This window comes from Phoenix dactylifera, chromosome 5, assembly GCF_009389715.1.
Source record: "Phoenix dactylifera cultivar Barhee BC4 chromosome 5, palm_55x_up_171113_PBpolish2nd_filt_p, whole genome shotgun sequence".
Lineage (NCBI taxonomy): Eukaryota > Viridiplantae > Streptophyta > Magnoliopsida > Arecales > Arecaceae > Phoenix > Phoenix dactylifera.
This window is the reverse complement of record NC_052396.1, coordinates 3,928,920-4,067,729: the sequence shown is the minus strand read 5'-3', so window position 1 is coordinate 4,067,729 and position 138,810 is coordinate 3,928,920. Positions and strand designations below refer to the sequence as shown.

The 138,810-nt window shown below is 39.0% G+C and overlaps 11 protein-coding genes, 1 long non-coding RNA gene and 1 pseudogene across 22 annotated transcripts; 6 read left to right on the top strand and 7 right to left on the bottom strand.

Moving 5' to 3' along the window:
- Positions 1 to 2,235: 2,235 nt before the first annotated feature.
- Positions 2,236 to 15,349, bottom strand: LOC103711652. Of its 2 annotated transcripts, XM_026806431.2 has the most exons (12): positions 15,025 to 15,348; positions 14,804 to 14,951; positions 10,611 to 10,686; positions 10,349 to 10,453; positions 8,613 to 8,729; positions 4,982 to 5,341; positions 4,254 to 4,564; positions 4,054 to 4,153; positions 3,910 to 3,969; positions 3,280 to 3,366; positions 2,839 to 2,979; positions 2,236 to 2,762 (listed from the first exon to the last, which is right to left on the bottom strand). In XM_026806431.2, exons 2-12 carry the CDS (start codon positions 14,905 to 14,907, stop codon positions 2,433 to 2,435), a joined length of 1,791 nt encoding a protein of 596 aa, XP_026662232.2. In that variant the 5' UTR covers positions 14,908 to 14,951; positions 15,025 to 15,348; the 3' UTR covers positions 2,236 to 2,432. The 2 variants fall into 2 exon arrangements, with proteins under 2 accessions (XP_026662232.2, XP_038982485.1); XM_039126557.1 differs by having other exon boundaries at positions 4,084 to 4,153; positions 14,804 to 15,349.
- A 7,300-nt stretch (positions 15,350 to 22,649) lies between these two features.
- Positions 22,650 to 24,075, top strand: LOC103711653 (aquaporin TIP2-3). Its single transcript, XM_008797894.3, has 3 exons — positions 22,650 to 22,822; positions 23,160 to 23,410; positions 23,503 to 24,075. The coding sequence occupies exons 1-3, from the start codon at positions 22,696 to 22,698 to the stop codon at positions 23,872 to 23,874; spliced, it is 750 nt and encodes a 249-aa protein (XP_008796116.1). The 5' UTR covers positions 22,650 to 22,695; the 3' UTR covers positions 23,875 to 24,075.
- Positions 24,076 to 25,785: 1,710 nt separating this feature from the next.
- On the bottom strand, positions 25,786 to 26,822 carry LOC103711683 (probable aquaporin TIP5-1). Its single transcript, XM_008797928.3, has 3 exons — positions 26,702 to 26,822; positions 26,378 to 26,628; positions 25,786 to 26,297 (listed from the first exon to the last, which is right to left on the bottom strand). The coding sequence occupies exons 1-3, from the start codon at positions 26,820 to 26,822 to the stop codon at positions 25,905 to 25,907; spliced, it is 765 nt and encodes a 254-aa protein (XP_008796150.2). The 3' UTR covers positions 25,786 to 25,904.
- Positions 26,823 to 33,258: 6,436 nt separating this feature from the next.
- Positions 33,259 to 36,102, top strand: LOC103711656 (VAN3-binding protein-like). The gene is made up of 6 exons (XM_008797895.3): positions 33,259 to 33,750; positions 34,749 to 35,124; positions 35,217 to 35,360; positions 35,479 to 35,528; positions 35,606 to 35,663; positions 35,768 to 36,102. Exons 1-6 carry the CDS (start codon positions 33,448 to 33,450, stop codon positions 35,998 to 36,000), a joined length of 1,164 nt encoding a protein of 387 aa, XP_008796117.2. The 5' UTR covers positions 33,259 to 33,447; the 3' UTR covers positions 36,001 to 36,102.
- Positions 35,093 to 41,482, bottom strand: LOC103711655. Of its 4 annotated transcripts, XR_005511933.1 has the most exons (6): positions 41,347 to 41,434; positions 39,547 to 39,717; positions 39,313 to 39,386; positions 39,153 to 39,226; positions 36,303 to 36,453; positions 35,220 to 35,338 (listed from the first exon to the last, which is right to left on the bottom strand). It is a non-coding gene; the product is annotated as an uncharacterized LOC103711655 (long non-coding RNA). The 4 variants fall into 4 exon arrangements; XR_604799.4 differs by lacking the exons at positions 39,313 to 39,386; positions 39,547 to 39,717 and having other exon boundaries at positions 35,093 to 35,338; positions 41,347 to 41,482; XR_005511932.1 differs by having other exon boundaries at positions 39,153 to 39,620; positions 41,347 to 41,465.
- LOC103711657 lies at positions 41,351 to 45,275 on the top strand. 2 transcript variants are annotated; one of them, XM_008797897.4, is made up of 3 exons: positions 41,351 to 41,755; positions 41,845 to 41,993; positions 42,155 to 45,275. In XM_008797897.4, exons 1-3 carry the CDS (start codon positions 41,411 to 41,413, stop codon positions 42,171 to 42,173), a joined length of 513 nt encoding a protein of 170 aa, XP_008796119.2. In that variant the 5' UTR covers positions 41,351 to 41,410; the 3' UTR covers positions 42,174 to 45,275. The 2 variants fall into 2 exon arrangements, with proteins under 2 accessions (XP_008796119.2, XP_008796121.2); XM_008797899.4 differs by having other exon boundaries at positions 41,845 to 41,997; positions 42,155 to 45,172.
- Positions 45,276 to 46,847: 1,572 nt separating this feature from the next.
- LOC103711684 (coatomer subunit alpha-1-like) lies at positions 46,848 to 52,045 on the bottom strand. 2 transcript variants are annotated; one of them, XM_039126556.1, is made up of 4 exons: positions 51,781 to 52,045; positions 51,391 to 51,677; positions 50,425 to 50,919; positions 46,848 to 50,139 (listed from the first exon to the last, which is right to left on the bottom strand). In XM_039126556.1, exons 2-4 carry the CDS (start codon positions 51,596 to 51,598, stop codon positions 47,189 to 47,191), a joined length of 3,654 nt encoding a protein of 1,217 aa, XP_038982484.1. In that variant the 5' UTR covers positions 51,599 to 51,677; positions 51,781 to 52,045; the 3' UTR covers positions 46,848 to 47,188. The 2 variants fall into 2 exon arrangements, with proteins under 2 accessions (XP_038982484.1, XP_038982483.1); XM_039126555.1 differs by having other exon boundaries at positions 51,810 to 52,045.
- A 2,749-nt stretch (positions 52,046 to 54,794) lies between these two features.
- LOC103711686 lies at positions 54,795 to 63,473 on the bottom strand (annotated as a pseudogene).
- A 960-nt stretch (positions 63,474 to 64,433) lies between these two features.
- Positions 64,434 to 70,592, bottom strand: LOC103711687 (coatomer subunit alpha-1-like). Of its 2 annotated transcripts, XM_039126554.1 has the most exons (5): positions 70,394 to 70,592; positions 69,975 to 70,261; positions 68,983 to 69,477; positions 65,744 to 68,698; positions 64,434 to 64,973 (listed from the first exon to the last, which is right to left on the bottom strand). In XM_039126554.1, exons 2-4 carry the CDS (start codon positions 70,180 to 70,182, stop codon positions 65,748 to 65,750), a joined length of 3,654 nt encoding a protein of 1,217 aa, XP_038982482.1. In that variant the 5' UTR covers positions 70,183 to 70,261; positions 70,394 to 70,592; the 3' UTR covers positions 64,434 to 64,973; positions 65,744 to 65,747. The 2 variants fall into 2 exon arrangements, with proteins under 2 accessions (XP_038982482.1, XP_038982481.1); XM_039126553.1 differs by lacking the exon at positions 64,434 to 64,973 and having other exon boundaries at positions 65,408 to 68,698.
- Positions 70,593 to 74,279: 3,687 nt separating this feature from the next.
- Positions 74,280 to 81,173, top strand: LOC103711688 (cell number regulator 6). Its single transcript, XM_039126552.1, has 4 exons — positions 74,280 to 74,669; positions 74,882 to 74,996; positions 78,916 to 79,181; positions 80,685 to 81,173. Exons 1-4 carry the CDS (start codon positions 74,565 to 74,567, stop codon positions 80,913 to 80,915), a joined length of 717 nt encoding a protein of 238 aa, XP_038982480.1. The 5' UTR covers positions 74,280 to 74,564; the 3' UTR covers positions 80,916 to 81,173.
- A 2,249-nt stretch (positions 81,174 to 83,422) lies between these two features.
- LOC103711660 (DNA mismatch repair protein MSH4) lies at positions 83,423 to 116,016 on the top strand. Of its 4 annotated transcripts, none has more exons than XM_039126551.1 (24): positions 83,425 to 83,577; positions 85,319 to 85,522; positions 85,590 to 85,625; positions 85,718 to 85,830; positions 92,460 to 92,505; positions 94,150 to 94,196; positions 94,369 to 94,476; positions 97,736 to 97,811; positions 99,160 to 99,232; positions 99,309 to 99,454; positions 99,761 to 99,846; positions 102,133 to 102,272; positions 102,338 to 102,477; positions 102,553 to 102,603; positions 103,367 to 103,430; positions 107,911 to 108,066; positions 108,145 to 108,212; positions 108,316 to 108,374; positions 108,542 to 108,698; positions 114,287 to 114,339; positions 114,429 to 114,527; positions 114,967 to 115,081; positions 115,169 to 115,278; positions 115,662 to 116,016. In XM_039126551.1, exons 1-23 carry the CDS (start codon positions 83,506 to 83,508, stop codon positions 115,235 to 115,237), a joined length of 2,178 nt encoding a protein of 725 aa, XP_038982479.1. In that variant the 5' UTR covers positions 83,425 to 83,505; the 3' UTR covers positions 115,238 to 115,278; positions 115,662 to 116,016. The 4 variants fall into 4 exon arrangements, 3 of the variants coding, with proteins under 3 accessions (XP_038982479.1, XP_038982478.1, XP_008796122.2); XM_039126550.1 differs by having other exon boundaries at positions 83,431 to 83,577; positions 115,156 to 115,278; XM_008797900.4 differs by having other exon boundaries at positions 83,432 to 83,577; positions 107,923 to 108,066; positions 115,156 to 115,278.
- A 7,183-nt stretch (positions 116,017 to 123,199) lies between these two features.
- On the top strand, positions 123,200 to 125,585 carry LOC103711661 (transcription factor GHD7-like). The gene is made up of 2 exons (XM_008797901.4): positions 123,200 to 123,663; positions 125,172 to 125,585. Exons 1-2 carry the CDS (start codon positions 123,271 to 123,273, stop codon positions 125,478 to 125,480), a joined length of 702 nt encoding a protein of 233 aa, XP_008796123.1. The 5' UTR covers positions 123,200 to 123,270; the 3' UTR covers positions 125,481 to 125,585.
- A 5,003-nt stretch (positions 125,586 to 130,588) lies between these two features.
- LOC103711662 (60S ribosomal protein L15-2) lies at positions 130,589 to 136,636 on the bottom strand. Its single transcript, XM_008797902.3, has 4 exons — positions 136,529 to 136,636; positions 136,162 to 136,328; positions 131,183 to 131,380; positions 130,589 to 131,054 (listed from the first exon to the last, which is right to left on the bottom strand). The coding sequence occupies exons 1-4, from the start codon at positions 136,530 to 136,532 to the stop codon at positions 130,809 to 130,811; spliced, it is 615 nt and encodes a 204-aa protein (XP_008796124.1). The 5' UTR covers positions 136,533 to 136,636; the 3' UTR covers positions 130,589 to 130,808.
- Positions 136,637 to 138,810: the final 2,174 nt, after the last annotated feature.

The window sequence follows — 138,810 nt, the reverse complement described above, 5'->3', positions numbered from 1 at the left end:
TAGAATTTACAACATTCAATTTCGTAATCTCTGGCAATCGGATGGAAGCATCTACCTATTAAAAAACATCGAAATAAAAATACTGGCAACTGAGGAATATGCTTAAGAAGAGTTATATACGGATTTTTTTTCTTAAAAAATAAGAGCCAATGCTTATCATTATAGAAATATTGAATTAAAATTCAAAGTCCAAACAAGTGGAATAGAGGAAACTCTAGGGTTGTGTGCCCACTTCGCTAAGTTTTGTATAAAACTATAAGTAAGAGAATAAAAAACAAAGTATAGATGGGCATCACTACATTACACGAAGTAAAAAACAATGAAAAATTGTTGGAGACGTATTGTTAGACTATAATAAGATCAATGATCAAAAAGTGATTTTTCTGGCAGTACAATTCCAATAATGTATCCAAAAATAATTACTATAGATTTGGTGGACACTTTTCCTTGGTGCAAGGATGTAGGCAAAAGTAGCACATAGAGAGGCATAATTGGATGGTTAGTTGGTGTGCAATAGGTGTAGCTTGAATACTGATCATGCATTTTTAACGACATAGCTTGAATACTGATCATGCATTCTTAGCTAGCAGCAAGAAAAGCTACAAGTTGTTTTAAGGATTGGCAACACTCTTTCATTTGGCTTGACAGGCGTCCTATCCTCCTACCACTCTAGCGAAGAAAAACACTTGATGCACCCAGTCTAAAAAACATCCGAACAAATACCTTCCAATTTTTACAGGCGTACCTTACGTGCAAAATAAGCATTCACCCTTATTCATGCGAATCCAGCATTGAATCGCACAATCATCGCTTTGAAAGGGATGAATAAAAAAGTTCAAGTACTTTGAGATATGCAAAAGATGTGATCCAACGGTTGGCGTCGTAAAAAATGTTCAATCATTATTTGGTGCTTGCGAAAGATACAACTCTTATCCTCGTTGGTAAATGGTCCCCATCTTGGATAGCCTTCAACCAAGAGGCGTGTGGCTGCCCGTTTTGCTCGTATGGTTGGTCGCACACCCTGGGATCCTGTGGATTTTTATTGCCCAGGGCCTAATATGTCCTAAAAGTTTTTCGGGGTCGCACTTGCTGAATCCTTCACGAGTGTGGACCCTCCGCAGCGTTGAATCAACATGGGTCCCGGTGACCCTTGAGTCCACTTACTAGTGTAGTACCTACGACGAGAAGTTCTAGGACTTCCCGTTTGATAGGAAGACTGCACAAGCTTAGGCGATGCTTGTCAAAAAAAAAAGAAGAAGAAGGTACACAGATGCTGTCCTTCTCGCTGCTTCAACACTGGCTTTTTCTTATACAAATGAAGCGGAAGGCCCAATGGCGATGCTGAGAGAAACTTGGGATGATACCCAGTTGAGTGAACTCAAATTGCAGCTCATTTTAATTTTTCCAAATCCGCTGTATTGATTGTTGCAAGGAAGCCGTATGAGTCCAACGCAAGCCTGGATCTAATAGTGGGATAAGAGCGGCCATTATGGACTTGGCCCCCCGTGTACTGCGCTAGCTCGAAAGTGGTAAAAAGATGTGATATACGAAGCAGGCTGGGAGAGAAGCGATGCCTTTGAACTTTATCGGATCATTATGCTCTTATCATTAAATTAATGCACACATTTAGCTTATAAATGCATATGTATTTGTAATACATGTAGATGTAATACAAGACGATACACATGTAAATGTGTCACTTTACTGGTCAAGGGAGAAGGGTTGTAATGGTCCAGAAAAAAGGAAAAGCCAAAACGGAAAAATTGATCCCATGCAAGACATGTCGGAGACTGACGGAATTATTCTGAAGGGAGATTTTGCTGTATTGATTGATCGCCTTCAGGCAGAAAGACAGAAGGAGGTGGAGCACCCGCTTCTGTGCGACATATGACGAATGCTATAGGAATGTCGAACTATCCAGATCAGGCATATCCTTCGAGAGCAGCTTGGTTCGCCTTTTTCGTTATTCAGCATTCCGAGAAGTTTCTATGGGTCTAGCAATTCTTAGTTCCTTTTGCTTTATAGTGATATGGCTAGCCGTGCTCATATAAGAGCAGATTGAGCAGCCGACCCACACACACACAAAAAAAAAAAAAATCAATTTTCAAATATAAAAATAAACCTTTTTTTTGTGGCAAACCTGCATAAAAATAATGCATGTTTCTTACCTTTCTTTTGCCCTAAAGTACATAGTCTAAAATCTAGAATATGGATTGACACGGGTATAGATGGAACTTTTAAGGGAATGGACAAAAATCCATTAGAAGATTGAGTTGTAGCTGAGATGAAAAGTCTCCTAGACTGCACTCGATGAGACAGTAAGGAATATGTACACAGATCAATGTTTGATATCTATCCTTTCGATATCAGCAGAAGTTGGGCCCGTGAAATTGTTACACAATTTACTAACTTCTGAATCATTGACAAGAAATTTACACCCACCAAGGTTTTTCTGTCAAGTCTTTCCCAAAGACATAATGGAATCTTGTGCTGTATGGTAACCATTCAATAACCTGGGAGGCTTTTCTCTTGTTCTTTGAATCCATGCATTTCTGGATTGACTCCTGCAACTTCTTATCTATGTTCTGCGACACCCAGACGAGAAGATCATCAGAGCTTTTGCAGGTTTCTTTGGCATATCTGTCGAGAATCTTTGGTAGAAAAATCTTCCTGGATTTCCTGACCACCACGTTGGCTTGAAGGAACTCCTTCTTGGCCTTCTCTAACTCATCCGTTACATTTTTTGCAGTGTAGACTCTCAGCTGCAAATGATAAGAGCTGCTTAAGAGATTTGTGAATTTGAAGTCGGTGAATGTTTTTGAAAGAGCTGAAGATTACCATAGGATCAGAAGAAGCTCCGGTACATAGGGCGAAGAGAACAAGTGGATGGGAATCAGTGATACCAAATTTTGACCCAAGGATCTGCTTTTCTTCTCCAGATTTCTTCCGCATTGCAGTTGAGAGTATAGTTTCAAACCACTAAAAAAATGTTGGAAATATTAGAGATGTGGACACAGGTCTCTCTCTCTTTATCTAATGATATGAACAATAGCATAAAAATACTTTGTCAGATAAGGTCTGAGATTATTTTTTTGAGGTCATGATAAAGACTGCCATTAAACATTGCTTGATGCAACGCAAAAGACGCAAGCCAGCACAAGATAGAAAAATGGGCATAAATGTTGCTGGATACAATCCCTATGGAAGAACAATTACATTTTCAGATAGTTTTGGTGAAATCAATTCACTGAATAACTAAATGAAACAAGTTGAGCTTACACGACCAATTCGAGGTGTGCGACAGCTCAAAATGAAGTGCTCTACGGTGTTGGCAGTGATGATGTGTCCTCCTATATTATAAGCAGCCTGCAAGAACCAACTGAATAGTTAAAACCCTCCCAAAGAAAAAAGGAAAAGAAAAAGAAAATTGACATCAAAAAATATTTTTCTAGTATGACTTCAGTCTTTAGAAGCGCATGCAAATAAGTAGGAAAAACAGCTTTAATATCATTTTAATAACTTACATGTAGAAATAATTTATAATTTGGGTCCAATTAAATTGCAAACAGGATGGTGCTTATTCAAGGGTTGAAAAAGTATGTTTAAGAGTTTACACAGATCATTTTTCTCTGTTACATAAGAATCATTCAGGATAGCTCTGGAATGACTTTGGAAATGTGGCTTTTCAATGAAAAGTAAATAAACAATTTCAGGAAATTATAGCAATTGCAAACTTTAACTCTTAAATGGAAGAAAAGGGAAAACAAGATCACATTCTGCTTGGTTAATAAAGAAATATATATCATGAAAAGATGTCAGCTAGCAGCCTAGCACAGTATCACATCTAATTGATCCTGGGAAGATGTCAGCTAGAGCTCTGAATTGTGGCATGAAAATAGCCTTTCATACCTTATGGAACAAAGCAATCCGTCTCAGAGAACTATGGGGGATTCCATAAGCCAAGTATGCCTGAAAATAAGTAATTGATTAAATACAACTTACATCCAAGACATGTATGCTGAGATTTATCAATTTGTAAAATATGAGATTTACATGCATAATGAGAGAATTGTAGATATTGACCCAAAATGCCAACTTGGCACTGCTTTCCAACACACTCAGATCTACTCTCTCCAGTTGTTCCACCAGTAACCTGCAATAACAACAGGAAAGATTAAACAATTTAGGCAGTTCTGAATGATTTGAATCAAAGAATAACACAGGAAAATATTTTCTCTCTTTTCTGTTCTAACCTATAGTTATTTATTGCATATGATGCACTTGAAAATTGGCTCTTGTCTAGAGATATTGAAGATATTTCCACTGTAGATTTGCTAGACCATTGCTGCTCATCTGCAGTGCCTCTTCGAGGAAGGATAACACTGGTAGATGATCTTGACAGGAAGGGCGAGCGGCCTTTTTCAGGCTTTTCAGATGAGTCACTACGTACCCAACAATATATAGCAGCCATGCATCTAACCAATTCCTCAGATATTTTACTTGGACACTCGTAGAGATGGTCTTTCAAAGTACGAGCCAAATAATTCCTCCTGGCAGTTGGAAACTAGTCGAGAGCAAAAATATCAAATATTAGAGCCGTAGAATGTTTAGATGCAGTAGTTCATAACTGAAATTTTAGAACCCTGAAAATACAAGTAGAAAGTATGACTAGCTATGAGACCTCTAGAAAATTTACGCTTCCCTTTGCTGGGAGATTTTAAACTAGTATTCTACAATGAGGACTTCAGAGAAGGACAAATCTTGCTTCTGATATGGAGTGTTTATACGACTTCTAGAAGGCTTTTGCACTAATAGTCAACTATCATATTCTTACAATGATGATACACTAAATCTTGCTAAAGATGATATATGCACTGAAATATTATAACTAAATAGTGACTGCTTTTTAAATATCCCTAGGTACAAGCAGCAGTGGAACATAATATAGTAAGAAACATAGACATGTCATATATACTCATACCTTCTTAGGATCTGAGGAGTTGCTATCAACACCAGTATTCAAGTTTTCACTTGACAGTGATTCATGTCTGCCCTTGGGCTTGAGCAATGGATTACTTCTCCCATACTCTTTTATGGAAGCCAAAAGCTGGAAAGCTTGCAAGGGGAACTTTTTTGAGGAGCAAAATGCACTTGATATTATGCTTGGGTGCTTCCTTGCTCCACTTTTTGTGTGAGCAGGAGAAGCCATGCCTGAACTTTGTGCTGATGATGGCCCACTAATGCATTGGTCAAAGATACTTCTGTAGAGAGAAAGAACATGTTGCTCACGATTTGCTATTTCTTCTTCAAGTAACTCGATCTCTGCAATAAGCTCCCTTGTCTAGAATGAAAAAAAAAATCTTGAGTTATTTCTATCCAAAATCCACTTAAAGACCAGCAAAGAAAATTAGGGCAACTACTGATTATGGCAGTTATCATATTGCAACAACCTACAAACGAGTCCAACGAAAATTGAATAACTTAATTGCAAATATGCAGGGAAGCAATGCAAAATTAACAGATCAAAAAAAATCTTTCCTACACAGAAGATCAAACTAGTTATCACTCTAATTACGGGAAGCCCAAAAGTGATAAGCAAAATATTGAATGAAAAAATGCACCTTCTATAAGTATTGTTCTCTATCATGAGCTCTTTACATTGTAGATTCACGTCCAGTTGGACCTTTATTAATTTCCACTTAGTTGATAGCTCCTAACTAAACAACAGAAACATCTCATTTCTCTCTCTCTCTCTCTCTCTCTCTCTCTCTCTCTCTCTCACACACACACACACACGCACGCACGCACGCACGCACGCACGCACGCACGCACACACACACACACAAACAAAAGTAAGCATAAAGAGGAAAGGAGTTGTCAAATAAATATTGTTTAAGAATAAATATAACCATAAAAGTATGACATCCAGCTTGTCTAAAGCAACCATTCTATTTAGAATAGACAAAATGTCCTGATGACTTCTTGGACGCTATAAGTAAGCTGGACAGCTTGATCCTGGAATCAGTCTACACTCAAATCTTATATCTCTTGATTTGTATCTTGGCATTCATGAGTTATATCTTCTGTTGGTCCCATGACCATCTTCATTTTTCATCTCCCACCCACTCCACATGCTACGTATGAATGCACATACAGAGCACATCAGACAGAATTTGAACATCATTCTTAGTTGATCTCTTCAGCAAATTCTCAAAAAGATTTTATATCCCAAAAATTGAAGGAACATACCTTTTGAGAGATACTAGTTTTTTCAGAATTCTGAAGATTACTTAGCATTTTATTAGAAATTTAAAAACTCAGACGACAATTAATTTAATAGTGATAGTCAATAGCATGAGCACTTGACAATTTCCATTATGGATGAACTTCAATGTTTATGAGAACTTAAGCAAACAATAGACCTTGGAAGTTGGAAAACAACTTAGAGTAATAAAGGTTTTGCTGATTAATATCAACACTGCATCCAGACCATCAGAGTGAAATCTTCCACATAAAATAGAAAGTTGTGATCAAAATTGAGGTCATTTGATATTCTACTATGGAACTTAAATTAGATGTGCCTTTTACACCAATTAAGAACGTTTCATACACCATTTTTTTCATCATTGTCATCTAATATTACTGCCTTACTCCAACCACCATCCTTTCTTATGCTGGAGTATAGCTATTTATTCGAATACCCTTTCATGTCAGATAACATCCATTCACCAAACTGCTCTCCTTACTCCCCATGCAACCTGCTTGCTCTAATGTAGATAAGGAGTATAGATATATTTTACTTTCAGAAGATTTAGATCATAACAGTGGAGGAACTTTCTTTTAGATGGTCAGACAAAAGTTAGGGCACTCAGCCTCTACTGCATTTGACAGAGAGCTGCCTAAAGAAGAATCAGATACTAATGTGATGTGATATAGAAAACATCATGCAGATGCAGGAATGGTGGTAGGAGTTCAGAACTCCTTGGGACAACAGTCAAAAACCATAAACTGGTTTGAAGCGGTAAAAGATTTCATAAAGAACCAAGGGACCTAAATCTTGAAGACAAAAATCACGAGTTTATTGTGATCTCATATTAGAGATCTAAGTTTTATGTGCATTTTAATATCATTCTGAATCTTTACCATAAACTGGTAGCATATACTGGCCTCCTGAACTAGCAAGAATCAACATTGCTATTTGGATTATAAGCATAAAAATGAGAAAAGAATACACATGAAACAAATGCCACAAAATGGGGAATACAGATAAGGAAAGAAATATAAAATGGTAAATGCACACACACATGTCCATATTTATACCCTGAGTAAGCATACACCATGTCCACTTGTATCTTATACTGCAGAGTTATAGCCATTTTCCCTTTTTTTTTCTTTTTTTTGTGAGAAATATAGGGAATGCCACTGCCAGGGTTCGAACACTGGACCTCTCCCATGTAAAGAGGGATGCGAACCAGCTGAGCTAAATCTGGTTGGCTGGTTATAGCCAATTTTGAGTGCGCCAAATTGGCTATTGCCTCCCATTGTGGATTGCCGCATTCCAACATTTGGAACTCAGGTAACATGATAGCAGAGCTATCTTTTTCTAGGTCCTCGTTGCCAAGTACAGTGCATATATGGAGCATTTCACCTTTCATAGTTGTTCGCCATCATTGTTATACAAAACTGGTTAGGGTGCATAGCTCAGGTCCATTCATCGAGCTATTTTCGCATCTGAACCTGGATTTTGTGGAACCAAGTGCTTCAAATACTCTCGACAAAGAATGAAAACCCTACTTTTTCAATTGCTCGAATGGTGAAAAGAATGCAAGGTAGAGTCCATATTAGGTCCAGCCTAAATTTATACTGAGCAAAAGCCGAGCCAACGCAACGCCTAGTTCAGACCAAAGTTTGAGCCACAGGCCTACTTCAAGTCACACCTAAACTGCAGGTTAGTCATGCCTCATAATAAAGTAGCTGCGAAGTTTAACTGTGCCTCAGAAGGGCTCATCAAATGCTTTCTCCATGGAGTCAAAGGGCATAAAGGATCAATTTAGTGCTGATTTTTGCATTTTTCAAGCAATAAACAATCTATTGAAGAATTATATCAATAAACCATTGCTGCAATTCTAATGATCACAGGCATCAATAAATTCAACCTGGACTTTTATTATGAGAGTTTAAAGGAGAATTCAACCCTCAAAATTTACTAAAGAACTTCATAAGTTAAAAATATGAAGTTTCCAAGCTTATCTGATTTAGTAGTGAGCATACAAAAGTTAAAATCATTGTCTTTCATATTTTACATGCACCAACAACTGAAGTACCTCTATAAGGTAGATATAACTGTAAACCTGACCAGTAAATCATAACTTATTATTTGTAGGTCAGCAAAAAAATCCAGGAGCTTTTTGTTTTCCATGACCTATTGAATAGAAACAGGCTAAAACAACATTAAAAAAATATTTCTTGTCATAAATCTAATCAATCCAACATTTGGTGAATCAGTTTGAATTCTATGATTCTAGACTACTATTACACCTGCTTAGTACCAGTCAAGATATCCATTTAACGATGTTCCAGCTAAAAAAATTACAATGGGGCATCCATCATACCTGAGCAGGGAAATGTCTGTGTCCAGGAGATAAAGTACTAGAAGCTCGACCAATCGCCTTCTCGAGCATAAATCTGATAGTCTTTTCTTGATATAAATGCATCTGTAGTTGTTTGATCTGTAGAAAATTACATTCTTAGCCTAATATCCACAATGACTAATATTTTTAAGCCACACATCTCTATGCCTCCATTTCTTTTTTTTAAAGACTTTATGGTATGGTTTAGCACATGAAGCAATCCAACACTCAACAAGACATTATCTCCCCTCATCATGTGAAACTATACATTTTACTACTTTTGTCTCAGGGTCTCTTTATATATTCAACTTTTATATAAAGGATCCTATTGGTATGAATTTTATTTACATTATAGAGTGCCCTGCATGCATAAGTATTATGTGATTCATTTCAAATTGAAGATCTGTAGTATATGATCTTGATTCTCATATTTATTGTGTTATTACAGAGTGTGTTAATGTTGTTAGGCCACTACATATGATGGACCCATAACTGGTAATGTAACACACGCAACGAAGCCCATAATTCTGATACAATCATTTACCCATAAGTCATGGCACCCAAATTCTAAGAATAAAAGGACAGAGGGGTTCTGTCAGAGTAACAAGGCCAAACAGCCCCTTTCTCCTCTTATTCCTTCTCATTCTTCATTTACTCTCTTCTAACCATCTTTTCGATTATCCTTGCCTTTATTCACCACGTTTGTTTATCTTTTCTAATCTCTCCAAGGATAAATCTATATCTAATTTCTGCATGTCTGCAGTTACTTTTGCATCATTTGTCAGCCTTTAAAGCTTCTTAAGGTTAATTCTTGAGCTACTGTGTTGACATATAGTCTCTACATAACTAACCTAAGGGGCAAGTTTCAGAGTGAATCAGCAGTCCTGTTAAAGCGGACAATTAAATATAGTACAATGCGAATGCAAGATGAGGATGTTGCTGCACAAGAATAAATGTATTTATTGAATTTATGTATATAGAATAAACACAAATTCATTTTAAGAATGCAATAAGAGGTTAATTGACAACAGCAAGAGCATATGTACAGACACATTTCACTACACCATGCTTCTACTTCTGACCCACTATACACACCACATGAATGACCTGTATATGTAAATGTTTGTTTACTAATGTGAATGTGGGCAAGCAAACATATATATATGCTTTATGGCAGTTTCTTTGTCAATCCAAGGACTTTAGATGTTGTAAAGACTAAAGAGGCACTTCACAGTTCTGCCACTAATTCCAATTCCATTCACGATTCCCCCTTGGTAAAACATATAGATAGATTTGTAGGTAGCTACGTATGTACACACACACACACATAGTAGCACATATAGGATAGAGATATAATGCTATTTCTCCCACTAGACCAACTTTCTGAGTTGATCTAGGGCAAAGAACAAGCTTACCTCCCATGTATTACACTTATAGTTTAACAAGCATAAGGGTCGTTCTATCATCTCTCATGACATCAATGCACCTTTTCGTGCAATAATTGCTTCAGTTTTTAGCATATTAATGGCATGAGCCAAATGACAAAAATACCCCCGTACATTTAAAATAAATCGATTAAGGGCATTGATCATTTGCAAGTAGTGTTTGGAAGCCAAGTGTGTTTTTGTGTGTGTGTGTGTATGTGCGCATCTACCACAAAACAGAAAGTAAAGAAAAGCCTAGAACACCAAAGAATGTTTACAAGGATTTTTTCTTACATCATTTTCCAAGGAAGCTCGGTGGTTTGATGAAGTCTTACTGACATTGTCGCTTGAATCTTGATTCAGAGAACCGTAGGTTGACTTCATTATGTTACGCAAAGTCTAGGCATGCAGAAAAATGATGAAATAAGTAAGTAGCAATTCTCGGTTTCACAAATTCATCAAACTATGGTTTAAGGGATATGATATCCAAACAAGATAATAACATGGAGCATAATTCTCTGAATTAATCAGATAAAATACACTTTCGGAGTCTCACCTTAGAGTCATTGAAATCCTTTCCCATGCAATACAAAGTCCCGTGTTTCACAGTATCTAGGTTCCTATCAGATGCACTGAACAGGAAAACAATTGTTCTATGATAATTAGCAGCAAAAGAGTATGAAGAAAGACATTCAGCCTTAAGAAGGAAAATAATTTTTAAGTTCTGGAGTAATTTAACTAAGGTGATTGATTCTTTCACTATAAATTTACATATGCTATGATATACAAAAGTACATTCAGAATATGCTAGCATTGTCAACACATTGAAAAGTTTTAGAATTCAATAAACAAGGCTAACCTCAATGCTGGTGGTATGTTTTAACATGACATGCAGAAAAATAAGAGGTGGACATTAAATAGATGAGACTTTAATACGTCTTTGCCATTTCATAGATTGTGCTATTAATGCAGATATGGATGGAACCACTGCAATGATGACAAGGCCTGATATGGTAAGTAGAAGAGAAAGTGAAGGAGAAGAAAGAAGGAAGAAACGGGGAAGACAAGGCCGGCGCAGTACACTGGAGGGAAGATCAGGTATATAAAGAAATTCACCTCAAAAAGAAAAATGTTTAACAATTAATTAGAATATGTAGTATCCTTTTTGTAAAGCCTACATCATACTCGGCTAAACTTTAATCCCTTGTTTAATCTGAACGTAATCACGTAGACTTTACTGACTCAGAGGAATCTTAAATATAAACAATAAATCCTTTAGATATGGAATAAAGTATATCAAACTATCATAAAGCCTGAATTCTAGATAAGCATGGATTCCAGAGCCTGAATCTTCACCCAAGCTAATGGAGAAAAGTAATGCAATACTTCTATATTTCGAAACATGTCAAGTATAATTCTTAGAAACATTTCATCTTGTGTCTGTTGATGAGTAATGGATAGTATTTAATGACTAAATACTTTCTGGTCCAGTGATGTCATATCCACATCAGCGTCATCGCTTGCAGGTTGTCTTTTATCTGGTCCATTGTTCTTTTTTACCAACTTGGAACCTTAGTAGTAACACCTAAATATTTAATTCTTCTATAGCCAAAAAAACATTTTGTATTACAGTCGAATATGCTCAAAATTATAAAAGCATGATCCTCTTTGCATCTATACAAGTGTGCTGACAGTATAAATGGGATCATATTCATACTGTCTTTAGCATGCACATTTTGACAATGTAAATTTCAACCTGCAGAGATCTAAGTTTCATCTTTACCAGATCTTGCATAGATGCTTTTACAGCTTGTCATAGGGATCCTCTTTTACAAGCTTGTTGCACCAATATACAGCTTGAACTTATCTTAAATAAACATAGAAAGGATTCATAGTCTGAAACTTTTCCATCATAACTGAACCAAATATCATTTGAATTTGTGCTTGCACTAGCAGTGATTTGCCCTGACATAGATTACTTCTTCAATGTTCGCTATGATACACCTGCATGTATTTGTGCAAGAGTCTTTTCTTTGTCAACTAATGCTGAACATTATTTGACGACTCAGGAAAATCCAGATCAAACAAAGCTAAGTCAAAGGACCCTAGCTAGAAAGATCACAATGATATGTCCTCCGTTGCTTCCAGAAACCTTAATTTTCAACTGGTTACTATAACAACCAATTCTGACAAGTAGTTAAAAAGCTAAGGATCACCCCTAAAATGCATTGATGGCTTAGGTTGTTCCATGAAACAACTGACAAAGCTGTCGAAACCAGTCTGAAATTCAGAGTTACCATTTATATCAGGTTTGAGATTTAAAGTTGCCTTTAGGCATTAGAATCAATAGTTTTCCAAGCCCAGTCAACAAGACTGAGTTAGTCTCAAAGTTGTTTGCTAGTTGTTTTTTTTTTTTTCAAATAACACCATCCATTATCCTTTACTCGCAACAAGACTGCCCTTTTTCATGTTTTCAGTTTAACACTTATATTTTGCTTCGATAATCCTCTAAGTTAAGGTTTAATCAGCAAATAAGACTTGATTAAGTTACCCTTCATTCATCGGCATCTTTACTCAGCGTCCATCATCATGTAGAGAACAGAGAGGCGGATGGTCGAGTCTGCAAAGTGGAAAAGGGGGGAATTTGGACGATTGGATTAGAAACATAACTGAAGGTAAGTCTGTACTTTTATATGGCTAGTTAAGTCAATTAATACCAGCACTTGAATCCTTATGTATTTATGATGGAGGTCAATGGCAGGGGGTTGTTGGGAAAAATTGGCATAATGCATATAATAAGTTGTAAATTTGAAAAATGAAGGTTACAAAATATAAATGATAAAGAAGAGGATGATTTGCAAAAGCACATTAAAAATCTAGTATCTCATGTAAATTAGGGCTTATGATGCAAATCGGCTTTGCCCTTGCATGTGGCCAGTAATTTCGTCCAGGCTCCCTAGTGCATCAAGTGCATTCATGTGATTAATAAATTAAGTGCTCAAATCTTTTACTGGACGGTTCGTTGTTTCCATTGATGACATATTATACCCATGTTAAAAGCATATTTTTGTCATTTAAAGGAGATGATTATTATACTTAAAACTGAAATATGTACATAACTTGAGTTATTCAGTAAATGGCAAAGGGTAAATACATTAATTTTGATGAAGAGAACGTGGAGAAGGTGGCGGCCATTAGGAAATGGCCTGCATTGAAAATGATAGTGAAGCACAAATTTTTCACTGATTGACTTATGTCTGTAGGTTACTGAAGAAATCAAGCAACACAGTCCTTTATTTTACCAAAAAGGAATGAATGAATGAAAGAAAGAAAGAAAGAAAGACAACAGACGCAAAAATAAATAGTGGTCAAAAAGCAAGAAAAGTGCCGCATCAATGATAGTAATGTTATCTTCTTATCCTATTCTAGACGGCCAAAATTTGGAAAGTTTATTGGGTTGCCATTAAGGCCTCGTTTGTTGTTACTGACACTATGTTGTCAAAAGGAAAACTAGTATGCTTATACCATATAGGTCATAAAGATGCCTATAAAAAGTGACAAATGTATGACATCAAGTTTTCTGTCATGATTCAAGCCAGGAACCATTAGAGAAACTAATTCCTGTATGAGTCTCAATAAGCAGGTCTTCTAACATGTCGATTGTTAAGCCAACATTAGATGATTGTGGAAAGGTAGTCGCCTTTCCCTTGCAGTATACTTATGTCTTGAAACATAGCCCAAGCTCTTGTTGCTAAGAACAAGTAACTTAGGGAGCAGTACATATAGTATATGTATGTAGAAGGTAAGTACTTAAGGATGAATAACGTCAAGTGCTAGATGGGATAGAAAAGTAAATTTTCATGCCTGATAAGATTTTCTATTGAGGAAAATATCTTGGCCATCCTGGATGTTACCTAGGAAAAAGGGTAAACCAAATAGGTTTTTCCTAGAAAATCATGTGGTCTGTAAAAAGAGATACCACTGGAGGTAGCTGAACAGAAAAGAGTTATATACAAAAGGTCAGAAATGTATCCCCAAGTTAATTGGTAGTAGAAAAATTTCAAAGCAGCATAACTCGACCAATCACACACATTTTCGAAATAACCAGCCTATGGTAAACAAAAGCTTATAGGACAAAGCTGAAGTGCCCAAAACATCTTACACACAAAATTCCTCCTAGAAATCAACGATTATGCATCTGAGCATCGCGATCATCCTCATTGAAAGATCGACCAATCAATTCAATCAGAAAATCATAAATCATGGAATTCCTCGAGTACGATACCTGGCGTACAAGCAATAGCAAGACCCCAGGAGTACTGTTAACAACACAAATCCTGAATTCAAATGAAATACTCGTTCATAGCCCTTTTTGCAGTTCAGATTATCTTAGATGAAAATTTCAGCTTCTGAACTGGGATGCAAGCAAGAAAATAATCATGTTTGTCTAATCAAAACAACAATGCTAAAAATACAACAGAGGAAAATTACTGGTGCACCACGAAAATTGGACAAAAATAAGCAATTATGAAGCCTGTCCCTTGGGATAAATCCAAGAACTAACTATATAAGAGTAATGCACGGCAGCAAAAACGACACAACCGCCCACTATCTCTAACCTTCCCAAAAGCAGTCTGTTTCGGGATAATTGGAACCTTAAAAACATAAAAGAACCCGCACATAACACCCAATTCATCATCCCGGCCAAGAAAAACATCGGAAACAGAAGAACTTCGATAAAAATCACACCTTTTAGAGCGCTTGTGACGCAGAGAACAACTAGAGGAAATCTTAGAAACAGAAGCCACGCATTCGTCATTCTTTGCATCCGCGGCAACTTCCGCTCTCTCCATTCCTCCCCCCTCTTCCCCTTCTTCTATCCCCGGACCTCCACCACCTGCATCCGAACAAGTTAAGCTAAAACAGCACTATAGTGTGTGTGTGTATATATATATATATATCTCATTCACATGGTCATAAAACCCGGAAAACAAGCAAACGGAGGTTCTTCAGCAACAAATAAGTTTGGGGTTTCGCTCATTAATGGCGTCTCCTGAAATCTCGGGACCGACGTCGGATTAGTTGGGTAAAACAGAGAGTGCAAACAGGAGGCGGCAGAGGCCTCGGCCTAGCTGGGGTTGCCGCGGCCGACGAAGAGCCCAGCTGAATTACCGCGACTATTGAATGCCGTGGGGGCCCAAGGTTGTTGGGGATTTCAATGCCCAGAGTTAATGCAACCGAGCCATCGATCGCCAGAGAGAGGGGGAGAGAGAAAGGGAAGGGGGGAAGAGGGGAACGGTAACAGGGTCGAGGAGGGGACCTTTGGGTGGCGTGTGCAAGGGATCAGTGGAAGCTGAAGCTGTTCCCCCTACATGACCCGTCGGGTGGAGTGAGAAATGACAGTCGTACGGATGAGAATTTCTTGGGGTGGAGAGTCGATGCTGTGCCGCGGGTGAGTATAACGGTACCTCTTGGTTTCACCAAAATGGAGGCGGTACTCTCCTCTTCCCTGATCCGTATAGTTTTGATGATGGCTGGTTTTGCCACCTGTCGCGGTTCAATTTTGTTACGGCGAGCGGAGTGGGATGCCAAGTGTAAGAGCGTATTTGAGTTTATCATTCATGTGGGGATTTGGTAACAGCGTGGATCGGAGGGTGCGGGTGCGAGGGAAGCGTCGGCTTTTGGGGGATATCATGAATGTGCATGGACCGAGTTGGTGATACAGTGAGAGGGTATCGGTATAAATTGGTGCCATTGGAGAGACGCAACAAGTTATTGCCATCAATTGGTTTGGTCACAAACTTTATAGCTCAAACGTACAAATTCTATGCATAGAATTTGAAAATCAGCAAGTTATTCCTCCTTTATCTTGTGCATTTGATCCATCTGCAATGCGGGCCTATTGATGTTACAGCATAGAATTATGCATGCTGTTCAACTTGTTGACATTTTTGACAGCATCATGCTGCACCTCATCTACTTGACTGTAGAGAAGTGATGAGTGCTAGAAAGATAGGCATGAATCCTAAAAGAATTGGATATAAAAAATGAACTTGACTGCTTGTTGGTTGTTCGTAAACACCACATCAATCCTAAAAGACTTACATATCAAAGCCTAGAATTAAACAAAGATTGGTGATTGACTACTAAAACAAACATGAGAATGGAACCCTAAAACTACAACATAGACGTTGAACATCGTTACTTGTGCATTAATTGAGAAAAAAAGGTAAGATTCAAAGAAAAATAATTCAACTAAGCAAGAACAAGATTGCACAATATAAGACTCATCTTCCAATGATCACATAAATTAGAAGTCCTATTTACAAGATTTCTTCCAAGGATAAAGATGTGGCTTGCTTTACCCCCAATGGTTCAATTCTCGAGGGCAAAAATGTGAGCAATCAAGATAGGATCTACATCTTTTCGCTCTTGTTGTTGCTGGTCCTAACCGAAAAAATCAGCAGATGCTAGAATTCAAAACTCTCAAACTTAGAGCACCAGAATAAATCCCTTAAAACTCTGATAAAATTTTTTAATATTTTTTCAAATTTTAAATTTCAAAATAGGCCGTATTTCATAAAACCATACTTTATTCAAACCGCAGCACATTTTTCACTCTCCAGATAGGATAAAGTAGAGTGATGTAGCTAGATGCATTTTGGTCCCAGAAATATTAAACAGCCTTTCTCGCAAATACTAGCCATAGCAGTTATTCTTGCAAAAGAAAAAAGAAAAAGAAAAAGCTATTATACACACATACATATAACGGTGATGTTAGCATCATTTTTTCATGATGGGGGGAGAGAGATAAGAGATTAGACTAGCGTACGTAACTCTATTTTGTAATAATGAGGGAGGGGGTGAGTTAGATCAGCGTGCCAACTCTATTAACTCTGCCCCAGAACACATGGCATGTACTGGGGTCATCTATAATTATCCGTTGACGGATTTAAACGAAGTCAGCCCAAATGGCCGGACATGCTTTGTCGTGTCCTTCGACCGAGGAAAAATTGGCATCGATGTTTCTTTCGTGCAGGTTGACGACGGACCGGTTTGGACGTGCGAATGGGCGCTCCCCAGCTGGCCGGTTTTAGAGGTACGATTCCGCTGTTGACCGCGCGGATGAGTCATACTTCGCACGGTGGGACAGCATCCGGTGATTCGCCCACTGAGATTTGCAGAATCCTGCGCGGCAAAACCTCGCCTGCGATGCACGCCGTTCAAAGAGGAATCTATTTGTATCTTTGGTATTAAAAGCGGGTCTGTACGATGGCCAGGCGTTACTGTGCCCGCAGGAGAAGAAGAAGGGAATCCGAAGTGCGGCATCCGAGGCGATCAACTCCTTAAATTTGGCCTCGCGCTAGCCATGAACCGCACAAAGCAGGACGGGAGCACGGTGGGAACGGACAGAGATGCATGTCTAATTAAATCGGCTTGCGGGAAGTTTGAAATTTTGTATTACTAGCTCTGTGCAAGTGAGGGAAAAACATAAATTGATATGATTATATAGAAAATGTAGAGAAAAATATTGAACATCCGATTAGATCGGTTTCCTTGATATCGGTATTACTTGGGATTAACAACTTTGGTGGAAACTAAAAAGCCATTTCGCTCTGTGCTAATAAAAATCCATAGTCATGGCAACATTGTATTCAATGCATGACCAACATAAGCGGTTTTCATACTGTAAATAAGGCTGCAAATGGGTTGGATCGACCCGTGACCCGACTCGACCTGACCTGCGTAGATTCGATCCGATCCGAATTTTTGGACCCGTGGATCCGGGTCGAATTTGGGTTTACCGAACGGATCCGATCCGATCTGAATGGACCTAAAGAGAGAGAAAAAGAAAGAAAAAAGAAGGAAAAAAGTTTTAAGAGGAGCAGGAAGGATAGCAGCAGACATAGGTTCACAGAGTCCAATGGAACCTTGGACCCTCACGATTCTCTCTCGATCTATTACACTGTTGATACTTCTGGTCTGGTGTCTCGATAGCTGGTTTTTTTTTTTCTTCTGATTTTTGGTTTTTGTTTCTTTTGACTTTTGAAGGGAGAAAGTGAGGGAACACTGAACTGATAGGTCATGTGCCAGTTTTCTGCAATGGAATCGGATTTTGGAAGAAGGTCAGGAATTTTTTTTGCCCTTGTGAGAGGGGAGCTGGGAGACACCAAGTTCCGTCCAATCAGTCACATAGATAAAAAATAGTGTGATATGAAATTTGGCTTGTAGACCGACTTAGTTAGTACGTCACGGGCTGTTTTGACTGGAGGTCAACCGCAAGCCTTTCAAGTCATGGGTCACCCAGCACCTCATAATTATGATATGACCAAACCAGATTTGCCCAAATTCTTTCCCAAAAGCAAAAAAAATAAAAAAAAAAAAAGAAGACCGGATCCAAACCCGATCCGACTCGGACCCGATCCAACCCAATCTTCAACCTGGTTGGACCTGAGTCCAAAATTTAGATCCAAACAAAAAACCGGATTGGATCGGGATCACTCAGGACCTGATCCGATCTGACCCATTTGCACCCCTAGTTGTAAATATACAGCTAAATTTTATTTTACAAGTAAATTACATCATGCTAAATCGAATTGGTATACCATCTTATATAAAGAGGTGGCCTAGAGGTCCTCAACTAAGCTCATTTGTAAACTCCATTCTACAGAATTTCTTCTTTTCACGCTGTTGCTCTATTATTTTAACTTGGGCATTGGAGAATCTCCTGTCGGAAATTTTTCGGCAAATAGATTTTTTGTAAGTCATCTTTGAAGGCGACTGGTTCTTCCTCACGTCGATCACTTCATTCAATTCGGCTCTCACTGACTTTAGAGTAAATCGGACAGCACAACGACTTCGGTTCGGAATTTAGCAGCACTAGAATGAAATATAAATTTATACAATTCTTAATTTGATGGACTATTTCTAGGAGGAAAGGCTCGAGGAATTTTTATTGTAATAATATGGAAAGGTTTTGGTACATAAACTCGTATCAACTTAAGGCTTTGGTCCAGCATGATAGAAATTATGACATAACTTTTAGAGTATCGCTACAGGTCACCATCCATTCGCCATTCCGAAGTTGAGGATTGTGTCGATCATAACACTAGGTACTGTTCAACCGACATCCACGCGAGGATACCTTTGTTTCGTAAAAAAAAAAATTATCACCAAAATAAATTTTTCTAAAAAATTAATTTTAAAAATTATAATATCTAAAAAAATTAATATTAGCATGTTTGGTTGGCTATGGAAAAAATAATACATTCTAAAATAGCCTATGTTTGGTTGAGCATCTATTTTTTAAAAAAAATATATAAAATTTTTGTTATATTAATAAAAAAATTTATTTATAAATTTTGATGGCTTGAATATAGTTTTTAAAATAAAAAAATTAATTTCCAATTGATAGAAAAATAGTTTTTTTATATTTTTCATCATTTTTTTATAAAATATAGAAATTTTATCCTAATATGAATGTTACTATTCCATCTTCCTCTTCGATTTTTTTTTTTGTTGGTACAACAGCTCTTCACACTGTTCTCGTATGAGTGCAGCCAGCTCCCTCTTCAATTTCTAGCAGATGAGGTTAGGCTGCTATACTAGGGGTGGCAATCAAGTCGGGTCGGGTCATAAACTGTTGGGTCATATGCAGGTCGGGTCAGAAAATCATAAATCTGAACTTGACCTATTTATTAAATAGGTCAGAAATTACAATCTGAACCTGACCTGTTTATTAAACAGGTAACCCGACCCGACCTGTTTAACCTGTTTAATAAACAGGTAACCTGTTTACCCAACCCGACCCGACCTGTTTAACCTGTTTGCCCAATCTAACCCGTTTAACCTGTTTAGATCTGTTTAACCTGCCTAACCTAACCTGTTTAACCTGCCCAACCCGACCTGTTTAGACCCGTTTAACTTGTTTAACCCGTTTAACCTATTTAACCCGTTTAATCTGTTTAGACCTGTTTAACCTGCCCAACAGTTAAACAAGTTAAACGGTTTAAACAGGTCAGACATCTAAAACCCATATCCGACCCAATTAATAAACAGGTTAAATGAATCGACTTGTTTACGACCTGAACCTGTTTAGGCCAAACCCAAACCTATTTATGGTGGGTCGAATATGAATTGGATTGGCAGATCGGATTATATTTTGCCACCCTTATGCTGCACCCAACTATTAAAATCTGAACAATTTTCAAGCGAGGCCTACGCTTAACAAGCCACTAGTTAAATCATCATGAAGTTACGTAGGCTCGTTTGGTTCGCAGGGGAAAAACCAAGTCATGGGCTGGCCCGTCGTGTTTAGCTAGGCTACGCGTGTCAAACCACGATGTTAACCCAATGCAATCCAAAATCCGTACGACGTTGCACATCGCAGTGGTCAGGTATGCATAAAACAAGGAATTAATGCACCAACCTCGATCTCATGCCACCAAAAGCCACACACGTTCACTGACATGGGTGTGTCAACTGTTTCTCATGACAGGAACCTCTTATAGCATAAGTACTTACAAAAAAAATAAAACTAAACCGCTGAAAACTAGATAAATAAAAAGAATTGAACCCCATTCATCTCAACTTCAAATATATATGATTCTAACATGGCGAGGGGCAAGCTGTAGCATGAAGCAATCAAGAAGGTACAGGGCCAAGGTGTTGCATGAAGAAATGCAAGAAAAATATATATATAATGCATCACTATATATTCTAACAAAGACTTTGAAGGATCAATGTTTTGGGTGTTAGGCTTGAAGGAAAAAAAAGTAAAAGAGCAACTCTTGGATGAGGATGGGACCATTTAATTTATTAGATACTACAAAGCAGACACCATCATAGTTTTATGGCAAATAAAAAATAATAATAATTTAAGAAAAATAAAGGATGAATGCTCTACCTAACCTCTGCCATAATCAGCAAGAGAAAGCAAGCTAACTACTACCAATAATTCTCTACTTAAGAATTTTTCCAAGTGTCAGCAATGCAAGTTTTAAATTGCAAACGTTGTCCGGTGCCCACTTTGCAATGCCCGTCTCGTAACACCTCCCTATTTTCCTCTTTTTCGTTTATCTCTTATCAAGAGAAAGTTTTATGTCCTAGCCGTTGTATCATCATCGTTCAGGTGAAAAATCTTCCATATATTCTCTCGTAGACGTATCCGATTCTGGATGAACCACGTAAATCTCTGCATGTTTTTTTTTTTTGCTGTTGCCTTTATTTTTCCCCTTTTTTATCGAGCATATTTGCTATTTTTTATTTTGGACTTCCTGGGCTTGTTGTGCCGCATGCAAATGCCTCAATTCTGCAGCATATATATATTACAAAGCTGGCGGACGTAGAACGTGACAAGCAACGATATTAGTGCAGACACTTATATATATATATATATATATATATATATATATATATATATATATATATATATATATATATATATATATATATAGATATATATATATATATATATATAATCTACTATTTGCTACTTTTCTTTCACAAATAATCATCTACCGGATACTTTTATTTTATTTAATCTAAAGCTTACGTGTTTCTTTATGCCAGAAAAAAAAGAAACGGTAAGACTCCACCACTATTTTTACTTTTTTTTTTGTAATCTCATATATGGCCAAATTTTTTTTTGTACTCTCGCATTAGACATCAATCTTTACATATGAGTTGTTGCCTGTTTTTATCATAAAATAAACTTTTTTAGCCTGAAAGACTCTTCTCTATCTATGCACCCACGGCTCTAGAAGTGAACAAAATTTTGTTTTCCATAAAGAGAAAAGATATTGCAAGAACCTTGTCTAATCCACGCGAGATGAACTCAATTCTGGCAATTGAGTAGCGTCTACGCTGGAGGTGATTCTGTTAGCGTGTATTATCAGGAAATACAAAGAGATCCGTTTGGAGAACCGCAATAATAACGTAATTATACAATAAAATCAATATGGAGTGAACTATCCGATGGCATTAAACTACTACTACGAACTACTAGTTAAATCCCAAATAATGTCGACCACATCAGCACCTCAACAAGTGATAGGACAAATTATTAAAACAGCTCTCTCGGAACGACCACAAACACAATTAAAAAATATTGGGGCTAGCCCCTTTCTTACACCCAATCAAGAAAATGACATATCGTAGGACTGTGGTTGATAATGGCACAATAAGCAAATACATGTCCTAAACGTGTCCCTGAGGCACAGTTCTCATCACCAAACATGCTCTCATCCTCTCTGAAGCACTCTTTTTTTTTTTGTTGTTGCTTAAGCTCTGAAGCACTCTTTGCCGAACTCCTCTGTCTTGTGGCATCTCCACATTGGACGCCAGTGTATTAAAAATGGAGTGAAGCAGCTGTCTTCACTCCCATTACTCCCATTAAATCTAAACAGGGCCGGTTGGTCGGCCATCAATGATCAAATAACTAATAATCCTCGTGATTAGCTCTCACCGCCCACAATATTCTAAACCCCTAACGGCCACACTTTTTCGTCATTGGGCCGTAAAAATGGGCCCACGGGCGGTGCCTGATAGGCCCAATTGTCCTATAAATAGTGCCCATAGGTCTCATGGCTCCGACGTGCAAAGCAAAGAGGGTAACAGAAGAAGAGGAGCAGTAATCAAAGATGGTGAAGCTCGCCTTCGGCAGCATAGGTGACTCACTTAGTGTGGGGTCACTGAAGGCCTACTTGGCTGAGTTCATCGCCACCCTCCTCTTCGTGTTCGCGGGCGTTGGCTCTGCAATCGCTTATGGTGAGGAATGCTACATACATAGCAACATACGTATTGCAACTATAAAAATGAACAAGGATAAACGTATATCTCATGTTTTTCTTTCTCTTATAACTAGAAAAATCTAAAATAATATATTTTAGAATTTCATCTAGTAATACTTATAATTTTGAGAAAAGTATAAGAAGAGAAGAAAAAGCATCCAATACTTAATTTGACAAAATTAGCGATGTTTATGATTAAAAAAAAGGGAAAGAAAAGGAGGAATTAAGTGAATATCCAATCAAGTATTGCAGGTGTGTTTCCAATGCTAGAATCGTTTGCCTAACGTGTTTCCCCACCTGTGGTGGGGCTACAGGGAAGCTGACGGCGGATGCGGCGCTGGACCCGGCAGGCCTGGTGGCGATCGCCGTAGCCCACGCCTTCGGTCTCTTTGTGGGCGTCTCGATGGCAGCCAACATCTCCGGCGGCCACCTTAACCCTGCTGTCACCTTCGGCCTTGCGGTCGGCGGCCACATCACCATCCTCACCGGCATCTTCTACTGGGTCGCCCAGCTCCTCGGCTCCACCGTCGCCTGCCTCCTCCTCAAGTTCGTCACCGGCGGCGAGGTGAAACAGAACAAGAACAACTCCCACTGCCCGCCATCATCCATCAAATAATTCAATATCTCTGAACCGTCTGATTCGTTTTTTCATTTCAGGCGATTCCGACGCACGGGGTGGCGGCGGGGATGAACGAGGTGGAGGGGGCGGTGATGGAGGTGGTGATCACCTTCGGGCTGGTTTACACCGTCTACGCGACGGCGGCGGACCCCAAGAAGGGCTCGCTCGGGACGGTGGCCCCCATCGCCATCGGCTTTATCGTCGGGGCCAACATACTCGCGGCCGGCCCATTCAGTGGTGGCTCCATGAACCCGGCCCGCTCGTTCGGACCGGCGGTAGCTGCCGGGAATTTCGCCGGCAACTGGGTCTACTGGGTGGGCCCGCTCATCGGGGGTGGATTGGCTGGGCTCATCTATGGCGACATCTTTATTGCGTCCTATGAGCCGGTTCCGGCCCAGGAATACCCGTAGAGACGTTGAGGCGAACTGTTGGAATTAAAATATTCTCTCCCTCTCCCTCTCCCTCCCCATCCCCTCTCGTGTTTTGTGTTTTCTCTCATGGCATCATAATAAATGTACATGTTAGAGTACATAACGTGGGCCCTGTAGAATGTATGTATGTCAAAAGTGTGATCGAATTAATCATCACGTCTCTTTGTTTTGAGCTGTCTAGGCTAGCCTTCCCTCTCCCTCCCCCTCTCTTTACCTATTTATTTAATGCGAGGAAGAGAATATCACTTATGTCCTAGTATAGAGAAGTCTATAGCTCATGTTATTTTATACTACAAGATGACAACCCACGCATGGTGACAAGCCTGTATTTCTGCTTCAGTGGATGTTTCAAATCGGACTATTGATATATTTCTCCAATGCATTAAAGAATGTTCGCTTAGAGGTAATAGGAGTGGAGAGATAATTATGATGGTTTATATAGCTTATAATATTTGGTTGACTATAAATGGTCACATCTTCTAAAGTAATATTTGGAATTCCAAATTGATCCTAATGAATGCAAATAGCCATGCTCACGAGTATATCAATGCAATTGCCTCGGAGATATTCTTTAACAATTAGAAAAATTGTGACTCTCCTTTTGTAAATTCTACAATCTCATAAATAATTTATTTTTTTTAGAAGCTAATATGATATCCTAAAGGTTAACTTTGATTATAGTGTTTTAAATAATGGTGAGTTGGATGGGGCAAGTTTTGTCATTAAGTGCAGGTAATACGGTAGTGGCGGCAGGCGTTAAATTGTGTGATTCTATAATTTTTATGGCTGAATTACTTGCTGCATGGGAAGGCATGATATATGTAATTGAAGTCTTGAGAGCATGCTCATATCATATATATTAGAGAAGAATTTTTGACTGTTATTAGATGGCTTGCTAATTCAAGAACTTGAGATAGAATTGCTGAAGAATGAGATCATCCTTTTCAGTCTTTTATAGAGAAGCTAATACGATGATGGATTAGATGGCAGCATATATTGCTGGTTATACAGGACATACTCCATGAACAACTATGAAGAATATTCCTTTTGAATTATTAGATATTTTATTTTTGGATGCTTATAGATGTATTTATTTCAGATTGATTTAATGATTCTAATTTATCAAAAAAAAACGAGAAACATAACGGCCAGAGGGAGTGATGCATAGGGCATAAGTATGAGTCACATGGTGCCGACCATTCCTAGATCGCCACATGCTTGATGAGCGAGTGGCAATCCAAAGCATCTACCAGACAAGATGCTATCTAAACTATTTCTTGGAAGCACAGATGTGATAGAATAGCCGGAGGGATTCTTCTATGACCGAAGTCGCAGGTTCTACATTGGACCATTGGCTAGGCGGCTAGATATGATCCTAAATAATATTTTAAAACAGTATAAGATTGAACTGATGGTTCTCATACCAATACCAACCCCCTAATCAAGCCAACATCATCATCTACCATGTGATCGGTGATTTATTTATCATAATCATTTTACGATTAGCGATTGCTAAGGTGTACTGTAAAAGGAAAGCAGACTACTTGTCCTTTCAGTGTCCTTAGACTGCAATTTCTGTAAGACCCAGGATCGTAATTCGTACGTGCACACCTTGGCTTGATCCATTCAAAATGCATTTAAATAAACTGCTGAAAACCTCACTTTATTGCTGTCACATCTCAAGTCATTTTATTTGAATATTGTAGAGAATTCACCAAATGGGGAGGACAACTACAGAATTTTCTAATAATTTTGGTGGCCTTGCTGCTGTGATTTAAGGAACTCGGGATCCCTTTTGCACCATCTTCTAGTTATAATCCATGCAGCCCCCCAAATCCGTTGTACAATGTAAACTGCCTCAGTTACTTGATACTGACAGTATCCAAAACTCTAAGCAATATTAATTTGAATTAAGCCAAGGAAAAAATACCTGGTGGGAAATTACAATTACATGTATATCAAACTGAGTACAAAAAAATTAAAAAAATAGTTGCAGGAAAAACGCCCTCTCAAACCACTACGGCTTCTTCGTGCCCGGAATCAGAAGCAGAAGAGAGAGACGGGTACACGAGATTCTGGTGGACCAGCGCGGCCAGGGCCGCACCGATCAGAGGGCCCACCCAGTAGACCCCGTGGTTCTTGAAGTCCCCACTGATGACGGCCGGTCCGAAGGACCGGGCCGGATTCATGGAGCCGCCCGTGAGCGAGCCGGTCGCCAGGACGCACGCGCCCGCCACCATTCCAACCGCCAGGGGCCCCACTGCCGAACCGGCGGACGTCCTGTTCCCCCTCTGGTCGGAGGCCACGTACACGGTGTACACCAGGGCGAACGTCGTCACGCTTTCCAAAATTGCCCCTCCTAATCCTGTCATCTCCGTGGCTATCCCCGTCGTCGGAATCGCCTGCTTTAAGGGCATGTTAGTCAATTTACTTCCAAAATTCATTAAAAAAATATTGACCTTTTTTTTTTTGGTTTACTGACCTGGCCTGCGGAGGCGACACGGAGGACGAGGCAGGCGAGGGTGGAGCCCACCAACTGAGAGATCCAGTAGAAGATGGCGGTCGGGACGCTGACGTGGCCGGCGACGGCGAAGCCGAAGGTGACGGCGGGGTTTACGTGGCCGCCGGAGGGGTGGGCGGCGATATACACCGTTGCGAAGAGCGCGAAGCCTTGCGCCACTGCCGTCGCAACCAGGGACGACGCCTCCGATGTCACGTTCGGAGATAGCATTCCTACAAACAGAGAAAATGGAGCTTAGAAATAAAACAATTGAAAGAGAGATAGACCCGGGGGGGGGGAACTGACGGGCAGAGATGGTGGAGCCGACGGCGGCGAAGACGAAGATAAAGGTGGAAAGGAACTCGGCGAGATATGAGCGGAGGGCAGGGAGAGAGAGGGACTGCTTGAACTGACTTCGGACAGTCATTTCTCTTCTACAGTTCTACTTTGTTTCAAAGTGGCCAGCCAACGAGGGAGGAAATGGCGGAAGTAAAAGAAGGGAGACGGTTGGTGGTGTTTTAGAGAGAGAGAGAGAGAGAGAGAGAGAGAGAGAGAGAGAGAGGGTTTGGGTGAAGGGTTATGACCGTCTGGGGAAGGACGTTGGAGGTCGTTGCTGGCGGTTTTCCATCCTTACGTACGGTTTTCTACGATGGTTTGCGACGTTGGTAACTGCCATGAAAAAAACCGGGCCGAGAACTTGAGAGATTTCACCGGGGTGTATGTACCTTGGATATGGTGGAGCTCACAAGGCCTTGGTGAAGTCGTGCTTCGCCAGTCCTGGAGGCCCAATTGAAATTGGCCCAGGATACCGTTTCCCAAGAGATAATGGGCCTGGTTAGGTGGGCTTGAGACGTCTGTCAGGGTAGCGCAAAGTGGGTTCAATTTTTTGCCCGTCTTTCAAGATAGAAAGTCGTGATTATATAACAACAATTATAACTTGAGATATAAAGCTCGGCAGGAAGAAATTAGAAGGGCATGTTGCATGAATATATATTGCATGCTCAATAAGTATATGCATTCAGCATTCAAGTTATTTAAGCATATGGATGGAATGTATCTACCGAAGCTAGAGAAAAACATCCAAAAATTCTCAAATTAGATCATTTGTGGAAAATAGTAAAATAAAAAGTGATACACTGGTTATGTTAATTTTGCAAGCCAAGCTATATGGAGTTTTCATTTCTCTCCCGAAAAATTAAATACTATGTGAAACATAATGTTATCATTTAACAATCAAATCTGAAATTCAAAATTCAGTACAATTGGTAAAATCAGAGAAATAATTTTTTTATTTGTTGAATAGTGACTTGGACAGATGGACACTAATAAGATTATTAATCATCATCTTCTACTATAATGATGAATAATAGCTGCCGATTTTTTATTTTAGAAAATCTCAAGCAGTATGGCCGTAGACAAATAACAAGCACTATAATTAACAGCAATTATAATGTGGATATTGTGCTGATGCATAAGGCATCCAAGCAAGTTATCAGGTGAACCAGCCAAGGTCATCCAATTTATACCCGACTAAAATGATGCCCCCAGTGTTCTTTCGGCTTTCTAGAATCTTGTAGCACGATAAGACACGTGCAGCTCATTTGGGAGCGGCTCGATATCCTTATTACAAGCTAGCTAGTAGTAGGTTTCAAGCCTTTCTCCTCTTTTATCGCAGTGGGAAAGGCAAATATCCGCTGGGAAAAACAGCTGACCCTGCAGTCCTCGAATTCCAATCCGCCCGTCCGTAGGCGGCGTTCCACAGCCTTTCTGAAGGGAGGAAGACTGAAAAGAAGGTGACAGCCAGTCCTATCGTAGCCCTCACCTCTGAGGCCCAGCCTTATTGGCCGACATGTTGGCCCGCCCAGCTGGCCCGTCCAGCATCCAAATGCAGCCTAGAGGCCCGGCCGAATCAAAATCAGGGCAGAGCCCTATCTGGGTACGGTAGAGAAGGATGAATCCTCCTTCTTCTCGAACTCTACCAGAGACTAGAAAACCCTAATCTCCGCTCTATTATAAGCTTCTCCCCGTCTTGCCCCACTAAAAACCTAGCCTCAATCAGAGTCTAATTGCCAGATTTCTCTTCGATTTCTTCCGCAATCGTTGACTGTATCAGCACCGCCGCCGTGGCCCACCATCGCCCAAAGCCAAGTAAGAACCGGACAACTTTAAATCGACCTTTTTCTCCTTCTTCCGTGACCCTTGGAAGCCCGATTTCGACCACTAATCATTGAAATTTGGCCGAGAAAGGGCAAAGCCTCTATTTTTCCTATTTTTAAAAAGCAAGCTCTTTTTTTCTTCCGATTTCAACAAGTTCTTGTCGCCAAGGGCTCCCTTCATTCCTCTGCAGCGGCATGTAGCCTTGCCTAGAGTTTCGGTCGTCGGAATACCTCGATTCCGTGATTTAAGTGGTTGAAACCCTTGTTTTTGATGGTTTAGGCGCCGTCGACCGCCTATTGGCTGGCCGTGAGTCCTTGAACTCGGGCACCACTTGCTGCCACCTCTTTTTCTTCCTCTTTCTTGGTTAGAGAGAAAAACATGTTCTATCTCTTCCTCCCCCTTTTCTCTCTCTTTCCCATACTTTCTCTCTCTCTGATTTCTCTCTCTGCAAAGTTTCTCTTTTTATCTGGACTTCCTCTCTCTAGGGTTGATTGAACTCCGTAACTACAACTCTTAGTGATTTCTAGATCGACTTAGGTAAAAAGTTTTGATCTAGGGGCATCGGGTAGTGTGTCATCTTCCATCTTGGCTTTGCTAAATACTGTTAGATTTGATCACCTTCGATCTCTATTAGACCATCTGTGCTCTAGTCTGAGCATGATTCGATGAAATCACCTTAATCGAACTAACCCGGATGTCAGGCACTTTTGCCTGGTTAGTCTGGTGAGGGTATTGAAATTTAAAATTTTATTTTTAAAATAATTGTGATGAAATTCTAATAAAAGTAAAATTTTGGAATATTAGACTATGAGAAGGATTTTTGGGATTAATTTGATTTATTAGTTCGATTGCATTTGCAATGTAAGTAATGATCTGCCTCTTTTAGATTTTTTATTTATATAATATTATTTTTATATCAAAAAATATTAGTCGATTTATATGGGACCTATAAATTTTATGAGTGGTGTTTTGAATGAAAAATAGATATATAATTTAGAGTACTACTTTTCAGACTATTGTTATATTGTTTATTGATCTTACATTATATATGCATATTTTGATTGAATTATGATATATATGTTATTTTGTAAGTAAAATTTTTGATATGTATGAGATATGAACTTTCAACCTAACTATATTTTGAACTTTGCTAATTGGAGGTTATGCATTGGCACTCTGACTATTATTGAGCTTATTGATTTTACTTCTAGTCCCACCACAGGATATAAATATGGTATTCTGGCTTGCTCCGTAAGTATAAGTATAGTTTTTTGGCCTACTTCGTAGGGTATAAGTACCTTTTTATTTCCGGTCTAGCCATAGGATTTAAGTATGGCCATAGTCTAAAGTTGTTGAGTTGAATGTGATTTATTTCGAATTACATTTATGATTATCTATACGAATATTTGAAAAATATAAATTTTTAATGATTTATGTTTTGAAACGAAATTGATTATGCCTTTATATTGATTTATCGTAATTTATATTTATATTTTATGTTATTATATGAATTATCTAGTTAAGGTACTCATTACTTATTGGGTTGCCTAGCTCATTATACGATTTTTTACTATTTTTATAAATTTAAAGAATTAGCTCGACTCGGAGATTTATCATGAGAGAACGATTAAAGACAAAATGTTGATATCTTTATTTAGACTAGATTTTGTTTTAAAATTGATGCAAAATTTTGAAATATTATTAGTTTTATAACACTTTTAATTGTATTATTTAATTAAAATTTGAACAATATTATTTAAATTTTTTTTACTATTCGATTATAATATTACGTCGAGATGTCTTGCATGTTGGCAGGAAGAATTTTCTATAAGCATACCGCAGTTGCCGTAATTTTTGGTTCGAAATTAGAGGCGTGACATCGCTGGACGTGTCTTGATACTTTGGCCCCATGCCAAACCTTTTTAAGTGTTGTCTTCTGAAGTCCCAAATGCTTCATAACATGATAAGATTAAAGAACGTCCCAGATAAACCGGAGATTCTGGCAGCAGGAACCCAATAACACTAATAAAAATGGTACATCATGAGCTATTGCTTCCTCCACAAGCAAGAGAAAAGATGGAAGCTTATGCCAAGCTTATCCTTTTATAAGTTATGAATCAAAAGGCATCGATACCTCACCAGCACTAGATTCTAAAGTCCGACCCACAACGGAAAGGGTTAATAAACTAATACGAGCTTTCAAGTTTGTCTTTTGTTCGGCTTACAGGGCGACGGGGGCATGCAAGAGACCGTCTACCCGATCAATACCTGCCAAATTAGTGGATGCCCATGGCCGGCTTGGAGTCACCATTTCCTCCTCGCTTTGATGATGATGCTTTAACTTTGCTGTATGTTAATGATCTTGAAGAATATATTTAAAAGTTTGAGCAAGACGAGACGTTTGACTCCACTCGTCTCTTTGCCACAGGCCTAGCATCTTTTCGCAAATCACTTGCACTCATCCACATATAATGAAGTTGAGCATGGGCCCATCCGCAATGTAGTGTGTCAGCTTGATTGAGTCACCTCATTTATTGCTCATTATTTAAAAGATATTATCTAAAGCTAGCTGTCTGCCGTTCCTTTTGTTTTGCATAGTTTTATTGCTAGTGATCCAGTTGGCTACACTTATGTGAAAGCAATGTGAGCGATGGAGTTGGCTGTACTCATGCGAGAACAGTATACGTTGCCGATGTTAAAAAAAAAAAAGAAAAAACAGCAGCAGCAGAAGCACCGATCGAACTTCTTTTTTGGGCTATAAAATCAAACATGTCTTAATTATCTGCCCGTCGATTGTTTTAAACTTAAAGATCATTACCTAAACGCGCATATTCCAATGGGGCCTGAGAAAAGATAACTCTGGTGTTTGGCTTCAGATGATGTGATGTAGGGTATGACCCATGCGAAATTGAAAGGGTGTGGATTTAAATGTTCACGAGGATGTGCACCTAGAGACAGGGAGAGAATGTCGTGACACCCCTCTGGGCCGATCAAATGGCTTACAACACACTGGAGCCAATTATTGAAGACTATCTTGCATATTTTTAGTCTTGTATAAATATTTTTAGTCTTGTATAACCTGAGACGCCAACCCAAAAAAAATAAAAAATAAAAAATATTTTTAGTCTTGTATAAATATTTAAAATATTTTTAATAAAATAATTAATATAAAACTAAATACACATATGTACGGATCCTCACATACTCATTCTATTTAAGTTCCGATGTCCTTATCACATCAAATATTAAAATCTATTAAAATCTAATCACAAACACCATGATCAATTTCTAATTAGCCTCAATAAATTAATGCTACAGTATCTCATAGTCTATATTAGACTATGGGCCGAATCGACTCTGATATTATTTGTTACAACCTAAAACTTTATCTTAAAAAAACTAACTGAAAGATATCTTTTTTAAATTTCTTAGTGCTATAAAAGTATCCAGAATTTTCTCAGTAGATAATCGATGCGGAACTAAATACACACCCATATAAATCCTCGTGCTTTGTTTGCCGCTAACTTGTAATCATGGAAACTCTTTTATTAAAAATGGTAGAGAGAGGTAGAATATGAGAAACATACCACCTAAATTATCTCCAAATCTAAAAAAGAATATCATGTTGGCGCACTCACTCCCTAGTTTAGTCTTTCATTCGCCTTTTCATAGAGAAAGCTTCCAGCCACCCACCGATCAGAAATGATCCAAATATAGCCAAATCATCCACTTAAACAGAGCCGAATTATAAATAGTTTTCGAGGTATAATTTATCCTTTTTCCCCTTCCACCAACACGTAACCTACAAGACTCCAAGCGAACGTGAAAGTGAAAGGCCACAGCAAAACAGTAGGTCCGTTGGGGACGGGTGAATAATTCCAGCAACAAAGTAACCATCACCATCCAAATTCGCTGTCCTACCGAAAGTTCCATTCCATCACCAATAACGGACAAAAACGAAGGCCCCAAAAGCGACGTATCGTCGCCACTCGTCACGTGAGACCAAAAAAAAAAAAGAATTAAAAAAAAGAGCAATGAAACAGCAATCCCCACCCTCCCTCCATTCCGCCATACCGACAAATTAATCTCCGCAACAAGAAAATAAAAGGTGTAGGGAATCGCGCAGCAGCTCACGAGCCCACGCCGGCTTAGCAGGATCACATGTTGCCGAAGTTTCTTTCTCCCATAATTAATCTGGTTTCTTGCACTCCTCCATTCACTTTTTTAGGATTCCCAGATTAGATTAATTATGGGATCGCTCAAGTCCGAGTAAATGATCCAACCCCAAACAAACTTGATTGAGTTATCTCAAATACTGGAGTGAGGGCGTGATCGATGGACGTCCCTTGCCACTATAAAAAGCTATACTAAATTGACCAATAGACAATCTTTTTTTTATGGAATTATATTATAGATGTCTACGCTGATATAATTATTATAAAACATTATTTATTTATTTATTCATTCAATTGCACCATATTTGTTTGAATTATTTTTTTTAAAATCGATAATTATGAGTTATACGTTATTTTGCTACGACTCAGGAGTTAATCGACTCATCTGGGTCTTCATGCAACCGGATCACGGGAAATTCGAACGAACCAAAATGTCGAGATTTCAAACGCTGCTTCCACCCCAATGACCCCATAACGATCTCGGTAGTCCATTGTCCACCGTATTGGGACGGGGGACAGGGACTCTAGGAATAGTTTCGGGAGCATAGAAAGCAAAGGCTAGAAAAAGGATAGCAGAGGGCCTGTCCACCGTCTGTCTCCCTAGTGCTCCGTGTGGCCTCCCTCGCTATATATAGCCAACACTAGGAGCATTCCAAGTGCCCAGTTAAAAACTTAGAAGGGGGAGGAAGAACGATCCTAATATCAGTAATTGGAGGAGGGATGGAGATGGGTTATTCATGGGGGAGAAAGATGAGAGGGGATTTAATTAGTCTGGAGAATGATGTGGGAGGGGAGGGGGAGGTGGAGGTTGAGAAATTACCGGTCATCCCCCCGCCGCAGACGCCGAGGGAGCCGATGGAGTTCTTGTCGAGGTCGTGGAGTGTGTCGGCCTCGGAGATCTCGAAGGCGCTTCTTGCCTTCAACAAGAAGAGGAACTTCGTCGTCGATCGCCTGCCGGACATGATGATCCCCGAGAACTTGGTTCTCGGTGCTGCTGCTGCGGCGGCGCAGAGTCAGCACAGAGTAAGCTAGTCTATTAACCGTAGTTCAAATTTCTGACCGTTTAGACACCGTTGAGACAGTTTCGTTTACTTGATTTAAAGTAGATTTTGGTTAAATACTTATATTGTTTAGAGATCAAGAACTGTCGGTCTAGTTGAAATCTTTGTCATATTGTTTCGTTTCATCTGCTGTTAGGAGAAGTGATTTTTGTTATAAGGAGATCGAGGCCATGAACCATGTAAGGGTGTGGGAGTGGTGGTTGCAACAGGACCACAAGTGCGACAGGGCAGCATGTTGCATATTTAGGTCCATCTAGCATTAGACTGTGTAAAGAAATAGTAGCTTACATTCTTTTGAGACAGCGGAACGTGACATGATAACGATTCTTTCAAATCATAGCACTAAATTCCTCGATTTATATCTAAAGATTTTTTTTATATACATTTTACAGTATAGAATTTGGAAATGCTATGGCATTCTGTCCAAGTTATGATGACGTATTAACTATGTTCTGAATTATGATGATATTCTAAAAACCTTTGAATCATACCAACGTAGTCATTTTTTCAAGATAATGAATTGACGATTAAAAAGAATTTCTAGTGCAAAAAAATTATAGTTTGCTTTGCACGGATCTCTAAATAAAGAACTAAAGTTAAAGAACCGAACCCAAGAATTTCATCTGCTGAATAAATGTTTTATCGAGGCATCTTTCTGATTATTGGGCCGACCAATTTTACGGTTGGCCTACTTCAATGCATTGGTTGGACTTTTCCAACCTTTTGCTTCAAACAAGGAAAGAAAAAATTCCTCCTTCGTCAAGGAAGCACGAAGGTTTTAAGATAGGCAAAATTGAACATACAAATCCATGAATTCAGAATGAGTTTGTGCCCAAAAATTCCAAATTGACATCCAGGAAGCAAAGCTATATTTGATGTGCTAATTTTAGCTTTACGAACTCTTTCTTAAGAATGATTTTGCATTCTCAACTCACTTCCAATGCATTATGATGACTCCAGCCGTGCACAGGCATAAACTCGATCATCACACACCGTGCAGCAATCGGGAAATGGTTTCACCACAAGGAGCCCAACAGGTTCAAAGTAAAGAACAAAGAGAAGGTTCGAGCAGAGAAAGCCCGCATCCATGCTGCAGTATCAGTAGCTGGAGTAGCCGCAGCAGTTGCTGCCATGGCTGCAGGCACGAGCTCAGAGAATCAAAACTCAAAGATGAGTGCAGCCATGGTCTCTGCCACTGAGCTCTTGGCATCTCATTGCATAGAGATTGCAGAGCTAGCAGGAGCCAGCCATGAGCGCTTGGTCTCTGCTGTTAGATCTGCAGTAGATGTTAGAACCCCAGGTGATCTGATGACTCTCACAGCAGCAGCAGCAACAGGTTGGTGTTGCATCCAATTCCCAAGCGAGCACCCTGTAAGACTGTTCTACTATTATTTTGTTCTTGACTGCTCATTGATTTCAATCCATCAGCATTACGAGGAGCTGCAGCATTGAAACTGAGGGTGCAAAGAGAAGCAAGAAATGATGCAGCGGTCATCCCTTATGAAAGGGGCCACTTTGGCAGTCCAGATATCTGGTGTAAGGAAGGCGAGCTGCTCAAACGCACAAGAAAAGGTACATAATGTTCTCACTGTGATCATGACATCCAGTCACACTATGAAGTTTCTAAATGCAATGGAAGGTTTCAAAAAATCCAGTGACAATCAGATGATGCATTTCATTCATGTTGCAGGGACTTTACACTGGAAGAGAGTATCAGTGTATATTGACAAGAAGTCACAGGTAGGGAATTGAAATAATGGATATCACAATTTACTTTCCGATACCATGGGCTCTAACGCAATTCAAATTAATTTTAGGTTATAATAAAGCTTAAAAGCAAACATATAGGAGGCGCATTTTCAAAGAAGAAAAAGAGTAAGTTTTAGGATTCACCTAGTATGCTTAGCACTTGAGTCAATTCATTTAGCCTGCAGAAATGGAGGTTTCAAAACATTCTGACAACAATCTGTGATGATCAGGTGTTGTTTATGGTGTGTACGATGAGGTTCCAGCATGGTCAGGGCGTGAATGGGATTGTGCTGAAGAGAGATGCTCTTTTGGCTTGAGAACAGCTCAAGGACTAATAGAGTTCGAAAGTGAGAACAGGACTAGCAAACAGAAGTGGGTGGATGCAGTACAAAACCTGCTTCGACAAGTAACTGGTAGTGAAGAGCAAGTAGAGCACTCTCTGGAAGTACTAAAACTCACCTAGTGTGATTTACCTATAAATAGCCAGCTTTGCCCACAAGGCAATATGTAAGAACAGTGAAGTATATAGATACTCAGAAAGCAAAGAAATTTGGTTGTTTCTCTACTCGAAAAGCCCATATCACTGAATCATTGATAAAGATTGTGAAGCATTCTTCCTCTCATTGATAGAAATGAAGATTGTGAAGATTGATGCAAGGAGACCACAATGATAATATAAAAACCAAATAGGATATCAAACAGAAGAATCCTTATACAACTGAATTAATAGAGGAGTTGAACAAATTGAAGCAGTTTAAAACATACCTCCTTCAGAACACAATGATCTTGTTTGATTCATAAGGTAGCATTCGAGGTTAACAGTACGATTTTATTGCCTGTGCCAAACATTACTTTTAAGGATTTCCAATTTCTGCACAAAGCTTTGTAAGGTATCTCTTTGAGAAACTCTCTCAACCTGCTTTGAAAAAACAAAGCAACGAACTGGCAATTATTAAATTTGACATGGATGTAAGGAGGTTACTTTTGTACAGCAGAAGGAAGAAGATAACAGCAGAAGGAAGAAGATAACAGCAGAAGGAAGAAGATAAAGAGACCAAATGCAACTTCATATCCCATGTACATTCCGTGAATGGTTTCATCTGATGAGATCAACTCATAGGCATGTTCGGTTTCAGGAGTCAAAACATTATCTCCTGCCAAAGCACAATGTTTCTAAACCTACAACTCATTTTGTGTAGCTTTGTTAAGCATCTAGATACTCGCATGCTTCACTATAGCATGGTTTCATGACAGCACATAGATCCATAGACGAACTATCTGAAAAAGCAAGAAATGGCATGAAAGGTTGGGAGAGATAAAGATCTTAATGGACAGAATGGCATATAAAAGTTATTTCCTTGTCTCTCCTTAAACCCCATCGAGCAGGTTATTTCAAAAAGATCTCCTATATATCTCCTATAATAGTTATACAATACTTGTTGATATAAAGTACCAGAGAAGTCTCAGCTCTCCATGGATTTCCCCCCACAAGATCTATGATGCAATTACTTGACAATTATAAGTTTACAATTGCATGTGCTAATGGAGTACAATTTTATAAGTTTAACTCAATGCGTAAAATGTGTCCAAAACAGTATCAGAATGCATTTGTCATTCTCACTCTTGCAAACTAAATATTTATTTACTTAGATGCCCAGATAAGAATGCAGTCATGAATTCTTAAGCCTACTGCTGTAAGATTTGAGAGTCTCTGCAACTCTTCCTGTTGATAAATGACTACTCCTAGACCAGAAATTTTTATAAAACTGTAAAGCTATTTAATTATTGAAAAGATTTTACTATGTAAGTTTCTATTCCAACCCCTTTTAGATATTGGACAAAATTCATCACTAGTTCCAAAACCTTTTTTCATCTCCCAATAAAATTTTGATTCTTCTAGGCTCTGAAATTAACAAGCAATAGAAAGGACACATGTCGCTTTACTTTCAATTGAATGCCAATGATCTTCAATTCCACTTCTTTTTTATCTTCTTTCTCGTCCAAGGATATAGGTGCTACTGGCACAAGGAATGTCTCATGCCAGCATGTCATTTATGCTGAGAAAAAAAAGGGGTACCTTTGGCTCAGTACAGAGGGTTGGCGTGCCCAGTATTTCATACTGACCCAGTGCCAGGTGTTGGTACCGGCCAAAATCTTTAACACATATTATAACTAACCATTTTAGAAAATACTAACCATCAACATTGCTTTCTTAGTTTCAGGTGCTGAACGAAACCTTTTCCCCCTTCCATTCCAATGGTTTGAGAAATATAATCCAAATCATTTTAGGCATCCAATTTTCAGTATAATAAACTCAAATAGTAACTAAAGCTAATGCAACTTTTAGTTTGTAAAAGCATGGAGTAATAAAATCATTAGCAAACATCCTGGAGATAATTCAACCAAAAAAATCTAGGTATAGAAGTGAATTGTGCTACTATGCTGCCTGCATATATCTCATAAGTACAAGAAAATCAGTATCTACAACTAATGTCAAGATCTAGTCTTCTCTTTCATTCCCTGGAGTTGTTGGCAGGTAATGATATGGAATCCAGTGTCTTTCAAGAAATCGTAGGAGATGAGTATTCGGAGCTCAAACATGATTGCTGTGACAATATAATATATATTTCAAAGTTAGTGTAATAAAAGAATAGTAATGTAAAAAAGCATTACTAGTAGGGCTGAAAGCAGGTCGGATTATATTCGACCGTATTCGCTTCTGTATCCGATTCAGGTCGGATTCGGATTTGGTCTGATCAGATCCAGATACAGATTTGGATAATCAGTTTAAAAATCTTTTGGATATGAACACGGATACACCTGATTTTTTCGGATACGGATTTGGATCCAGACATTCGTATAACAAGGATAAGTGAAAAGAATAAGTTTAACTTAAGTCAAATTAGAAAACCAATTAAGTGATTAACTAAACCTAAACTAAAAAAAACCCATATATCGGATGGTTGTCACTTAAGATAGTAACTGAAATACAGAATACCTGATTTGAATAAAATTTTTCGAATCGCCCTGCACGTCTGAAAGGCTAAAACTTTTTGTTTGTTTGTTTTGTTCCTCTTTCCTCTTCGTTGTCTTCAAGCAACTAGAGTTTTGAAAATTCCGTCCACTTTCTAGTTTCCACCCAACGATTGTAACCAGCGATAGCTGTGAGACACCTTCGGTGACAAGCAAACTTGAGCGGTATATCCTCTATAAAATTGTTAATTTTTATTATTGATAAATGCTTGTTAAAATTATATTTTTTAATTGAATATTTCTTTTAAGATCAAATCTTTATTGCTAGTTTTTATCATTGAATTTTGCTCAAATTTGATTAATATCCGAAAAAGTATAGGATTTATAACCGTATTCGGATAAGAAAATATGGATATATTTAATATCCGCTTCGTATCCGTATCTATTTATAATAAATATGGATATGCTTAATATCCGATTCGTATCCGCATCCGTTTAGAACAAATATGGATATTAATTTTGATATCCATTTAATATTCGTATCCGTATCCGTATCCGTATTCTTTGAAAAATATGGATACAAATATAGCTATATCAATATCCGATCCATTTTCAGCCCTAATTACTAGATATATGTTTCACCTTATGACACAAAAGATATCCACAGGAAACGTATCCTCCTTCCATCTGTGTAATAAGTCCACCAGGCAATGATCCTACAAAAGCAAAAAATAAAAATGATAAAACAATTATGAAAGAGGTATTATAAAGGAGACCTAAGAATGAGTGTTGACTAGAAAACCTAAAATGCATCCCACGGTGGAAGAGGGTTGGGGGTGGGGTGTGGGTGCACAGAATGAAGATCTCAGCACACATCTGATGTAGGATATGCCATTATTAGAATCACAGTGAGCAACTCTTTGTTTGCTAAAAAAAACGTAAGAAATTTTTGAGGCCATAGGGGGTTGATCCAGGCATGAATGCTTTTAATTATGAACATATTTCATCTAAATAAATTCAACAGAGCATATCACACCTGCTTTGAACAACTTGCAAGAACTGCATTATTGTATTTTCAGTCAAGATAAGGTACTCGAACAACAGAACTTTCTGCATTGAACAACTTGGATAATATCATGGTCATTGTTGATCTCAACTCGCGGCCAACATGCAGGATCAAATACAAACTCACCGCCAAGTTGCACCACTACATACTCTTACAATAACTTTAACAGCATAAGAGATAATAGAAGCATGTAAATCAAGATATTGTGGAACTTATGAGCACTCAACTATAGTTAAAGAACTCATCTTTCTCAGTGATACATAATCGTTTATGGTAGAGTAGAAGCATATCTATGTATAATACACTAACAAGCCTATAGCAGATCATCTTAGAAATCTCTTTATGGTTTTGAAAATCAAAATAATAATTAAAACAACTGTCCAAATTGGAAATTCTACTATTTTTTATCAGGATAACTGAAGTGATATTTCGGCTGACAAATCATGCTAAGTTAATCATATCCAAAATTATAGTTAACCTGCTTGAACAAATGAGTAAAGTAAATCATATGGTACCATAAGAAGTTCAATTACAGGATAAAAAGAAATCTTTTTCTTTTAAATTTGTTCTGACCTGTCTATACACATTTTTAAAGGCAATTTAGGAAATTAAATGGAGTTCAGCACATGCTAACAATAGGCTGATCGACTTAAAACAGTTTTTGGAAATGATTTTTGTTTCTTCATTCATCTTATTTACAATTGACTAATATCACAATTCTCTGCGGTTTTTATATTCTCAAATTTTTGAAAGAAATCAAAGAGTTCTTATGATCCATGGAACTTTTCAATCTGACCCTCTAATATTTGATAACTTGATGACATTTCTAACATCATTGTTTCGAGGCTGTATGGATGCCCCACCTGTGGAAGCTCCACCACCATATTCATGTGATGTCTCCCACAAAGGTGGAAATTAGATAAGGAGTGGAGGCAAACAAAGGGAGAACTAAGAGGGATCAAAAATGTCACTGACCAGTGACCACACAACCTTTAGATTCTCATGATACTTTTCAATACCTTATGGGACTACAACATCTCTCCCGAGCCAATTCCTCCCATGCATTCCTTAGATATGCTAATATGGCAATCACGTTCTATCCATCCAGGGATACTTGGACAAAAAGAATCAATCAATTAGGAGGTCTTCAGGTGTGTTTGAATGTCATCTGCTTGCAAAGTAGTAACTGGGAGGTCTTCATCGCCTTGATATGTCACTTATTCGCGCTCTTCTCATTCAATATTTAATATAAACCATGGCCGTCCTCCAGTTTCATACTTAGAAACTTACTATATTTTAGTAATCTAATACACAAATTTTCAGGGTATAGAGAAAAAAATAACTTATTAAGGAGGCCAACAGCCGTTGAAATGGTGAAACACAATACCTTGATCTTCTAAGAGAAATGAATCCGATTCCATTACTTTCTTCTTATCCTTTTCAACTAAGAATGCAATTAGGCTCCATCAAAGATTCATTTCATAATATCAACAACCCTGATTTCGACCAAACTTCGCATAAAGGAAATTTGAATCAAATGATAACAGTTAAAGAAAGTAATCGCAACCACCACCTGGAGTAGAAGACCAGAATATTCTCGGGAACAAACACATCCACACTCTCTCATCCCCCCTCGCAACGCAACACATTCCGATAGCTTCGATTAGAACCCTAACTCCCATCCATCCACACTCTCTCATCCCCATTACTTCCTCAAATTAACAAACAAAAACCAATACTTTTTTTTTATAAAAAAAAAGAGAAGCGTACCGGGAGGAGAATACATCGATTCAGCAGCGGCGGCGGCGGCGAGTCCTTCGGAGATTCTGGACGAATGGAGCGCTCTGGAGAAAAAAATCCCCTTGGGATTCGGAGGAAGCTCGAGGAGGACGAGGACGAGGACGAGGCTCCCGCAGGAATCATGACCTCGTTTTGCCTTTCTTCTTGTTTTGAGAGTTGGGTCGGTGACTCCTTGGGTTCAGGGAATGTTACCAGACCGCCATCGGTTCAGCCCCTGAACCGGACCAAGCTCACCCCTCCTGATGTCAACCATGCGGTAAGTGGTGACCCGATCGCAACGAGAAGCTTCCCAGTTCCTCCGTCTACCTTCTCCTGTCGCTTCTTGCCTTCTTCCTCCGCTTTTACCTCGCTCGCAGATCGGCTTCAAACAAGGATGCCGGTAAGCCTACCCCTCCTCGAATTCCCAGGATTAGGGATTTGTCTAGGGCGGTCCAAAATTGACTAGGTTTCGGCGGTGTTGGGTTCCAGATGAGGAGATTGATGGAGGTGGAGCCGCCGGGGCCGCTGAGGTATCTGATAGGCGCGGCGATCATCATGGTCGGAGTGGTGCTCCCGCTCGGGTACATGATGTTCCGCAACAAGCGCGTCCCCTCCTCATCTTCCTTTTCCAAGCAGACGTAGGTGTGCCTTCGATGTTGTTTTTTTTTTCCTTCCATTTTAATCTTTATCTTTCTATTCTGGATTTTTTTTTTGGGGTGCCCTTTAGATCGTAAGTTCTGGTTTTCCGACAGCATTTGATCTTTTTTCTCCCCTCTTTTCTTTTTAAATGGGTTTGCAGGAATAAAGGACTGATCTAGAGATACCAAATGGGCTCTAGCTCTATTCTTCTGCCCGATTCTTTTTCCTATTTATCTCTTTTCTTGAAGAATTAGCGGCGAGTTGGGGGAGGGGAAGGAGCGAGAGCAAGCGGGTATACTGAATGAAGCCACTTTATTTTATTTTTTTGCTGGATAATGTATTCTTGTGTCCGCTAGATAGTTGATGTAGTTTGTGTGCGGTGTTTCTGACATGAAAATGCTTGCTTAGCCATATTCTTTGATCTGAGCATTGTGAAATAGTGGCAGCCTCGCAGTCTCCCTTTCATCAACTTTATAAGCTTTAGAAACTGTACAAGAACTTGCAGGCTAATGGGTGATTAAGAATCATGGTTGGTAAGTATTGCTGATCTTGCTGTTTCTTGAATCTCTGCTCAGTTTATCTACTTTTGTGGTACACAAAGTACTTACAAATAGAAATATTATAGTTGTATTGAATCTATTTCTTCTGCCTAGCACGAAGAATATCTCATTTTACTTTTTCAATAAAGTTGTTTCCTCTTGTTCTGGCGATCCCTTGCCTGTGCATCGACTCATCTCAAATTAAAGTAAGATATTCTAATGGCGTACTAGCATGGACATGAACAAAAAATCACGTCAAACAGTTCATTTAACTCTCCCATATTTATCTCTTAACGGCTTCTTTGGGAATGGTCTGCGAGATCCAGCAGGATAAGGAGGGGAAGAGAGTGCTGGAGGGGAGAGAGGGAGGCAGCGAGAGAAGGAGATTGCTGGGGTCCCGGTGGGATTTAACAGAGACCTCTCTAGGTCTTTTTCTTTAATTCAATAGGGATTGGGGCCCTTGACCCATTGCCCTCTCATGCGACTCTCCTGCTGCCTCCTTTTCTACCCTTCGACACTCTCTTCGCCTCCCAATCCAGCCAGATCCACCGGCGGACCGTTTCAAAACAGGCCCTAACTGATTTTTTTCTCTTTTCAATTTCTATCCCATGAGACTAAGTTATAAATCTGATAAATCTTAAACCTTTTATTTCCAAAACATGCATTTGCACATGCCTGTTTACTAATATACAAAAATGTGGATGGTAGGCATGGAAAAGCAGAGATGTTATCTGCATGTATTTTTAAGCATATTCTGTTATGCTATCTGCATATATTTGTAAACGTATTCTGTTATAAAAACACAATCTTGGTTCCAACATTTTATGAACCACCGATGGAAGCTTAATTTTTTTGCTAGTGTACTTCTTTAAATTGTCTTTGAGTTAATGTTGATATCTATAAGGAGTAACTTGATTAAAGCCGGCACAGAAGTTTGTCTTGAAGAGAATTTGTAAGGTTAGTGTAACATTAAATTGGTGAATGCTAATCAAATTATCCATTTAGCAAAGCAGTGACATAGCCTAGCATGAAATAAACAACCTCACCTTAGTTTTGTGTGACAACAGTGTGCAACCACAGAATTTTGTTTGAAGTCCTGCCTGCATTAGATGTGCTTGTTGTTCGGTTCCTTTTGGGCTTTCTAGGACAAGCAAAGGTTAAAAATTGGATATTAAACTTTGAAAAAAAAAAACTCTGAAGTTGTTTTTTTTCCAGAAGATTTTCTGTTATTTCTAATTCTCTTATTTGATCACTTTCTGAACATAAAAAACTTGATCCATTTTGTCTTCCTGATCTGGCAACCTCCCTGCAATCAAATGGTCTCCCTTCTTCTTTCTTTCCCCTTTGAATTTTTTCAATTCTTTGGTCCAATTTTAGATTGGCTAATGTCTAATGCATGTCATTTTGGATGGCCTTTGTAATAATTTGGTCAGAAAAGAGATTAGAAAATAACAAATTAGACAATATCAAGTTCGGTTGACTACCTGCTTTACCATGAATTTCTAAAGTTAAACATGGATAGAGGCTCATTATGAAACCCATGGTTTATACTTTTTAAGATATGAATGAAGTATCAATGTTCGAATTCTGGACTGACAGATATTGAGGCTTGCTTACTACTTTAAGGTTTTGAGTACATCTGCTTGTTGGTGGGCCTTGGCAGAGCAAATAGTCAGATGTTGGATCCAGACAAAGTGGTAATTGAAGGAAATTGTAGCAGTGTCTTTGCGTCAACACTAAACAATGAAAGGTAAACTTGCAAATTGAATGGGCATTGTCATGCATCACGTCTCCAACTATAAGGTATGATATTACGAGGCTAAACATACACCAAGACTTGAGGGGCATGAATTTAAAGTTGTTTGTAGACTTGCAGATGTGCTCTTAGAATTGGAAGCAAGATATCATCGAGCTCTCCTTTTTAAATTACATCACCAACTCTGCTTTTACTATTGTTGCTATTGATATTATCTTACTCCATTTTTATGTAAAACTAGTTTTATCATCATCAGTCCATTCTCCTCTTGTTCTATGAGGACCTATTCGGGCATGTGTTTAGTCCCACATCTGTTATTTGCCGGATAGATCTTAGATACTTTTACAGAATTAAGGAACCAAAGTAATACATTCCGGCTAGCCTTTTTGGGTGAAGTTACATTCACATTACATTCTTGCCATTAGAAATAGTCTGATAGTTGAGTTTACAGTATGATGTTATTTTTTTTCTGTTATAACAATTACCGAAGGGTACTAATCCAGGGTTGTATATTAGTCAGGAGAATTGGTCCCGGCTATATTTACCAGTGTTGCTAAAGAGCTGTCATGAATAGCACTGCAGCTCACCATTTTGAGTTGCACTAAATATTCCTTTAATTAAAACTTGTGCATTATCTTGTATGATGCTAATCATTTGCTATTTGTAGCTCTCGTGAGAAGAAATTTGACATTCTGGATTGGATTGAGCTTTTAGATATCTCATGTTGCATGTCCCCTGCAAATTTGGATACCTTGCACCATACATTTTGAGATATGAAGAGAGATGATAAATGACATGTTAATTAAGCGGCGCTCTGGAGTTTCCTTCTTTGAGAGAAGCTCTGGAGTTTGTTGTTATCATGAAAGATTTTTTTTCCCCGGGATAGTTGTGGAAAAGTAACTAGAAAGGTTCAGTGATAAATTTCTTCAAAAGATAAAGTGTCAGTTGTAAACAATGATGCTAATTGGAGGGGTATGATCATTTTCTGTGGCAATCTTGTTTCTTCTTCTAATACCATGGGAAAATCCATTATGCTCCAATTTGCTTGTAAGATGATTGGAATATTAGTTGCTGTTGGTATGGCTTCGGTAAGAGGCAAATCCAGATAGATAGTCTGATTGCTGATGAGGGCATTATCCAGAGAACTGGGAACTAACGGACTTCCTTTGTGAAAATGCTTTTCGTTTTCCTGTGATGATTGATTTTCTCTGATGTTATATGTAGCAGTTTGGTACGAATGGAGAGATGATAGAGCTAGGATATTTGTCGAAATGCTACTAGGCATGCCTTCAGAGACGATCGAGCAGCACTTAGGTCCGTTTAGATTCCAGAATTAATGTCGGTGCAATGCCAACAACTAGGGCTGTATGTAGCAATGTTCTCAATGGTGTCGGACCCTAAAATTTTACAATAGACTTAATTTTCATGGAAGGAATGATAAAATTAAATTGGTTAGTTGCAGAGCCAAAAAGGAGATAAAAGAGTATCACTCTGGAGTTGGGGCCTGGGGGGTTCTTTTCTCTCTTTTTATTTTTGTCTTTTTTTTTATACACTTCGAAGACCAGCTAGTGTTGTACTATGAGGAGAGAGTCTCGAAACATCCTGCTGCTGTTTCATCCATCAAGTTCCATGGGAATATTAGCTTTGAAGATCTATTGCTCCTCAACTTACACCCGATGTCCATTTGAGAGAGGTGGCTTGCAGCTGGTTGCTTGCTTCCCTTAACGAAACTGGGGATGTCATCAACGATAATGATCTCATCTTTTTTATTACCAAAAAAAAAAAAGAAGGAAAAGAACAAGAGTTTTGTACTTCAGCTGGTCTGAAAGCGATATGGCTGCCATTGTCACACATTCTGCTAGCCTTGTTGCATTGTCAATTTTGCCATCGAAGTTAAGACCTTGTTTCTTCAAGCACCAGCTGTGATGTCCATTGATCCAACAGTAATATATGCTGTACTGAGAATAATTCTTCACTCCTTTGTTTAAAGATCAGCTCTAATAGTTCTTCAGTATAATAACTTTTTAACTGTCATTTCCTCCAATTAGCCTGAATCACTTTGATGTCTTATTCAAATTAACCCTCTCTTCAATTTTCTGTCGAGAAATAAATTCTGTGTTATTAACAGGTAGCTTCCACGATACTCTCCAAACTAACCTAAAGAAACAGAGGTGTTTCCTGATGTTAAATCTCCTACATGCTAAGTTCTTGCTAGTCCAGAGCATGCTAAGTGAAAGCACGATATTATTCGGCCAACAAAAAGTTGAACAAGAAAATTATATCATAAGCAGTACACTCAACAGTCAACATTGTTACTTGACACAGGTATCAAATATTACGATTTCAAGCCTCGCAAGGTCAGTTTTATGATATGAAAATTATTCACGGTGCCAGTTACGAGCTCCAGCCTCCAGGCAGATGGGCCCGTGAAGCATCTGTGGGATGCACAAAAAGATCATGTGAGTGGGATGCGATAGCGAATTTAGTTCCAAAAAAACAAAGGCTCGAGTGGTGGGCGGCATGAAATCAAAACGTACTTCCTCCTGCAGGACATCACAAACTCAGGAATACACATGATGTATTAGAATAGCAAGCACAACGAACCCTGCACATCTTTAAACAAATACAAAGCAAATAAAAGCCTCCCCACATTTCTGAAGTAAATGAACCTCTCACATTGCTCCTCTAAACAAAATCTGCATGAACTGATCAAAATGTACATTTAACAAGTCCTATCTGGCCCAAAGAACTGAGCAAAAGGCTCTAACGCAACATTTCCTCTTTTTATTCTTTCACCTTTCACACAATTGGTCGGTTCCCAGGCAAAGATATAACATGACATTCTTAAGCTAAAGAACACAAAAAAGAAAGACGCCATAATGTAAACCTAGTACCTTTTTTATCTTGTCTGTGTGGGAGAACAGAGCAGACCGGATGCATCTGCACCCACCACCGCAAGCTCACAAACAGCACAAATCTGCCCCTCTATGGCTGGCACAAAGCGAGCCCCACAATACGGGCAGGAAATATCCTTCTGCCCGCGGTAGATTGGAACAAAAGTAGCCCCACAAACTACGAATGGATTCCTGTAATCATAATTCAGCTGGTTGGTATCCTTTTTATCACCGCAAGCCTGCAACACCTGCCTAGCCTTCTTCACTTGGGCTTCAGTAGGACTGTTCTCCAGAAGCATCCTAGCAAAATTGGATGCTGTAGCAAAGTTCCCTCCCCTGTAGCAGCTACTCATTGCGCTTGCAAGCACGAGTCTCATGTGAATCTTTTGAAGCTTACAGTTGGTGAAGTAGCATGCCAACTCCTGCTGACGAATTGCATTGTCCTTGATTTCCTTTCTTTTCACTTCCATCTTCAAGCCCAGGACATACTCTCTCGCTACCTCAATAAGCTCCTTCACTTCATCAACTTCCCTCCTCGAGTCCACCACCAAAAGGGGGATAGAGTGCAGGATACTGAGAAATTGCCGCAAAGCCTCTGGAAACTTTCCCTCTGTTGTGACTCGGTACGCAGCCTTAAGCTTCTCATCCATCTGTGAAAACTTAAAAACAAGTGCTGGTGGGCCCCTTACGTTAGGACTGGCAGACTCAGTCCAACCCTTCTCAACAGCAATTGATATCACTGGTGCTGTAGCGAAAGCACGAAGATATGTGTGGCTACCTTCGTACAGATCCACAAACAACGGCTTTAAGGGACCAAAGTTCTTTATGCCCAGTTGCCGGCTAAGCAGGCGCATGGCAGTGTCGAAATTTCCAGCTGCCACATGCTCCCCTGCCAGAGATGATTTATGAATCCAAATTTGGCTTACCGGCATGCCTGGTGTGGGAGCGACAAACAAAGGTGAACGAGCATTGGTGCTAGCTTTTGGTGTTTCCATATCCGGTGGTAATTCCAAATCTTCAAGGTCCCAACCTCCTTCCTCATCATTCTCTTCATCTGCTTCAGCATCCTCAACTTCGGCTGCTATATCGCCATTCTGAATTACGCCATCAACATCAACAATATCCAAATCCTCATCACCCCAGTCAGCACCGTTAGCTTCTTCCTCCTCATGTCCTGCACTCCCAATATTATCCAACTCGCCTTCAAAAATACCTCGCATCACCCTTAACAATGGCCAGTCACCACCGCACATGAGCGGCTGAGGTGGCATCAGAAGAGAACTGACTTGTCCTTCAGGTATAGATGGAACATTATCTCCCAATTCAGCTGCAAGCCTGTCAGCAACATCAGCAAGCCCATGAGTGGCAGCTGTGACATATGCAAGAGGCAAATGGCCAGCTCTCTCCAAGATCGTGACACGTTCGCGTACGTCACCGAGATACATGGCATTGTGGAACTGGCCCATCACATCATTTTTAATCTCGGCTATCCTCAACATTTTGGACAGTTTTTCCATGTTCCCTGTTACAAGATAGAGAAAAGATAGCCTCTCGAAGTTTTTAGTCCTCTGGTACGCATATTCCATAATACTGGTGTTTCCCTGTCGGAGAGCCTCAATGCCCAACCTGTACCAGTAGTCCTTCTCATCTATATCCTTTGCTGAAGCAACGGCAATCTGGATGTTGCCACTCTCAAGAGCCAGGTTGAACCGGGTCCTCTCATCTTTGACAAAATGGAGAGCTACTTCAGGGAAACCTTTCTGTTGCAGATATGCGATCACAGCCTGTCCACATAGCTGTGAATGCCTGATCATGCTCATCACATGGTCATACCTTTTTCGCAAAAGGGCAAGCTTGAAAATGTATTCTGTAGCATCAATTGACATAACCCGATTCTTCCCGTCACGATCCAAGCAATAGATATTGCTACCAGAAACCTTGGTTATGTAAATAGGAACATCAAGGGTTCTCACAATTCCACTGTCCCCATTAGGAAGGCAGTACTTAATATGGTTCAAGGTTGTATAAATAAAGACGCCATTCTCATCCCAGGCACCACTTTTGACACGGATGGTCTCATGAAGCGTGCAGCGGTGCGTAAGTTTCTTGCTAGCAATGACTATAGCATGTTTGCTCAACAAGGCAACAGACTCCATATCACTTGACCAAACAACATATTTGACAGATGGGGTCTGAAGTTCCCCAAGAACAAGCCTCTGCTGGAGATCAAAGATGACCACCCTATCCTCAGCCCTACACAACAGATTGCCCGTCCCGGCATAAAATATCGCATCTGTAGCAATAGGAAGAGGACTCTTTTTAACAATCTCATTCTTAAGGTTCTTCACCAATGCTTGATTGTTACTCTTGTCCAGAACTGCAAACCTGTTGCGAGCTACAAAAACAGCTGAGCCCCCAGATCCCTTCTTTGCTTCCTGCATAAAATCACCCCTTCCAGCAGAATCCTTGGGAACAATATAGAGTTCATATGATCCCCCATCCACATCAGAGCAGAGCAAGACAGCATTCTCTGTGGGGTTGTAAGACAGTGTTCTGGGTCCCTGATTCAAGCTGACAGAACCAGGCCTTCTAATTGGAACCACTTGATTATCCTTTTCGGATGAAAACTCATGGAACCGCAAAAACCGATCTTTTACATAGTAGAGAGCATCTCCACTCACAGAGAAAGCAGGGCGCTCTCTCTCCAATTTAAAAACAATCATACCGCTGTCATGACCAGCTGCAAGAAGGTTCATTTCTGGATGTGCAGCAAGAATCCAGAAACGGTCATGTTCACGGCGAAATGTCTGAATACCAGTGCGCTTCGTAGCATCCCAAATGCGAATGCTTTTGTCCTCCGAGTTTGACACAATAATATCCTGCTTTGCGTGGAACATTACACAAGAGACATTATTCATGTGCCCTCTCAACGTGTCCACTTCCCAAGCCTTTGTATCTATATAGCAAGACAAGTGACTTGTGTTAATACAGTTCCACTCTATTTAAAGATCAGAAGGTATATTAAAAGCTTACTTGTTTAATTCTTGAACATTAAAATTGTAAAAAATAATCTATATTGTTTATTCATTTTATTTTCATGATACTCACAAGAATCTATGCTTATTCCCCAGATTCAACATAGAGCAGTAATTTACTAAAGCTTCTTGTGTTGTTTCAATTCTTCCCCTTCATGGATACTTTAAAAGACATGAGGAAGCTTGGAAAGAGCTTGTGAGTTTACCATTCATTCGCCATAGTTTCAACTGTCGATCATCTGCTCCAGACACGATAAGAGGCAGGCTAGGATGAAATGACGCCCAGTTGACTCCACGATCATGACCTTCCAAGACATACTTGACAACAGCATCAACTCCACCAAACAGATCGGTGTTCATCTGGCTCAGGCGCAAGATGTCATCAGCTGGGGACACCGTCTTCTTCCTCAGCGCACCAATATCCCAGACCCGGACCGTCTGATCCAGGGAAGCAGATACAACCAGGTCCTCCTTTGGATGGAACAAGGCACACATGACATAGTGGTTGTGGCCTGTTAATACTGAAATGCAGGTGCGAGACTGCCAGTTCCAGATTCTAATAGTTTGATCATCACTAGCACTAACAATCCATGGATACTCATCATGAAATTGGACTGTCCGAATGTAATCGAGATGCCCAAGAAGGGTAAATAGGCACCGATGGGTCTTGTAATTCCAGACCTTGATCTTGTAATCATCACCTGCAAAAATATAGCATTAGTGCAGTTGCAGATATGGTGCAGACACTAGAATTGCACACATAAATTAGGTAATCCGAACTCACTATACAACTTCATAAAACTTAGCAATCACTATTCATTTCACAATATTTAAGATCTCAAAATATCAGATCAAAGCGAAAGCAAGCAAAGTTCGATCTTTTAGGTTTTACGGCAGATAGACAACAACATCAAACTCAAAAATAATTAGGTTAACATAAAAATTAGATAAACAAAGAACACACTCCAACATTAACTCACGATCCCGATCTAAATCATTTGCATGCAATTCATAAAGAATTGAACGGAACCGCCCAGATCTATATATATGATGATTAAAACCAAGATAATAGGAATTTCCTTATTTTACATTATTAACAACCAAAGTAGGGAATAAAAAAACTCCATCCGTAAAGGGAGGATTCTGATAACAAGAAGGGGAAGAGGAATCACCTCCGGAGACGAAGAGGGGTTGAGACTTATGGAAGTGAACGCCGCGCACTGGGCCGTCGTGCTCGTCGAATCGGTCGATGAGGGTGCCCATCCGGTAGTCCCATAGCTGGATCACGCCGCTGTGGAGGCTGGCGAGGATCCATGGCCGCTTGCTGTGGAAGCTCAGCCCCTTCACCCGATTGCTCTTCGTCTCGAACTTGGTCAGCATCTCTCCCCTCCTTCTTTCCTCCCTTTCGCCGCCTCCTTAATCCACCTGATCTCCGGAAACCCTAACTACCCCAAGAAGCCTGCGAGATCCAAAGAAACCCATCGAAAGGATCCATATTAGACGGGGGGAAATCAGATGCCAGCTTTAGGGTTAAGACTTGGATCGAAGAGTGGATCTGGAACCTAGAAACGGCGAGGGCAAGGGCTCTGACCTCGGGATCTCAGATCTAGATCTAGAGAGAGAATTGAGGAAACAAGAGCGAGGAGAGAGGTCGAGAAGAAACGATATCCGCCGGGCACGAGATCGCCGTTGCCGCGAGAGAGGAGTGGGGGGAAGGCACCACAATGAGATCTCTCCCGTTGTTACCCACTGCCACTCCTCTCTCCTTCGTTGTATGCTTTCGTTTTGTTTTTCTTTCCCGGAGAAAATTGCAGATACAACTCTCCTGGCCATTTACATTTAGCTCCTAAGCACATGACAAATACCAATTAACCATCAAAACTACAAATCCGTTATAATATGGCCCAGCGATTTATCATCGTTATAAAATGTTATTATGAGAATCCTTGATAACTAAACTTTTATTAAAATCCAGAACTGCCTCTCCCACTAACTTAATAAGGACATTAATTGAAAGAGGGTGCTCACATCGATGCAACTAAATGAATAAAGATAAAATGCTTTGAAATTTATACTTATGGATGAATTATAACTAATGCTTCGAAATTTATACAGATGGATGAATTATAGAGAATTTAGTGCTTTGAGATATGTACAGACAAATGAATGATAGAAAATGGAGTGCTTTGAAATCTTGTAAGTGCATGAATGATAAGGGTGCAAATAGGTTGGATCGGGTCATGAGATCAAGATCTAAATTTTTGATCCAGGCTCAACCCATTTGAAGGTCGGATTGGATCGAATCGGATCCACGGCTATAATTTTTGATCCAATGGATCATTCAGATCGGGACGGTCCATGTAAAACCCAAATCTGATCCAAAAAATTTGGATTCAGTTCGGATTTGAGTCAGATCCGAACATAAATTGATCAGTATAAAATTAGCCTGAGAAATGAGTGAGCTTACAACTTAAAAATGCCCATATGCTCTAAACAGCTTCGCCGCTGCATCTCCGAGGCCTTCATCTTTGGCTTGTCCGTAGTAACACCTGCAGAAACCTCGGCACAATCAGTATAATAACAGCAAATGTAGTCGCTACTGTTCACGTACAAATGTGGCACCCATTTCTGGGCCTCTGTACACAGTGTCTTCTGTCCAGGTTTAGAATCCTTTGCCTCCTCCCTGTCAAGCACGGCCTCATTACTCGGAGGCATTGCAACCTTGATTCTCTTCCGGACAGAACCAACTTTCTCTCCAATACTCCTTAGACTCATGGCAAGAGAAACAGAGGGTGGGTTAAAACAGATGGCATTCGACGAGCACCCCTTGCTTTGCCAATGCTTTGCCCATTTGGAGAGCGCAGCCAGCGCCCAGGGAATGCCCGCCTATGCACACATTGCTGCTGCCAAACCTGTCGACCACCGACTTCAGCGCTTCCACCGCTCCGCCAAACCCGACAGAAACCTTCAAGCTTTCCAAAGCAAGGAAGCGGAGGTCGTCCTCTAAATCTCTCCTAATTGTCGAGTCCGGGTATAAATATAAAGTGCGACACAATGGAGAAGGATGCATGCAATAATGGGTGCAAATGAGCAATGGTAGTCTAATGACAAATTCCTACAAGTACTTAATGCAAGCAGGTGGCTTACAAGAGGATAAGTCTTGTCCTTACAGGGAAAGCAAGGTGGATGCAGGCTTCCCTGCAGGCTGCGGCTGCAGCCTATGGGCCCAAATGGACAATCCGGGTCTGAATCGGGTCGTTGGGTAAACGATCTAAAATTGACCCTAAAAATAATAGATCGGGTTCAGGTTCAGTAAATCTAAACTCGATCCAAAAAATGGAACATGTTCCATTTTAAAATTCGATCCGGCCTCATGGATCCTCTAAAACAGATCGGATCGGGTTGGATTACAGGTCAACCCGACCCATTTGCAGCCTTATGGATGATCGACAATGGAGTGATTTGAGATTTGTACAAACGGATAAATGATAAAAAAATGGAGCACTTTGAGATCTGTGCATGTAAAAATGACAAAAAATGGAACACTTAAAGATATGTTCGAGCAGACAAATGTCAAAGAGAGCTTTGAAATTTATATAGGTAGATAAATGATAAAAAGACGAAGTGCTTTGTGATCTATGCAAACAAATAGATGACAAAGGACGAAATGCTTTGAAATTTGTGTAGGTGGATGGATAATATAAAATAGATCGCTTTGAGATCCATGTAAGCACATATATAACAAATGATGGAGTGCTTTGAGATTTGTGCAAATAGATGAATGATAAAAGATGGAGTGCTTTAAGATCCATGCAGGCGAATGAAAGACAAAGAACGGAGTGCTTTAAGATCTATGTAATGAGATGGACGAAAGAAGATGTAGTACTTTGAGATCAATGCAAGTGGATGGATAGTAGAGGATGAATCATTTTCAAATCTATGTAGATGGATGGATAAAATCGAATAAAGCACTTTGAGATCCATGTAGGCAGATAAATAATAGCGGATGAATCGTTTTGAGATTTATGTAAATGGATAGATAATAGTAAATGGAGCGCTTTGAGATCTGACATATAAATTAATGATAGAAAATGGAGTGCTTTGAGATCTATGCAAATAAATGCATAATAAAGACTGGAATGCTTTGAAAAGTATGCAAGCTATAAATGATATAGTGCTTTAAGATTTAGGCAAGTGGACGAATAATAAAAAATGGAGAGCTTTATTATTTCTGCAAGTTGATGAATGGAGAGCTTTATGATTTCTGCAAGTTGATGAATCATAAAGGAGAAAGTGTGCTCCAAATTCTTAGAAAAAGGGCATTTTAATTTTTCTCTCTCATTTCGTTAATGATGTCAGGATGGCTAGAATGAAAATAAAATTTTGATAGCTAATTGACTAGGCATGCTTATATCAATTACTTGTCTTCTCTTCTCACTGAATCATAGGCATCTAAATATAGCAGGGTACATCCACGTAATTTCGGCCTCGTATGTTTCTGTTGCTAAGCCCAGGGCTTGTCACAAACAAACAAACAAGCAAGCAAAAAAACAAGGCAGACAGCTGACTTGAAACATATAGAGCTCAGAAACCACTGCACTGATCAACTGTGATCTCAAATTGTTGCCAAGATTAAAAGTACAGAGCAACAAATAATTAAGAGGCAAATTCAATATAGTAGCCATTTAATGCTTAAAAATTATAGTAACCAAGCTGGACTAGAAGAATTCAAGATACTAAAACAAGGTGCAAGAAAGAATACTCCTCCATGGCAAAAAATTTGCTAATAATGACCAACGATCTCGAGAAGAGTTCACATGTGAGCAAATGGGCATTGCACGCCAGACACAAAATCCCCAGATAACCTTTAGCATAAAGATTTACTTTTCCATTGAAGAGCACCTACCACCACATCTTCCGTGAAAATGGAAGAAGAAGATGGATCGCTTTTTGACATCTTCTCCTGCCCCTGCTTTAATCCAGGCAACGTGTCTGCATTTCATCAACAGTTAAGGCCCAGCGAACATCCATTTGATATTGATCCAATATAAACTATTAGGCATTGATAGATAAGAAATCCATATCAAGTAGGATACGATGTGACTGAATAACGGGCTTGCTTTTTCTTTAGATGTCATCATAGTACACTCTGGCGAGCACATTTTGCTTGCCGAACTGACAGAAGTCAGACTGAAATGGCCTCACAATGAACGTTCCAACCATCTGCACTTCCCCCAATGACTTCAGGCTCAAGGCAGGAAGCCTCTATTTCTGTATGATTCACAACCCATTGATTCTCTGTTTTGCAGGATACCATGTTGATTCGGCTGGTTGCCAGAAGTATATACTATGCTGACAACGTTGCATTTTTAGGCGACAAGAAGGAGAAGTGTAGTAGGAATAAACAAAGATTAAAAAATGCAACACAATATGAAAATCTAGAAGCTAGCTAATCTTGCAATTCTTTGACATTCCTGAGGCAGTAATTCATCAAGAAAGGAGCTAAAGATGTCATGGAACCACCCAATTTTGGAAGAAGGAGCAACCTTCAGGAAGAATATGTCTGCACAATGCATTCATGGATAAAATATCTGAGCTGCGGTCAGCTCAACTTGATCACTTTGACCGATAATCTGACTGCACCTGCATGAAGATGTAGCTCATCAATCAGACAAGAGTTCATTGAAATAGTGTTCTGCAAGACTGAAAACAGCTTTTACATAAGCATGCAAATTTAGATGTAAGGCCCAAAGTACATGCTAGATATACCTTATTATCCGTGGTAGTGTTTTCATCAAGCTATGTCCATTATGAGAGGCCAATATTCATGTGCTCGGCTGTTAATTTCATCTGAAGACCACAGAAGCTCAACCCTGTCAAGATTCATCCCAACAGCTTTCCAATCTCGATAAGATAACAACCAACTGTTTGGAATTTTTCAGATCACCCCCAATTTTATTGTTTAGCCGTGCAAACTAATCAGAAATCCACATACAGTGCACCCAGCAGATGTCAGCTTGCTCACATCGATTGTCTTCATGACACCCTGATGAGAAGCAAAAGTACTATAAGCAGAAGAATGCAAGAACATAAACCTTTTTACCTGCGATGACTTTGGAAATCCAGAACCAGTTAGTCATTTTACAAAATTTAAACAAGGTTTTTCTTGATTCCTTTGCGGTATAAAGATATAAAAAAATGTTTCTATGAAGTTTTTGAGCATTACAGAGTGATGTCATCCAAGAAGAATGATAGCCTATAAAGGATCAAAAAGTGGAGGAAAAAAATTGCAGAATTCAGACAAACAGAACGTAGAAGACATGAAACTGCACAAGAAATGATCATATCAAACTGGTCTTCACCTATCAATTTATTATCATTATGTTATCCTGCGAACTATATAAAAGTGCCAATGTTCCTCTAATGCGAGAACTTTCACACCTAGATAACGTAAAATTAATATCATGCTGAACTTACCCAATCAAACCATACGACCTCCCATCTCTATTACAGTGTTAGGCAATCATGGCTAGAGACCTAATGGACCAATTCTATATTCAATAACGTGCATGCACTAAGACTATCTCATGTTTTCAACGTCTCAACTAAAACATAACAACCCTTACATGTCCATCTCCTATCTACGAGATACCTATTGCTGCCAGGCTTCTGATGTGCACTCACTATTTGAACTCGTGGAGGCTTCAAGCTCTCCATATGTCCCATCTCTCTTCTTAGCAACACCAGACCCGCAATAAGATAATGCTATATCTCTTACAAGCATTTTTTCCATTGAAATCTGTCGCAATCATTCTTGGAAACCAATAGTCTGCCAAACAGGTCCCACTTCAAAATTTCATGCTCGTCATATTGTTAATTTATAATGTTAGGCTCGAATCATGTTGAGCTAATCAGTTAATTTATACTCCAATCATATTTTTCCTGGTATAAAGCATGTCAAATGCAACCAAGATTGCTGCTACCCCTTCGTAAATAACATCCAGCATCCCTATATCAATCCTAATGGCCTATACACATTATCAATTATCTTTTGGCTGGACACAGCTTGGGTATATACGACAACTGGGAACTAAGTCCACAAAGGATAACTACGCCACCCAAAGTCAACCTTCAAAATGCCTTCTTAGCAATCCTTTTTCACTCTGATGATTCTTACTACCAATCCACTCTCTCGTTAAAGCAATAAAAAGAAAGTTACTCATCATATCCTAGGATAAAATAATTCACTAGGAGAGTATACGATTTTTAAAAAACCAAAATAAACCAAACAGATCTACAAATTAGTTAGCTTGTGCTGAACTTGGAAACATGTGACTCCTTTAAGATTGGGGCCAAGCAAAATGAATTGAGGATATTGTGGCAATAAAAGTGCTGACTAGTACTTCAATCACCAATAGGATCAATTATGACTAAGTTTCCAAGTCAAGACCCACTGATGCATGCCCTCCCATCGCCATCCTTACTTTATTGTGTGAGAGGGAAACAAGGAAAGTATATCAATCTAGAAATGAAAGTATGTTTAGTTTTTCCAAGAACGAAAATAGGTAGGGAACATAATGAACCCTTCTAAATAAATTCACCTTTGATTGCAATACTTGGATCCCAAAAGATATTTTCTAAAATGCACGAAAAGATGTTTTGACTTTCTCTACAAACAATGAATAGAACTACTAGCATGGTTGGCTGAAACGACCTGATCCAAGCAATTCGGGCCGTACCGAGCCGAACATAGTTGGGTTGATTTGGCCCTATAAAACCTCACGAGCCACCAACCTCTTGGCCTCGAGACCCCCAAAGATGCTCCCGTGCATCCCAAGCCCTCATCACATACAGTCGCCCAGGATTTTCTTGTCTGCACATCCAACCCTACCAAAGCCCTAGAAGAAGGTCCTCTCTCCCTCTCCTTCTCTCTCTCGAAGCCCTAGATATCCCAAGCCCCTCATCTTCGTTGCTCAGCTGCTGTAGCTAGCATGGTGGACACCGTGAACGGGAAGCAGGATCCCAAGCCCCTTGCCTTCGTTGCTTGGCTAGGAGGGCAGCGTCGAAGCCCGAGAGGTGCTTGAAACTAGGTTGGAACTCAGAAGAATACAAGGTACTCTCTCCTCCTCTCTCTCTCCCTCTATCTCAGTCCCCCCTCTCTCTCTCCTTCTCCCTCCCCCCTCCCTCGCCCTGTTGTTGAGTAGTAACAGTCCTACATCGGATAGGTTAAGAACTTTTGTAGTGCTTATATACTCTTAGGCCCATCTATCTAAATGCTCGGATTTTTAGATGGGATCTTAACATGGTATCAGAGCCCACCGATCCTTCTTGCCTACTGAAACCTCCACACTCCCACTTACTAATCCACATGCCGCCCCTCATTTGGATTCGATCCTTCGGGCTATACAAGTGAGAAGGTGTTGAGGAATAATAGTCTCACATCAGATAGGTTAAGAACTCTTGTGGTGTTTATATATTCTTGGGCCCATCTATCTAAATGCTCTAATTTTTAGATAGGATCATAACACCTATTTTAGTACGTCCTAAAATAGCACAATACAGACCCGTACTATACCATACCGGTCACAGACCGCTACGAGCCTTGGTACAGATTTGTCAAACCTTGACCACTAGCCTTACGAATTAAAAGTTAAAATGATTTCTCAACCACTATGAGAAGCAATTCATAAAAAGTTGTTTAACTCATCTATTTATTAACACCCAATCTACCTATTTGTCAATAGGACTGGTAGAGAATATTTATTTATGTTGTGAAAAAAATTCTTTTGAAGCCAAATACTCTTGGATGGGCAGTTGAATAGGGAGGGAAAGAATTTTTTTCTCCCTCATATTTCATAAAGTATATCACTTCAAGGTTATGAAAACTTATACTTTAATCCTTAGTTATGCCCCACCATACATTAAAAGAAAATCTATCGTAGTATTATGCACCTAAATTTCATCAACTTGATTAAATTTACACTTCAAGTTAGAGGGGTTAGCTAAAACCATCCATCCCCTCTAAAGGGATGAATTAAAAAAAAAAAGAATTGCTTCTTATGTCAAAAAAGGATTATGATAGGTGGGTTTGCTACCATATCAAAGGAAACACAAAAAATCTAGACCAAAGGAAGAGATGATGGTGTCAAATAGAAAGGGCAACAATACATAAAGCCGTTTCTCGAAATCCACTCCAAGCTTAGTAATTATCTATTCAATCAAATGATTATCTTTTAAGAACAAGGTTCCTTGGTTATTCGGGCCCTTGAGGGAAGGGGTCAGGTTGTTAAGCCCATCACACACAACATGCTCCGGAGCATTCAACTACCTGTTAGAACAAGATTTAAACTAAGAGGATAAACAAGAGCATGTCAAAAAGACCTTTTTCCTCATTTTTATCTCTTTACAAGCTATCTAATGGATCGTGACAACCAGAAGGTGGAAGCCCAATTAGTGGTGCTTTCATAACGTGACATGGGACCCACCTTACATAGCACCGTGCCGCCACCACAACCCTGACATAATCTAGCACTCCAATAACTACCGCAATCAAGGTTTTAAATATCAGTATTGAAGGCTGCATCATTTTTCCATCAAAACAGTATCTATACGGTTTTCATACAATATCAGTACTGACAAGTACATATCAAAATTGAAAACATCAAAAGGAATGAAAAATCATTGGTACCAATCGATACAGTCAGTGCAGTACCATCATGGCTGATACATATCGGTACTCAGTATGAATGTTTTCAGCATCCCAGCAACTGTATCTATGCCGGTTTCGCATTGGAACGATATAGTACCAACGGTACTATCCCATTCTAGTGGTTTTTGAATGCATGACACCAATCCTAATTGCCACAACAACCCCATCCCCTTTACAACTGATGACAAAGCCCTCTACCTCCAACAAAGAACCACAATTATCCTAACACTTATGACATCAACTAAGGAAATGTGATTGTCATTATGCCTTACTCATACCCGAGGAGGCTCAACAATGATGGTAGCAACAAATATGGGGGATCACATTGTCCTACTAATATAAAGATAGAATTTGGACTTGCATAGCTCTACAGTGAAGATGGTGATTTTGCATCATGAATTTGAGCTTGTCAGCTGCAGACCCAGGCACGTGCATTTAATTCTTATCTCTATTCTTTTTTAGAAATTTAAAGAACTCTTCCGTGCTTGGATTTATCGCATGCTATACAAATCGATTCGAGTTTTAAGGTTTCTTTTAGGGAAAAAAAACTCTAACTCTATTTAGAGGATGAAATACTATCTGTTATATCATCCTACAACCCATGCCTTACTTAAATCCTAGTAGGCCCAACGAAGCGCATGCACGCCTCCACGCCATGCTTAGTTATAGCTTTAGGGAGGCTCAATTGCAATTGCTGCACAATGTGATTGTTGAGCACTTCCTAACTATCAATCATCATTACGAATGGTGCGCCCACATTTACATCCTCCACAACCATCCCTCCTATCACAGCCCTCCTTTTTCAGCCTCTACCGTGGTTTCATTCCTTGTTTAAATAAATTGCTACATTTTGTTTGAAGCCTAGATTTCTCTACCCTCTATGTTGACTTCCGGAGCTTCCATGGCTTAATTGTAATGGATTCCTATTAGTTTGCATAACTAGTGTCATTTCCCCTATTTATCGGTTTCAAGAAATTCTAGAATGATAACTAATCTCACAAACCTCACAATATGTTGAAGACTCTAATAACTTCAGCAACATTTTTCCCTTGTTCAGGGGCTCTGAGCACTTTCTGTCACATTTGATCTCACAAATCTCATGTTAAGCTATAGACTCTTATAGGGGCTCTGACCACTTTCTGTCACATTTAATCTCACAAATCTCATGTTAAGCTATAGACTCTTATAGCCTCTTCAATTTTAACTTCTGCCCCTTCCTCCTATTTGTGGGCTTCAAGAATCTTTAGAGTGTCATGCTTGATCTCATAAACCTCCAAGTGTGTTGTAAATGGCGATAATTTCCAATTTTTTTCTTTTTATCCTTCTATCTGTGGACTTTAAGAATTAGAATGTCACACTTGATCTCACAAACCCAGACAATATGTTATGGCTTGCAAGAATTGCAACAAATATTGCCACATCCTCCAACAAGATTGCAATTTTTTTTAAAAGAATCATTAAACCCAGCATAAGATAAATCCAAACAAAAAAAAGCCTTTTTCAAATTTAAAGAAAAAAGAAACGGTAGAGAAAGGACAAAGCGCACACAAGGTTCCACAAATAAGGGGCTATGTTAGGCATCAATTCATTCGCTGCAGAGCAATAAAAGCCTAGTCTTTTACCATCATAATAGTAGAACAAGGTGGCCTCTTTTCCTATCGCTACCACCACTATCAAGCCTCACCAAAGTATGAGTTATGCATTGTGAGGAATATGTATGCCTAACAGGGTTGTTATCTTGGGTTCGGGATAGGTTAAGTGGGGTAATTAAGGTCTTTGGCTCAAAAATAAGAAAAAGTGGAATATGAAACTTACATTTATGGGATAGTTATCTACAAGTTATTCATGTTTTTCTTTAGGGTAAATTATTTGGACTAAGGGTGTTTTGTTCATAAAAATTAGGAGCCATGCATAAACAACGGCCTTATGCCATGATTAGATTATGAAACCTTTCCCTTGGAATAGTTATATATGGCATAATCAACTTTGACTAGCATAACTATTCCTTGTGCCTTTTTCAAAAGTTGTTTGGCAGGCAAGAGACTTACAGAGCCTGACATTTGCTTTTTTTTCCAACCAAATGCTGCTAAAGGAGTAGTTGGAAAGTGGTTGAGAATGCTGGTGGAGCCAGATCAAGTTAGGGATGTGGTGATGCAGGCATCCGACAGTGCAATGTAAATAAAGGTTGGGTCCAAAGTGGTGCTGCAGCAACATCACCATCCACCCATCGATTGCCATAATTCATCGAATATCTTGCACATAGAAATGAGGGGGAAGTCTCTTGGGCAAGCTCTCTATCTTTGTCCAACATTTTGGCTAATGAGGTCAAGGACTAGGCGATGTTGGAGCACATGGATATATGATGCCTGATGGGCTCTGCGAACCCCCCTCCCCTCCTCAAGCTAGCACGAACATCCTTACTTTTCAGAGGTTAAGCTTTAAGAATAGAGAATTCTTCATCTTGCATAAACAAGTTATACGCAACCTAGAAAGAAAAGAAACATAGTATTGTCTTTCTAGTGAATTGATGTCACCCCTTGCATAGACTAGATCACTAACATATCAAAGATACTATTAACATTCTAATTCAATTACTATAATCAGAGAACTAACAAGCCTTATCCTATCAAATTGGAATTATGGATCTTTAATTTTCTTCATAATTTGCTCTTGCAAACGATAGGAATAACCTTCATAACCTATTAAATTAAGCTTTTCAACTCCACTCAGTGTACTACATATATTCCTACTTCTGTTCATAGCCCGGCAAAAGAAATCCAAGTGCCCCAGTAATTTTATTCTAACCAAACCTCCATTCCATGACCCCACATGGTAAATAAAGTAGAGCTGCACTAAAATCAAAAAACTAGAAACCAAAGACAGTCTACCACATGGCTACACAACTAATCTTCCAAGCAAAGAAATTGTCTTCTCAAATAAAACCGATAACCAAACAAACCCGAAAACCATATTTGGGTCCTAGGCGGTGCAACTTTTAGAAGGGAAAATCAGAATAAAAAACAACATTGAGAAATTAAATTACTAAACTGTGGTAATATCCGGCATTAGACGACATAATCATTGTAAATTGTAGAAGTTCCCTGTACCCAAATTAGATGTCACTTCTAAAAATGATAGCAAATAGATAAAGATCAAAACATCTGAAATGATTAAACCTGGGCAATGTGCATCCTCCCTGATGGTTCAGACCCATCATAGCAGATCGGATTCGGTTTTTTCTCGAGGAGGTTTCTGGTTCGTCTTCTTGTGTGCATTCCTCTCCCACGCTCCTCACCGGCGCGTACTTCTCTGTCAATATTTACCTGTAGTCCAAGCGGCACAAAAAAAGCGGAAAATGTACCAATAGCCGAGATTGAGTTTAACTCTCCTCTTTTTTTTCCAAGGAGTTTGGATTGGAAGGAGTAAGAGATTCCAAGGTCCTTACGAGGCGGGGGCCGGAGCCGAGGAGGAAGGATCTAAACAAAGTGAGGCGACGTTTAGTGAGGATTCGACGGCGGAGATCCGCTTGTCTGTTCCTTCCGCCATGGATGCCTCACGGGAGGGACGGCGCCAGGGTTTGCATGGGGTTAGGGTTTTGGGCCGTTTACAAGCGGGAGGAAGAAGTCGATGAGAGCTAAGAGGCAAAAGTTCGATCCCCGAGCGAATGCATACTTGGAAATGTACTCAATAGACCTTAGATCTATTTATTAATTACATAATATTAAATATAAAATTTATATTATATATAAAAATAGATATTTTAAATTTTGGTTTTTTTTTTTGTGGATTTTGGTATATTTCTTGAATGATTCCATCCCCCTCTTAAAAAAAAGAAGAAAAAAAAAAACGCTCTCCGCATATTTCTAAAAAAAAACCTCAACATAATTGTTATTTGTTAGAGGGTTGGGGTTGTACGCTTCGTGTGATTCACCTTTGGATCACCCACCGATCGCTTTGACATCCGTGCAGTCAGCCAATTTCAGCGGTAGTTGGGGGCGTCGGCATCTGCGAGGTTTGACCACGAGTTCACAGGTTTGCTCTGCGAGGAAGTGGAGAGAACCACATACAGATGTACCAAAAAAAAAAAAAACAGCGACCACATTCAAATGTACAGTGATCCCACTGGCTCATTCCAGGCAGTCGGCATGCCTTCTGAAAGCACATTCCGCACCTATTCTAGGAAGTGCAGCATAGAATCTAAAGACCAGAGTTCCCATTTACCATCCAATGTACCAAAATCAACGTTTTAATAGGAGATTCAAAAGACACGTAACCCGATGCAGATCTACTAGCAGAAAGTGTGCAAAAAGTGGTTCTCCCGTAATACACATAAAAAAAAAAAAAGCATTTCTCCCTGCCAGTCCGCCGCCAACACGTCTCAGCATCAGGAATGATATAAAAAACTCACAAGAAGTCAATCTGCCATCTGATCTTGATAAGAAAACATGGAGCCGATGGAAACCATTCGTATCAATTATGAAATTTTTTGCTAGCGGCAAGTACAGCTGGAGAAGCCAATAAATGGGAATAGATTTATCCAATGGTTAAAAACAAAAAGAGCACTAAGCAGTGCATAACTTAAAAACAAAAAAGAGCACTGAAGCAGCAGAGAGTGGAAACCTAGGAGAAAGAATGGATTTTAGAGAGGCAGGCCATAAGCCCGGCACTGTAGTAGTAAGACACCACCTAAATAACTAAGTCAGCCATAGAAAGCTTTCATCATGAACCAACAGCATGCCTGTGAAAGGAGAAACATTAATCAGGGTTTCAAAGCATATATCATTACAAGCCTGACCTCATATAGTCCACATCTGTTGCACTTTTAATTAGTTACCAGACGGATTGCCATGAAATGGAAAGTGTAAGCAAAACATCACACTCCACATGAAATCTTTTCCAACCTCTTACTCCTTTATCTGTAATAAAATCATCACTGGTTACTGCCACTTCTCACCTCTTCAGTATAATGACTTATATCCTCCAATTAGCCTGCATCACTTTGATGTCACATTTTCTTATTCGAAGTAACCCTCTCTCTTCAACTTTCTGTGGAGAAATAAATCCTATGTTATTGACAGGTGGCTTGCACGATACTCTCCAAACTAACTTACAGAAACAGAGGTGTTTCCTGATGTTAAATCTCCTAGTATAGAGCATGCTAAGTGAAAGCAAGATATTATTCAGCCGACAAAAAGTTGAACAAGAAAATTATATCATAAGCAGTACATTCGATGGTCAACGTTGTTAGTTGACACAGGTATCAATTATTATGATTTCAAGCCTCGCAAGGTCATTTTTATGACAAGAGAATTATTCACGGTGCAAGTTGTGGGCTCCAGGCAGATGAGCCCATGAGGCATCTGTTGGCTGTGCAAAAAGAACTTTATCAGGTGAGTGGGATGTGATAGGGAATTTAGTTCCAAAAAAAGGCTACAGTGGTGGGCGGCATGAAATCAAAAAGTAATTACTCCCGCAGGACATCACAAACTCAGGAATATACATGATGTATTAGAATAACAAGCACAAAGAACCCTGCACATCTTTTAAACAAATACAAAGCAAATAAAAGCATTCCCACACTTCTGAAGTAAATGAACCTCTCACATCGCTCCTCTACAAAATCTGCATGAACTAATCAAAATTGTACATTTAACAAGTCCTATCTGGCCCAAAGAACTGAGCAGAATGCTCAACATTTCCTATTTTTATTGTTTCACCTTTCACACAATTAGTCGGTTCCCAGGCAAAGATATAACATGACATTCTTAAGCTAAAAAACACAAAAAAGAAAGACAGCCATAATGTAAACCAAGTACCTTTTTATCTTGTCTGTGTGGGAGAACAGAGCAGACCTGATGCATCTGCACCCACCACCGCAAGCTCACAAACAGCACAAATCTGCCCCTCTATGGCTGGCACAAAGCGAGCCCCACAATACGGGCAGGAAATATCCTTCTGCCCGCAGTAGATTGGAACAAAAGTAGCCCCACAAACTACGAATGGATTCCTGTAATCATAATTCAGCTGGTTGGTATCCTTTTTATCACCGCAAGCCTGCAACACCTGCCTAGCCTTCTTCACTTGGGCTTCAGTAGGACTGTTCTCCAGAAGCATCCTAGCAAAATTGGATGCTGTAGCAAAGTTCCCTCCCCTGTAGCAGCTACTCATTGCGCTTGCAAGCACGAGTCTCATGTGAATCTTTTGAAGCTTACAGTTGGTGAAGTAGCATGCCAACTCCTGCTGACGAATTGCATTGTCCTTGATTTCCTTTCTTTTCACTTCCATCTTCAAGCCCAGGACATACTCTCTCGCTATCCCAATAAGCTCCTTCACTTCATCAACTTCCCTCCTCGAGTCCACCACCAAAAGGGGGATAGTGTGCAGGATACTGAGAAATTGACGCAAAGCCTCTGGAAACTTTCCCTCTGTTGTGACTCGGTACGCAGCCTTAAGCTTCTCATCCATCTGTGAAAACTTAAAAACAAGCGCTGGTGGGCCCCTGACGTTAGGACTGGCAGACTCAGTCCAACCCTTCTCAACAGCAATTGATATCACTGGTGCTGTAGCGAAAGCACGAAGATATGTGTGGCTACCTTCGTAAAGATCCACAAACAACGGCTTTAAGGGACCAAAGTTCTTTATGCCCAGTTGCCGGCTAAGCAGGCGCATGGCAGTGTCGAAATTTCCAGCTGCCACATGCTCCCCTGCCAGAGAGGATTTCTGAATCCAAATTTGGCTTACCGGCATGCCTGGTGTGGGAGCGACAAACAAAGGTGAACGAGCATTGGTGCTAGCTTTTGGTGTTTCCATATCTGGTGGTAATTCCAAATCTTCAAGGTCCCAACCTCCTTCCTCATCATTCTCTTCATCTGCTTCACCATCCTCAACTTCGGCTGCTATATCGCCATTCTGAATTACGCCATCAACATCAACAATATCCAAATCCTCATCACCCCAGTCCGCACCGTTAGCTTCTTCCTCCTCATGTCCTGCACTCCCAATATTATCCAACTCGCCTTCAAAAATACCTCGCATCACCCTTAACAATGGCCAATCACCACTGCACATGAGTGGCTGAGGTGGCATCAGAAGAGAACTGACTTTTCCTTCAGGTATAGAAGGAACATTATCTCCCAATTCAGCTGCAAGCCTGTCAGCAACATCAGCAAGCCCATGAGTGGCAGCTGTGACATATGCAAGAGGCAAATGGCCAGCTCTCTCCAAGATCGTGACACGTTCGCGTACGTCACCGAGATACATGGCATTGTGGAACTGGCCCATCACATCATTTTTAATCTCGGCTATCCTCAACATTTTGGACAGTTTTTCCATGTTCCCTGTTACAAGATAGAGAAAAGATAGCCTCTCGAAGTTTTTAGTCCTCTGGTACGCATATTCCATAATACTGGTGTTTCCCTGTCGGAGAGCCTCAATGCCCAACCTGTACCAGTAGTCCTTCTCATCTATATCCTTTGCTGAAGCAACGGCAATCTGGATGTTGCCACTCTCAAGAGCCAGGTTGAACCGGGTCCTCTCATCTTTGACAAAATGGAGAGCTACTTCAGGGAAACCTTTCTGTTGCAGATATGCGATCACAGCCTGTCCGCAGAGCTGTGAATGCCTGATCATGCTCATCACATGGTCATATCTTTTTCGCAAAAGGGCAAGCTTGAAAATGTATTCTGTAGCATCAATTGACATAACCCGATTCTTCCCGTCACGATCCAAGCAATAGATATTGCTACCAGAAACCTTGGTTAGGTAAATAGGAACATCAAGGGTTCTCACAATTCCACTGTCCCCATTAGGAAGGCAGTACTTAATATGGTTCAAGGTTGTATAAATAAAGACGCCATTCTCATCCCAGGCACCACTTTTGACACGGATGGTCTCATGAAGCGTGCAGCAGTGCGTAAGTTTCTTGCTAGCAATGACTATAGCATGTTTGCTCAACAAGGCAACAGACTCCATGTCAATTGACCAAACAACATATTTGACAGATGGGGTCTGAAGTTCCCCAAGAACAAGCCTCTGCTGGAGATCAAAGATGACCACCCTATCCTCAGCCCTACACAACAGATTGCCCGTCCCGGCATAAAATATTGCATCTGTAGCAATAGGAAGAGGACTCTTCTTAACAATCTCATTCTTAAGGTTCTTCACCAATGCTTGATTGTTACTCTTGTCGAGAACTGCAAACCTGTTGCGAGCTACAAAAACAGCTGAGCCCCCGGATCCCTTCTTTGCTTCCTGCATAAAATCACCCCTTCCAGCAGAATCCTTGGGAACAATATAGAGTTCATATGATCCCCCATCCACATCAGAGCAGAGCAAGACAGCATTCTCTGTGGGGCTGTAAGACAGCGTTCTGGGTCCCTGATTCAAGTTGACAGAACCAAGCCTTCTAATTGGAACCACTTGATTATCCTTTTCGGATGAAAACTCATGGAACCGCAAAAACCGATCTTTTACATAGTAGAGAGTATCTCCACTCACAGAGAAAGCAGGGCGCTCTCTCTCCAATTTAAAAACAATCATACCGCTGTCATGACCAGCTGCAAGAAGGTTCATTTCTGGATGTGCAGCAAGAATCCAGAAGCGGTCATGTTCACGGCGAAATGTCTGAATACCAGTGCGCTTCGTAGCATCCCAAATGCGTATGCTTTTGTCCTCTGAGTTTGACACAATAATATCCTGCTTTGCGTGGAACATTACACAAGAGACATTATTCATGTGCCCTCTCAATGTGTCCACTTCCCAAGCCTTGGTATCTATATAACAAGACAAGTGATTTGTGTTAATACATTTCCACTCTATTTAAGATCAGAAGGTATATTAAAAGCTTCCTTGTTTAATTCTCGAACATTAAAATTGTAAAAAAGAATCTATCTTGTTTATTCATTTTATTTTCAAGAAACTCACAAGAATCTATGCTTATTCCCCAGATTCAACATAGAGTAGTAATTTACTAAAGCTTCTTGTGTTGTTTCAATTCTTCCCCTTCATGGATACTATAAAAGACATGAGGAAGCTTGGAAAGCGCTTTTGAGTTTACCATTCATTCGCCATAGTTTCAACTGTCGATCATCTGCTCCAGACACGATAAGAGGCAGACTAGGATGAAATGACGCCCAGTTGACTCCACGATCATGACCTTCCAAGACATACTTGACAACAGCATCAACTCCACCAAACAGATCAGTGTTCATCTGGCTCAGGCGCAAGATGTCATCAGCTGGTGACACCGTCTTCTTCCTCAGCGCACCAATATCCCAGACCCGGACCGTCTGATCCAGGGAAGCAGATACAACCAGGTCCTCCTTTGGATGGAACAAGGCACACATGACATAGTGGTTGTGCCCTGTTAATACTGAAATGCAGGTGCGAGACTGCCAGTTCCAGATTCTAATAGTTTGATCATCACTAGCACTAACAATCCATGGATACTCATCATGAAATTGGACTGTCCGAATGTAATCGAGATGCCCAAGAAGCGTAAATAGGCACCGATGGGTCTTGTAATTCCAGACCTTGATCTTGTAATCATCACCTGCAAAAATATAGCATTAGTGCAGTTGCAGACATGGTGCAGACCCTAGACTTGCACACATAAATTAGGTAATCCGAACTCACTATACAACTTCATAAAACTTAGCAATTACTATTCATTTCACAATATTTAAGATCTCAAAATATCAGATCAAAGCGAAAGCAAACAAAGTTCGATCTTTTAGGTTTTATGGTAGATAGCCAACAACATCAAACTCAAAAATAAATAGGTTAACATAAAAATTAGATAAACAAAGAACACATTGCAACACTAACTGTATGGACGATCCCAACCTAAATCATTTGCATGCAATTCATAAAGAATTGAACAGAACCGCCCAGATCTATACATAATATGATTAAAACCGAGATAATAGGAATTTCTTTTAAGTTTGGCAGATCTAAACCGATAGTTTACAATATTAATAACCAAAGTAGGGAATAATAAAACTCCATCCGTAAAGAGAAGATTCTGATGACAAGGGGAAGATGAATCACCTCCGGAGACGAAGAGGGGCTGAGATTTATGGAAGTGAACGCCGCGCACAGGGCCGTCGTGCTCGTCAAATCGGTCGATGAGGGTGCCCATCCGGTAGTCCCATAGCTGGATCACGCCGCTGTGGAGGCTGGCGAGGATCCATGGCCGCTTGCTGTGGAAGCTCAGCCCCTTCACCCGATTGCTTTTCGTCTCGAACTTGGTCAGCATCTCTCCCCTCCTTCCTTCCTCCCTTTCGCTGCCTCCTTAATCCACCTGATCTCAGGAAAACCTAACTACCCCAAGAAGCCTGAGAGATCCAAAGAAACCAATCAAAAGGATCCAGATTAGACGGGGCGAAATCAGATGCCAGCTTTAGGGTTAGGACTCGGATCGAAGAGCGGATATGGAACCAAGAAACGGCAAAAGGAAGGGCTCCGACCTCGGTATCTCAGATCTAGATCTAGATCGAGGAGAGAGAGCGACAAGAAACAATATTCGCCGGGTACGAGATCGCCGTTGCCGCTAGAGAAGAGTAGGCGGAAGGCACCACAATGAGATCTCTCCCGTTGTTACCCACAGCCACTCCTCTCTTCCGTCTTATGCCTGTGTTTTGTTTTTTTCTCTATTTTCTTTTTTTTCCCGTGCTGCTGCGAGCCATCGACGAAGAGAGATGGGGAGCGGTGAGTCATCCGAATATTTTAGATCGTTGGATGGCAACGGTTGGTTGCGTGGGTTCGCCTGTAAGGGAGCGAACTGCTGTAAGGTAGCAATACGTAGCACGACCATATGCAAACTAAGCCCTATATGGAACGATTGTTGGGTCCAATTTTCAGGTTCAAATCAAATCGGTTACATGGAATCAACCATCGTCCACCCGACCCATTTGCACCTTTGCACACCTGTGACGGATAAAGAACAAACACTGAACATTATCTATGTATTAGCATAGGTGATGCCGAACAGCAGGGAAAGAAAGAAAGAGAGGCCAGGTAGCCTCGTGGTAAGGGGGCTTGGACTCTACTCGATTTGTCCGAGTTTGAAACACACGGGCGTCGATTAAATCAGGAGACCGCATGCTCCATGCCCGGATGGCTCTGTGTGGATATGCTTTTCTTCCATCAGTACTGAGGTGGCGTTGGGGTGATTGTACTCACATGTGGATGACCCAGTGGGGTTTTCTACGGGTTAGAGAGGGCACGCTGAAACTTGTGACCTGCATCGAACATTTTCTGGTGGAAAAGAGGCCTAGTGGGGGCTGCTACGCGGGTGGAGTTCTGCCCTTCCCCCTCCCCTCCTATTTTTTACCAAAAAAAAAAGGAAGAAAGAGAGAAAAAAGAGAGAGAAGAAGTAGGGAAGAGGAAGAAAGGAGAGAGGAAGAGGAAGAAGAACTAGGCTTCGCACCTAGCTCCGCTCAGGGTTTCACATGCTAGAGCTAAAGAATTCAGAATCAATTTTCATTCATAGCATAACTCTAAACGATGTACGGTCCAACATATTTATAAGACCCAAAAAATGCAATAGACTCCTAAAAAGAAACTAGTCTCACAAAATATCCTCACAATAACGAAATACTAAAATAAGCCCTAAAGGTGGTCAAATAACAAAATATCCTAATAAGTCCAAATAACATAAATTCACTCTCAAAATAAAATCAAACTAGCTGGACCATTCTCTTGTTGCGACCATAGACCCGAGTGGCGGATGACCTGGCACTTGTGTCCGCACCAATAAGTACCAAGAAAATGCACCCGCAATCCAACCCAACATGTGCCAAAACCATGTCGTATGATTAGCATTTTTTTTTTTCAAGGCATGCGACAATTCAACAAGATTTTAATCGTTTTCCGTCAAACAGAAGGAAGCTGGACGGTTCCATCTCAAGCATACACAAACCAAGGCAGGACACGTCCCTACTAAACACATGCATTGTTATAAGCCACTATCGGGGAAAAATCACATATAGCTGCATAACAATACATCGGACAAGCTTGTTACAAGATTTCAAGCATTTAAATCACACACTATCAGCCATATTCCTTCATTCCATACCCCTATCATAGGGTTGCTTTTTGGTTAAACAGACTACACTGACCTAAGTACAAGCACTCCAACAAAAAGTCCAATGATTACTATGAGACTCGGGCAAACACAAGGTAGAGGAATTAATCTGTTGCAATTTGAGTCGAAGGATCATCAGAAAGCTTCTGTTACATGATTTAAAATGTGAGCACAATGTAGCAGATATAAATTGCTAGCAGATGAAGAATACTGACTAGACAAGCACATATCAATTACCCGTCAACTCTTCTAACTGAATATTAGGCATAAAAGTATGGCAGGGTATATCCACGTAATTTGGGCCTCCCATGTTTTTTTCTAAGCAGGTTGGACGTGTCAAAAAAAAAAACAAACAAAAAAAAGGACAAACAGCTGACTTGAAGCATATAGAGCTCGTAAACTTTGATGGAAGTTTGTCTATTAGTGGAGAAGGCACGAGTGCGTCTACTTTTGTGATTAGGGTTCACAAATTCAGACTGATTGTAGCCAGTGGATGGCGCACCTTCGAGTCATCTGTTCTGAAGGCGGAGCTCAGGGCCGCATAGAAGGGTGTCTTCTATGTGAGGCGAGTTTTGGAGGCCCAATGCATCATCTTAGAGGGGGAATCAGTAGAGGTGGTTGAGTGGATTCTATAGGGGGGCTGGGGGTCTTCGACCATCCACTTCTAAAGGACGTCAGACAATTACTGCAAGAGTGTACCGTCTTGCAGCTTGGCCATGTATTTCGGAAGGCGAATAGAACTACTAACTAGGTTGCCTCCTTTGTTGTTCATCATTTTAGAAAGTTTTTTTGGGCCCGTTGTGTACCTGTCCCTCCACCATTGTGGAATATCTTGTCTCTTGACTCTGTAGACAAATGCTCAGTTATGAGTGTGTGCAGAATTGCTGATACTTTCTAAATTTCTGTTGATGAATGCATGTGATCTGGAAAAGATTAGTATCAATTACACTCCGAAAAAAAAGGAGAAACCTTTATTTTCACGCTTCCTGGAGGAATTGTTGAGCTTGCAAAAAGCTTCACCTAATGGCGTATTGGAGTTGACAAAATATTGAATTAAAAATACAAATCCGATCCGGATCTGATCCGGACCCGATACGGATCCGACCAGACCTGGACCCGACCCGACCCGAATGACCCGTCGGGGTAGGTATGGACCCGACCCGACCCGACCTATTTTTCAACCGGGTCGGATTTGGGTCCAAAATTAGGACTCGAACATGCAACCGGGTCGGATCGGGATCACCTAGGACCTGACCCGACCCATTTGCAGCTCTAATGCTCACGTGAGATTAGTGGGAGCGGCCATAAACCATAAACCAAAAAGAACTTCCCCTTCAAGCAACACCCTAAACCACTTGTTAACACCAACTAAGTATGATCAAATTTGAAAGGCTATATTGATGGATGGATAAAACTAATCAGAAGGCTATTCTTACAACCATCACCCAACAAATACACACACACAAAAAAAAATACTTCTTTAACAGGTCAAGTTTTAGAAGCTCATTTTATTATATGATTTTACTAAAAATCCGCCGTGGTTACGAAAAAAGTTTCCCATTTTCACCCATCTCAGATCATCACCAGTAAAGTGTGATATTCTCATTTAATTTTTTTTTGGTAACGCATCATAAGGCCATATTACAAAACTAAAAATAAAAACTAATGCCAAATGTATTGCAATGCAAGCGATCACCAACTATACTTTTGGACGAGCTTCAAGTTTGGCGTGGGGGATACCATGATGCAAGCCAGCTGTTTCGTTTCGGTGTTTGGCCTGATGGCACGAACCTCCCGCTTCGGAAAGTAGTCGGGCTCGCTCCCATTCAAGACGATGGTACCGAGTACCTTGGCATTCGGCAGTGCTTTTCTAAAATAAAATAAAGTCAAATAAAAAAGTATTAAAGTAATGCTATGAGACGCCCGTTACGTGCGCACCCAATCGACTTTTGCCACGAAAGTAAGCAATTTGTATAGAATGGGTGCCCCGAAGCGTTTTCCATGTTTGGGTGGGTGGCAACTAGTTGCGTTTTCTTTTTTTTTTTATGGTTTTACTTCGGATTTATCCCCATTTGTTTTTTTAAAAAAACACGTTTTCCGTGCTGGATTGCCGCCCCTTGGCTTCGGTAGACACGAGGTGGTTCCACGGCGTTATTCTTTCCCGGGGGTGAGTTTACCTAAGATTCTACCGGCGACTGGAGTCGTCAACTCTAAATCTTCTAGAGAGTTACCAGATCACGAAACTAGAAATAGGTCTCTTTCTCAACCGCTCGACTTTTTCTCTTCGGGGAGGAGCTGGACCTTGGCCAGTTGGCCCTGGACGCTTCCTCGTTCTCTGTTGGCATTCGGGGGGCTCTCCTCCGTCTTTTCGGGCCCTAGCCTAGGGTTTTTGCCACATATCCGAGTGCTATCTTGTTGGTTTTTCAGATCCCTGGGGATACTGGGAGAAACCTTGAGGAGATCCGAGGAAGGGCAGAGATCGATAGGATTTTGGAAAATTTTCCCCTTTTTTTTTATGAAAAATTGTTCCTGCTGCTGTTGCGGTTGAAAGGATGGCGGAGAATTCATCGCGGTATGTGAAACTAACGAAGCATCAGGAGGCGCCGGTAGAGGAGATTCGCCCTGGAGAGCTGAATCAGCCCGTTCGTATTCCCCAGGTTTGCTAAAGTCTCGATCTTGGATCCTTTTATGTTCAGAACTCCAAGAAACGTTCCAATGGAGTTCTTTATTTGGAATTTTGACCTTGCTTTGGATCTGGGTTTATTCTGTTTATATGGCAAAACCTTCACTACTTCAGATGAAATTATGGTACCACGCTGTTGATTGTTTGGCGCCCTTGTGTGTAACATAACCCATTTTATTTGGCCAGTTGGAGGTTCGCAGATGTAATGAGTGCGGGCAGCCCTTGCCAGAAAGCTATGAGCCACCGGCAGATGAACCCTGGACAACTGGAATTTTTGGCTGCGCTGAGGATCCTGAGAGCTGTAAGATATTTTCCCTTTTTCATGCTTTATATATCAAAGGTTGGAGCCATGATTCGTTTCTTTTATTACATTGTGTAGCATAATATAGTGGAGTTACTGACAGGCCCATTTGCTTTCTCTCAGTGTAGGTGGCATGACTATCTAGTATAATATACGAGTGGGTTAATTAATTCTGACATATGTTTATATGTTGTTTTGCTTATAACTGCTTCAGAACTAGTGTAGGTGAAAGAAATTCACCATTTCTCATGACAGCCTTTGTGTATCTTATGCATATGATATATTTTTCAATTGCTCCGTGCTGTTTATGGATATTTAGTTAGATGTATTATGCATGTTTTTTATATATTCATTTGGTTTGTGATACACTGTATTCTTTTTTTGGACTACGTATCTCTGCCGGCATGATTTACTACTTGGTAACGTGGAGCACACTCTCTCTTGTTCTTGGTGGCGTCTATAGAGAATAACTTTATGAAGTCCTAATTAAGCTATTACCCTCTGTTTGGTACGAAGGGTGGATTGAAGGAAAGATGGATAGGGAGGGAAGGTTGGATGAGGGAGAGGATGGATAGAAAAAAAAAGGAAAAGAACTTTGCTCCAACAAGGAACTAAAACAAATTGAGGTGGGGTGGCAGGATGTTTGGGTTGGGAAGGTTGAGATGAAAGGAAAATAAAGAAGATACACGAAGCAATCTTTGAACAGCTTAAAGATATCTCTGAGTTCTGTTTTAATACCACCGAAGATGAAAAGGCGAGTTGATTACCAAAGGTTATCCTTGAATCTCTCTCGCTTGAATTACACTTTGATGTTTAAGAGGAATTTATATTACTAGAAGATAATTAAGGCTAATATAATTTCATTTTTTTTGGCTTTACGTTTTGACCCATTCTTTAACTTCTTGAGGAGTCAAATTGGTTGTTTAGGGATCAATTTTGAAGCCCACAGGTTTATTTGGAAAAGAAATCATAAATTCTCTCCTTTTCTCCATTTGGCGACGAGCTTCTCCTCATTGTGTCTGCGATCAGATCATTTTCTAGGAAATTTATGTAGACTATGATTGCCCTTCAAATTAGTAGAATAATATGTATTGTGATTAGTTAGTTATGTTGCTTTTGGAGGCCTATTAACTTTCATAGGTATGAATTTTGGAGTTTCAAATGAAACCTCTCTAAACAAGGTCGATTTTATCCAATTGCCTTCTTGCTCTTGACTGTGGACTCAACCAGGATCCCAACATATCCTCCTTTCATTACTTTCTTAAATTTTCCCCAATATGAAATTTAATCTTCATGCAGATCAGTTTGCTTGAACATGGTCTACAATAGAAGCTATAAATGTTTGAAGATCCCTGCATGATGGCATTAAGGTTCTAACTATATTCTAAATCAACCAATCTGACATTTGTTTGTTGTGGAATGTGATCAGAAGCTCAAATAACATGAGGATGTTTGCAACATTTTGATCATACCGTAATCTGTTTGGAGTAGTGGCTGGATGATCTAATCAACAGGATTCACAGAATCTGTGAGTGGATGGAATACAAATGGTTCTAGATAGTAAAATTGAGATCTATTGGCTGGAAATCTGACAGTTCAAGCCAATGTATTATGGAAGACTTGAATATGGTAGAAAGTAAGTTTGCTGGGCTTTGCTGCTGATGGTCACAAGAGAAACATCATACTTCATTCAAAATTTAGGCTTGCAGATGCAGCGACTTATATATGAGTCATTCTACCATGAGTTGAGGGATATGAAGCCTCAAAGGTGTATTGGTGCCTTATATTAATGGTCAAAGGACAGTGTGGCAACCATCTAGTAGTCAGATCAAAGATTGAATCTTGGAGATCCAATGATGGATTCAAAGTGGAGGTTCATTGGCATGATTTGTGAAAACCAGCCCATTTTAGTAGAAAAAATTTACCAATTTACTCCGTATTTTTGAATCATTTGCGTATTAGAAACTCCCAAAGAGTTGAACAGCTTGTTTAGGACCAAAGAAAAAAGTCTACTATTTTGGAAAAACCATATGTCTACAAATTTTGGAAAAATGACTTCGTTTGTTTTTTCCCACTCCATTCTCATCCTCTGAATTGATTGATGAGCCCATTATTACTACAGCTGCAGTTTTTTCCTTTTATTTGTGAAAGCTAGATAGACTAGGATCCTTAGTTAAACTATGGTTGATATGGTTACATAAGCTTTTGAAAAGTTATTCTGTCTCATACTTTTATATCGGTATACTGAACAACATTTTTAGCTTTTATTTAGGAAAGGTGGATTTTTTTATAATCATTTTCTTCCTTGTGATTGTGGTCTTGATGGAAACACACTTTCCCCTCTTTTATCAAATTTGTTTGGATTCATAATTAATTTTCAATTGTAGAAAATTATATGATTATTTTTACATGAGGGAGCTTCCCTGTAGCATGTAACTTTGAGAGTAAACAACTACATAGCATGAAGTTTGATGCTTAAAAGTTAAAACTTCATTTAGCTAGAACAAGCACTTGATCTGGAGATTTGTGTAGCCAACTTTTGATTAGGAGGTTATTTGGTGATCTCTCTTCCTATTTGTCTTATTGAATTCTTATTCATAGGTTTGAGCAACCGAGATACGACCAAAACCTCACAATATTGGTTCTCAGCATGCTAATTTAAACAACTAAAGACTGCTTAATGTCATTCCCCACAAGTAAAAAAGAGTATAAATCAAAATTTTCTTAATGCGTGAGATGTCAGGATGACTTTTGATCTCAACAAAAAATTCTCCCTCAACACTTTTCACCTTGTCCACTGGACAAGTACTCAATAAAGTGCTCCAATAGTATCCTAAAACATATAGAGGTTCAGATTTTTTTTTTTTTTTGGGGGGGGGGGGGGGGGGGGATGTCATTGAAAAATTGGAAAAATTCTATCATTGGAACTTTAAACTACTCTTCAAGGAATTATGGTTTATTCTATAGAGAAAGAGGGTCAGGAGCTCCCTTGCGCTGTGTGCTAAAGAGAAGCATAGGAGACATATAATGCATAACGACTTGATTTGAATAGAAAGATCACTTGATCTGAATGATGGAAGATTTTTGTTTTTTTTAATATGACCACAATGAAGTTGTTCATTCTCTAGTTCCAATTTAACAGATAGGCGAGACCATAACAATGCAAAGATTTTTCTTTTGATTTTTATTTTCGTGTTTTAAGGCTTTCTGCTATTTTTGTGATGTTTTCTTCATTTTATGTACACTTCATCCAATTTATTCTGGAACGAATACAAAATATGAAAGTTTTAACTTTGAATTTTGAACTAGTCTATGTGTACCGTTAGTGCAAGTCTGAAAGTTCAAATCTCTATAATACTTTTACTTAAAATGGCAATACAACCTATATTGCAAATAGGCATATCATAGCTGATTGCTAGTGCATTGAGTACATTTTCAAAATTTTCTTTCGTATTATTCTTTCAAGACCTTCTGAAAAGGTCAGGATAGGTTTGTGTCCATCTGTTTATTACCTGTTACAGGTCTATCTTGTTCAATGTCAGTTATGCACTTTTATCCAGACTAAGTAGTAGTGATGGAATGCATATGAACATGCAAAAAATGGACCTTTCTTTTATGGGGAACTGATTTTGATCCTGAAAAGAAAGGCCATAGAACTCTACGAAAAACTCTCCCTTTGGATATATTTTTATAGTTAGAAGCAGGAAGATGAAGTGTAATAACTGTTTTGCTGTCTTCTGCTCTAACAAAACCCAGTTTAATCTTGCCTGCTCTAACCTCATAGACCTACATATTTTTATTTCATAACCATGCAAGGGGATTATCACTATCGATCTGTATATCTATCATACAACAAACATATATCATGTAATATGCCATCCCTCAGATTAATTAAATTATTTCTTCTTTGTGATTGTAGGTTGGACTGGACTGTTCTGCCCCTGTGTATTGTTTGGGCGTAATGTTGAGAGACTCAGAGAAGATGTACCCTGGACAAGACCTTGCACTTGCCATGCTATCTTTGTCGAGGGTGGTCTTGCGCTTGCAGTGGCTACAGCTGTGTTCCATGGCATTGACCCAAGAACATCATTTCTAATCGGAGAAGGACTGCTGTTTACTTGGTGGATGTGTGGTATCTATACTGGTATTTTTCGGCAGTCACTACAGAAGAAATATCATCTCAAGGTGAACCTTTCTTCTTCTCACTCCTTTCAAGAGCACGTGATGCCAATGCAAAGTTAACAGAAACATTGATCTTATTTTTAACTGAAAACAATAGGGGACCTGCATTTTGTTGCATTTATAGCTGCTTTAGAATCAGATAAAAGCAATTGATGGAGGAATTATGCACATTCGTAATTAGCCGAATGTACGCAATTGCACATATTCTCTTATTTTTTCTAGACGAGGATTCTTGTCCACTGGAAACACCTTGGTTGACTTATCCATGTGCACTTTGCTTGAGTACATGGGTCGATCCTTCGGTGACCATTAGGTTAGAAGATGGAGGCTGCTTATGTGTTTTTTGATAGTTTCTACTATTTCATGCACATGCAATAGCTGCACAACCTTGGCCATTAATTTTGGGTTGGTTTACGGATTGTAGAGTATCTGTTTCTATCTCAATATCCAAAAAGTAAAGTGTCTTCAAAGCATTTCTCAGCTTTTCATTCTTCATAAAGTCTTCCTTTTGGTTACCCAACCCATGAGCTTGAGATACCTTGTCACGGAGGCTATTTCTCATGTCTGTTCTATGATGCATGTTTCTAGAACTCTTGCTTGGATACTTGCATGTTATGGCATCAGAATTGACTTGGACTCTGTGTTATCCCAGCTCGAAAAATTATGGTTAGCATCAAGACTGCACGTGAATGTGGATGCATAAATTTATGCACTTATGCAAATTTTTGAGTTTATCTTAGTATTCAAAAAGAAGTGTTGCTGTTATGTAAATTTTACTGTATAGACAAATAATCGAATCACTTAATGTCTATGAAATAACAATGGCCAAGATCAAATATAGACATGTCACAATGATGCACTAGAAAAAAATAAACAAAAAACAAATGCACATGCCTAATATTTCTCATGTATATTTTGTTATTAAGTATGTTATTAGATACTTGACTTATTTGTTCATATGTTTTGCTTTTTACCATTAGAAGGTAGTGATCTTTTGAAAAGAAAAAGGAGGACTACAATTACTGGTTCCGGTTTGGGTGTTATATATTCAATAGTGGCACCTCACCTTGGTTAAATGAGAAAAGAAATTTATTTGAGTAGTTTGCCCCTTAATCTAACCTCAATTTATGTTTCTGGCTGTTTACTGTAGTTGTTCTATACTTCCTGTATACTGGCGCATACATGAAGCAAGGTGATAGTTGAGATGAATGGTAGCTATTTGGCCCACCACTTGAATATCTGCATTTATTGTAGATTTTCTTGTGTGTGTGACAGCTGAAAAGAGAACCTCAGTGATATAAACATAATGGTGTTAATACCATATATTAATAATCTTTTTCTCTTAGCGCCGATGTTTTTAATAACTTGACAAACTTACATGAACAGCAGGCTACTTATTTGCACCTTCCTAAATCATTTCCCATATTTTGCTTACACAGTTACACGTGCTTTTGACTTACTTGAGTGAGGCTTATTATTTACTGGTATCTTGTAATTGCCCTGCAGAACTCGCCATGCGACCCCTGTATGGTCCATTGCTGCATGCATTGGTGTGCCATCTGTCAAGAGCATCGAGAAATGAAAGGGCGCCTCTCTGATAATGTCATTATGCCGATGACTGTTGTGAACCCACCTCCAGTGCAGGAAATGAGCATGAATGAAAGTCGTGGTTCAGCTGCCCCTGATACAGGTGCTCAACAGAACGAACATGCCAATTTGGAGATGGAAGCTTTATAGATACTGTGTTTTATGCTAAGGTTTGAGGAATTTTTGAGGGAAGAATACGTACTAGAAAATCAGCTGTCCCCTTTCCCTTTTTTTTTTTCTTCTCTCTCGGAAAAATACTTTTATTAAGAGACTTTTCTAGGTGCCTAGGTATGTCTAGAGAGCTTTTCTTCTGTTGGTTTGATACAGAACTGATGCAACTCTAGAAAGTACAAAATATGGATATTTGTTTGTCATTTCAAGATTAGTATCTTATCCTTGTTGGCTGAACTCCAAAAAGTACTGCAACTTTCTTAAAGTTTAGGCAGTGATTTGAATTTATCAGTTAACTGAGGCTTGCTGCTCCTCAATTCTTAGAGGTGCTTAAAGGCTTAATATGTCTTGGTATGGCTGAATTGGAACCATACGTTCAAAGTGCTCAAACTGGACTAGAAATTTTTTCAAGGTTTGCACATGTATGGCAACTTTCAACCATCATATATGGGCATCTCTACAATTTCGATGCTTGCTTGCATCTGTTTTTCCTTTTTCGGAATTGTGGATTGTATGCCCTTTGAAATTATGCATTTTATCTAATATACTAGACGAATGGATGGCATTAAACATATTTTATGATATAATATTTTTCGAACACTAACGGATGCAAAACCAAGATTTCTCTAGAATTTTTTAGATCCTTGGTAATTTGGTGAATTGTTGGAATGCCTTGTTATGTTAGCTGAAAAATGGACTATGCCTGGGAAGTTGTATTGGTGGTTCATCAACTTTATGATCGAGTAAAATTTTACACAGCAATTATATCAATGTACGAAGTGACATGATCTGTTAGAAGGGTGATTTGGGATTGTGTGAAAAATGCTTGGCACGACGACTTTGTGATGGATATTATGTTTGGGATTTTTGCAAATCGTATCCAGCATTTGACTAATATCACATATAACACTTCCTCTTATCCCTATTGACAAATCCATCTATACAAAGCCTATCTATATTGAATCTTAGGTCAAAATTCTGTCAATTGATCTTAAATAAATCATTACTGTGCACATTAGATGAGATTAATATATATATATATATATATATATATATATATATATATATATATATATATATGATCAAAATACCATCGGAGTCAACGTTTCTCCAGGCCCTCCTCCTCTGCAGGTTGGATCATCACCATGTCATTGTCGACTTTGATATTTTCCCCCACTTATGTGAAAACCATTCCTCCAGCATCCGCTTTGATTTCTTAGATCTACTCTACCATTTTTTTTATTCTTTTTTTCAGTCTTTTACTGTAAGATGTTTATATAATAGTAGAAATAGATGTCATTTTGGGGTTTGAGGGCAAGGCACGCGGCAGAAAGAGTTCCACTTATAAAAAACTAGATGTCTCTTTCATTAAAATAAAAAATAAGAGCAATCTTAAGGGCTACTTTCATCTTTTCGTATTGGATAAATGGTTTGGCCGTTAGCTTCTACCATCTACTAGGCATAAGTGTAATAAAGAAAAATCTCAAAGAATTTTTGTAATTTGCCCAATTAAAGAACAAAAAGCTAGAGATCATCCACCATAAACCGGTCGGTCTACTAATTCGACCTGAAAAGTGGTGATTAGATGAGCCGCAGGCGAGATTCGATTGATATTACTGACCTGCTCATGTGACACACCAATATCGAATTACCACTCCAACATAGGAAACAATGTGGTGATCTGATGAGTGATTGGTAGTAGTACTTAGAAAAACAAGATAAACTTTGCTGATAAACTGCTTGTGAGATGAGTCGGATTTAAGGCCTATTTGATTGTCTATAACTGGGCATCCGAACTCAATTTGGCTTAGGGGAGCTCAATTTGAGCGTTTTCATTAATCGAAGTGAAGCTAAAGTATGTTTCCATACTCAATTTATGAAGAAATGGCCTGCCGAAGCCGTTTCAGTAACGTGGGTTTCCACTCGACCCATTTATAACAAACTAAATGGACCCTTACCCAAGTTGGCCTGCTGGTAGAGTCCATGCAATGTATTAGTCCTCAGTTCAGATCATGCCTTTGTGGATAGGGGGTTTAAATTTTGTCTTGTCAGTGCAATTTAGCCATAGACGATTCCCAAATTAGTCAAACCGGAGTCAGCCGGTGATTACTCTTCTTAACGGTTTGTCAACGGGCCACTTGAAGCCATGGTGTGACCCACTAATGGCCACTATCTACATATTTCCATGTTGTACCAACTTTTTTCATTGAAAGGCTGAACCACCACATTTCCGTGTCCGAGATTGATCCATTCTACTTATCTTATGACCACGAGTTTTAAAGTCTGCATGGCAACCCATCTCCGTGAAAGCTCTTTATTGAAAGGCTGATCCGCCTCGACAGCGAGATTTCCGGGTCCAACGCTAGTCCAAGCCATCTATCTGAGCATCTTCCGAGCACGAATCTCAGAGCTCTACGTGCATGGCATCTGCGAGTCTTATTGCCACCGAGGTGGGCGCCGTGATATTCCACTCGTGCCGCACGGAAAGCGGTCTCCCCAGGCTACGCTCTATAAGTACCGCTCTCAATGGCGCGCATTTGCCATTTAGCCGGTTCAAGCGCTCAGAGAGATGGAAGACGTAGGCGGTGGAGGAGATAGATCGAGTTTCGTCATCGGATTGATCGAGAACAGAGCAAAAGAGGTCAGATTTCTGTCTTCCTCTCCATCTTCTTTCATCTATTTTCTCTTTCTTTCGCCGATCTCTCTCTCGCGCCGATATTGATTTTCGGGTATTTGAACGCAAGAACCGAGTAAAAATTTTGAATTCCTCTAGATCTATTGTTTCTTGGATGCCATATAGTCTGTCTTGATGATGTTGGAGATTGGAAGAGAATGATGCGCCGATCATTCTTTTCTTGCGATTATCTGTAGATGATGGATTCTTTTATCAATTTTTTTAGGTTTTCGAATTGATTGGATGTATTGAGAATCTCTCTCTCCCGCCGGTCTTTATTTTTCAAGATTTTGAAAGCGTTAACTGAGTCGAAATAAAAGATCTGATTATTGGATGCCTTCTTCTTATGGTTCCTTCATTCTTTCTTCTGCTTGGAATTCTGTTAGAGCTAGATACGCATTTTTGAGAAAAAGTTCAATCATTGGCACGAGAAATTTATTCCAAAACATAGTCATTGTTCCTTGAAGGCTACACTAAATAGGCCTAACACTTCTGATTGTCTCTGATCACTGGAATCTAATCTTGCCAAGAAATGCAGTTTACATGTAAGTAATGCTGAATCTATTTTTCGTCCATTCTTTTCTTGATTCTGTAGTGCTATAAATTTTGAAAGCATGCAGGCTAAATTTGGGCTTGCATCTTAAGTATCGCAAGACTTGTTTCCTGTACATCTATATTGAAGGAACCAGCGGATATTTGAAGATCAGAAGACCAATTAGACTATTCTTTCAAAGCAAATATCTGGTTAAGTGTCTTTGATCATGTCTAGAGCTAGAACATAAGTTGACAATAAACCTGAACTGCTGCAGATCTTTAATGATTGCAATATTTCTCCTAATATTAAAGCTATAGATCCTGTCAAATTGCTTCCTCCTCCTCCAATGCCTCTTAAACTGAATATAGATGCTTCTATATCTGATAGGTATCATGGTTTTGGAGGTTTGCTAAGAGATCATCAGGAAAACTTGTGATGAGCTTACTCATTGTCTTCTCCTTCAAGAAATATCTGTATCCTTGAATTTTGCAGCATTCTTTTTGGCATGCAACAATATTGATATCACTGAAAGTGATAAAAAATTGTTAGACTTGATAAACAAAGTCAATCCCAAATGCTGGAATATCTGAGCTTGTTTATCACTTGTTTGGGAAAGCAAAAGATGCTGTATGAATCAAATTTCTGCATACCTAACTGTGCCAGCTTATCTATCATCTAATCAAGTCCTCCTGCTTCTCTCAAGTTCATAAGGTCTTCTCCTCCTATTGTTAACCATGCTTGCGCGTCTTGTTAGAGAAAGCAGATCATTCTTCACTAATGATTATAGTTGTTGGTGTTAGGATGTCCTTGATTCTTGTTCTAAAGAATGGTGATAATTGGGGCATGAAGAACTCTTAAAAAGCACGTAGATATTTTTGGACTATTTCAGTTGAAGTTTTACTTAATTGGAGCTTATAACAGCAAAAGCAAAGCACTTAGTATTAGTACACTGCAAATGAATTTCTAGTCTCATAGTATACACTGCAAAGGAAATCGTAGTCTCTTTTTTTTTTAAACTTTTTTCAAATTAATAGCTGACATTGTATTCTTGTTTGGCTGTGGTTTAAAGGTACATAGAACCATGTGTAGAAGTACTGGCCCAGCTGAAAATTTTCTGGTAATATTTATGGTGATTTACAGTGCTGTAAGAGTGTGACCAAATCTCCTATGCAGGTTGGTGTGGCTGCTTTTGACTTGAGATCCGCTTCACTGCATCTTTCTCAATACATTGAAACAAGTTGTTCATATCAAAACACAAGAACCCTGCTGCATTTCTACGATCCTGTGGTCATAATTGTTCCCCCAATCAAACTGGCACCAGATAGTATGGCAGGAGTCTCGGAACTGGTAGATAAACATTATACATCACACAAAAAGGTGCGGATTTTCTATTGCTTTTTTTTGGATTTTTTTCCCATATGCTTACATATCTCTGCTTCTGCAGATTACAATGTCCCGTGGCTTCTTTGATGATACAAAGGTTCTATTGGAGCTGATTTTTTTTATGCTTAATATATTTCTTTGTGTTCTTTATATGCTTTGCTAACAATACTATTCCCTGGTTTACTTAAGGGGGCCGTGCTGGTTAAAAATTTGGCTGCTAAGGAGCCATCTGCTCTTGGTCTGGATACCTATTATAAGCAATATTACCTCTGCCTAGCTGCTGCTGCTGCTACAATCAAATGGTAAGATAAATTACTAATTATTAGCCCCAGATTAACAGATTATAGTGGACATGGTTTATATGTTTTGAGTTTCGAATTAACCTGATGGAAACAGGAAAGAATCTGTAATGTTGATTGTAGTGTTATGTAGGTGATATCCATCGTTTTCCGGTCGAACTTTATGCTATTTCGTTAGAAACTTGTATACCCAGAGGTTAAGTACCTAATATATCATAAGTGCCCAACGTAAAAAATACCCATGAAATATAATGCATTGTACATATTGTCACTAGCAAGTTACATACTAGACTGAGGACATGTTTCACTAATTTCATTAATTTAAACATGGTGAATGGACCAAATTTTGAAGATAGAATTAGAGGGCATTAAAGAGCCAGTTGTTTGCCTATTATATGTTTTTTAATAATCATTTCTATGACTATATGGGTTATATATGTAAGTAGAGGGGGCTGGCCACTAATTAGGCCCACAAATCTATCTTCTAACGAATCTTCAATCTCTTCTAATTAGTTTAGAATTAGATTGCCGACCGCTTTATTTTTTTTTCTTCATAAACCAGCAAAAGCATTTTTACTTTTAGATATCTTAGTTAAAATCTTTTACCTAGGTTGTTGCACCACCTTAGGATTCTAGTCTCCAAAGGCAAGCATATGCTTTTAGATGCTTTGACCACTGTTCAATTGGGTTTATTTTATTGTTACTGATTTCCAGTAAGGCCATGCTTTGTTCAATTAACTTATTAATTTATATCCCATTTTTGACTTGTAATTCAACTAGAAAAATAGCCTTGGTTTTATAGGAATAGAGGGTGAGCCTTGGTTCACCGGTAAGGTTGCTTCATTGTTATTTGGAGGTTACTGGTTTGAAACATGAAAATAGCTTCTCCACTGGGATTAAGATTTGTATGCATCTGACCCTCTCTAGTTCCCGCAATGGCGGGTGCCTTGTGCACTAGGCCACCCTTTTTTCATATTTTATAGGCATGCTTTTATATATTCTGACTTTTAAAATATATTAAGACCGTCGCTTCCCCTCCTACCATATGCAATCTGTCTACAGTAGCTCTCGCTTTGGGCTACTAAGCTTCAAAGGGTTCGTGCATAATTTATTTTAAGATTATTAAACATAATTTTAGTTGGCAATTCTAATAAAAGTTAGTTTGATGAAATTTATTGTGTAAAGGTTCTCCAAGTCTAACATTTTTGAGAGAGAGGAGACCCACCCGCACTATAGCTACCCAAGTCTAGATTTTTGAGGCTGCACCACCCAAGAATTGAATCCAAAACTTGTGGTTGCTAAGCAGAGGGGTTTGACCACGGGTGCAAGCCCCAGTTCATCTACCATAGTCTAACATATGCACACTAACTGATTGAGTTTCTTCCCATTTTAAGCTTTGATAATCATTAAATGCTTAGATGTTTCTAACCATGGTTGCAAGAACTGACCACCTTTGGTTTTGTGCCTTCTCCAAATACTTGTCCTAGTTTGCTCTCCTAAATGCTTTTGAGCTTTCTAATGCTTGTAACTTTGGTCTTAATTATCATTTTTATAATAAAGTGAAAATTTTATCCTCTTATCACCATCAAGCAAGGTTCTAGTCTCAGTACGAGGTTGTGTATTGGTAGGTGGCAGGAATGATATGATACGAGTTCCGTATTGAACCATACCAGTATTACCAAAAATATATATTTTATTTTTTGTTTTCATGGTTTTTAAGCTTCATTTATTTTGTTTTGAATGGAAAATGGGTTTTGTAATTTCATTTTTGTTGCTAAAACGTAATATACTTTAATGTTTACATTACATGCCTAAAGGATTGCGTGTCTATAAATTATGTAACATTGAAAATGTAAAATATTTATACTAAGGAACTGGAAATGCAACATACATGCATCTATTCAATTCCAACTCAAGTATCAATGTCCCTCATACATGTCTAGTTCATGTTTGTAGTTAAGCATAGGGCTCGTCTCCAGCCTTGGTATTGTGCCCATCCAGGATCCTGATAGACTATCTGTACTGGTAACCATGTTGATAATGTTGCTCTATCGGGCACGTTGGTGGAAAGCCAAAAAAGGACCAAGCAAGGCTTGACCCATAGTCTGATTGAGCCTGGAGAGGACGATACCCATGAGAACGTGAAAACTCAAAGAGTGAATATCCATATGGGTCATAACTTGGCACAGGAGTATCTGATATGTTCTAGGATTTCGAGTACCGAGGGGATGCTGATACATCTATGATTCCTACTTGACACACCACCTCATCAGCCATATTGGTATTGTCCACCATATCTTGGTCCTCTTTTCCTATCTGCTATGTTGCCCTTCCTAGCCTTATACCCATGGTCTATATTCTGCATCGCATACTTAAACTAGGACTCACTAGTGAATGGAGTAAGCAAAAGGGACTGAATACCACCCCTCCTTATCCACTAGCTCCACTCCGATCATCGAACCCATCATCACTGGAAGTCATTGTCATCATTACTTGTATCATGAGATGATCCGGGTCAAGGTTCATTGAACCAGTATCGCAGGGAGGGCGATTGGTTTGGCATGGTATGGATCTGTATAGTGTTGTTTCGAAGTGTATCAAAAACAAGGAGAGGGAGAAAAGGAGAGAGGAAGAGAGAGAGGAAAAGGGAGGGAGGGTTAAACCCTAACTCTAACCCTAGTGGAGAGAGAGGGAGGGAGGAAGGGGGGAGGCAAAACCCGAGAGAGAGAGAGGACTCTTATCGGTGATGCCACAGGTCAAAGGGAGGTGCTCTGAGCATTGGGGTGGGGGAGGTGCTTCGAGCACTAGGTGGGGGAGAGTGGGGTTGAGGGTGATTGCGAGAAATGGAGGGTGGGGTTCTTAAATGATTCGAGTTGGGGGGGGAGAGAATGGGCTTTTTAAGTGACATTTTTTAAAATAAATCAACCTTAATCGAACGGTGTAAGCCTTTCTAGAGATTTAATCCAACGGTTTCAAACCAATAGGGCGAACCGTCTTGGCTCGCCGGCGGTTTCGTTTTGGTATGCCCCGAATAGGGCAATTCAGAGCAGTACAACCATCGTATACTGTGCTGGTATTGGGCCTCAGACCGATTGCCCAGCGGCACGGATCGATACGGGTCCGCACCATGCCGGGCTTGTACCGACACAATAGAGGTGGGGGAGAGGGCGTGCGAAAGAGAAGAAAAGAGAGAGAGAAGGGGGGAGAGGGAGGGAGAGATAAGGAGGGTGGCGGAGGCCAGCGGAGGGCCGTCGGAGGCTTGTGACTCGGGCAGGAGGCTGAGGAAGGCTCCGCGTCGGAAAATAGGCCGAATCCCCTATTTCGTTTGAAACTGGGGTTTGACCTTTTTTTATTTCGTGATTTTTAAGTGAATTCGGTAAACAGGGGACTCGGCTTGCTTTTTGATTGTGGAGCCCGAAGGAACGTCTTCCGTGCGGCTCGCCGGCCTCCGCCGACCCTCCGTCGGCCGGCCTCCATCTCCCTCTCTCTTTCTTCCTCTCTCTATCCCTTCCTCTCCCGCTCGCTCTCTTTTTCTCTCTTTCCTTCTCCTCTCTCTTCGGCAACGGATTTTGTTTCCGTTGCCAGAATCGTCGTAGTCTGCCGCCGGGATAGCTCGGTACGACTAGAACCGTCCAGTTCGGAATAGTTCTGCCGACCTTGAGTACAACGAACCCTGATCTAGTAATCTATTATCGGAGAACTTGGGAGTCTTAGAGTCACTATGAATTGGCTCCTCATCCACTCTACCCAATGGATTCTTTCCTTTCATTTGCTTTCTCTTGAGTGGATATCTGGGGCATCGACTTCTTACTCTTGCTCGATTGATCTCCTTGACTCTCCTAGTGGGCTCGAATATGTATACTACTCTAACTGGCCCTTGTCGTGATGATCTCTCGTCAACATCTCTATCAAATCTCTAGATGAAATTCTTCAATTATGAACTAGACCATGGTTCATATTGAACCACTTTCTATAATAGCCCTCCACATATGTATACTTTCCATCCACATATCTATAATAGTTGCCCTTAATCCCAAGACATTCTTGCTATTCTTGTCTTTTCTACCATTGAAGGCCTTGAACATGGATGCTATCTGGCTGGTACTTGAAGCTCCGACTAATGGGGTTCTCCTTAAACCTTGATCTAGTATAGACTCAGATCCAAAAGTACCTTCGTATTGTGAGAGTCCAAACTAAACTCTACGTTTGGCCACCTTATCCATCTGCCACTTTTCCTCCTTACTAGTCCAGATGGCTGCTTGAATTTTGGCCTTCACCATGTCTTCTAATTGGAGACCTCATAATTTGTTGGATCCCTGGAGTAATCAAATGGTGGCCTTTTCATCCTCTTATCCAACTTGGCATGTTTCTCCCATGATCTTCTTTTCCACTTAAAGTCTCAAAAAGTTCGTTGAAAAAGCCGATGGAACTGCCGGGAACATTTCTTACATGCTATAATATTGGGATACTTGTTTGTCGGGTACTTTTTCATCAGTTAGGTGACCTGTCCCCTCAACTCGGAGGAACATCACTTGCACTTCCAATGGTGACGGCAACTATCTAGTCATGCTGCCACTCGATATCCTTAGCTTATATTGTTGCTTTTCGGCTCGATTGTTGACTACTTAATCCTGAAATTTTTAAAGCCACTCATCATTAAATACAAAACAAGGTTGCACTGATTATCACTCTGCATCTGCAAATTGTCCATAATTTTTAATTTAAAATTACTTAAAGAGTTTAGTAAATGTTTGAAAATTTCTAAAAAGGTGCTAGTTGCTTTAAAAATTACTTTTGAACTATATTTATATAATTCTAAATTTTCACAAATTTTTATTGCATAAATACTATTTATATTAAATTTATTGAAGATGATGTATAAATTGCATAACCATTGGAAAAATATGATATATGCTTCAAAAAAACATTTACAAAACATCTTTACTTGATACTGAAATTTCATGTGTTCTTGAATCAATAATTATTTTTGAATTTTTTATTGAAAAAATCAATTGAAATAAAGTTCCAAAATTGAATTTTAATTTTGGCTAATGTGGCCTCTTCTAGGAGTACCACATATTTTTAGCCCATATTAAGCACTAATAGCCTTATTAATCTAGGAATTACTTTAAAGCTGGACTTTTATTTGACAAGAAAATATTATGCCAAAAATTAATCAAATTGTTGTAAAAAAGGACAGCATATAGCATGCTAGGCTTTGAGCCTTAAACTAAATTTCGGAATCTATGATTGCCTTTATTTTTTCTATTAATTTTTATCCAAATTTATATTTTAGTAAAAATTAAAATAAATATTAAGAAATTAATAAAAAAAATTTACTACTGTGTAGATTGGACTAAGATTTATGACATATCATGAAATCATACCAAAATGTAAAATTTGACATGAGTTTCCTATATTTTTTTCAATTTCTGTCCATCTAAGAGATATAAGAGAAATAGGAAAATAGAATAGGAAATATGGGAAAATACCTTGCTTAACATTAGATTTGCCCTCCCTCCTCACCCTCGCATTCTCTCCCTCTCTTTCTCCTCTCCTCACTTTCTCCTCTCTTACGCTGCTCATGGGCAAAAAGATAGCGAGTAAAGGGTATGGTTTGACCTTTTCTCCCTCAATTGTTGAGGGGGAGGGGTTGATTGGACCCATAACAAGCCCTTACTAGGTCAAACCATGCGGAATGGAGTGTTTCCGGATGGTTCAGCCTGGTTAAGGCTAGTCTGCACCTGTTCAAGTCCTATTGCATGTCAAGACTTCGAACCATTTTGGTTCGCGATCAATATTGGTATGGTACCTGACCAAATGAGTGGTTCGATACAACAATCCTTGTTATTAAGAGTCCACTCATATCTTTCAGATGATGCCAATGGTGTGTTAGTACGATGTAATTTATATTCTTCTTGGATGCTCTAAAATGCTGTCAATTTATCATTTTCTGCGACCTTTGCTTCTATATATCTAGTCTTGTGTAGACATATGGCCACCCAGTGCATGGGCAACTTTTGTACCCAATACATGAAATACTAATAGGAGGTCAAAGGCAGCCTCTTTTGAGTTGATCTAGTTCATTAAATATATTTTAGTTTTTGGCTCTTAGCTTGGAATATGTTCCCTTTAACTATGTTGATTTGTTAGGGGATCTGCCTTACATATAGAAATGTCTATATGAAGCTAAATGAGTAGGAAATATATTCAAGGATACTGTCATTGTTTTACAACCTGACCAAGAACGTAACTAGGAAAATGAAAATGAGGCTTTAAATATAGATGCTAAGAGCAGGCACCTGGATTGGAAATGGAACCATATGTGCTAAAGGGATAGATGGTTGTTCTGTATCTTATTGTTCAAAGTGGCACAAGGAACAGGAAAGGGCGCAGGGTTTGAGAACAAGTTCAAAGCCATAATTTGATTTTTCTGTTTTTTCCTACCTTACTAGATGTCCCATATGGAATGCATCCTAAACTAAACGTTTGGAAAGTCATAGTTATTACAATAATATTATAATGTTAAAAACTCAAATTTATGACATTGTTTATTCTGTATCCTTTTGTTATGTTTGCAGCTTTACTTACAGCTATTCAGTGTATGGAATTTCTTGATTTCATAATTACAGGACTGAAGCAGAGAAAGGCGTAATTGTTACAAATCACTCATTGTCGGTATGCTTTTATTTTTGCTCATGAATCCTTGCTTTTGTAATTGAGGACCTGAAGCTGTCAAGAGATGACTGCCATGTCCTTTAGATGCATGAAACATACTTCCTATAATTGAATTTGAATTGTTACTTTCATACAATCCCAATGTTTTTTCTCTCTCATTGCTGCTGTTCATATGGAGCATCTTAGGCAAGATTTCATTATATCATTTGCTATTCATACCCTAGGTAATATTCGTACTGTAGCCATGCATTACGTTCCACTATGTTTGAAAAAACAAGAATTCATTATATATTCTAATCACTAGTTTCCGATATTTAATTCTAATGTAGCTTCCATCTTCATTCATATAAATACCCAAACAGATCCATGTGAAAATTTGGAGACAAAGAACTATGTCTCGAATATGCGTACGAGCTTGTTTGCATTAGCATAATTTTATGCATGCTTATTTTGTTAGTGTATCATACTTTATATTAAATACATTATAGTGAGGCTTTGCTTCTTACTTGGGCAACTCTCAGATTGACTGATGTATGTGGTTTATAGATGGATACCCAATATATTCTCAATGTGCACCGTACTTCTATTTGAGTTATTATTCATAGTGTGTCTTGTAACTTATTTTTATGATTCAGTAAAGCTTAATAAATATTTTCTTTTAATAACTAGTTAAAATATCAGCAACAGAGAAATATATGAAATTATAATGCACTGTTCTCATGTGCAATTATTTTACTATGAGAGAGGAATATTGGGCATTGTGTCTATAGCAAATCTTGGACAATTCCTTTGTTGCTGACCCACTTAAGGAATAGTTTAAGTGACAGCTAGGTCGATATTGAGGCTTATTTCAAAGAACATAATGGCAACCGAGCAATATAAAGATATGTTTGCTGTTGGTTTGCTTTATTTTTCAGATATTGCAATCAAATGGCTTATCAAACAATCCTGCTAAATTCATGCGATATAGTGTTCCAATCCTTTTGTGCTCATGATTGAGATTGTATACATTTTTCTTGTTGGTTTCACCAAAAAGGATGACAAAATACAAATGACATTCAATGATTTACAATTCCTTAGTTTAACCCCTAAAAACTTGAACGGGTCTCCTAAGCAATTTTCCTTTGGGGTGGCATAGCTAAAAGATGCCAATACAGCAAATTTATGGTTTAGTTAATTCATTTTGACTTATTGTAGATCGAGCACAAGTAGAACATCCATCTCCATTTCTGCTTATTAAAAGTATATGGTAGAAGTATTTCTAGATAAAGAAACAAGTGGGCAGAAAAATTAGCACTACTCTGGAAGGTTATATCATGTAGTTTTGTGGTTATCAAACATGTTTAGCAGCATATGCCTCTTTTAGGTGCTTATGACATTTGAAAATGTGTTGTTATTACCTTGTTTAATATCTATTTTATCCACAATCATATAGAATTGTCAAATCCATAAAGAAAGAAGTAGTTTTTTTTTTAACATAAGAGCTGTTAAAATTTTTCTTTATTTTTTTCTTGTCTTTTGCCTGGAAGTTTGTTCCTAAAAACTGGTCAATTATAAAATGTGTGATGAAGTTTATAGACAAGCAGTTTTCTTCTTGTAATTTTTGCCTTATGGCCTTGATCTTATTTGTCCTAACATTTTCAGGTTACCTTCAATGGCTCATTTGACCACATGAATATTGATGCAACCAGGTACTTCCTCTAATTAGAGAACAAACATTAGTTATTATTAAATATTGATAAATTAGGAAGCCTAGATTAGTAGATCTGATCACACATTCAAATGTCATATGACTCATATCAATAGTAATCTGCAAATTATGAATGCCTGCTGACTTTATGAACCATATTTCGTGCTTATCAGTGTCCAAAATTTGGAAATTATTGACCCATTGCATTCTGAACTATGTGGCACCGGCAACAAGAAGAGAAGTCTATTCCAGATGTTGAAGACAACGAAGACTGTTGGAGGGTATGTTTCATTATAGTGAGAGTTAAACTTTGTTTATGCAATCAAGATGTTTAAGGCTTGCCTATTTGGAAAAAATGAGAATCATACATCAAATTTTTGACACAATTGTCTAGCTTCAAGTTTTCAATTCTAATCACTCATTATTCACAATAGTGGATATTAAGTTTTAAATATAGTATCGAACCTTGTACCATTTTTTCACCAGAATGGTACAATACCGGTATAAGTGTAAGTAACTAAGTACCAAAATTGACAGCATCTTAAAAAATGAAAAATCATCAGCCCTGACCAGTAAGGTCGGTATGGTAGCATCGAGTACTGGTGTCGATTTTGTGTTGGAATGGTACAGTATTGAGTATTGACAATACCATACCGACCCCTTGGTTTTTAAATTCTTCATGGGATTAAGTTGGTTGTTTTTGTCCATTTTATACTGAAATATTAGTCTAGTACCCTGTTTAGAGTTGCTTGTGGGCTAAGAATTTGAGAAAGAAGAATAAGTTGCAGGTAGGCTAACATTCTTTTTACTCAATATATACTTAATTGGGAAAACATGTCCATAAATTTCACACAATCTTGATTTTTATGATATGCCTCAACTTAACATGATGTATGCACGGAACATTTGCTGATATCAAACTTAAGAAAACATTTTGTAATGGATACTAAATGATTTCTATAAGCATTATGGTAGTCAAAGTTCTAAACTAGTCGTATCATGTAATCCATTCCACATTATCAATGATTAAGGTATGAACTTGTAGCATAATGTGACATATTATTTAAACTTTTAAATGCTAGTGCTTGTGTTAGCACAAATGTAATTTCTTTTGTGTAGTTTGTTTATATTAATCTTTGCATTGTTGGTGCAATAATATGCTCATTAGAATTATGACCTTGCACTATTGTGTATATGTTAGCTCTTTTGCCCTCATTAGTGGTAAGTAGACCTAAGCATTTGCCACACCTGGTCGGGCCTAGCTCTACTATCAAAAATTTTGTCAGGCCCAAGCGTTGCCCAATTCGATTACAAGCTTGAAATCCATAGCCTGAGCTCGGCTAGGCACAAACCCTGAAGGCCCAAGCTTGGGCCTAGGCCTGACCGTTTGGTGGAAGGTAGAGGTGATGATGGCTAGTTGGGGGAGGGGGGGTGGGGGGGAGAGAGAGAGAGAGAGAAGGTGGAGGTGATGAGGAGTGGGGGAAGGTGGAGAGAGGAGAGAAAATGGAGGAGGGGATGATAGGTGATCAGGGATGTGGGGGAGAGAGAGAGGAGGTGGTGGAGGTGACAACTGGCTAGAGAGGTGTAGAGAGAGAGAGGAAGAGGAGGTGGTGGCCAATTGGCCGAGGGAGTGGTAGATAGAGGAGAAGACTTGGTGGAGCTAGTGAGCCGGGGATCAGTTGGAGCTGGTGGGGCATTGGCGAGTTGGAGCTTGTGAGGTGGCGGCCTATAGAGATGGGAGGGAGAAACAAAAGATAGGGGATTTATAGGATTTAGGGTTTTCTGACTCCCTTGCCCTTTTCATATTTCATTCCAAATATCAAAAGTTAAAAATATGATGATATAATCTAATAAAATATATATAATAAACTATGCAAATATAATATAAAATATATATAATTGTTTGGGATAGGTTAACAATGCCAAGTGCGGATTAATCCAATTTTAAATTGTGCCTAAATTTCTAAGCATGGCCTGACCTGTCGGGCAAAAAAATCTTGGCCCGAGCTTGAGTTAGTGGTATGATGCAATGAATGGCCCATTGCAACCAATAATTGCTGTCTTGTCCCAAATCACCCTGTTCAAGGTGTATCGATCTGTATCAGGTTAGACCCAGGACAAGACAGCCCCTTGAACCAATTGAATCAAATCACACTAGTTTGAATTGAGTGGCATCGCCCTGTACTAGGGTGCGGCCATACTGTACTAGTCTTACCACCCGGTTTTGGGCGAAATTATGATAAAAGTGAGAAAAGTGGTCAAGAGCTATCTTGATACAGGGTGCGTACAATATCATGTCAACCGTACCTTATTGAACCTGTAATGTACTGATATGATACCAGGCAGCAAGATTGTGAACCGTGATTTAAACCATTGATCTTCAATTAAGATGGTTCAAAAACCTAATTTCAGATGATCAAATTCTACTCTTCAACTTACTTTTGGATTAAAATATCTCGTCATCAACTAGATGCCTGTGCCTTTGCTAAAAAGTTGTAGGAAAACTACAAAATCTAGCTTTGAGGATTTATTTGCCTACAGTGTGACATTATATTTGAACATCTTTCCATTGGTTTCTTCATTTAGAAATATTTTTGTAATTATTGTGGTTTATATAGGAAGATAAATTAAAGTGCATTACATTATGAAGAAGATTCCATGAAGATTCACTGTGACTTTCACATCTTCTTATTACTCAATGTTCTCCACAACGCCCTTATGCGTATATACTATGGCATGTATTTCATTTATAATTCAACATATATCTACTAATCTAATCCCTCACACAGTTGCAATCTCAAATATGCAAACTATTCTTCTTCTTTTTTGACTATTGAGCTAAAATCAATTAATTTAAACTTTTTTTGGATAGTTAAGATATGTATATATTCACACTTTTAAAAAGGAGCCAATTGATTTGAGAAAAAGGGAGAATGAAATGGGGTGTTTGGGTCCGTGAAATATGCCCTTAGGTGTAAAGCAAATCATTAGCATGGAGAACTCTAACATATGATGAGTACGAATATGGAACGTTTGGGAAACTTGTTTTCTCTTATCATCCTCATCTATCGTTTGTCTCTTCTTGTCTATAAGAGAGACCTTGTTTTCAGCTTCTCTTCTTTGTACAACTTCTTAATCTTCTCTTATCAAATTTTAGTATTTATAACTGATTCAAACTGGTGATAAAACACAATTCTTTTCCTGAATGTAAATTTACATGTATATATATACAGATATATAAATATTGACAGCTTTATGGAAGATGTTTATTTTCATTTAGATGATTTGTCATTTGGTGAATGTTATAATCATTGCAGTGGACTTATGCTTTAATGATAACATGTCATTATTATGTATGAAACTCGAAAGCTATAAGCTACTCATTTACTAGATCTGCCTCTCTTATTTTCTTATTTTTTCTGTGAATGATATTCATAATTTTTTTTTTCCTTATCTTATACATAGGTTGCACACAGTTCTAGCGAGTATAGATCCTGGTTTGCTTTCTTATTGATTAAGCTATGCATATGTTAACTTCAGGACTAGACTACTTCGTGCCAACTTATTGCAACCTTTGAAAGACATGGAAACTATCAATGCTCGTTTGGACTGTTTAGTAAGCAGTTTATGTCAGAAATTTCAGTTGTACTCATGTTTAGCACAGTTTTTGTTAAGGAGGCACCACATAAAATGGGAATATCACTATAGCATATGTCTTCATCTAAAATGTAACTCTTGCAATTGCATCTGTTTTCATTTATGTTTTGAATGTGTCATTATCATCATCTGAATTCTAAATTGCTCCTGCCCTAAATGTTATAGTTATATTTGAGTTTTAATATGAAATATGAATGATGCAACAATGAGATGAAGCTACTAATGAGGGGGTAACGACCTTCTATATATTTGTAATTAGTGATTGGTAACACAAAATAGCACGATCGACAACTTGTATAGGTACACAAGAATATGTGGTTGGAAGTGACAATCTATTTGAATATGGTTTTGTTTTGCTTCATAGAGTTAAAATTTTAAAATATTAGAGGTGATTTTTAATTACTACCATTACTTTCTTTATCATTTAATGAGACCTAGATTTTCATATAAGAAAATAGAGTAAAGAAACTTAGAGAGTATGGGCATGTGCAAGGAAGACTATTTGACGACACAGTAAGTTATTTGTTAAGGTATGCATATATAGGTTCACAAAGAGAAGAGGAAGACTTAGATTAATCTACACAGATGCTCTCAAGAAGCATTTGTAAAGAGTTAGTATTGATAGATGATTAGATAGATGTAGGCTATCAGAAGCGTGGAAATCCACTTCCATGTACTCGGTTCTGAAATAATGGAATGCTACACCAAAAGCCTTGAAGGAATATATTTGCAATAAATAATGAACAAGTTCCTAGTTTTAGATCCTTAAATTCTAGTACTTTCAAACCACATCTGTTTCCTTGTTTTTGACACATTTGATAGATTTGCAACACCTTCTATGAGAATACTAATATTATATATATATATATGAATATATGTTTATGTGTGTGTATAACTTTATTATATCTTCTGCACATCGAAAACCAAGGTCTGCCGAACCGACCTGGTGTGAAACCGGGTCGGTTAGCCTAATACATTTGGTTCCGGCCCTATACCTGCCGGAACCTCTACCGAGCCGGCCGGAACCGGTCCTTTACCGACTGGAACCGGTCGGTTTGGTGCAAACTCGGTGCGAACCGCACGGTTCCAAACCGGGTTGACACTGTGGACTACACTAAAAAGCATCAGGTGTCTCTTGGGGAGCCGAAGGATCAGGATTAATGTGTAGTATGGGCCATGCCTTGGGTCTTATTCACTTTTGCCTATGATTTCATTTGTGGAAACTTTTTTTCAACATATACCACCAACTAGATAAAGATCATTAAATGTTTCTAACATTTTATCTAAATTGTGTATTTTATTTTCAGGATGAGTTAATGAGCAATGAGGAGCTATTTTTTGGCCTGTCACAGGGCCTTCGTAAATTTCCAAAAGAAACTGGTAGACTATGTGATTCATTACTAATTTTTGTAATGGTACCATTCTGACATGCTTATTTATCCAATCTCTTCCCAAGATAAGGTACTGTGTCACTTCTGCTTTAAGCCCAAAAAAATCACAGAGGAGGTTTTGAGGCCTGCCAATGGTAGAAAAAGTCAAATGTTGATATCAGACATTATTATTCTCAAAACTGCTTTAGATGCCTTACCTTTTCTCTCAAAGGTAAAACAACATGCTTCTCTTTTGACCATGATAGTCTAAACTGCATGAAAAATTAAATCCAAATTCCAAATTGTCTACTTCAGCAATTACAACCATTTTACATTTTTTTTTTCATGTCAAAAATTATTCCTCTCTTTTGCACATCTTTTGCACATGCCTTTGTTGTTATCAGTGATGTATGACATGCTTTATGACTTTCTCTCCATTAAATCCATCATGCACTGCCAAAAACCCACTCTCTTCTTCATGTGCCTATTATGCAGCAAGTGCTAGTTTAGGACTGACTGAAACCCTAATGCATTTCAGGTACTTAAGGATGCAAAAAGTTTTCTTCTTTGCAACATTTACAGGAGTGTTTGTGAAAATGAAAAATATGCAGGCATAAGAAAGAGGTTAGATATTGTAACAGTCTTTTTATTGTTTACTGTATGCACCTTGTACATATTTGCACAGAATTTTTGTTGACTGCATTTACAACAGCAAAACTAATTATTCTTATGTACATTTACAATAGCAATATGTTTCATAAAAGTCAAAATTTACAGTTGGGAAATATTCTGTTTGATTATTATGAAATCTTGAGCAATATACAACTATCAATGATCGTAAACATGGAATTTAGAGAGATAAGAAAACTTTCCATAAAGCAATGGAGCATCAATGGTAACATAACTAACCTGCCATCCAGCCCATAAATGCTGACAATGCACACAGAATTATGGATGTTATTTAAAACTCAAGCTACATGCACATCAGCACTATTATGTAGTTCCCTGTCATCCTGTTCTACTTGTCATTAACAACCCCCTTTATGCAATAGTCCACTTAAGAGCAAACACACATTTTGGGAGAACCAAGTATAATTTATTGCAACATTCTGTGGTGATGCATCTGTTATATGGAATACTTACAGTTCATAGTTTCTCCTTGAATGTTTCCTCCTTGAACATGAAAATTTAAAGCGAGTTACTTGAGTAACCAAAGGCTTTTCATTTCTGATGAAAACCCATATCTCTTGGAGGAGGTAAATCCTATGTTCATATTGTGAAGTGTGAGAGTGCTTCATGGGTTTCACTTACAATATTAACTTTGTTCTAAAACTGCTGAAACTACAAAAAATAAAGATCCCATAGAACTAAGAATACTTTAAAGTTTTGTATAATAGTTTATTTTTTTCATTTTTTGAATTTATTCCTATTTTTTTTTGTTCAAAACTGTGAAACTTGGAGCAAAACTATTTAAAAAAAGACTGCTGAATTAACTGAATACAAAACTCTGCTAGCCTAATTGAAAATGAAACCAAAGTCTAGTTTTCAAGATGAATGGAAACATATTTGTGTTCAAGAAGGAAACATATTTTGATTTTGAATGTGTGAATAACCAATGATAATGCCCTCTTTAGCAGAATCTATGGACTGTCTTTCCACTCTTGAATCAAGGATCATTATTGAAGAACCATCGATCATGGCCCTCAGGGTAAGGAACGCTCAACCATGATTTTATTAATAACTAGGAGCAGTGCTCAACCTTGAACTCTCCATACTAGACAAGAGTCTAGGATTGTCTCACTGCTTAGGAGAATGACTTGGTCATCAAGTACCATCATTCCCTCAACAAGAAGTAATGGAATCACTCTCCATACAAAACCATTCTACAAATCCATTTCCATGTCCATGGACTTCATCAACATACCTTGCACTGCAAGTGAGGCTTCGCCATTTACCTTGGGAAGAAAAAGATGAAAAAAGAAAACTTATGGTACCTTTATGACACTTGTTGCTCGAGCATGACCAAATCCATTTTCGAGACCCGCGATTTCTTTTAAACAGTTCTCACTAATCATTTGCTAGGATACTATCCTCTCATTTTCTCTGAAGAAGACTTCTCATCTCTGTTTAGGTCCCTTACCATCCATCCACAAATGACTCCCTGACTTGATCAGACTGGTGCTGACACCTAACTAGTGACCTTTGATAAAAGAACAAATAGCCAAACACTGCCAAGACCTCCAATAAAACAGCTTATAAAATTAACTAAAAAGAAAAAAACTTGTAACATTTTGAAATCAAGTAGCTGTGGAAAAATTGCCTTCAGCACCCCTGCTAACCAAACAGCTTTCCATTTTCTGTGCACATCTGGTAGTTCACTTCTGGTGGTGCTCATATATTGCATTTGCTTGTTGCAATGAGGATTGTCTTGTCAATTCTGGGATCTGTTTTATCTTCAATTTTATATGTTTATAATAATCTTTGCTTAGTCATGACATATATCTAAATTGCTATATGATTTGTATATTTCACTGTTGTTGGTATCATTATATTCTAATTTGATAATGTTGATAATTATCACTCAATTCGCTATGCCATTTTGTCTTCATAGTGATTAACTGGATTTCTGCAGTTAGGTCTATTTTTAATTAGTTTATTCTCAATGCTCTAGCTTAATACTTGCATGCATGTTCTTAGAGCTTGCACTGTAATATAGTTTGTATTATTATGAGCATTGAAGTTCTCATTTCTGATTTGTTTTCTCATGGAATTGGTGATGCAATTGATGATGATGTAGTTTCTTCTCAATGCTCTAGCTAATGTTTGAAAACATGTTCTTACAGCTTGCACTGCAATATAGTTTCTATTATTATGAGCTGAAGATCTCATTTTTTATTTGTTTTCTCATAGAATTGGTGATGTGATTGATGAAGATGTAGTGCATGCAAGGGCTCCTTTTGTTGCCTGCACACAACAATGTTTTGCTATTAAGGCTGGAATTGATGGACTTCTGGATGTTGCACGACGCTCTTTCTGTGATACGAGTGAAGGTTCTCCAACAGTTATAATTGCTGTCAATTTTAATTCTGCAATGCTGTTCTAATTGTAACTACAGCTATACATACTCTTGCAAACATGTACCGGGAGGAATTTAAGCTGCCAAATTTGAAGATTCCCTATAACAATAGGCAAGGATTTTACTTCAGTATTCCACAAAAGGACATAAATGGAAAGCTTCCTGACAAATTTATTCAGGTTTGTATATTTTTCCATTATTATTACCTGATTCTATGGACTGGTACATATGAAATTCTTGAATATGATTATTAGGTCATGAAACATGGGAAGAACATACACTGCTCAAGTTTTGAACTTGCATCTGTAAGTATATCTCTTAGTGGTTTTCTTTCTCCTTTACCGATTAAATTTGATGGTTATTAAATTATTTCGGGTCTACTGCCAATGCTGGCTGGTATCTTGTCAATGAGACAAGGCTTGGCGGTTACAGTACTATTCATGATCATTTGTAATATAATGATACAATACTCATAAGTATGTTTTACTTTGATTTTTTAGTTATTATGTTTGCTAGTTATTTTATTTTTTATTCTTTTCATACTCATATGCAAGTATCTACATAATTGTGTGTTGAGCTAGAATCCTTCTACTATGATTGAGGCTCCAGTCCTACCAGTTCAAACTAAAAATTGCATCTTTCAAATTGAGGATCTGCCGTAGATATTTAGAATACCTAAAAACAGAAATCACATGTTTCATAGGTAGGTCTCTTGAGTCTTGACTGTGCATTACGTAAACAGAAATGGATGATTGTTATGGTAAAATGGATGGTAGGGCATGTAAATTTGGGACCCATGCTGTTGATCATGAACTGCATGTTTTAAAACATGTATGAAATGCAATCTGACGGATTTGGGTACTTCTTAACCAGAAAGCATGTAAATTTGATGGCTCTTAACTTTTAATTTTGTGCTAGAGGTGCTACCACAACAGTACACATGGTTGGAGAACCTGATTCTTTTGTATATGTTGAATATGCCATCTGACCTCTAGAATCCTTAATTATAAATGTAGTTGGTGATGGTGTTTACTATACTCATGTGTCACTTGTATACCTACCTTGCAGCTAAATGTGAGAAATAAGTCAGCTGCTGCTGAATGTTTTATGCGGACGGAGCTTTGCTTGGAAGGTCCTAATGATCTTTTTAGACAATGCTTGCATGCCTCACTTTTCATTCTATTGATATTCTATCTATGAGATAACTTATATTTTGCTATTTTTTGCTTAACTACTTGAGAAATATTTATATTTATAATCAGGAACATTTATGAAATATTGAGGTTCTTGATAATAAATGTTGACAGTTGATATGTTAGATATTCTCAAAGTCATTGAACTTCTGTACTTGAGTATAAATATTTTGTTGCACTTGCACATGTGCTTACCAAAAATCTGTGGTGGTATCATATTTCTTTTTCCCTCATTGTACCATTTTATGTCCCTGACCACGACTAACCAATTGAACAATATCATTCCATTAAAATAATTAGTCATACTTAACCTTCTGTTATATGTTTGATATTGAACTAATGAACAGTCAACAGTGCCTTAAATTTAAACATACTTGCACTAGCAAATTTCTGCTTGCACATGTTCACATACATATGCACATGGGTGTATCAGCATGTTAACACTCATGTATGCACATATTTATATCTCTTGGTAGCATGCATGTGCGCATCCCAGCCATTAGTGGGCTCCTTGTGGTGCATCATCGCCGAACTGTGCCGAACTGGGCAGTTTTAGGTGTATAAAACCAGATTGGTTGGTAATCGATACAGTTTGGCTGTTTAATTCAATGCAGTCCTTGTTCTTCTTTTTACATAAAACCATCGAGTGGCCTTTTGAAACTTCCCTCTAGCTCTTCCTCTCTCACGATTCTCCTCTCTATGTAATACCTAACCCTTTTAGTGAGCTGGGCCTGGTTCATTTGACCGGCCCAGTTGAAAAGGATTTCGGCCAAAAAGAAAGGAAAGAAAAAAATAAAATAAATAAAATGGCGCACATGCTACGCAGGTGCGAGGAGGGAAGAGGACTCTTAATAGGAGTCTTCTTCCTCCCGAGTTCGACGAACGGAATCTAAGTCGGAGTCGGATTCCAGTTGCGACCGAGTTCTATTTAGAGCTCCTCCCATCCCTCCGTCCATCCCACCAGAGATGCAGCTCCAATCGGAGCTCACCGCCGAAATATTTTTTTGGTTTTTCTCTTTGAACGCTAGCTGCTACTGACGCCGTTGCTGCTGCCATTAGCCGTCGAAATCTAGGGACTCGGCCTTCCTCGAGCTACTCATTTTCACTTTCTTCTAGTGCCTTTGGAGCTCTAATTCTGGACGGTGATCGTTGAATTTTTGTTGGAAAATGGGATCCTTTGTTTTCCCTATTTTCGAAAAAACCAGCCTTGTTCTGTTTTCCGGCTGATTCCTCACTGACGCTTGTCGTCGCAGTCTATCCGCGATCCTTTACACTGGCTAGAGCCCATTGTCGAAGCTCCGGCCATCGGGATGCATTGGTTTCATGGTTTAGGAGGTTAAAACCCTTGTTTTTGATCGGCTTTAGTGCTGCCACCCCCTGTTGTCACCAGTCGTCGGCCGCCTATTCGCCTGACCCAGCCCCCTCTTTCTTTCTCTTCCTTAGAGAGAGAGAAGCTTGTTCTCTCATATCTCTCTCTTCCCCATTCTTGCTCTCTCTTCTTTCCCTCTCTACATGGTTTTCTCTCTCTACTCTTTCTAGGGTTGTTTGGATCCAGCAAAGGGCCCTTCTTTATGTTTTGGACTGACTGTGGTGAGAGGGGTTTTGGACCATGACCATTAGGCGGTGTGCCGATACCAACCTTAGCCCTTGCCAAACACTGTTAGATTTGGTCATTTTCGATTTCTGTCGAACCATCTGCACCCTAGTTCAGCCTTGATTAGATGAAATCATCTTGATCGGACCTACTGCCTACTGGGATGTCAGGTATTCCCGCTTAGTCAATCTTATGAGAGTATCGAAACTTAGTATTTTTATTGTAAATTAATCATGATTAAATTTTAATAAAATAATAATGCAATTTTGGATATTAGGTTCTAAAGGAGGACTCAAGATTAGTCAGATTGTTTGCTTGTTGTTCGTGCAAAGTAAGTAATGATCAGCCTTTTCTAGATTTTTTATTTATATAATATTATTATTACATTAAATAAATTGTTAATCGATTTATATGTGATGTATCAATTTTATGAGATGGTGTTTTGAATAAAAAATAGATATGCAATTTGGAGAAATATTTTTTAGACTATTGTTATATTGTTTACTGATCTTACATCGTATATGCATATTTTGCTTGGAGTATGATATATATATATATATATATATATATGTTGTTTTGTAAAAAGAACTTTGATATGTATCAGTTTTGAACTCTCAACCTGATTATATTTTGGACTCTGCCAATTGAAAGTTATGCATTGGCACTCTGACTATTATTGGGCTCATGGATTCTACTTTTGGCCCCGCCACAGGGTATAAATGTGGTATTTCGGCCCACTCTATAGGGTATAAGTACGGTTATGTTTCTAGCCCAGCCATAGGATATAAGTGTGGCCATAGTTAAAGGTTGTTGAGTTGAATGTGATTTATTTTAAATCTGATTTATAATTTTATATATGAATATTTGAAAGATATGGAATTTAATGAATCTGTGACGGAATTGGTTATGTTTATACCTTGATGCATGGTAATTTGTATTTTACTATTATATCTTATGTTATTACATAAATTATCTAGTTAAGGTATTCATTATTTACTAGGCTGTCAAGCTCATTATCCTTCTTTTCTTCATAGATGCAAATACTTAATTCTGGATGCGGGTCCTACTATGGAAGTGAGACTAGAAGCGAGATTCGACAATATCTACATAGTTTAGATTTAGTGTTATTATAATCTTTTTATCGGGTTATTATTTGAGGTAAAATTGATGTAAGACTTTTTATTATTATTTGTTAGTTCGATTTGGTAGTCAATTGAATTATAGCTTAGAATTATTTAAATATATTTTGCTGCTTGTTTATGATATCATGATGAGATGCGTTGCATGCTTGTGGGAAGAGTTCCCTATAAGTATGCGGCGGTTGCCACAAACCTGACTTGCAAACTCGGGTCAGGGGTGTGATCAAGATTTGTCGGACCGACCGTACCGGCGTTCCGGTGAGCACCGGTACTGGTACGGTTCCAGTTCGGTACCGGCTTGGCACCGGTACCGAACCGGAGCCGCGCGCGCGCGAACATAAAAAAAAGTAAAAAAAAAACAACACGTCCGCGTGCATCCGCAGACGCGTCAAATGCCACAGAGTGGCATTTAATGATACTCTGTGGCATTAAATGGCGCACGCGGGCTGGTAGCCCGCCTGGGCATGCTGCCCCGCACGGGAAACCACGCGCGGGCGCGCGTTCTCCGCTCGCACGTCTGTGTGAGTTTCCCAAAAAAAATCGCAGCGCCCGCGCGGACGCATTAAATGCCACAGAGTGGCTTTCAATGCCACTCTGTGGCATTAAGACGCCCACGCGGGCTCTTCCCCGTGCGCGGGGCGCGCTGCCTCGTGGGATGAGGGTTTGAAAGCCCTCTCTCCCTCTTTCTCTCTCTCTCTCTCTTCCTCCCTCTTCCTCTCCCTCCCTCCTCTCTCTCTTCCCCTCTTTCCTTCTCCTTCTCCCCCTCCCTCATCAGCTTTGGCATTCTCGGTATGGCTTAGAATAGAATGGCATGGCACCGTACCGTACTGCAAGGCAATTGGTATGGATCCCGGTATCGGCATGGCATACCTTGGAATAGAGAATCAGAATTATCTCTAAGTGCAGCTCTAGAGAAGATTTTCATTTGGTAATGTTTTTGAGTTGTATGATTCTCTTGCCAGGTGATTGAGAAGGTTTTCTGTTTCACTCAATATTTTTTAGATGTCATAGGTTCTTTAAAAATGATTGCTAACGATATAATTTTTCACTATCACAAGATTTATTTCAGAATCTATCATCTTGCCAAATCACTTTCACTTCCTATACTCCTCAGAAATTGATACATTCATTTTAACTGGCTATACTCTTCAGAAAATGCTATGCTAGAAAGCAATTCCCACTGACATGGAGCAAACTTTAATGAATGAGCCAACATGAGGGTAAATACTACTAATTAAATACTCGATAGAAGGCAAAATTTATTTTCATCTCAAGAGGATCTGGGAGTGCGAATCAGTTATATGAAGCATTTGGTCTTACCTGTCTTTGTAAGCTGTGGGGTGGAGGGTAATAACTTACGTAACCATTTCTATATAACATTTCAATGCTTATTTCAATCTTGGCAACTATAATGACTGTGCTGAAATGATTGGCTTGTACTCTAAAGAACTTGGATGATATTGTCTACAAATCTTTTTATGATAGAGCTGCCTTCTTTGTGATGCTTTTAATCATTTTTTGTATTTTGATATTGTGTTATGTTTTTAATGAAAATTGGTTCTGGATCCATGAATATAAAGTTCATATATCCTTCCCACTCAAGCTATTACCCAACATTTTATGGCTACTGACAAGTGACTATAGGACCGGGATGACTTTTTTAATTTTCTGTTATTCATGTGTCAGTTTTCTTTGCAGGGCTAGTTGATGTCATAAGGGAGGATGTCCCCATACTAAGACTGCTTGCAGAGGTCTTATGCCTTCTAGACATGATTGTGAATTCATTTGCACATACAATATCCAGTAAGCCAGTTGATCGCTATACAAGACCAGAGTTCACTGGTAACTGCTAGGTTCTATTTGTAACTAGAGTTTTTTCTTACTGCTAAAAAAAAGCCTAACTGATTTATGATTGGCCAGATGATGGTCCTATGGCAATTGATGCTGGAAGGCACCCTATTCTAGGAGGCTTACACAATGATTTTGTTGTATGTATTTTTATCTATAGGTTGATTTAATACTACAGTTTATTGCAGTAAAACTATTGATTAATATCCTAGAAAAACTAATTTTATAGCTCTTCTCATGCAGCCTAACAATCTTTTTCTTTCTGAAGCATCTAATATGGTGATTGTAATGGGCCCAAACATGTGAGACTGCCTTTATATGAACATCTTTTTGTATCTATCCCCCATAGTGATAATTACTTTTTTCGTCTCATATTAGTAACATCATTGATAGGCATTACTCCCGAGTCCCAAGTTTTACAAAAAAAATCATTTAAATATTATTTATCATTTGCATGTGTTTTGCTCAGGAGTGGGAAAAGCACTTATCTTCAACAAGTTTGTCTGATAGTTATTCTTGCACAAATCGGTTGTTACATTCCTGCTCGTTTTGCATCTCTAAGGGTGGTTGATCGCATATTTACACGGATGGGGACTGGCGACAACATTGAACACAACTCAAGCACCGTATGCAACTCAAAACTTCTACCTTTTCGGGCTAATGCATTCATTCATCTAAATTTAGGAAAGTAATTCAAGAAAAATTGGAAAATAATCTTTTTTTTAATTTTTAGTCTTGTAGACTAGGGAATGTAGACCATACTGAGGTCTTATTTTTGTGGACTTCACTCAATTGGAATGCAAGCTTCTTCTACAATAAGTTTAATATAAGATATTCATATGTTGTGTATACATTTTATTGCAGGTTTGCAATCTTGCCATATTTATATTGCACATATAACTGATAGCACATAATGTAGGTAATATCTAAGCTCTCCTTAATGATGTGGCCCATGCCAGCACGCACATAAACACTAGTTTGAACATTTACAAGTCATGGAGAGCTTTATGTTTTCTATGTTGCACAGACATACAAAAGGAAAGACGAAACAAACATTTTTGCTACTGGGAGCATATGAATAGCTATAGCTTTACCCACAAAAAGCTAAGACGATCAAAAACAAGGTTGTGAAAATACCTAGGCAGGGCTGGTCGGTAGACACTCTCTATGGCCTACGCAGGTGCCTGGGTGGCCGCCTAGGAAAGAAAGCATCAGCAGCATAGTTACTAACTTACCATTATATAAGAAGAAGATGAAGGTGAACTGCTGCAGGACAACATAAAGAAGAACATGAGCAGCAGGAGCAGCAGCACAGCTACCACCACCGGAGTTGGTGGGGCTGAGTTCAACTTGGATTCCAGCTGTTGCCTGCTGATTTCGTCATTTGGACAATAGTTCTATTATGGTCCAAGGGTTTAGATAGTTGTATGGTTGTCATCCAAGTTATTGCTCGGGATTTTGGCTTCTGCTTCAAGCCTTTTCTAGTGGGACCTCGGGTGTGTCTGGTGCCAGTCTGGCCAGGGGCCGAATGTGCCCAAAGGGTTTTAGAAATGATCTGAACTACCAGTTACAAAATTTTAGCATGTACACTAACACTATTTATCAAGGTCCGCCAAACTAGACCGAACCAGGCAGTTCGTCCCGTACTGAGACGACCCGATAGAGGATCGGGTCAGTTCCTTTCTTTTTTCCGAACTGACTCCGAATCAACCGAAACCAATTCCGAACCATTAGGAACCAGCCAGAATGGGCCGGAACTTGCGCACCCAGCCGGACCAAGCCGGACCGGTTCGCACCAAGCCGGACCGGTTTCGAACCGCCCCCCCTCTCCCTCCGTTTTCTCTTTCTTTTGTTTTAAAGGCTGATTAGGAAGGCCCGAGAAGTTTCTCAGGCGAGGGAGGGAGTGGAGGACATGAGACCACCTTTTATAAGACATAACTGTAGTTGCAAGATGGTGGTCTTCGATTCACCGATAAGTTTCAGTTTACGCATGCTACACAGGATAGGGACCACGGTGCACAATCTGGTAAAGCTCGTAAGGATATGATTGCATATAGGAGACAGGCTCCTCGAGGTCATTCAGGAGGACACGATGCAGCTGCAAATGACCTTGCATGTAGAATAGGATCCATAGACGTATCAGGTTCTGAGTCATATATTGAATTCTATCATCCACAGCCACAAGTAGCCTATGATCCATACTGATACGGATATAGCTATGGTGTGTCTAAGGCATCAACTTTCGGTGGCTACTATTCTACACAACGCGAAGCATTTTACAGATTGGATTTTGCTACGGTATATTCGAACGGGCCCATCTACAGTCGTATTATCAGCCAGAGGATACCTCTCAGAGCCAGAGTTTCAGCGAGAGTTCCGAGAGTTCTTATAACTCAAAGCGCGTTTCTTATGAGATGAACATACAAGACTATAACGACGCTGGGTTAGAGGAGTGGGTTGATGTGCCTCTTGACATGCTAATGATCCAGATATCTACGAGAGACATTGCCACTCGACAAAAATTTTGATATCGATATGTATGTTGTACTTTAAAAATATATAATTGATTGTATTATTTTTTATTTTTTACTTCACTAGTTGATTTTAGGATGCTTCATATTGCTTCTTGTAGCATGCAACATCTCACTAATCATTTTATTTTTTGGATTACTTTAAAACAACAAGATGCATCGTTTAGGTTACACCGGGCTAATAGAATCATCAAAAAACATCAAAAAGTATCAAATTATACTTAAAATTATTGAAAAAGTTAAAAAAAAAATGATAACTAATTAATCAAACATGAAAAACTTTAAAAAAAAAATTGGGTATGTAGATACCGTGTGTCGGTACGGTAACGTACCGATTCGCCCATTGACTGATACGGGTCCCGGTACTAGTTCAGCGGACCTTGCAATATATCCTTTGTTCTTTAAAATTGACTCATGTAAATGCATAGATGTTGTGTGGATTTTCCTCGTAGCATTCTCAAAATTTTTGTTTACCTAAACAACAACATGTTTTATCGTTATAGTATTATAACCTAGAAGCCAATTATATTCTATGTTATCTGGGCACTTGTGTTTAGCTTCCAAACATACATACATGCATACATATATAAGTTGGACTATGCTCCCCTCGGTAAGAGAGTGTATCAACTCCTTTCCAATTCCAAAAATCAATAATGGGCGTCCAAATTAAAGATTCACGCAATTGATCATTATCCGTACCACTATAAATGCCTAAAGCCAGAAATTATATATTTTGGTGTTCTCTAACTTATGCATCAAGTGAGTGCTAATTTGAATGGTTAAAATATTATAAGGCCATGTTTTGCTATGATCTAAGTATTAATATATATATATATATATATGTACGTACATATGTATGTATGTATGTATGTATACATATATATACTTGTATATGTATCACACATATATATGTATATGTATATGTATATATACTTGTATATGTATATATATATATATGGCAGCTAATTAGTTTCCTAGGAGCAACCAGCTTGATTGTTCCTTGGCCAAAATGACACAAATTGCCTCTCAAAAAGCTGAGAGAACTTGGATACTCTTGGTCATTTGAAAAAGCTGATCTGCATTTAAAGCTTCATTAGATTTTCTTTAGGGTGACGTCATCTTTTAAAATTTCATGAGATAAAGATGGAATTTATTCACTCTCACACTTCCTTCCATCTCTTCTTTCCTCCACTTATTTCCTTTTTCCTCCTTTCTCCATCACATTTGTTCCCTCTTTCTTTCATCTTCCCATCACCCATGGCACTCTCTTTTATATATTGTCTTTCTTTTTCATGGCATCCTTCTCCCTTATCCATCCTCCTATTAGCACACACCTTTCTCTAATTCGCTCTTATGCAAGCTTAGCTACATGGTATGTGCCACCATAGGTAGCTTGCAATATTGAGTGATCCTGATAATTTTAGTTAGCATTCCTTTATTGCTTATTTGCATTTGAAGATTGTGGCTCCATGTTGACTACTCAAGTCCTTTGTAACTGGTATTGGTGTGGTGAGATACCAGCCATAGATATCCATCTATTTATTCAAATGTTTTTTGTTAGACTTCCATCTCTTTCCTCCCACCTGTTCACAATAGTCTCTTCCCACCTTCCACCCAGCTCCTTGTCCAGGGAGAAGTGATAGCAAGTGGAAGGATGAGGAAGAATGGTGGAGTGATCTGTGATGGGATGAGGGTGAGGTAGTGAACAATGGGAGGAAGGTTAGACGTTGGATATGACAAGATATGGGAAGAGTATGAGGGGAAAGTGGAGGGAGGTGATCTGTCATAGGTGAAGGTTGAGTTGGTGGGCAGTTGGTGGATAGACTGGTGATGATGGACGGTAGAAGAAAGGGGTGGTGGAAGGGGAAGGGTGTGGGGGTGGAGAGAGAGAAGGGGGTGCGGAGGGACCACATTCTCATGATATTTTCATAATCTCATGAGATAATAGATATTATAAAATGACCAAAATTATCCCACCCTGATTGCTTTAGAAGGGCATTTCTTATCTCGTCAAGAGAACAGCCAAGGTCTGTTCCTAGGCAACTAATTAGCAGCCCCATATGTGTGTAAATAAATACATATATACATACATATGTACCTTACATATATATGTGTGTGTATATGAATCAAATACACATCAGAGATCAGACACTTGGTTTCTTATCAATTTTTTTTGGTTTCAGCTTTTAGAAACTGGTAGAGGTGGACTTTTATAAGTTCCAACAATGAGGTTGACTGACTATAATAATATTAAAAGTCAGTTTTTGTTCGTTCTAGAGATTGGCAAAGAATATAAGCATTACAATATCTTTTCAAAAATGTTATTTTTCTAAAATTCTTAAGCTACTTAAAAGGCTTGAATGACAAATATGTATATTGGAGGACTTTGATAAATTAGATCTTTTCGCTTTCTTTTATATAATACTAAACCTTGCATGTGTGATTCATGTGAGAGCTTGTATCCCAAGGGGTGCTGGGGTTGCACTTATGGAGATAAAAAGGAGTTGTGTCATCATGATCTCTCATAAGAATAAGGATTAGTTGGGGGGGGGGGGATCTGGGAAATGACAAAAAAAGTGGAGTCGAACACTCAGAGCAGAGTCAAAATCCGGAGCATTTGCATTATATAGTATACTTAAATATATATTATAGTCAAGATTAATTTTGCCTATGTACCTCAGTGTCTCCTTTTTCCCTCTTCTAGAGGCAAACAGTTGGACACATCACACATGTCCGAATGGGACTGTTGTGTTTGTGTCTATGCAATGTATATTGTAACTATAAAAGTTTATATTTGCTAGGTTATTGGAAGTTGATGTATTGCATACTCAAAAGTTGATTTGTATATTTCTTTGCTAAGGGTATGTTTGGTATTGCTTCTATTTTCTTTGTCCAAAAATCAAAGAAGAAAATTGAACTAGATTGAGTAGACATGTATGATGAAATCAAGGTTTGCCGTACTGATACCGGACCCCGTACCGGTGCCACACTATCATAGTGTCAGTACAGTATGGTATGCGGTACGCCACCGGTACTGATATCGGATCGGTATGGTACAGTACGTTGGGTACTGTCCAGTATGGTACGGTGCAACATACTATGGATGAAACCCTTATATTTTTTAAATTGTTTGCAAAAACTTTGGAACTTTTGGTAGTAAATTATTTCTTTTTAGAAAAGTGAAAAAAAATGCAAGGAACGGCAGAAGTTTTGCAAATGGTATCTTCAACCTCAATCTCCATGTGGTACTTTGCAAATTTTTGGGAGAAAAAGAAATCCATAACAAGACCGAAAAGGCCCTAAATAAGTAAAGGAATGTGCAGCAGCTGCACAAGTTTATCCTAATAAACTAAGTACTTTTCCTGTCCACTATGTCGCTTTCTATCAAATAAAAGATAAAAATTAGATACTCTAATGTGGCATATGAAGACAGCAAGTAATTGGAAATACTAGCACCATAAATCAACTTCTGTGCTCATTTTTGATCCCGAGTCACTTCTGGTATTGGTGCTTTACTGTTTGCTGTAGCAGCAATCAACACAAGTATGTTTATTGGTTTCCTTGGTCAGCAGTGATTGAAATGTTATATTTGACTTGCATTTAACTCTTGATTTGCTGATGATATACTCTATATATTGGAAATACAAAGAACATTTTGCTTATCAGATAACTATGATCTGCAGTTTATGACCGAAATGAAAGAGACAGCTTTCCTCATGCAAAACGTTTCTCCCAAGTATAATCTTTTTATTAATTGGAATCTGATTAAATATGCCACAGTTGTTGGTACTATTTCTGTCTGATAGTCTTTAATTTTGAATTTAGGAGCCTGATAGTTATGGATGAACTTGGAAGGGCTACTTCATCCTCTGATGGATTTGCAATTGCATGGAGCTGTTGTGAACATTTGTTGTCTCTGAAGGCGTAATTACTTTCACTCTATGCTTTAATGCTGATGCCTTAAATGAGCTATAGAGTTCAGACTTCTGAAGACATATTTTGAAGACACAAAGCAGACAATAAATTAAGACGTAGAGTACCTCTTGCATAGTTATCTATTTATCTTCTCTATCCATTTATTGGATAAAGATGTGCATAGTTTGCATATCAGTAACTGCCACCTATTGGCCTTAATGTGATCTCTTTGTTATATTGGCTAATTTTAAGTACCTTGTCCCTTCTTGTTTACTCCCACCCTTGCTTGCATTTAAGTAGGGCCTGGTGACATTGCTTAGTGTGGACCTCTATTTTACCTAATTTTTCCTCATCATCTTCATTCATAAGTTAGTTATTCCTTGCTTGGATTTTTATCCTAAGCTCTGCCTTGCTTGGTTTCTTGACTCATGTAACTCTTCTTCATCAGCTACACTATATTTGCTACACATATGGAAGACCTGTCTGAACTGGCAACCATTTATCCAAATGTGAAGATTCTCCATTTTGAAGTTGACTTGAGGAATGACCGCCTAGATTTCAAGGTTGTTTCTTTGGCAGTTAAGGCATCATCTTGTGGGCTCCACTTTGTGTACTAACTTTTCTGATTAATTATCAGTTTTGTCTCAAAGATGGGCCACGACATGTGTCGCACTATGGTCTTTTATTGGCTGGAGTTGCAGGTCTACCAAGCTCTGTGATTGAGGCGGCAAGGAATATCACTGCAAGGATCACAGAAGAGGTAACAAGCCAATCATCTGCACCATTGCAGGTTAAATTATCATCTTATGGCCTTGCATATTTGCAAAGAAAGGAGACTCATGCCTCCATATTAGCTTCTGTATGATCCATCATTGTCCAAAGAGAACTGATGCCTTTCACCAGTTGGGTAACCTCATCCAAACTTTGTCCTGCTTGAATCATTCTAACAATGCAGAAGCAGGCTTATATCCAAAGTTAAACATCACTAAATTGTAACGGTGTTGGGCCAACAATTATGACAATGACAGATCTTGCTTTTTGTGTAGCATATGGTCCACGATGCTGCTACGGGTGGACTGCATAATGCTCCTGCATAACTCTGGAACATGATGTAATATTAGGTTTTTCATGTTTATTTTGTAGGAAGTGAAGAGGATGGACATCAACTGTGAGGAACACCATTCCATTCAAATGGTATACAGGTTTGCACAAAAACTAATTTGCTTGAAGTATTCAAACCAAGGAGAGGATTATATTCGGCAAGCTCTACAGAATCTCAAGGAGAGCAACAAAGATGGCAGGTTAATATGTTGATTAAAAGTAATGAGTTGCTGTATGTGCATCAGTCAACTTTGTTACAGGTTATATAGATAAATCCTCAATTTTCAGCATTACAAACCTTGTGATAATCTAATGATTAGACTTTTTCCCTTTCCTCATTTATCAGTAAACTGGACTAAATAGCTAGTGATCATCTTCTAGAAAGACTTCACAGACAGGCTGTTTCCGATTCTATCAGAGTCTGTCTGACGTAAGATGAATAAGAATTTTACATCTCGAAATTGTGGGGAGTTCTATCAGCAGCCTGAGGTCTTCAGAGAAGAAATGATCAGTACTTGGGAGGGTCATCATTCTCATCCTCTTTATTCTGTCTATCAACAAATTTTGGTCAGTCAAAAAAATATGACCCAATATGAGAACTTTTCCTATCATTAGTACATCTCAAGAATTTTCTTGGTGCGTGATCGACTATATTGCAGATGAAAACTCTCCCTTCCTGTCGTGTGTCTTCATTGGATTCATTTCAAGACCAGTATAAGAAGATTTGTTTTTTTTTTTTTATCAAGCTTCAAAAATAAGGTAAAACTTGGTGCATATATTGCAACCTGAACACCAGCAAACTGCCTAAAATAGTAAAAAGAAAAAGGTAACTCTCTTGGGTTGTTTGAATAATCTTCCATTATTTCCTTCTATCTTATGTAGAAAATTTAGATACGAGAACCAAATATATCTTTATTGTGATATATAAATTATAAATCAATAAAATACTTGAATGATTTTATTTTGTTATCATGTCATTATGGCGAAATTGTTGATGTATCTAATCTTAAAAATCTTATTAGCTTTTTTAATTGGATCTAAAGGCCACAGTCCTCGATTCCCTTCCTTGTTTCAACGGACCCTTCACTACAGGAAAGCAAGCTCAAAAAACTTGAATTGTCGACGGTACTGCGTCTTGTGCGGGTTGGAGCTTTAATTGATGGAATGTCTATTTATCTCGTCCCTTAGCAAATCTAATGAGGAACAGTTTTTGTTGGGCTTCCTACTAGTGTTTTGGGTTAGCTCTATGAGCGGGCCATGCCAAACTACTAGTTATTGGGCATGGCCCTTGCTAATAGGATATAACGCGCAAGTTAAAACAGGGATTTTCTTGGATTGAAGTTCCAGGGACAAGGAACTTGTTTTTCTTCATTTATTTTCATCTACAAAAGTTTTAATACTTCCAGAAGGTTGAAGTTTCTCTTATTGAGGATGTGTCTACTTTGTACGTCAGAAGCTTGTTGATGCATCTTCTTGTAGAGGTTCTCTTGTGTTCTTGGAATTTTCTTGCTGTTGTGGACCTCCGGTACTCTTTATTTCATTGATTATTGGATTTCCAATTGGTGCCCCATAGTTTTTCCTTTTTTTAAAGAGTTTTTTATGTAAATTGTTGGTGTTTCTAATCTCTTGGTTACTTGGTTTTGCTACTTCCATGGAGTGATTAGTTGTTGCATTGGGTTTGTAAATATTATCTGTAGCTTGCCTAGGAGAGGAAGGGAACACTTCTTAACAGTTTTGCTTGGCATCTTGGACCTTCCTATTTCTATAACAGATATTTGGAGGGATAAGAAATCCTAAAAAGTGAATTCTCTGTGAGGTTTGGCATGGAGGCATTGAACATTTTTATTGAGACGAACTTTAGAATTTTAACCAAGTCCCAGATGGTTAAGTTATTGATAGCATCGATTTCTTAGTGAAGGAATGGGCTTCTATTATCTCAGAAGAAACAGAGAAAGTTGAAGGCTGTCCTTGAGATACATTTTTTTAGTTTGTATCTTGTTGCCGTTGTACTCTTTCTTGGTTTGCTTGGGCTAAGTAGTTTTAGCTTGTTGGTAAAGATAAAATAAATTTCTTTACTTGTTCGGCATGATTGTAGTAGTTGTGAATTGTAATTCTGCTTTGCAGATTTTATGTATAAAACCGAGGCAACTAATTTTACCCTATCAAGATTTTCCCTTACCATTAAAACTCAAGGATAAGATTTGATACTATGGGAAATGATATCAATTAGAACTTAATAAAGTCATTGATTTCAAACATAAGTGGTCTTTATGCTTCATAATAAAAATTACATATACAATAACTAATACATAAAGGTGGAGAATTGAAAAAAAGAAATGCATCTGCGTGTGCATGGGTACATACATACAAGGGGTATATCAAGTTATTCATATTTAGAAGTTGATCTTAAGTATATTGTTTACAAATCTAGTATGATATTGCGAGAGATTGAATGTAGAATTATATAGATACCAATATTGTATTATAAACTAATTGTTGAATGTTTATTATGATATCTAAAATTCTAAAACTATATAATGCAAAATAAAATTGTTTTTGATGTTTGAAACATAACGAATTGCTATAAATACTGCCGAATAGAAAACGACAAATGGAAGTTGAATTCATCATTTCTTTAGCAGACAATGTTGACAAATGGATAATGAAGAGTATTATTTTTTTGAGAGAAAGATCAGACACGGCGCCTAATTGATTGAATATTATTAGTAATACAATTTAACCATTTCTAAATTATGACTTGTGAAGACAAGTTGGTATCATGTCTTTGCGGCTGGGGACTGATTGCATTGGCAAGACATGGTGCTAAAATTTAGATAAAGCTAAAACTGGGGTGATTAAGATCGAATGGAGTAGTATACGATATATTGTACATTTGTATATAGGATTGGGGTTGTGTCCGGCTTGACGCTTCCTCATGCTCTCTATTTAGGCTAGGTTCGGGTTTCGTGGCCCCAACCCAGGTCTCTGCCCAAGGGAACCAAATTCTGGGTCGTCCTACAACCTGACCGAGGACGCCCTTCCAGGTCCGATGAACCACGCAAAAAATTATGGCGATCCTTGTGATCGACATCGAGACAGATGTCAGCACATAGGTAGGCCCTCGTCACGGGGCTGTTTGTAAAGCATTCATAAATTGATGGGTCCATTGCTGTGGACAGACCCGAGTACAAACATGTGAACAAGGTGGGGACACGCACAGTGGAGGTGTGGAGAAAATATCTTCTCGAACACAGACAAAGTTACGCATCAGATCACCACCGTTAAGGCACATGGATAACGCTTCGCCTTTGTCTCAATGTTACGTTAAGCCATGAACTCTACATCGTCCACCTCGAAAACAGAGGGATCTCCTGCCCACGTGCTTAGTGACAACTCTGCATATTTGGCGTCCCAACACTATGCCCCCCGTTTCTAAGACGAGCAAGAGCCATGTATTTCCAAGCATCCAAGCATGCACTATTTCCAAGATCCAAATGATGGGAGGCAAAATGGACCGTCCCATTCCGGCATGGAGTCTTCCAATTTTGGCTGAGTAGACATCATAGTCGAAGGCTAATCTCAGCCCCGCCAAAGGCCAAGTAGACTTCGGCCCTACCAAAGGTTAGAGCTAATTTCAGCCCGTCAAAAGCCAAGCTGACCTCCACCAGAGGCCAGAGCCGACCACGCCAAGCACACATCGTAGCCTCTAAACCTCCTCGACCTCGCCCGCAGTCGAACCTTTGCGCACGCCCACGCCTACACAAGTGGCCGAACATCCCAGCCTGGCCATCTCCTTGCTTGCTGGCCACGCCATGACGCGCCAACCAAGAGCCATACCCTGTCACACCTGCCAGGGATCACATCCCACCGCATCTGCCAACACGCTATCTCCAGCTATTGGCCAACCGATCACATCTCAGCCCGAGATTTCAGGTAACGGCCATCACCATCATCCTATAAAAAAGGATAGGAAAAGGCCCTTGGTAAGCTTTTACAGGCATTCTTAAGCTCCTAGAAGCTTGACAAGCCATTACCAGCTATTTTGAGCTACAAGAGGCCATGAAAGACACTCAAAAAGCTTCCCTCTCCACAAAAAGGTCCTGCTAACTTAGCCATTGGAGGGTCTTCGTCGGAATCCTCAGCCAAGGCTTTGAGCAGGTACTCCGGAGCGCAGGAGGTGGCCCTTTTTTTCCGTTCCGATTGGTACTTCTTAGAGGAACCCCGGAGCACCAGAGATGGTCCACTATCTCCATCCTCGGCCGGCGTCTCCTCGGATCCCTTCTGGCGTGGTCATCGTCAAGCCAGATTTCAACCACAACACAGACTCTCACCTCTCGCCCCTTAAACAGGTTGGCTACGTCTGCCTGTGGAGCAAGTCTACAGCATGGATAGGGTAAGACGAGCATAAAATGGATAGAGATTAGCCTCTCCTAAGTCCCAACTCTTAAAAAATTAATAAGTAAACAAAATAAAAAGTCAACCAAAAGATGTTCATCTGAATTTGCTTATATCAGCTACTTTTAGTCGCTGGTGCTCACCGACAGCAGCGAGCAATTGCACCTTTGACTACTTGAGTGAGGCACGTGGAACAGCAAGTGCTGGGGATCCATAGAAACGGGAGCTTCACCGATGCACACTCTTGGGTTTTTGGTTTATTTGCTGTGTATCAACACACACTCTTGGATGAGTGGTTTACATAATAGAATAGATACAACTTTGCTCAGAAATAGTAGACTAGATACAGCACTAGCATGCCCCCTTACGCAGTAAATTGTCAGATGGAAATAAAAATAAGACAAATGAAGGGCTTATGGTTTGACACTACCTGTAAGGACAAAAAAAAGAAGAAAGAATTTTGCCAACTCTTTTTCGTCAGGGACAAATATAGCCCTTGAATCACAACTTCCTACAGCAACTTGTGCCATTTGAATTAGTCAAGATTAAAACTATGAAATATATAGCTAGCAGGGGTCTAGATAGAAGAGCTAATATATGGATGCCCATACAACAATCCGAAAAAGATCCTTCTTAACTAGACAACTGAGGACCCTATCTTGATATTCCAAGCCATTTGATATGATTTGCTATCCACGCGACTTATTATTAAAAAATTATATAATTTAGAAATTTCTAATCTATACATCATTTATATATTGAGGGGCAAAAATGGACGGTTTAGATGATATGAAAAGATATTCCAAGGGGCCACATCTTTCAAGCCTAAAAAGGTGACAAAGAAATATATTTTTGAAAAAATATATATATATACAATTAATAAACCATGTTAGATGAGTAAGATATAGCATTAACATGTACATCATTTTTTTCAATACTTAATCTTTACAAATACAAGGGATTGTTTGGTCGCTTGTGAGTTTTCTTAAAAAGAGATAATACATGGAATTCTATGTAAAACAAGGAAAGATTTATATTTTATTAAATTTATTTATCAGACTTTATGATCCACTGAATTTGGCAAAACAAGATTGGAAAGCTAGTCCATCTTAATTTGCTGTAATATCCATTCATTTTAATTTTTAATGAATGTGTTTTACTAAAATTTGTTAACTAAAACAGTGTTTGAATGTCTTGAGAATATAATGAATTATCTATTTACTTGCCAAGAAGCTTGTTCTAAAAACTTAACGAACTTAAATTAAAATGTTATTTTGTTTCTAAAGACAAACTCTTGGGAGACCGGTGCCAATCAGTTGCTACTTGATAGGATTCGTAACAATCCTCAGAAAAACAGATCGGAAAGCAGTAGGCCTAAGCACAGCCTATCCAATCCGAGTTTAGATTCATGTCCTTTAGGGGTTTATTCTAACGGCCGTCGAATCCAATATTTTATTTTTCCGTATCTGATATTTCGTTGAGGATTCCGCTGGTGCTTAGGATTCGCGTGATCATGTCCCTTTTTTAGTATGGCTCTCATTAAATCCAATTTCATGAGATGAGATGGGGAAAAAAATCCCGAAAGTCTTTCTGCTGCGAGGATTCTACCGGTGCTCAGGGTTTTCTTTTTCAATTTAAAAAAAAAATCTCATTACGTCAAATTTTATGAGAAAAGAAAGGAAGAAACCCGGAGAAGCTTTCCATGCCTTTTCTTTTCCTTTCCTTATCACATATTTTGCCAAAGATTTTACCAGAACTTAATCTGCAATCGAGACTTTTGAGGATTTGTGTTTGAAATTGACTCAATTTTGTTTAAGAAAAAGAAAAATTAGCACTATTAAACCGAATGGATAGGAAAAAGATTCACCTCTCCTTACGAAATTGGGTTTTGGTCTTTGGCCTCCCTTGCTGCATCTTCCTCCGCTACGTTCTCCGTCCGTTATTTTATCCTTTCCGATGGGATATGCTGATATTGGAACCTATGCTCCACCCATCAATTGCAAGAGAGCACCAAGCATTTTCATACTTTATTTTAGTCAACATCTCTATAATATCAAAAAAAAATCGTATAGGTTTTGAATCACTAAACTTTCTGACTTGTGATTTTCAGATACGTACGAAATTATGCATGCAACATACGCATAAAAAGATCATGTCTGGCAATAGATCATAGATGTAGGCATTTTCAAAGTAGATGCGACAAACAGATTAATTCTTCAATGATTTCGGTTTTGACTTGTACCCTGTTAATCCATCCAACCGAGCTCGCTCTCCTCTCCCCATGAGAAAAGACGTACAGCGCCTAGATTGCCAGATAATAATGATAGGCCTTCAAAAGTTCACTAGTTGTTTTCCCAAATATCCACCACATGACCTCGCACTCGTCCGGCCCAACACCAACTAAAAGCATTCGAGTACTCCCCAAACCCCATCCATCCATCCCCACTCTCTCATCAGACCCATTGTCCTCGCACTGCAGTTTATTAATTAAGTAGGCTTGTGGATAATCGACATGTAACCCCTGGAAATGATTACCAGATAAGAAGCTCTCCAGTACGAATTAATTAATGACGAAACCCTAACACCACCACAGCTCATGCATGCACGCGGTACTCTACCAACCAGCTGCCCCCATTTGCCATCGACCTCCCGACCTCATATTAGTTAGCTTTCTGGACGAACCTCCCACTCCATTCTCTGGACTCCCATGCACCACGTATATCAACCACTCCAGTTCCGGTCACCTGCCCGATCGAGCTGCCCAAACCACTCTGACCCCATTAGCTACAAATCTCCAAACACCAAACATCGCAGCAGGCGCCTCTCCATCCGACATGACATGCTACCCCACCCCGTACCTCTCCAGAAGTTCGCAGGCACCGTCGCCCATTTTATCCGGTCCTGTCTTTTGAGGTGGCGGCGATGCCGGTGGTCGCTGTCTGGCTCGGGAACCAGAATTCCTTGCCCGCATAGCCCAGCTTCCCAGAAACGCATCCCATCCGCGCGAACGTTCAGCACCAAGCGTTTCATTTATGAAAAACAAATATAACACCAGTAACATGAGAAATAAAGGTGGCAGGGAATCGTCCACGTAAGAAAACCAGTGACGGCTTATATCTCTTCCTCGTCTCTCATTGGCCTGGCTCCCTCTCCCAAGAATATCAAACCACACATCCACTTAGCTCCCCTCCCCCCCCCCCCCCCCAAAAATCCGAGCCACCAGCGCTCCCCTCCTCCACTGGCCATCCGTAGCCACATGACCACAGCCATGTCGTCGTCCGGCCTATGCGGCGTGTGCGGCAGCACGGGCGATGCGTGCGCCCACTGCACCGATCTCAACTGCGCGATCCCGATGTTCCCGGAGGCAAGTCGGGAGCACGAAGCCCTCCATGAGTTCCAATTCTTCGGGCACGACAACAACGTCGCCTGGCTTTTTAACGATCCGAAAGCGTGCGAGCCGCGGGAGGAAGAGAGGCCGCGGCCGGTCGTTCCCGCTTTCAAGTACTTCGATAGCAGCTTCCGTGAAGCTTGCAATCCCGGGCATGGGCTGACCTTTGATGCTTGTTTAAGTACGACCAGCCCACCGGACCGCGTCCAGACATCAATGGAGGGTCCGCCCATGGGGCTGGCGGCAAAAAGTGCCACCATCGTGAGTGGTTCGATCCTCCTGATCTCGTAGGAGTTTTTGTGGTTTCGAGGTCGATCGTAGTTTAGCATGATTAAAGTCTACTCTGCTTTCACTCTCTTTGGATGAATTGTCTACAGCCATAATTTTAGATAGAGAGAAAAATAAGCAAGACTTTTTTTTTGGGTTTTTAATAATTTACTAACAATAATTAAATCATCATAATATCTTAGTTCAATATTATACTTTCCCATATGTTACAATTTCTTTTTCCACTATATGAGGAGTTATCGCTAGTGTGCTTCTTGAATTTTGCATCTCCTTGTCAGTCCAATTTGTAAGTTTGGCATTCGTCCTCAACTTGTTGCAAATTAAGGAAAGGCATTTGTTGAACTCTTTACCTGCCATTCATTTAACCATCAGACACTTCCACCATAAGAAATATTGGAATGACGAATTAAGAAAAGAACATATTGCACAATTTGTGGTCTTTGTTATCAGTCAAAAGAAGCCTATTTGTTGCATATAGAACAACTAAATCAAAGTGAAATAAGTACCCTTCCATTCCTGATTAATTGCTCTTGTTGCTTTAATTACTCTTGATTTTGATATAATTTCAGCCAGTTAAATTCGAATAGATTAAGAAGTTAATTACCTTGAATTGTTTTTAATCGATGATGTTCTGTCAATGCATTGTCTTGCCAATTCATAGAGTTACCATAATCATGCCTATTGTTTTACAGTCCTCGATCACCAGAATCTGATCTCTTACATATAGTAACAACCATCTAAGTTTTCCCCCATATATAGTGCATTTATTAAAAAAACACCTAATACAACACATTGAGGAATAATTATTTTTTATGCTTTGAATATTTTTTTTAAAAATTGAGTTCAGATAAATAAATGCACTGATAATGTGCATTTTAGTTGAAACGCCGATTCTATTCTATTTGGAGAACTTCCCTCTTAAATAGTTGCTAGCTACATTTTCAGTAGTATATCTATACATTCTTCATGCAAAAAGTGCTAAATCTTTTCCAAATTTTGAAATATGATGAATCTCCCATTTTTTTCCTAAAAAATGAATAAAAAAATTCTTATCTAATTTTTGATAATGACACCATCCTACATTGTCTGCTACCTAGTAATTGATCAAGATGCTGCAAGTTACTAATACCACATGGAATCAATATTGCCCTCAAGTATATAACCGAACACTCCTAGCTGCTCTCAGCTACATACTGCAACTCAACCTCATACTGCAATTATGGACATTTATACTATTTAATTACATGAAAACAAAAACTAGCTAGGAAAGGGCAGTTGCAGTAGTAACAAAGCTTGCAAGTAGGCCATTCATAGCAACCAAACACAAATTAAAGATTGTTTCTTTCTTTTTCCTGAGAAGAAATTGGACAAAACATGCAAGATTGCTGTTTCATGTTATCATTCCTTTTAGACATGCAGGCATAGCAGCTATCTGTTAATTTACTTTTTAACATCTTGATGAATGCAACATTTCTTTGTAGGCGTCATTTTCTGGCAATATGTTCACCGATGCCTCAAGCGGAAACAGCAAGGAGGTTGTCGATGCCAATGCTTCTAGCCAAGGCGACCCCAACATGGAGAGACAAGCCAAGGTCATGAGGTACAAAGAGAAAAGGCAGAAGAGACGGTACGAGAAGCAAATACGGTACGCATCAAGGAAGGCATATGCTGAAATGAGACCAAGGATCAAAGGGAGGTTCGCCAAGATTCCTGAAACAAGCCAGACAGCAGCTGAGCCGCCTCCGGATTATGACCCAGAAAGGCTTGACCTTCGATGGCTCCGTTCCTAACAGGCACCATGCAAGCACTCCTATAATAATTAAATAATGGATTCTTAACCGAAACTTTATGTTGTGGTTTAATCAATTGTCATAGGAATATAACCTGATAATCTGCTTGCTTATTTGCAAAAAAAAATTTATTTTTTTGCTTTCTTGTGTGTTTAATTGTGTTTTGAGTGGCGGACTGACCGTGAGAGAGCCAGATTTTATTATCACTATGTTTGTGCGTCTCTGTGTGTGTGTGTGTGTGTGTGTGTGTGAGAGAGAGAGAGAGAGAGAGATTAACATGTAGACTTAAGAGTGTGCCTAATTATAACCCAACTGTAAAAATAGATTAATTTTATTTTCATTATGTGATGGTAATTGCATATCTCTCGATCTGAGGGATCCATGCGAACTAATGTAGGCCAGTGATAGACACTTTAATAGCTAAGTTGGATAGATCAAAGTTCTTGTCTGGTGGTTTACGAGGCATGGGTGAATTATATATCCTGAAAAAGACGTGAGATGCCTAGGAAAAAGGATCCATTACCCACCATTGGAGAATAAAACTACGTTGGATGTTATAAAGAAATTTGTTAAAGTTATGCTGGCACAAAAAGAAATTAATATGTTAAGCCATGCAGCTTAATGGTGCAAAATCTTTGTTTTCATTATGCATTTGCCAGTGTTATTATTTTGTCTCAAGAACCAGCCCAAGTTATTGGAAAAGATAGAGGCATATCAACTTATCTCATGTGGCGCCTTGCTATCCATGTGTAGTGGAACAGGTGAACCCCACTAGGAATTAATTCTGCAACCCGAGAGAGAGAGAGAGAGAGAGAGAGAGAGAGAGAGAGAGAGATGTGATTTAGAACTGGGGAATCTCCCGTTCAACCTCAAACTGGAAGAGTCGGACCCTTCACAAATTGGTTTCCTTCACTCGCTTCCCTTCTTCCTTTGACTCTTTTCCTCTTTTCCTTCCATCGTTCTCCTTCATGAACTAGCAGGAGCCATGGCTTGGGAACCTAGAAGTCTTTTTTCTCTCGAGTGAAGCGAGTCCAAGCAACGACTAGTTTGAGAAAAGGAATATAGATCGTGCCTTGGCACTCTTATATTTGCATTTCCTTATGTATATTAGATATACACAGTAGGTAAAATCATACTTCCTTGGAAATGTGATTCGTAACTTTTTCAATGCATTCTGCCATTGTCATGCTTACTTGCATTTGTTTGATGTTGTATATATCGGATATAAACAATATATGTAGCCCTCCTTCCTTGGACATGGATACATAAATTCTACAGACTGTTTTACCCTTATCAAGCTTCTGAAGTGTATAAATGTCACGTCCTGAACCAACCATATAACAGACACCGTATACCTTTAAGGTGAACTATAGAGACATGCAAGGCTAATCGAATAACATTCTGTTCTGTTTATAATATCAATAATAAGATAACCTCAATCCTCAAGAACTAATGTAATCAAATTCCACAAATCATTTTCATCAACATATAATCCTGGATAACCAGAGTCATAAATCTTCAAGATAATATTAATGTAATCCAGATAAAAACCTCTGGATCTAAGCTAAACTAACAAAATGACCAAATTATAAAGATAACCAAAGCAACTAAAATTTACAAAATGCATACAAAATAACTAGCATGTTTCCTAGAGTCCCCCGAGCAATTATAGTTCAGAATCTAAAAACAAAAAAAGAAGAAGAAGAAGAAGAATGAGCTTGACAACCCAGTAAATAACAAATCACTGCAGAGTGGGCAAAGCATGTTAACACATAACAAATCAAATGCATATCATTGATTCGGAAAAATCTCATACTTATCAAATATTTGCGAATAATATCTCTTTTTTTTTTAAAAAGCATATTTTTCACAAAATGATCCTAATTTTAACTTTTGGCTATGTCCACGTTATCTAGTGGCATAGGTCGGATAACAGATCCGATAATAGATAACAGATAACAGGCCCTCAAATAACAACTATTTTTATCATCAATGGTGTACTGTCGAAACTAGTTTTTCAAATTACAAGTCAATAAGATCTACATATAATTCTCATTGGTGGGGTCAGATCAGATCATAGTTATGCTAAACATATAAGTACAAAAGTCATTATCCCAAGTTACCCTGTCAAATTTCATAATTCATTTTCAACATGTCACATGATCAGAATAATTGATTTTTAGAAATATAAAAGATATTTAATTCTTATATTATTTTTTGACATAAAATGTAACATGCCCGACTATTTAATCAAAAAGATGCAAAAATCATAAAAACTACCTTATCAAATAATATACACTATAACGTACCAAAATTTTTGAGAAATCATACCGTGAAAAGTTAAATCACTTACCTTGCAAATGTCAAAAATTCAAATAATCTAAAAAGGCCATATGGATGCTTCAAGATCTAACAATTCAAAAACATACATTTGCACCTACTCAACGGTATATTAATGTTGTCAAGTAATATCTAAAATTTCCAAAAATCTCAAAAATCTCAGATTTCTAAAGTACTATCAAGGGGAAATGGGTCACTAATATTATCCTATTTCCTGTCATAGGGCGGAAAATGGAGGTGGCGCAGTGGAAGCCCCTCTAGGGCTATAGCTGAGAGAGAGAGAGAGAGAGAGAGAGAGAGAGAGAGAGAGAGAGAGAGAGAGAGAGAGTGAAAGCGAAAGAGAGTGAGAGGGAGCAAGGGGGAGTGAGAGAGAACGAGAGGGATTGATGGAGGGAGGGCGTGAGCGAGAGTGAAGAAGAGAGCATGAGAGGGAATGGGGAAAAAGAGGGTGCATGAGGGAAAGAGCGGGAGAGAGCGAGAAAAGAGAGAGACCAGAGTCCAGAGAGAGGGCATGGTGTGGAAGAATAGAGGGAGAGAACGTGGGAAAAAAGGCGAGGGCACCGCCTTCTACGACAAAATAGTAATGCCAATATTCAGCATGCTGTGATGAAATCAAGATTGTCGCTAATACATTTGTGACAAAACTATTTTGTTACTAAAAATATGTAAATATTGTTTCCAAATATCTATTTTTGTCGTGAAAAGTTAGCACTAAAGGTCGCATACATCGTTTTCTGCTATGAGTAATTTTTTTTTGACGAACCACAGAAAGGCAGCTACTGGTGATGAGACTATTTCATTGTCCAAAATCAAGTATCGAAGATGACATGTTTTCATTGCAAATTGCAAATTATTATGCGACCAATACATCTTTGTTGCTAAAGGCTAACTATTAGCAGCAAAATAATTTTGTTACAAAGTGGCAAATTAGTAATGAAAATTTATTCATAATCAATAATACTCTTTAGTGAGGAAGATAATATTTGTCAACTTTGAGATTAATATTTTGTCAACTTATATTAAATTATTTTATAGATAAAATTTATTTCGTCATCAAAGTAATTTATTTCTAGGAAAAAAAATCTTTTTTTAATATTTCTATAATATATTATTAATATATCATCCATATTTTACAAAATTCATCCACCAATGACATATTTAGACCTAAGATCATGGAATCCATTAAATAATAAATCAATAATAAGTCAAAGATATCAAATATCCATATAATTTGTTAATTTTGATAAACATAATATTCCTGCAATAAAACTGAAGCCCACTAAATAAAATATCCCAATAACAACCACAATTACAGCCCAGTCCAAAATCTAACAAAATACAGCATTACTAGTTGGACAGAGCAGAGAAAGATTGGGAAGTCTAAGAGGTGGGAGACTCTGAACTATGTTGCTAGTGTTCAACAAAGCAGCGGTACTCAATGCTCTTGGTGTAGCAAGAGCAATGCATGGAATGGTTGTCGTCGGGTTAGATGTGCTAGTTTGATCCAAAACATTATTTTTTTAGCATGTACTACTTGCACCAATGTTGTAGGCATCAGCACTAATGGCACGAGTATTATTATACTGCTAAAAATTTGTTCTTTTCTAAGCGGTCCATCCACCATAAATAATTTCCACCATGAAATTTATGACTCATTCATGCATGTGGGACCCAGCTCTAGATGTTTATCTTGGGCACGCAATCAGGTCAAGGGCCAAGCCAAACCAAACCAAACCTCATGATCAACCAACTCTAACCAATCCAATCCCCCAAAGGTAAGTCATCACACCGGCCCGAATATACCTGCCTTCAAAATTTAGAACTTAGAAAGAGTTTGATTCGAGTCAGATTGGATTACGGCAATGATAAACTATTGACCATAATTTTGTCGAGTTGAATTGGAATGTACGTTAGGCCATTGGAAATACAGTTCAAATGGTGTTGACGTTGTATGGAAGACCTGGCATCAAGATTCTGTTGTGGCTCTGTACAATCAATCAGGCCTATGCTGCTAACTGAAGCACTCACATGTCGATGAAATTTATTTCTATTATGTTTGATGTTGAATTGAAATGCTCGTTCCTCAATTGGCGAGACAGTTTAAAATATGTTTAGTTAGAAGGTGTTGGGCTTTGAAATAGAAATGAAATGGATGGCTTTTATTTTAGCCTTGAAAGAAGTCTCATTCCTATTCCAAGAAAAATAAAAATTTCCAATCCTTCAAAACCCAACCAAATGTCATTTCAATTGTAATTCCAATCACAAATAAAATGCATCGAAAAATATAACAGCTCCGACCTGATTTCCTTACAAAACCTAAATGCTGTTAACATTGCATAAAGACTATTTAACATCAGGCCCGTGATGCTCGACGTTAGACATAGCTTCTACCATATAACAGAGAAGAAACTAGAAACTAGATATTACAACTTCTAAAAAATATTTTCTTTTGACTTCTTGTAACAATATATATATATATATATATTACTAAACAGAGCAAAAGCATTTTTTTTAAATAATACCAAACATGCTAACTCATTTCTAAGCCAGATTGGAATCCCTAGCGTTTCTTCGTGGAGAGACTGAGAAGAATTGGAAATGAAGATAGAATCACTGGTCATTTCCAACAGAGTGCCGCCAGTCTAAGATGGTTTAGAACCACAAGTACAAACTCTCAGTCTTCACCAATGTTCCAGAATTTATCTAAAGTTTAGATCAACAGACACAAGCCGGTTCCTAAAGGCAATGGAACTAACTTGAAAGCAAAGTCACCACAAGACTAGATGCAATATATTAATCTAGCATAAATGCACCACCAAACATGGAATGAGATAAATAAATGTACCACAAAAAAGCCCATAAACTGCTGAACTTCAAGACTTGAGCACATTTCAAGAGTCGAGCAACAGCTAAAACAAACACACCAAAAATGACAGGATTGAGTTCAACTGAAATTAAATCCAGAAAACACCAGCTAAATAAACAAGCTCAACGATATCGGCGAAGAGACAGTGTCTGGTTCCTCTTCCAGGTTGCCCTGCGCGATGGCCTGGCCTTGTGATGCAGGTGACCTTTGCCACGGAGGCCACGGTATTTCTTGCCAGCTGAAGTCAGTCCACGAAGCTCACGATGTTTGTGGACACCCTTGCAGATCCAGTTGATCCTTGGATCATTGCGAATTGTATTGTGAGCCGCATCAACAAGGATAACCTCAAAGTATTTGTATGTTGAATCCTACAGGAAATAAAGATAAAATGATGTAAATGCATGAGAGTAGCGCGAGACATTGGAATGCATAAAAAATAAAAGGTAATATTTATGCTCCCAGCAGTAAATCTTGCACCAGAAATAAGCCATCAAACCTCATTGATCCAGTAAGAGTTGAGCACTCTCAGACCTCCCAACTTCCGACCAGCTCTCTCCTCAGCAACTGACCTCTTGTTTCTTTGGAACTTCAGTTGGGTGATACCCTGATTCTTGGGCTTCCCATAAACAATACCCTTAGGAACAGGTCTCTTCCTGCCACCACGTCTAACACGAACACGATAAATCACATAACCCTGCATGTACAGGAATGAAGCAATTAAACCAAAAAACAATAAGAGCTTAAAATGCAGCCATCTGCCAGATATTTTGTACAAAGAAAAAAGGGGGTAGAAGTAGCATAACTGGAGCAAGAAGAAAAAGGCAGAGGTCTGAAATAGGAAACTGCTATCACAGGAAACAAGATATACGCAGTCTAAGGGAACCGATTTGTTTTACTTTGTACTCAGTTCCTTCACTGGTTTTACCTTATATTTGAAAAACAAAACTGGAGTCTGCTTGTACACTATTACCAAGGACATCTATAAAGCATTCACCCAGCAAAGTAATTGACACATAACCTAGCATGCTTGATTTTCAACTATTAACCTCTACATGCAAAATAGTCATGGCTATAGCTTATCTTAATCTATTTTGACATTAAGCTGCATTACATAAATATAATTTGGAAAGATAACCACAGAAATCAAACAATTGCATGAAACTTCAATCTCTTATTTCAAGAGAAGCAATTGATAGTTCATAAAAATTTACCTTTTCAAGGTAAGCCCAAACTCCATCAATCTCTTAATATTGAACCAGATATACACACCAACCAACTCTCACCAGATGCAGTTGAGTAGAAGATAACTGGAAATAAAATCCTCAAATTACGTGATCAGTTTTACATTCCTAAAAGCAAAGTCTTGGTCCAAAGACTCTATTACCTGGAAAAGACGAAAAAATAACATTGTATACATTTATTTAATCTCCGATGCAACTGGATACATAGAAGCTGCCCAAAGTTTCTTTTAGAGAAAATTACATTAAAATTCTACAAAGTTGGACCCTCCACGAATTTAGCCACTTTTTGAATTTGTTTTCATATTTGTTCACCGCATATGAGAAAAGCCCATTGCACCTTTTTTGACCCATCAAAACTACAAATGCACCATTCATTTGTCTTTACTCCCTGAATAGGTTAAATACCTATTTTACCTTCTTTTTTCCAATGCCACTTCAAAAGAGGGGTGTTTTGACAGAAACTGGCTCTGGTTCCTCTCTACATGTGCCAAAAACATCACCCTCGTGCCTGGTCTAGTTGATGCTGCTAGCACCTTCGTGGCCTGCCGAAATCTAAACCTTCCTGACAATGATCATCAGGAGCGGCCACCACCCCATGTTGAGAAATCATTTTGTGGCACATTGGAGGAAACACCCTTGGTCAATGACTTATTCAACCTTGTGCATCTAGATACTGACAAAGCTGGGGGAGGTGTAAATGATGCACTTGCATGGATGGCATCAAACTCGGGGGGTGGAGGGAAGTGAAAGAGGCGAACAACACAGGTGGTCATGCATCCAAGGTTGTGGACTTCACGACCTATGATAGCGGCAGCCTTGGCGAGAGGGAGGGCAAGGCAGTGGTGGTACACAACATACCGAGTGCGAGGAATCACTTGCCCGTACCGAGGGTGCCATCAACGACTTCGAAGGGGACAGCAGTGGCCATCCAAACAAGCCACAAAGGCACCAGCAGTTGACTAGGCAGGGTACAGGAGTCGTACCATCGACCAACAGAAAGGATCAAAGGTGGAGGGTGCGAGGATTGCAAATCAAGCAAGGAGGGGGCATGCCATATGCTGTTTCTTTCATTTCAGAATGTGTCATCATTTTTTCATACACCTATCACATATCCAGCATGTAAGCCGATATACGCGCATCCTGCATATAAATATTTTACCAGCTAAATTTAGTTGTATGATTTTTAGTACCATGCCATGTAATCAATGTATGAGGATGGGTGGGAGATGATGTACACTTTGGAGTTATCATGACCTGACACATTATTTGGGACATGATTCGGAACATGCAATGGGGCATAGATGCAAGTACCTGCCTAGGGTGCAGTATAAGAGCAATACTTGATAAACTCCCTTTTGACATCACCTAGCCTTAGTGCCACACATCCATTCATGTTTGGACCAAACAACAAGACATCAAAACCAGAATCATAAGTCTTAAAATCAAGTCCACTTCTTGTCTCTCTCTATATGTCTACTACTTTTTTAAGAAATTATGTCTACAACTTCTGACTTATATATTTTAACTTGTTTGACTTCGCTGACATGCAATTTAAACTGATGGATGCTTGGTGCTATCCAAAGCTGCCACATGAGCACAAAACATTAAGACTCATGTCTTCCCATGTCATACTCTCCCACCCACGTTCTTGGCACAAGGCAGTACAAATCTATTGTATCCTGTTTAAGTAGTAAAAATTATACCACTCATTTGGAACCAATAAAGGAGTGGCATCTTCCATGGGCCATTTTCATCTGCATCTATATGGTTCCATAGATGATTTCACCCCTCTATTTCACGATAGCATTTCACAAAATTATGCTCACGCAATGAATGATACTTCAGTTGTCCCAAAAAACAGAATATCACATGCCCCTCCCACAAGGATCTCAATCCCTTGCCTTCCACATATGATTCCTCTCTTTGTCAATGGCACCATCCCTGTGGCCCAATTGCTAAACGTTGCTAATGCCTCTGTGGCCTGTCCAAGTCGCCACCAGCCTCACCATCGATGTCACTAACAATACCCTCGATGACGGCTAGTGGTTCCATGTCCTTGCCACAACCTGTGCTTACCTTGCCATGCGTCGCCACCACCTCCTCCTTGATGAGGTCACTGCCACCATCTACTGCAAAAAAACACGCCCTCAAATGCATAGCTACCTACATTGCCCGCCTTCCTCCGCACCTCTAGTTCAAAATTGACCATTCCGTCAAGCACACTATTCGCACCTCTAACTTCGTTAGGATTGAGATGCAAAAGGACGACTAGGTCATCAACCAAGGTGCTTCCTGTTCCAATGTTCCACCAAAGTGATTCCTTACCATGGCATCACAGGCACTCCCAATGGTCACCATCGAGGAGGAGGTAGGTCCAATATGCCACAAGGGCACCATCAATGTCAACCAAGCATGTCATGAGGTAGTGCCATTTTTGTGGAAAGGAGGAACCAGAGCTAATCCAATCAAAACACCTCTTTTCAAGTGACAAAAAAAACAAAGAAGGGTACATAACATGATATGCCGTACTGGCCCGAACCGGGCGGTACGGAACGTACCGTACCAATTCGATACTGGTATTCGGTACGGGTGGCATACTGACACTCGATACATCAAAAAAAATTTTGTACCATACTATACCGACACTGTCTAGTGTGGCCGGTACGGAGTCCGGTACCAAGATGGCGAAGCTTGGGTACATTGAGCATTTAATCTATTTGGATAATAAAGACAAACAAATGATGAATATGTAGTTTTGATGGGACAGAAAAAGATACAATAGACTCATTCTTGTATATGAACAAAGGTCAAGTGAATTCAAAACATGGCCAAACTTGTTGAATGTTCAACTTTGTTATGTAATTTTCCGTTTCTTTTACAACTTAACAGTGAACCGGCTATTAACTATGTCAAGTTTTCTAATATAATCATGCTTCCTATCAACTGGTTCATTTCTTCAACGGTCGCATTATTTTCAAATTTGACCAAATTAGAAAACAGAATCACTCTTTACCAAAATTCTAGAACTAAATCTAACGAAAAAAGTGCCCCAAAATTCAATTTGAATCATAGTATGTTGTACCGTACCGTACTGGATGGTACCAAGCATACCGTATCGTGCCGGTCCGGTACCGATGTCGGTACACCAGGCATACCGCAGTGTGGCTCCAGTACAGAATCAAATACCGGTAGAGCGAACCTTGATTTGAATTGAATAGCACTCATGCGGACTGTTTTCAACCAAAATTAACTATATAATAGGTCTCTTATGGAAACATGTGATGAGTGAGTCAACAAATTTTGCTCTTGGATTTTTTATGGACAGGAGTTTCTATGCATTTTAATTTTGTTGTTGCAAGAAATTTTCCATTACATAGCAACAAGGACTACTGACAAAAAAGGGAGGGAAATGACAGCAAAAGCAAACAAATATTACAGTATTCTAAAATTACCTGTGACCAAAAAGCATCGCACCAATATTTTACAAATGAAAGTAAAAACTACCATCACAACATAATTGTAAAATCAATATATCATAATCTTGGCTTCGATTAATATACTGAGCAGCATGATAAATGATATTTAAGTGGATTATCAATGTCTCCCAACATGTCTATTTCACTGTCACCTAATAAATCTTTTCTTCATATCTCTTTTCTCTTTCCTCACTACACTCTTCGATTCAATCACCATGACCGGTAATTTAAATTGTTCCATCAAAGAGAAGCATCATTTTCATGTGCATTTAATAAATGCTATTTTCTGATGGGAATATGATGATATAAGAACACATTCTTTTCAAACAACAAGTAGACATTAGATAACAAGTAGAAATAAGATACTATCTCATGCTTTCAATCTATTCCTTTCAGCAGGAACAACAGACCCACAAACAACGATAAAGAGTCATAAGCATTTCTAACAGGTTAAGAATACATTCCTCTTATCAACCAATACATCATGCAAGACAGCCATACAATCCAGCATACCCTTCCTTTGGGGGAAAAAAAAAGGAAAAGTAAAAAGGAAAAAGGAGGGATAATTCAAAAGTGAAATCCATTGTCTCAACCTAAGTGAAAATTTTCAGATTGAAAGATAAAAGATAAGATAAGAAAATAATAACTAATCCAATGAATCCAAACGGAGACCCAATCTGCAGGGAGCACAGATCTGAAGTATAGGAGAAATCCAACAAGGGCAGCACAAACGCATTGAAATCTAACGGCCAACATACCTGCTTGGCCTTGTAGCCAAGGCGTCGGGCCTTGTCGGGGCGCGTCGGCCTGGTGACGCGGACGATGGCGGGGAGCTGGCGGTACTCCCAGCACCTCACCCTTTGCAGGAACCGCATAACGTCCGACTGCTTCTTCCTCCATAGCTCCGACACGTACTTGTAAGCCCCTGGAATCCCAACAAACAACTTACACAAAGAGAAAAAGGATAAATCTAAAGAAGAATCAATCCGACCCTGGATATGGATCAGCTATAATGAAGAAATGCGCAATGATTTCAGGAGATCAAATGAGAAATATGAAACCCTACTTCAAAATGCACTGGAATCGGCGAAGAACCGGTCTATCTATTGAGGAAAGGAAGCTCACCCATGGCTCCAAAGAAGCTCTCCGAGGCGTCCTGGGGTTAGGGTTTTTGTCGGGGCGGGGGCGGCTCTTCGCAGGAGGAGACGAGCTTATAAAGCACAAGAGAGGTCTTCCAAACAAGAAATCAGAACCGTCAAATTACCTTGGTGAAATCTGAACCGTTTGTTTGTCGCCCGAACACTGGATCATGGTGACGTTCTTGCTTTAGATCTCGTGCGACAGTTACTCGGACGCGCACTATTAATAAAAGGCCGTTCATGCCATTCTATGGCAACGATAGTTGTCTTTGCTGGGCTAGAAGTTGGGCCGTTTTAGGCCCACTGATGACAAATGTACTCCATCCATCATCCTTGCAAGCCTCGACCGTAGGTTTCATTGCATTTAGAGGTGGCAATATGATTAGGTCAAGTCAGGTCAGATAATTAGCGGGACAAATTTAAGTCCGATGAAACATTTGTCAACTCGAACCTCATCCATTTATTAAATAGATTAAAAATTCAAGATTAATGGTCGGTCAACTTGTAATAATTTAGGGCTTCATCCAGAAAGGCTATAGTTGAAAGATATTATTTGGATTTCTTGGTTTTATATATAAGTATTTAAGATGGACTCACCTATAAAAGCTAGTCAGAAAATGTTATTTGATCATATTTAAAGACCTCCCCAAATGTATAACTGATGTGATAGTAAATACATACCTATAGAGTCCTTGCATATTTTGGATACCAAATAGGTTCTTTTTTTTGGACTCATCTTAGTTTTCCCTTTGATGATTGACTGGAATCAAATTCCAACAAATTTATTTTTTCCCTTTTTGTTACCAAAAAAGAATTGTTTCATTTTATTTGATATACATGGGAGACTTGGCCACTTTGTAAAGTTTGTTTGACTGGCAACTCTCCATCTAAAATAGCATCTTGCAAGAATTTATGGTCCATCAGATGAGAACCTGCATGTTCCTTAAAGTGACTTCCATAGCTGACAAATCGACCAACACCTAGGATTCATCCACTGGTGAGTGCACTCTTGATCACCTGTCCAATGACAAAAGCAATAGTGTGCTCCATCCTGTGTCCAGCTGGGGACGAACCTAATATCACTTTACAAATCTTTCAAGAATTCTAAGGGGATTTCTTCGATCATCTGCACCAGGGACCCACTATGATGTTGGATGTAGCCCCTGTTCTACTTGAGATTTTTGAAGTCAATATGCCTAGAGAGTGCCACTAGCAAAATCTCTCTGACTCTCTCTCTCTCTCTCTCTCTCTCTCTCTGTGTGTCTCTGCGTCTCTTCAGAGTCTATCCATCAATCCAAGCCTACTTCATCTGAAATCTTTTGGGAGACATTACATGCTTGTTCACTTTTACTGCAAAACTGTCGGTATGTTCTAGTCTTGCCAGAAATGGCAGACGACAACGATTAGCAGCAGCTTCTGGCCTTTTTGACCAAATTCCATCCAATTCTGTAACCAAATTCTTTGCAGGGTCAAATGAAAGTGGAAGTTGCCTTGCCACCAACCAGTGTTGTTATGCTGTCGCTACTTTTTGATTTTTTATGGCTGAATCTTATTTCTTTCTGTGAAAATTTTGCCAACCTTTCCCCAATTTGTTCTTTCTTCATGCAGTATATTTGGTCTGATGAAGTTATTTCATAAATTGCAAGCCTCGATATAGAATGCTAGCTTTTTAGCAGAATTTGATCATTTGAATGTTGAACTTCAAGTGGTTTTATTATCAACTATAGCATAACCTCCAAGCTTATTAGTTACGTCTTCTCTTGCAAATGCTCTTAGCAGTCTTGAAGCGCTAAACTGCTTCAACACTTCAAATATAGATGAACTCGAACTACTTAATTACAATAACCATGGAGTTAAAATTTTCAGACTATAATTCCATGGACATATTTGTATAAACTTTTGGACAGTCTTTTGCTTCCATTTCTTTTCCAAGTTATTTGTTTTCCTCATTGATATTATGACATAGTTGGAAACTACGAAACACGGAGTTCAGGTGAACACCCTAATGTCGCCACTGTAATCCTGAGATGGATCTTGGATAGCACCAAGTCTAAAATAGTGTAATTTATTGACAAGATCACGAAGCTGGTAAGTGACCTCTTTCACTCACAAGAGAAGGATGAGAACATAGATCTTTCCGATGATGCAATAGGATCTTCCTTTATGCTTTCTGCTACGGTCTTTATCATCGTTGTTTTGATTCCTATCCAAAAAGCTTGATGAGCATTTGCCACCAGTACTGTGCACTGCCCTCTCGCATGTATAGTA

Coding starts and splice junctions, on each gene's coding strand:
- LOC103711656 (XM_008797895.3), top strand. CDS start 33,448: ATGGAGATGGGTTATTCATGGGGGAGAAAGATGAGAGGGGATTTAATT. Junction 35,529..35,605: donor ATATTGACAAGAAGTCACAG/GTAGGGAATTGA, acceptor AATTAATTTTAG/GTTATAATAAAGCTTAAAAG. Junction 35,664..35,767: donor ATTTTCAAAGAAGAAAAAGA/GTAAGTTTTAGG, acceptor TGTGATGATCAG/GTGTTGTTTATGGTGTGTAC.
- LOC103711660 (XM_039126550.1), top strand. CDS start 83,506: ATGGAAGACGTAGGCGGTGGAGGAGATAGATCGAGTTTCGTCATCGGA. Junction 92,506..94,149: donor TTACAAATCACTCATTGTCG/GTATGCTTTTAT, acceptor TAACATTTTCAG/GTTACCTTCAATGGCTCATT. Junction 108,067..108,144: donor TACAAGACCAGAGTTCACTG/GTAACTGCTAGG, acceptor ATGATTGGCCAG/ATGATGGTCCTATGGCAATT.
- LOC103711662 (XM_008797902.3), bottom strand. Junction 131,381..136,161: donor TTGGCTACAAGGCCAAGCAG/GTATGTTGGCCG, acceptor CTGTACATGCAG/GGTTATGTGATTTATCGTGT. Junction 131,055..131,182: donor ACTCTTACTGGATCAATGAG/GTTTGATGGCTT, acceptor TATTTCCTGTAG/GATTCAACATACAAATACTT.
- LOC103711683 (XM_008797928.3), bottom strand. CDS start 26,822: ATGACTGTCCGAAGTCAGTTCAAGCAGTCCCTCTCTCTCCCTGCCCTC. Junction 26,629..26,701: donor CGGCTCCACCATCTCTGCCC/GTCAGTTCCCCC, acceptor CTCTGTTTGTAG/GAATGCTATCTCCGAACGTG. Junction 26,298..26,377: donor GTGTCGCCTCCGCAGGCCAG/GTCAGTAAACCA, acceptor CCCTTAAAGCAG/GCGATTCCGACGACGGGGAT.
- LOC103711688 (XM_039126552.1), top strand. CDS start 74,565: ATGGCGGAGAATTCATCGCGGTATGTGAAACTAACGAAGCATCAGGAG. Junction 74,670..74,881: donor AGCCCGTTCGTATTCCCCAG/GTTTGCTAAAGT, acceptor TTATTTGGCCAG/TTGGAGGTTCGCAGATGTAA. Junction 79,182..80,684: donor AGAAGAAATATCATCTCAAG/GTGAACCTTTCT, acceptor ATTGCCCTGCAG/AACTCGCCATGCGACCCCTG.
- LOC103711684 (XM_039126556.1), bottom strand. CDS start 51,598: ATGCTGACCAAGTTCGAGACGAAGAGCAATCGGGTGAAGGGGCTGAGC. Junction 50,920..51,390: donor ACCCCTCTTCGTCTCCGGAG/GTGATTCCTCTT, acceptor ATATTTTTGCAG/GTGATGATTACAAGATCAAG. Junction 50,140..50,424: donor GAAACTATGGCGAATGAATG/GTAAACTCACAA, acceptor CTTGCTATATAG/ATACAAAGGCTTGGGAAGTG.
- LOC103711653 (XM_008797894.3), top strand. CDS start 22,696: ATGGTGAAGCTCGCCTTCGGCAGCATAGGTGACTCACTTAGTGTGGGG. Junction 22,823..23,159: donor TGGCTCTGCAATCGCTTATG/GTGAGGAATGCT, acceptor GTGGGGCTACAG/GGAAGCTGACGGCGGATGCG. Junction 23,411..23,502: donor AGTTCGTCACCGGCGGCGAG/GTGAAACAGAAC, acceptor TTTTCATTTCAG/GCGATTCCGACGCACGGGGT.
- LOC103711661 (XM_008797901.4), top strand. CDS start 123,271: ATGACCACAGCCATGTCGTCGTCCGGCCTATGCGGCGTGTGCGGCAGC. Junction 123,664..125,171: donor CGGCAAAAAGTGCCACCATC/GTGAGTGGTTCG, acceptor ATTTCTTTGTAG/GCGTCATTTTCTGGCAATAT.
- LOC103711657 (XM_008797897.4), top strand. CDS start 41,411: ATGGAGCGCTCTGGAGAAAAAAATCCCCTTGGGATTCGGAGGAAGCTC. Junction 41,756..41,844: donor GGCTTCAAACAAGGATGCCG/GTAAGCCTACCC, acceptor GTTGGGTTCCAG/ATGAGGAGATTGATGGAGGT.
- LOC103711687 (XM_039126554.1), bottom strand. CDS start 70,182: ATGCTGACCAAGTTCGAGACGAAAAGCAATCGGGTGAAGGGGCTGAGC. Junction 69,478..69,974: donor GCCCCTCTTCGTCTCCGGAG/GTGATTCATCTT, acceptor ATATTTTTGCAG/GTGATGATTACAAGATCAAG. Junction 68,699..68,982: donor GAAACTATGGCGAATGAATG/GTAAACTCAAAA, acceptor CTTGTTATATAG/ATACCAAGGCTTGGGAAGTG.
- LOC103711652 (XM_026806431.2), bottom strand. CDS start 14,907: ATGGAGAGAGCGGAAGTTGCCGCGGATGCAAAGAATGACGAATGCGTG. Junction 10,687..14,803: donor CGTCACAAGCGCTCTAAAAG/GTGTGATTTTTA, acceptor TTTCCTGTTCAG/TGCATCTGATAGGAACCTAG. Junction 3,367..3,909: donor GGATTGCTTTGTTCCATAAG/GTATGAAAGGCT, acceptor TGGTTCTTGCAG/GCTGCTTATAATATAGGAGG.